This window comes from Symphalangus syndactylus, chromosome 7, assembly GCF_028878055.3.
Source record: "Symphalangus syndactylus isolate Jambi chromosome 7, NHGRI_mSymSyn1-v2.1_pri, whole genome shotgun sequence".
Classification (NCBI taxonomy): domain Eukaryota; kingdom Metazoa; phylum Chordata; class Mammalia; order Primates; family Hylobatidae; genus Symphalangus; species Symphalangus syndactylus.
Genome location: NC_072429.2, coordinates 8,255,499 through 8,398,927, shown reverse-complemented (window position 1 = coordinate 8,398,927; position 143,429 = coordinate 8,255,499). Strand labels below are relative to the sequence as shown.

At 44.0% G+C, this 143,429-nt stretch overlaps 2 protein-coding genes, 1 non-coding gene and 2 pseudogenes across 11 annotated transcripts; 4 read left to right on the top strand and 1 right to left on the bottom strand.

Moving 5' to 3' along the window:
• Positions 1-33,971: 33,971 nt before the first annotated feature.
• Positions 33,972-62,354, top strand: ZNF354B (zinc finger protein 354B). Of its 3 annotated transcripts, none has more exons than XM_063642434.1 (7): positions 33,972-34,183; positions 35,051-35,134; positions 40,303-40,429; positions 41,027-41,122; positions 56,927-58,735; positions 59,830-59,949; positions 61,835-62,354. In XM_063642434.1, exons 2-5 carry the CDS (start codon positions 35,102-35,104, stop codon positions 58,507-58,509), a joined length of 1,839 nt encoding a protein of 612 aa, XP_063498504.1. In that variant the 5' UTR covers positions 33,972-34,183; positions 35,051-35,101; the 3' UTR covers positions 58,510-58,735; positions 59,830-59,949; positions 61,835-62,354. The 3 variants fall into 3 exon arrangements, with proteins under 3 accessions (XP_063498504.1, XP_055140983.1, XP_055140982.1); XM_055285008.2 differs by having other exon boundaries at positions 33,991-34,183; positions 61,823-62,354; XM_055285007.2 differs by lacking the exon at positions 33,972-34,183 and adding an exon at positions 34,215-34,622.
• LOC129487118 (U1 spliceosomal RNA) lies at positions 58,932-59,096 on the top strand. The gene has a single exon (XR_008659236.1). It is a non-coding gene; the product is annotated as a U1 spliceosomal RNA (small nuclear RNA).
• Positions 61,910-141,813, top strand: LOC129485923 (zinc finger protein ZFP2). 7 transcript variants are annotated; one of them, XM_063642419.1, is made up of 14 exons: positions 61,910-62,000; positions 72,759-72,855; positions 86,628-86,763; positions 87,074-87,166; positions 90,646-90,791; positions 105,365-105,454; positions 111,102-111,209; positions 112,306-112,536; positions 113,601-113,813; positions 114,011-114,287; positions 115,568-115,706; positions 119,398-119,524; positions 119,937-120,026; positions 137,735-141,813. In XM_063642419.1, the coding sequence occupies exons 5-14, from the start codon at positions 90,782-90,784 to the stop codon at positions 139,051-139,053; spliced, it is 2,604 nt and encodes an 867-aa protein (XP_063498489.1). In that variant the 5' UTR covers positions 61,910-62,000; positions 72,759-72,855; positions 86,628-86,763; positions 87,074-87,166; positions 90,646-90,781; the 3' UTR covers positions 139,054-141,813. The 7 variants fall into 7 exon arrangements, with proteins under 7 accessions (XP_063498489.1, XP_063498491.1, XP_063498493.1 ...); XM_063642421.1 differs by lacking the exons at positions 112,306-112,536; positions 114,011-114,287; XM_063642423.1 differs by lacking the exons at positions 61,910-62,000; positions 72,759-72,855; positions 111,102-111,209; ... (5 more) ...; positions 119,937-120,026; positions 137,735-141,813 and adding an exon at positions 70,093-70,154 and having other exon boundaries at positions 105,365-107,535.
• Positions 83,567-84,852, bottom strand: LOC129485927 (DCN1-like protein 3; annotated as a pseudogene).
• Positions 90,800-97,486, top strand: LOC134737087 (phosphatidylinositol-glycan biosynthesis class F protein-like; annotated as a pseudogene).
• Positions 141,814-143,429: the final 1,616 nt, after the last annotated feature.

The following is a 143,429-nucleotide window of genomic DNA, read 5'->3' as shown; positions in this document are numbered from 1 at the left end:
AAATAAATTAGTTTATAAACTATGCTGAAGAGTTGGAGGTCCCTCAAAAAACTGAAAACACACCTAGTAGGAGTCCAATGTGGGCATATCGCTTGAGCTCAGGAGTTCGAGACCAGCCTTGGCAATGTGGCAAAATCTCATCTCTTACAAAAAAAAAAAAAAAGCCAGGCATGGTGGGATACGCCTGTAGTCCCAGTTACTCGAGAAGCTGAGGTGAGAACATCACTTGATCCTGGGAGGTCGAGGCTGCAGTGTGCCATTTCACTCTTATTGGAATGAATGTTACTCCAGCCTAGGCAACACAGCAAGACTCTGTCTCAAAAAAAAGAAAGGAAATGTTAACTACCATATGATCAGCAATCCCACTACTGGATAGACACCTCCATAGCAAATGGAATGAGCATCAGCGATCAGAAAGACACAATAGGGATAAGAAATGTCCTTCATTAAATGGTTTTGAGAAAACCAATATCCCTATTGCAAAAGGGAACAGAACCCTGTTACACAATGCAAAAAGCCAACTCAAAGTAGACCTCAACACAAGACCTGAAACTACGAAAATAATAACATTCCTGTAAGCAAAGATAGGAGAGGTTACTTTCGGGGCAACTTGAATCCATGTCCACAAGTTGGAAAGAGTTTTAAAAAAGAAAAGAAAATGAAGGCTGGGCGCAGAGGCTCACGCCTGTAATCTCAGCACTTTTGGGAGGCCGAAACAGGCGGATCACCTGAGGTTGGGAGTTTGAGACCAGCCTGACCATCATGGAGAAACCCGTCTCTACTAAAAATACAAAATTAGCCTGGCATGGTGGCACCTGCCTGTAATCCTAGCTACTAGGGAGGCTGAGGCAGGAGAATCACTTGAACCTGGGAAGCGGAGGTTGTGGTGAGCCAAGATCGCACCATTGCACTCCAGCCTAGGCAACAAGAGCGAAAACCCCGTCTCAAAAAAAAAAAAAGAAAAGAAAATGAAAAAAGGGACACGTAGTGGTAAAAGTTCATTGAGAATGGAAATTATATGTGAATGATTTTTTTTTTTTTTTACTTAGGCACTAAAATCAAAAGCAACAAAAGCAAACACAGATATGCAAGAGGCTACGCAGACTGAAAAGCTGCTGCTCGGCAAAGCAAACGACAAGCTCCATGAGAAAGGTTTGAAAGAGGGTTTGGGGGACTCATGTATCTGCTAACAACTTTTTATGGAAAATACAAAACATATACACAGTACTCAGTAGCAACAACGAGAAAAAAGAACAAATGATCCACCGAAACTTGGGCGGGGACCCTGAAATATATTTCTGCAAAGACAACATTAAACTGCAGTGAAGCTCCCTACCCCGTCACGTGGCCATGACAGGATGTACAGGGGGACACTTGCTGCTGGTGGATGGAGAAAGGCGGCCCGTGTCCGGACAGCTGGAACGCATGTTTTCAAACCTATGGAAGCCTGGAGGCAGCTAGGATCTCTTTTCCTCCTTCTGAGGCTTGGACACCTGCAGCCAAACCTGGGCCTGGCCCCTTCCCTCAACCTGGGCTGGGTTTCCCCTTATTCCGGCAGCTGCAGCTTCCCTCTCTATCTACATGGGGGAGTTTCCCTGAGAAAAAATCCTGAACCCCTAAAAATACCACAGCCTGCTATGTTGCCACCCTCAAAATCCCTTGGTGGGGAAACAAAAAACACCGAAAAATAAAGACTAAAATACTACCAGAGAAAGAGCAAAACGACTGAGAACCTGACAAGAAGAAACAGAACACAGAAGAAAATGAAACCTTCCATACTCACCTTGAAGGAAAATGCTGGAGCAGTCGTGCTGTGGAGAAGCCCGCACAGAAGGAAGCTCCGTCCTCAGCAGTCAGCACCGGGGACGGGAGCTGTTTCTTCCCCAGGACAGGGGCCCAAGTCATCTGGAAGCTGCCAGCGGCACCCAGTGGGGTCCTGAGGGAAGCGGAGCTCCTCTCCTCACTGTGGATGCATGCCAGGCCACACATGCCACGCTGCCTCCATGGCGGGGGTGGGGAGAGAGGGGAACACACACACGCGTACCACGTGCAGGCAGAAAAGGTGGTTTGGCCCTGCCTGCTGCTCACAGTGCGCATCGCACGCAGGCTGATCCCATCTCCAGTATGCATCAGCCCAGGCCATGGCCCCAGGGCTCTGGAACTCCTGCACCTGCTCAGCCTGGGCTGCCACAGCTGCCTCTACTTTTCTGCAACCGCCAATGCTTCCAGTCTTCTTGGAACTCTTGTGCTGACAATTTGGGAAGACACAGTCTCTAGCAAGGGGATCCAGAATGAGTGGAGGAGTAGGTTTCTCACAAAGTTGAAACTTCCAACTACCAGTTCATCTAGCCACCTGTTTTTCTTATAAATTTGTTTAAGTTCAGTTCCTTATAGACGATGGATATTAGACCTTTGTTGGATGCAAGGTTTGCAAAAATATTCTCCTATTCTATAGGTTGCCTCTTTACTGTGCTGAGTTTCTTCTGCTGTGCAGAAGCTCTTCAGATTAATTAGATCCCATTTGTCAAATCTGGCTTTTGTTGCCGTTGCTTTTGGTGTCTTTGTCATGAAATCTTCGCCCATGCCTATGTCCTGAATGGTACTGCCTATGCTGTTGTCAGGGGTTTTTATAGTTTTGGGTTTTACATTTAAGTCTGGATAAAGACTATGTGGTAATATACACTATGGAATACTACGCAGCCATAAAATACAATGAGATCATGTCCTTTGCAGGGACATGATGGAGCTGGAGACCCTTATCCTTAGCAAACTCACACAGAAAGAGAAAAACAAATATGGGATATTACCACTTATAAATGAGAGTCAAATGATGAGAACACATGAACACACAGAGGAGAAAAACACACCCTGGGGCCTATCAGAGGACGGAGGGTGGGAGGAGGGAGAGGATCCAGAAAAATAACTAACGAGTACTAGACAGATTACACAGGTTGGAATCGGCTTTACCACTTACTCTCAAGAAGCACTCAGCCTCTTTAGACCACAGTGTTCTTATCTTCAAAATGGGAATTATACTGATATCTTTCTATGGCAGAGACTGCTGTTCTGCCCTAGTTACCACTCTTCACTTCCAAAGTGATAGAACCCCATTTTTGGACTAGGCATATGGCTCCCCGGGATGGAGACTGCATATCTTAGCCCCTCTGTTAGTTAGATATGGCCCTGTCTCTACTTCCAGCTGATAATTTGTGAGCAAAGCATCACTTAGCAGCTACCAAGAGCCTTAAGAGGCATATTGATCATGCTCTTTTTGCTTCTTGACTTTCTCTTCCTCCATCCTCTCTGGAAGCCGATGCTATAATCTTGGACCACTAAGATCAAGGCTCAGAATACAATAGCTACAAAATAAAATATAGTCCCTGAAGTGGAGGCTACAAGTCACAGAACCTTAGCTTGTGACATAGGATTAGCTGAAGTGGTCAGGTAGTAGGTAGGAATATGCAGATATTGCAGGCTAATGAAAAAGAACAAGATCATGTCCTTTGCAGGGACATGGATGGAGCTGGAGACCATTATCCTTAGCAAACTAATGCAGAACAGAAAACCAAATACCACATAATCTCACTTATAAGTGTGAGATAAATAATAAGAACACATGGACACATAGAGGGAAACAACACACATCTCCCCGCTGGAGATGTTTCCCACCTTCTTTGTATTATTTCCTGTGCTCCTCACATTTTGGTTTATTATTTTATGATTTCATTTTTTGAGGGTCTCACTCTGTTGCCCAGGCTGGAGTACAGTGGCATGATCACAGCTCACTGCAGCCTCAAGCTCCTAAGCTCAAGTGATCTATCTGCCTCAGCCTCCTGAGTAGCTGAAAATGCAGGCATGCACCACCACACTGGGCGCATATATATATATACATTTTGGTAGAGATGGGTCTATGTTGCTCAGGCGGGCCCTTGAACTCCTGGGCTCAAGCTACCCTCCCGCTTCACTCCCCAGTGTGTTGGGAGGCACCGTGCCCAGCCTGTTAGGGTTTTTATCATGAGAGGATGTTGCATTTTATGAAAAGTTTTTTCTGCATCTATATAGATGATCATATGGTTTTGGCTTTTAATCTGTTCATGTAGTGAATCACATTTGTTACTGCAAATGTTGAACCAACCTTGCATCCCCAGAATAAAGCCTACTTGATTATGGTGAATTAACATTTTCAGTGCTGCTGGATTCAGCTTGCTAGCACTTTGTTGAAGATTTTTGCTTCTATGTTCATCACAAATACTGGTCTGAGGTTTTCTTTCGTTGTCTCGTTGTCATGTCCCTGTCAGATTTTAGTATTAGGCTGATGCTGGCTTCAGAGAATGAATTATGGAGGAGCCTCTCTTCCTTGGTTATTTAAAATAGTTTCAGTAGGGGCCGGTCGTGGTGGCTCACTCCTGTAATCCCAGCACTTTGGGAGGCCGAGGTGGGCGGATCACAAGGTCAGGAGATCGAGACCATCTTGGCTAACATGGTGAAACCCCGTCTCTACTAAAAATATGAAAAAAAAATTAGCCAGGCATGGTGGCGGGTGCCTGAAGTCCCAGGCTGAGGCAGGAGAATGGTGTGAACCCAGGAGGTGGAGCTTGCAGTGAACTGAGATTGCACCACTGCACTCCAGCCTGGGCAACAGAGCAAGACTCTGTCTCAAAAAAAAAAAAAAAGTTTCCATAGGATTGTTGCCAATTTATCTTTATGCATCTGGGAATCTGGCTGTGAATCCATCTGGTGCAGGGCCTTTTTTTTGAGGTTTTATTACTGATTCACTCTGAGCTCAATATTGTTCTGTTCAAGGTTTCAAGCTTTTCCTGATTCAATCGCGGGAGATTGTGTGTTTCCCCAATGTATCCATTTCCTCTAGATTTTCTAACTTGTGCACACGTGCAGAGCATTGTTCACAGTATTCTCTGAGAGTTCTTTGTATTTCTATGGGATCAGCTGTAATTCCATCTTTGTCATTTCCAATTATATTTATTTGGATCTTCTCTTTTTTTTCCTTTAGCTAGCAGTCTATCAATCTTGTTTAAGTATTTCACAGAAGCTACTCTTGATTTTATTAATCTTTCGTATAGATTTTTGCATCTCAATTTCATTAAGTTCTTCTCCAATTTAAGTTATTTGCTTCTGCAAGCTTTGAGGTTGGTTAGTTTTCTAGTTCCTTTACGTACCAAATTAATTGTTAACTTGAGATCTGACTTTTCGATGAATGCGTTTAGCGATATACACTTTATTCTTGACACTGTTTTAGCTGCATCTCAGGAATCTTTGGTAAACTATGTCCCTATTTTCATAAATTTGAAAGATTTTTAAAATTTTCATGAATTTGAAAGATTTTTAAAATTTCTGCCTTTTTTTTTTTAAGATGGAGTCTTGCTCTTGTCTCCCAGGCTGGAGTACAATGGCACAATCTTGGCTCACTGCAACCTCCAACCTCCACCTCCTGGGTCCAAGCGATTCTCCTGCCTCAGCCTCCCAAGTAGCCTGGATTACAGGTGCCTGCCACCATGCCCGGCTAATTTTTTGTATTTTTAGTAGAGACAGGATTTAGCCATGTTGGCCAGGCTGGTCTCAAACTCCTGACCTCGTGATCCGCCCACCTTGGCCTCCCAAAGTGTTGGGATTACAGGTGTGAGCCACTGGGCCTGTCCAGGTTTTTTTTTTAAATTTATTGAGGCTTGCTTCATAACTGAGCATGTGATTGATCTTAGAGAGTCTTACCTGTGCAGACGAGAAAAAAGTATATTCTGTGGCTGTTGAGTGGATTTTTCTGTAGAAAACCATTAGGTCTAACTGGTCAGGTGTTGAGTTTAAGTCCAGCTTCCTTGTTAATTTTCTGTGTTAATGATCTGTCTAACGCTGTCAGTGGGGAGTTGAAGTCTCCCACTAGTACTGTGTGGTTGTCTAAGTCATTGTGCAGGCCAAGAAGAACTTGTGTTATGAATCTGGTTGTTCAACGTTGGGTGAATATATATTTAAGGTAGTTAAGTCTTGTTGGATGGTACCCTTTATCATTATGTAATGGCCTTCACTGTCCTACTTAATTTTTTTTGCTTTAAAGTTTGCTTTATCTGATGTAAGAATAGCAATGCCTGGGCTGGACGCGGTGGCTCATGCTTGTAATCCCAGCACTTTGGAAGTCTGAAGCAAGTGGATTGTTTGAGCACAGGAGCTGGAGGCAACATGGCAAAACCCCATCTCTACCACAAAATACAAAAATTAGCCAGGTGTGGTGGTGCATGCCTGTAGTCTCAGCTACTCAGAAGGCTGAGGAAGGAGGATCACTTGAGACTGGGAGGTTGAGTGCAGCAAGCCATAATCACAGCACTGCACTCCAGCCTCAGTGACAGAGCACATCTCCAAAAAAAAAAAAAAAAAAGAATAGTGATTTTTGCACAGTAGATATTTCTCCATCCCTTTACTTTGAGCCTTTGGATGTTGTTACACATGAGATGAGTCCCTTGAAGATGGTTGGTCTTGCCACTGGATCAGAGATTTAAGTGTAAGGCCTCAAACCATAAGAACTCTAGAATAAAACCTAGGAAATACCATTCAGGACATCAGCCTTGGGAAACAATCTATGACTAGGTCCTTGAAAGCAATTACACCACCAACAAAGGTTGACAAAGTGGGACCTAATTAAATGAAAGAGCTTCTTCATAGCGAAAGACACTATTAACAGAGTAAATATACAACCTATGAAATGAGAGAAAAATATTCTCAAACTATGCATCTGACAAAGGTCTAATATGTAGCATCTATAAGGAACTTAAATCAATATGTAAAATATAAATAACCCTAGTAAAAAGTGGACAGAAGATATAAATGGACACTTCTCAAAAGATATACAAGCAGACACACATGAAAAAATGTTCAGCATCACTAACCATCAGACAAATACAAATCAAAACCACAATGAGATACCACCTTACTCTTGCAAAAATGGCCTAATTAAAAAGTCAAAAAACAGTAGACGTTAGCAGGAATGTGGTGAAAAGGGAACACTTTTACTCTTCTAGTGGGGAATGTAAATTAGTATAACCACTATGGAAAACAGTATGGAGAGTCCTTAAAGAAATAAAATTAGAACTACCATTCAATCCAGCATCCCCACTACCGGGTATCTACACAAAGAAAGAGAAATCATCATGTGAAAAAGGCACATGCGCATGCATGTTTGCACAATTCGCAATTGCAAAGACGTGGAACCAACTTAAGAGTCCATCAACCAACGAGCAGACAAAGAAAATGTGATATATATACACCATGGAATACCACTCAGCCATAAAAAAGAACAAATGCCTTTTACAGCAACTTGCAGGGAGCTGGAGGCCATTACTCTAAGTGAGGTAATTCGGGAATGAAAAACCAAGTATATGTTCTCACTTAAAAGTGAGAACTGGCTGGGCGCGGTGGCTCACGCCTGTAATCCCAGCACTTTGGGAGGCCGAGGCGGGCGGATCACGAGGTCAGGAGATTGAGACTATCCTGGCTAACACGGTGAAACCCCATCACTACTAAAAATACAAAAATTGGCCGGGCACGGTGGCTCATGCTTGTAATCCCGGCACTTTGGGAGGCCGAGGAGGGTGGATCACGAGGTCAGGAGATCTAGACCATGGCGAAAACCCGTCTCTACTAAAAATACAAAAAATTAGCCGGGCATGGTGGCGGGTGCCTGTAGTCCCAGCTACTCGGAGAGGCTGAGGCAGGAGAATGGCGTGAACCCGGGAGGCGGAGCTAGCAGTGAGCCGAGATCGCGCCACTGCACTCCAGCCTGGGTGACAGAGCAAGACTTCTTCTCCCAAAAAAAAATAAATAAATAAAATAAAATAAAATAAAATACAAAAATTAGCCAGACGTGGTGGTGGGTGCCTGTAGTCCCAGCTACTCAGGAGGCTGAGGCAGGGGAATGGCGTGAACCCAGGAGGCGGAGCTTGCAGTGAGCGGAGATTGTGCCAGCGCACTCCAGCCTGGGCGACGGGGCGAGACTCTGTCTCAAAAAAAAAAAAAAGAAAAAAAAAAGTGAGGGCTACGCTACGCGGATAAAAAGGCCTAAGAATGATATAATTGACTTTGGGGACTTGGAAAGGATGGGAGGGGGATGAGAGATAAAAGACTACATATTACATACAGTGTATACTGCTAAGGTGATGGGTCCACTAGAATCTCAGAACACATCCATGTAACCGAAAACCACTTTACCCAAAAACTATTGAAATAAAAATAAAAATTAAAAAGTAATTAGTCCTGGGGATCTGTTTAAAATGCACTCTGTTAATATTCCACGACCTGTCTTTTAAATTTCCATTCAAAACCCTGCAAATACTCAGAAGCAGATTTAAAATCTCAAACCACTGCCAAAATTACAACTTGATTTCTGCAGAGTTGAGAGGAATTTCCAAAAACATAAATTCTTAGGTGTCACACATGGTGGCTCATGCCCATAATCCCAACCCTGGGAGGCTGAGGGCCAGAGGATTGCTTGAGGACAAGGGTTTGAAACCAGCCTCTGCCACACAGCAAGACCCTCTGTCTCATTAAAAAAAAAGACACGGGCTGGGCACGGTGGCTCACGCTTGTAATCCCAGCACTTTGGGAGGCCGAGGCGGGCGGATCACGAGATCAGGAGATCGAGACCACGGTGAAACCCCGTCTCTACTGAAAATACAAAAAATTAGCCGGGCGTGGTGGCAGGCGCCTGTAGTCCCAGCTACTTGGGGAGGCTGAGGCAGGAGAATGGCGTGAACCCAGGAGGCGGAGCTTGCAGTGAGCCGAGATTGCGCCACTGCACTCCAGCCTGGGTGATAGAGCAAGACTCTGTCTCAAAAAAAAAAAAAAAAAAAAAAAAAAAAAAAAAAAAAAATTAAGAGATAAGGCTGAAGACGCAAGACAAATCTTACGTATTTTAAGAAAAGGCGCTCAGCCGGGCGTGGTGGTTCACGCCTGTAATCCCAGGACTTTGGGAGGCCGCGGCGGGTGGATCACGAGGTCAGGAGATCGAGACCATCCTGGCTAACATGGTGAAATCCCGTCTGTACTAAAAATACAGACAGGTGGCGGATGCCTGTAGTCCAGCTACGGGAGGCTAAGGCAGGAGAATGGCATGAACCTGGGAGGTGGAGCTTGCAGTGAGCCGCGATCGCGCCACTGCACTCCAGCCTGAGCAACAGAGTGAGACTCTGTCTCAAAAAAAAAAAAAAAAAAAAAAAGATAAGACACTTGTATTCATGACTGTATTAAGAACACTGAGAAGCTACTTAAGATTTTTAATCATGGGGTTAGAAGGAAGAGACATGAGAACTCTCTTGACACTTGACTGAAATGGAAAAGGAACCAAAAGATTGTCCAAGAAAAGACAGAGAAAAATGACCACCAAGCTTCCCTGGTAACATAGCTAAAAGCAAAATCTTTCTGAGCATGCAGCCATATTGTATTTTCATTTAATGATCACTTAAATGCTCAACTCCACTAATATAAACATTATTAAACATATACAAAAAATAGGGAATTTTAAAAAGTGAGATAAAATAGTTATGTAAAGTTCTGATCTCTATTTCCACACTTCGATGGTTCTGCAGCCAACTTCACAGGCCACTGCTGAAGCCAGCTTTGGAAGATGAAACATAGGATGCACAGGCAACGGGACTTGGTGAGGACTGCATGGAGCTGGGGCCAGATGCCACTGTCAGGGAAGATCTAGCTCATGCTAAGAAACCCAAACTAGCATAAACCTCTTCAAAACTTGGCACCATGGCTGTGACCAAACTCCCCCCAGCTTGCCTACTGACGGCATCACAATGGTGGGGCAGTATTTCCTGGCACTCAGTTGCACCTGGGGCAAACAGAAAATGTTAAACAGGAAATGCTAATGTGTGTGAGCGTGTGTGTGCCTGTATGTGTGTATGTGCGCACACGTGTGCATGTGAGTACATGTCTATGTGTGCATGTGAATGTATGTGTATCTTGAGTATATAAGCATGTATCTGTGTGTGCACATGAGTGTACATGTGTATGTATATAAGTGTGTGCATGTGTGTTTGCACTCACCAGTCTGGGTGCTGGTTTGTGAGAGTGGGGCAAGGAGGAGCTGCTGGTGTCACACAACGCTTGCGATAACAGAGAACATTTTTTCTTCCCAGTAAAAACAAATTCCAGCCTTCTAGCGGTGACTCGCACCCTCTCAATCTCTCTCTCCACTTGCTCCTTGTTCCCCCATCTGCCCCTCCTTCTCTCTTCTTCAGAATGTTTTCTGCAGTGCTTTTTCTCATCTTAGCTTGCTCTCTCCTTCGTTCAGCCTTCTAATCATCTCGTCCATTCTTCCTGTTTCTCACTCCTATTTCTGTCCCGTCATCACTCTCCTCTCCTTGGAATTTTTGCTGAACGGCAGAGGAAGGCTGAGAGTGTTTAACACAGATATTCTTTATTCTTCCTGCACGTCCTCATTACAGAAGCATCTGTAATAATGTCCACTTGCACACACAGCCCCTGACCCTCTGACCTTCCACGGGGGGCTGGTGTTGGGGATGGGGTGTGGAGGCAGCAGAGGGACATTGGGAAAGGTCCATGGATCCAGGCTCAGCTCAGAGGCTGAATTCAAAACCTGGCACCATGGCTGTGACCAAACTTCCCCCAGTCTGCCTACTGATGGCATCACAATGGTGGGGCAGTATCTTCTGGCCCTCGTTTCACCAGGGGCAAAGAGAAAACGTTAAACAGGAAACGTTAATGTGAGTGAGTGTGTGCCTGTATGGGTGTGCATGTGCATGTATGTGTGCACACACAAGTGTGCAATGTGTGTACACATGTGAACGTCTACCTTGAGTATATGAGCATGTATCTATATGTGCACATGAACATGTGTGCACATGAACGTAATGTGTGCGTATATGTGTGTGTGTGCATGTGTGTTTGGACTCACCAGTCTGGGTGCTGTGGTTTGTGAGAGTGGGGCGAGGAGGAGCTGCTGGTGTCACACAAGGCTTGTGATAACAAAGAACCTATTTTCTTCCCAGTAAAAACAAATCTCAGCCTTCCAGAGGTGACTCGCACCCTCTCAATCTCTCTCTCCACTGGCTCCAAAGTAAGGGGCTGATTATTTTAAAAATATAACAGTGACGAGTGGTTTTTCACTCAGTTTTGGTTTGTTAAGGCCATTCCTTGGGATAAAGGAAACAAAAGGGGGGGATGAGAAACAAGCATAAAAACAAGAAATAGAAGCAGCAGCATAAGAAAGTGAAGAGGAACATTATGATGATGATGATGATAAGATTGGACTGGAAGAAAGGAAAAAGAACAGGTTCAAGAATTAAATACCTGTTATGATACCTTTTTTCCCCTCCCCGATTCACGAAATAAAAAAAATCCAAGACTATGAGAACAAAAAACAAGCAAAAAGATACACCAATAGTCAACCCCTGAATTTTGTTAAGAATGAGGCAATGCTGCCACTCACAGCTAGCTCAGGTGCCAGCAGGAGGAGGGCACCCTCCAGAGACAGCAGGAGAAAAGAGAGGATTCCTCCTGGCCCTGGCTACGCCTCCACCTGTCACCGAGGGCTGCGGTACAGAACCGGCAGCTTCCTACCCATGCCAGGCCGGGCTAGGCCCCAAAGCGCTCCTACTCCCCCTTCCCAGGCCCCAGATTTGCTGCTGCTGCCACCATTAGCGCCGACGCCAACACAACCAGCGCTGCTGTCACCTTCCATCCACCGGCCCACCCTACAATGCTCCTACCACCTGGCCAACACGGGTGCCCTCCTGCCACTCCTTTCGAGCTGCAGTCTGCATTGCCGTCGCCACCACAACCGCAGGAGGCGAGTCGCAGAGCTGTGCCATCGGCAAACTCCAGTCTCCAGCTCGCCATAGATAACTCCTCCTTCACGTCCTCCTCGGGCCTGGCTCGGAGAGCCTGGGTGGGCAAAGCCAAAAAACCCTAAAACAGGATGCAGAAAGTGGCAGTGTTAGAGCCTCACCTTGTCATGCTGGCCACTGGGTGGCAAGGGCTGGTTTCAGCGAAGGCACTCACACCCACCTTCTGAAGTCCAACCTCTCCTCCTGGCCCAAGCTGGCCTCTTGACCTGGGATGGGGACTGGCGACACCACATGCCAGGCGCTCCTTGGGGAGGAGGAACAGCAGAAACTCCGACCCAGCCAGTCCTCCCCACCCAAGTACCTGTTCTCATTCCTGACTCTGCCACCCACAGGGCCCTGAGCCCCTGCGGTGCCCACTATTCCATGCCCCGGGGTCCCAGATGGTCTCTGCAACACGAACAAGAGGGCGAGGGCCGGGGAACCACGGTGGGTGTGGGGGCCCTGCTGTGCTCAGAGAATTGCTGCGAAAACTCTGTGCGCCCGCCACGCTCCAACACGAGCAGAAATTCACCCTCTTAGAGCCTTCACTCTAGGAAGAGAAGGGCCCCTTCCTCAGAGGCCACTGCTGTACTGGCCACCTCCACAACCCACTGCCGGCGGCAGCAGTGCAGCGCGCCCACCAATACCGCCCCAACCTGGCCCCTAGTGCCAGCAGCGTGGCCCTCGGACTGCGCCCACGACACACCCAGAGCCAGCTACGGGCAGTGTAACCCTAATAGCACCCCCAAACTACCCCTCTGCCGCTGGCAGTGTAGCACCCGATAGTGTCCACAACCCATCCCCACCACTGGCATTGCAGCACCCGATAGCGCCCCCAACACACTCTTCCCCCCTTCCCCCACCCCCGGGCAGCACAGCCCCAGATAGTGCCCTAACCTGCTCCCATCGCGGGCAGTGAACGCCCGGGATAGTGCACCCAATCAACCGCACCCCCACCTCCTCCCTCCTCCCCCAGCAGTGCAGCACCTGACAGCTCCCCTAAACAGCCCGACTGTTGGCTGGCATTGTTGCTGGCATTGTAGCCTGGGATAGCTCACCCAACCGGCCCTCTGCCTTGGGCAGTGCAGCAGCTGATGGCCCCCCTAACCCACCCTCCCCGCCGCCAGCAGTGCACGATAGCGCACACAATCTGCCTTCAACGCCCCCTACCTTGGGCAGTGTAGGGCCCCTGATAGCACAGCCAACCCCTCCCACCACCCACCGCCAGCATCGCAAAGCTGGATAGCACCCCCCCACCAGCCCCCCGCGGCAGGCAGTGCAGACCCAAGAGCACAGCAAACCTGCCACCCCCAGGCGGGCAGTGCAGCCGCAGACAGCGCACCTACCCCACCACTTTTCTACCACTGTAACTGAGCTTCAGTCTCCATCACCACCACCAACTGCAGCCACGCAGGCCTCTGGCAAACACTCCAGCCTCCAGCATGCACAAGTGGCCCCCGCTTCTCGTCCTCTAGCCGGTCAGGAGCAGCTCTTCCGGCTGGCCATCCTTCTACTGCTCTGGCCACCCTCCCACCTCTCTCTGGCCGCCCTCCTACACTCCGGTGCGCGTTGCATTCTCCCTCGCCACCACCAACTGCAGCGAGGCGAGCCGAGGTGATGCAAGGCTCCAGCCTCCAGCGTGCAGCAGGTGGCTGAGCTCCCCTTCTCCGGGTCCTCCAAGCTGAAAATAAAGTACGCCTGCAAGCTGATACAGAAGAGCCTAAAATGACGCGAGGCCTCCTCAGCACGCACATGGGCTTATGCGCATGGTTTCTAGACTACATGTTCTGATTGGATGAGAGAAAACCTCTAGGCCTTCTCTGATTGGGCTTTATTTTCACACTCTGATTGGTTGTCCTGAGACTTGCTCTCATCCAATCAGAACATGATAATAAAGTCCAATCAGAGTAGGCCTCTGGTTTTTCTCATATCCAATCAGAACATGTAGTCCAGAAACCTCATATGCATAACCACTGTGTATAAATAGCCTGCTGAAGGGGAGTCAGGCCATTCCAGGTTGTGTCTGCTCCGCGAGCTTCTCTGTTCCCAGCTTAGCGGACCAGGACCAGGACCAGGGATAGCCACCATCGCATGCTTGAGGCTTATAGCTTTTGGCACCGTGGCTCGTGTCGCCGCAGTTGGTGGCCACAGAGACTGCAGTGAGGCTGGAATGGTAGGAAGGGGAAAATAGTTTTGGGGTAGATGGAGGGGTACAGAGAGTGCTTAGTGCCAAAGGGAAAAGAGGATGGCGAGCAGGAGAAGGCATTGCAGAAATACGGTGAGAAAAAAGGTGGAAAAAAAATTTTGGGGGGTACATGGAGGGGGAAAAATGGGTGGTGAACAGGAGGGAGAGGTTTTGCAGAAAGAAAGTGGGGAAAACGTTTTTGGGTATATGGAAAAAGAGAGTGATGAGAGAGGAACTGGGTGAGCGGGAGGGAGAGAAGGTTTGCAAAAATACGGTTTTTCTCAGATGCTTTATTTCTGTTGAGATGCTCATATATTTGTCCTTTATTCTATTAATGTGGTGTTTGCATCCACTGATTTTTCAAATATTAAATCAATGGTGCATTCCTGGGGTAAAACACATTTGCACGTAGTGCATTATCTATTTTATATGTTGCTGGAGTTCGTTTGGCGGTGTTTTGTTGAATATGTTTGATTTTATAAAACAATGAAAAATACCTGTCTATATTGTTTTGGTGTCAGAGTAATCCTGGCTTTATAAAATGAATTGGGAGGTGTTCTCTCCCCTTTTATTTTCTGCAACAGTTGGTGAACAATTGATATCAATTTCTCAGAGTGTTTGATAGAATTCACCTGGGACGCTCCCTGAGACGGGATTTTTATTGTAAGTTTTTTAAATTACTATCTGATCTTTTAACCTTCTGTAGATCTATTTATATTTTTTATTTCTCTTTTACTCTATTTTGGTTTGTCTCTTTCTAGGACTTCATCCATTCTGTCTAGGCTGTCTTAATTTTTTTGGCGTAAGATTTTAATTGCATTCTCTTTTAATCATTTTTGTTTTGTAATACTGGCAGTGATGGTGTTCTCTTTTATTGATGATTTTAGTAATTGGATTCTCTTCTCTTTTTTTTTCTTGTTTAGCCTAAATAAACATTTGCCAATTTTGTTATCTTTCCAAACATTTAATTTTGGTTTATTGATGTTCTTTGTTGTTTCATATTCCCTATCTTTCTGTTGGCTTAATTCTTGTGAAATGTTTCTCTTTGTCTTTAGGAAGATTGTATTTGGTTAATAAAATTTAAGTTGATTTTGGAGTATCAACTTTTATGTGAAAGTAGAAGCATGAATTGGGAAAAATGGGTTCTCAAGTATTTTTTTGGTGGTGGCAGGGGTGGGTGGGGGAACAAAATGAGTATCCATGTAGTCCTTGGTTCCCCAAATCATTGAGCTAACTTGGTCAAAATAAGTAGCCTCTCATTCCTTATCTCAACGGGGTGGTCTTGCCTTGCTTGGAGACATTATAGTGAATTCACTTGATGTAGTTTCTTTTAATCATATCAATTTACTTCATGTCTCATTTTCTTTTCTTTTTTTTTCTTTGAGACAGAGTCTCGCTCTGTCACCCAGACTAGAGTGCAGTAGCCCTCGGCTCACTGCAATCTCTTCCTCCTGGGTTCAAGCGATTCTCCTGCCTCAGCCTCCCAAGTAGCTGGGATTACAGGCATCCACCACCACGCCTGGCTAATTTTTGTATTTTTAGTAGAGACAGGATTTCACCATCTTGGCCAGGCTGGTCTTGAACTCCCGACCTCCTGATCCACCCACCTCAGCCTCCCAAAGTGCTGGGATTACAGGTGTGACCCACGGCGCCCAGCCCATGTCTCGTTTTCAGCCAGTTATTGTACCTGGAATGATTGCTAGAATCACATTCCGTCTCGCACAGGTAAATAAGTAAATTCTGTCATTTAGTATCTAAATTATATATATTTATTTATATATACATATATTTTACTTGTAATTCAATGAAGATAAAGCTTTGTATGCTCTGTGTAAAATATGCCGTCTATATTCTCATGATAGTAAAGAAAAAATTGAGTAATTGAATGTATTTGAATTTTACATACATCCTCCATTTAGTAAGAGAAATAAAATCTTAATATTTGATTTAGTAAATTCCTACATTAAATTCCTAATTTAAATTAAGATGTTTCTTAGCAGAAACAAAGTTTATCTTAATGGGATGATAATTCACTAGTTTACCTCTGACGAGCATCAGCTAGTATTTAATCTATTATGAAATTACACAGCACCAAAATAAAATAGGATACAATTATTTAAAACAAAAAATATTTTATTGATTAATTTAGACATCAGATGTTTACATTATAAAATCAAAGTATTTTGGGGGTTTTGTTTTTGTTTTTAGGATATTAGCAAATATTAACAAACGTGAACCATAGTAAAAGTTGTACAGTTAACACTTGAACATTCCGTTTTCAAATAAACTGAATTTATGTGTCAGATTGAAAAGCTTTTAGATGAGCGATTTTTCTGTTTGTGTCCAAATATTTGTATGTCATGTGGACAGCCCAAGAAAATGTGCAGATATGTAAGCCATTGAATAGAATGGTAAAGAACACATTCTTAAGAGAAAGAAGAGAATAAGCATCTGAACCATTTTGCATTCTCACTAGCAATGTAAAAGGATTTCAGTTTCTCCGCATATTTATCACTTGTTATTTTACATTTATTTTGATTGTATCCTAGTGGGTGTGAAATAGTACCTCGTTGTTGTTTGATTTGTATTTCTGTAATGACTAGTGATGCTGTATACTATATATATATATATATAGTATACAGCATCACTATATATATACACTATATATATTTATATATATATTTTTAAATATTTTAAATATATATATAAATATATATATATTTAAATATATATATATATATATACAGATATATAAAAAGTTAGCTGGCCATGGTGGTGGGTGCCTGTAATCCCAGCTACTCTGGAGACTGAGACAGGAGAATCACTTGAATCACTCCAATCGTGACATCATGGAAAAGGCAAAACTAGGCAGCATAAAGAACTTTTAGGGTAGTGAAACATCTTGTATGACTGTAATCGTGGATACACGTCATCATGCATCTGTCAAAATCCGTAAAACGTACAACCCAAGGAGTCAACCCTAACATAAAAGATGGACTTCGGTGAATGATAATGTACTGATATTGGCTCAGTAATTCGAATATGTACCACACTTAGAAAGATGTTCATAAAGAGAAAACTGTGAGGGGAGGGGTATGTGGAAACTGTACTTTCAGCTCAATTTTTCTATAAACTTAAAACTGCTCAAAAAAGGCATATTAATTTTTTTAATATCCTAACAGAGGATCAGAGGATGGGCAAACAAAGCCTGGGCAAAACATGGCAGAAAAAGCACAAAATACAACAAAAAAGTAAATTTTTTTCCAATAAGTTGTTGTTGCTCTAAAGTGTTACAGTGATTCTAGTTGGCAACTAAGATTTACAGGTTGAAGGGAGAGAGGGGAGGTCAAGGGGAAGCTGGAGGATGGTCTGAAAGAGGGAGAGGGGAGTTGTTCAGGCAGAAGTGGGTTGGATCCTGACTCCACCACTCACTATGCGACCCTGTCAAAGAGAAACAAAACCCGGCTCCAATTACAGGGGTAAGGGAAGGTTTTCATCAGTACCAGCTGTTGCACTAGGGAAGGATTTGCAGAGGTGACTTTGAGTTTCAAAGGGAGAATGAGGGAGTAGGGAAGGGATTCGGGGGTCGCTCAGTAGAGTCAGGAAAGTGACAAATTGCAAAGGGTGGTGTGAGTGCTGTTGGCCCCCGTGCTGCTCCCCATCTGGAAACTGCCATCCTCCCAGAGGGACGGGAGACAGAGGCCTTGTCTCAGGTGCCAGCCAGAACAAACACTACATCCTTTTGGCAGCATCAAGTTTTCTCAGGCAGGCAATTAAGGGGCGCCCGAGTTATCTGAGGGGTGTGGCCTCCAGCGCTGGTAACTGTTAGTGTTTGTTCAAGTCTCCATAGGCCAAGGCTGAGGCCTGGTGGAGAACGGGGCTCAGAGGGGCCTGGCTGGAGTCTGGTCCAGAAGGTTCTTTGTCAATAGAGCGAGTTAACGGGGCCCCGGGAGCCCCCATTTTTCCCTTGCGTATCTGTGAGGAGCAAGAGATGACGTGATCCAGGAGCCTCCCGGCTCCACATCCCGCAGACGCGGGGCCTCCGCAGCTGCCCTTTCTGATAAAGGAGCCGGGTGGGCTCCCCGACGGCGCCCACCAGAGGCCCTGAAGTACCAAGGCTCCTGGAGTGTGTCCTGCGCTGGAGTCCTGGAGGATGCCACAGATCTGGAGGGGGTGGTGGGGTCCTGTCCCAGACTTGCCTTAAACGCTATGAGGACAACAACCCCCCCAGCCCGCCTCCACCCCCAGCCTGCCTCAGGCAGGAGGCACAGTAGTCCCCTCTGCAAGCTGCAGATTCCCCACCCTGGCTCCAACTGACCGTAGTTTTTTTTTGTTTGTTTGTTTTTTTGAGAAGGAGTCTCGCTCTGTCGCCCAGGCGGGAGTGCAGTGGCGCAATCTCGGCTCACTGCAAGCTCCGCCTCCCGGGCTCACACCATTCTCCTGCCTCAGCCTCCCGCGTAGCTGGGACTACAGGCGCCCGCCACCACGCCCGGCTAATTTTTTGTATTTTTTACTAGAGACAGGGTTTCACTGTGTTAGCCAGGATGGTCTCGATCTCCTGACCTTGTGATCCGCCCGCCTCGGCCTCCCAAAGTGCTGGGATTACAGGCATGAGCCACCGCGCCTGGCCCAACCATAGTTGAAATCGAGCTGGAGGCGACAACGACATCTTAGAAACCTGAGTCCCCGCCTCGGGGTATTGATGCCCTTTACTGATTGTAAAGTCGGCGTGGAACTTTGCAGCCTTGGCTCAGAAACGCAGCTGAGTGTCCTGAAGCAGGTGCGACCAGAGGACATTGGCAGGGGAGCAGTGCCTCCCTGTGGTCAGTGCATGCTGGCCTCAGTGATGGGAGAACCTTAAGGCTGGTGACATTCAGTACCCAAGCAGGCAAATCACAGAGGTGGCTGGGGGTGTGCAGAGCTAATGGGCAAGCTAGATCAATGGAATAATGTCTTTCAGACAGGGAAACGTTTTAAAAATCGATAATGCTCAGGGCTGGCGGGGGCACACGGAAACTGGCACTGCCATAAAGTGCCAGAGGAGAAAGAAAAGTGGGTGCTGGCCCTGGGAGAGGTTTCTTGTTTTGTTTTTGGGGGGTTGTTTGGTTTTTTGCAGAGGCAGGGTCTCACTATGTTGCTGAGGTTGGTCTTGAACTCCTGTCCTCAAGTAATCCTCGTGCCTTGAGTTCCCAAAGTGCTGGGTTACAGGCGTGAGCCACCAGGCCCGGTCTCCAAGAGCCTTTGGGAACTAGGAATCAAGTCTTTCTCTGGGGTGGGGTTGGGGGTGCGGTGTATGTGTGCAGAGGTTTGGAAACTTTGTGGCTTGGCCGTGGATCTCATGGCCCGAGAGCCTCACCTCAGTTTCATGGGCGAGATTAGCCCTTGTGGAGTTCGAGTCCAACCCAGAAGAAACAAGGAAGCCTGGGTGTCCTCCAAGTGTTGCAGCAACCCAGCCTGGGGTCCCCCCAAAGGTAGCCAGAGGCAAGCCCAGGATCACCCAGTCTGCAGCAGGGTGCAAAGGTTTGGGGTCCCCCACAAAGGCAGCCAGAGCCAAGCCCAGGGTCCCCCCAGCATCAGCAAGATCTACACCTGGAGTCACCTCAAAGACAGCCAGAGTCTAGCTCTGAATCCCCACAATGTCAGCCAAAGCCAAGTGAGGAAGCACCACAGTGTTCTCAGGGCCAGGGAGAACCAGCCTTGGAGTGGGCCCAGAGTCCAGAAGAGCTGACCTGGAGGGGGGGCGCGGCAGCAGCAGCTATACCCGGGCCCAGGATCACCAGAGCCTTACCCCAGTTGGCAAGTGCCGAGTTCAGAGCCATCACGGCCTGACACCCAAGGCACCTGGCTCCCTGCGGGGCCAGCAGGAGCCAAGCAAGCTGCCTCTGGCTGGGGAGAGGTAACAGGCGGCCATGGGGCAAAGAAGGGAAAAAGTTCTTCAGCCCAGGCTCCAGTATCCAAGAAGTTGAAGGAGGAGGAGGAGGAGTTTCCTGTAATCCAGAAGGGGAGGCCCAAATTGGGGTGGGTGTGGAAGGACCACTGCAAGAAAAAGTTACCCCAGATGGTTCAGGACAAGCCCCTGGGCACATCCTGGCAGTGGAAGATGAAGGAACAGCAGGAAAGGAAGCTTGCCAAGGATTCTGCCACTAACCTGGAGGAGGAGAAAGAAAGGCACTGCCAGGAGAAGAAACAGCACTGGGCCAAGAACCTGAAACATCACCTGCAGAACGAGTGGAAGGCAGAGGTTGTCCAAGTGATCCAAAACCCCACCAAGCTCAAGCTGGCGAAGACACAGCAGCTGTGCTCCACTGAGAAGCAGGACACCCTGCCCTTGCTGCAGAACCAGCCGTCCCAGCAGCCAGCAGCCAAGGTCTGAGCTCCGGACAGCCCCAAGGCCCTCTGTGGCCAGCAACCGTGTCAGACACAGCACCTCAAGCCACTGGCCAGATGCCTCTGCTGGAGCCAGCACTCCAAACCTATGGCTGCAAAATGGTGACCCCACCCTGGCCAGGGCTCCTGGGCCTTTGACGTCTTTTAGGTAGGTCTGTGTGGGACAGAGGCCCAGAAGGGGTCTGGGATCTGGCAGAGATGGGGGTGAGAAGAGATTCAGCCCCCTCCCTTCTTCCTCTCCTTCTCCAGGTGCCTTCAGAGCAAGAACAGTATATTCTTCAGTTCCTCAGTGAGCTGGCGACTAGCAGGTGACTCCCACAGATGTTGTATGTCCTGTCTCAGGGCCCTAGGTCCAACCCAGGCCCAAAGGCTGGCAGTCAGGAATCCAGCTTCCCCTAGTTTTCCAAAGGCTGCTCTGGGCACCTCTGCGCACCCCACTGGCTCTGTCTCCCAGCAAACTGAATCCAGCTCCTCCCCACTTTTCAACACTGCAAGATGAAAATGGGGAGATTGCAGGTAGCAGTTTCTCCCTAGCACCCTCTTTCCCAAACCAGACTCCTCAGAAGCATCAAAGATCTAACTCATGTCTACAACAAAAATATTTGAGTGTCTGTTGCATACAGGTACGATTTGAGTCACCAGGGAATACAGACAATAGACAAAAGTCCTTCCCCTCAATGAGCTTTCATTCTGGTGGAGAGAAAACATAGTAAACAAGCAAAATGTGTCGTGTCAAAAAAAAAAAAAGTCTTTCTCCAAATGCATACACATTGATTTAGCTATTCCACTTGTAGGAATTTATTTGTAAGACTGTATAAAGTATATACAGAGTCTTACAGTATAAGGTGTAGATCTTGCTGATGCTGGGGGGGGACCCTGGGCTTGGCTCTGGCTGCCTTTGTGGGGGACCCCCAAACCTTTGCACTCTGCTGCAGACTGGGTGATCCTGGGATTGTCTCTGGCTGCCTTTTGGGGGATCCCAGGCTGGGTTGCTGCAACACTTAGAGGAGACCCAGGCTTCCTTGTTTCTTCTGGTTTGGACTCGAACTCCACAAGGGCCAATCTCGCCCGTGAAACTGAGGAGGCTCTCGGGCCATGAGATCCATGGCTAAGCCACAAAGTTTCCAAACGCCTGCACATGTACACTGCCACCCCCCAAACCCAGAAAAAGACTTGTGATTCTGTATAAAGTGTGAAAAGGAGTAGTAAGTTAAAGAATTAAACAGAAACATTCATTATTGTAGCAAAATTAAGAAAATATGCAACTGTTTAAACACATTGACATCCTTATTCAAATAGTAAAACAACTATTTTGTCATTGAAATGGCTTTACAAAATATTGGTAAGTTAAATAAAATGAGAGTTTGAAATAATATGTGCACTCTGTGTTACAGGCCAGGTGATCCAGAGCAGGCAGTGGAGGGCCTGAGGCATACAAGGGAACTTACTAGGGATAAACCTATGAAAAAAGCAACCAGAAACAGGCTTGGGCAGAATAAGTCAAAACGGGTTGCAGGCTCAGCAAAACCTGAGCCAGCCAGCCAGCCAGCCAGGACGCCAGAACAAGCATTGCCCCCTCAGAGTTGGCTGGGCCAAGAAGAGGTGGCCAGATCTTTATACCCAGGCTTCAGGCACCTGAGGGGGCTCCCCAGGGAAGGCCCTGAACACTGGGGGTGCTCTCTTTGGCTCAGGCATACCCTGAAGCAGCCAGCCAGGCACTAAGCAAGCTCCCACAACTGGACAGCAAGTCCTCCCCAAGGAGGGTCCAGGCAGTGCATCTCTGCATCCACTACATTCTGCTGGTACTAGTAGTAGTTATTTTCAGAAAATAAATTGCGTCTATCTATACAATAATAAATAAGCATATGGAATCCATAGGTGTAAATATTTATAAGATAATTAGAATTGTAAGAAAATGGTTGGAGTAAACAAATATTTAAATTCCTGGGATAGGCTGGGCACGGTGGCTCACGCCTGTAATCCCAGCACTTTGGGAGGCCAAGGTGAGTGGATCACGAGGTCAGGAATTTGAGAACAGCCTGGTCAACATAGTGAAACTCTTTCTCTCCTAAAAAAAATACAAAAAAATAGCCAGGCGTGGTGGCAGGAGCCTGTAATCCCACCTACTCAGGAGACTGAGGCAGGAGAACCACTTGAATCCAAGAGGCGGAGGTTAACAATTGGTTGAATTTGTCTACAGACCTGGGATCAAACAGAAAGAAATGTCTAGGTTAAGATGAGAGGTTGTAGAGACCAAAGTTTTACCATGCGGATGAAGCTTTCAGCTAGCAGGCTTCAGAGAGAATAGGTTGCAAAATGTTTCTTACCAGACTTAATGTCTGTGGTTTTTTTTTTTTTTGAGACGGAGTCTCACTCTGTCGCCCAGGCTGGGGTGCAGTGGTGCGATCTCGGCTCACTCCAAGCTCCGCCTCCCGGGTTCACACCATTCTCCTGCCTCAGCCTCCCCGAGTAGCTGGGACTACAGGCGCCCGCCACCACGCCCGGCTAATTTTTTGTATTTTTAGTAGAGACGGGGTTTCACCATGGTCTCGATCTCCTGACCTCGTGATCCGCCCTCCTTGTCCTCCCAAAGTGCTGGGATTACAAGCGTGAGCCACCAGGCCCGGCCATGTCTGTGTTGATGTTAATGCTGGAGAGCTGTAGAGGCATGCCTGACTCCCACTCCCCAAGAAGGCCTGAACCAGTCTCTCAGGTTACATTTTAAGAGCCCTGGCTGAGGGGTCTTAAGATGGTTGAGGGGCCTTAGAATTTTGTTTTTGGTTTACAAGTGGTTCCAAAATGCTGGTACATAAAAACATCTGTGGGACATGTGAAAAAGCAAGTTTCCGAGTTTTGATTGACCTCGTTTTTCTAGCCTACTCTATGATACTGTCACAGCAACTGTCTCCTCTCTTCTGCACCATCGTTCTCCCCCTTCCCACTGGATTCTTTCACCTCATTATAGAAATATATTAACTCCCATCTTTTTGAAAAATAGCCTCAGTTTACCCACTTTTCTCATCAACTACCACCCAATAGCTTTTTTTCTTTTACAAAAATCTCAGTGTGTATCCAGCATCCCTCCACCACCTGACTGTTGAACACACTCAAATCAAACTTCTAATCCTTGTCCCCAAGAGTTTTAATCTAAAACACCAGTTGCTCCCATGTTGCTAAATCCAATGGTGAATTCTCAGTCCTCATCTGAGTTGATCCTTCCATATCATGTGGCACAGATGATCCCTCCCTCCCTTTGAAACACTCCTGCACTTGCCTTCCAAGACATCACACCCTACTGATTCCTCTCCTGCCTCACTGGTCACTCTTTCTCCCCTTGATTGTGACTTCCTAATGCTAGAGTTCTCAAAGTCTTGATATTTAAACTGTTATTTTTTTCCTTTGGTTTCTCCTCCTCACTCTCAGCTTCATAGTGACTTCATAAAGCCTGTGTCATGGCTTTATTTATTGTTTGTACACTTAGTACTCCCTACTCTGCAGCCCAGCCTTTTACACAGAACCCCAGACTCATAGCTAAATGTCTTCTTGATAGCAATGATCTTCATCTCAAAAGATTCAGACTGAGCTCGTTTTCTTCCCTATCAGTCAGTCGCATCCTTCCCAGTGCTCGAACACCATGGAGACATCCCTGAATCCTTCTCTCACACATATACATTCAATCCATCATATCCTGTCAACCAGATCTTAAAACATATTCAGAGAAGGAAATTAGGACCCTACCTAATAGTGCATACAACAATTAACTCAAAGTAGATCAGTTACCTAAATATAAGTGATTTAAAACTATATAACTCTTAGAATAAAATATAGGGTCAGGAGTTCAAGACCAGCCTGGCCAACATGGTGAAACCCCGTCTCTACTAAAGATACAAAAAATTAGCTGGGCGTGGTGGTATGCGCCTGTAATCCCAGCTACTCGGGAGGCTGAGGCAGAGGAATTGCTTGAACCAGGGAGGCGGAGGTTGCAGTGAGCTGAGATCGCACCATTGCACTCCAGCCTGGGTAACAGGGTGAGACTCTGTCTCGAAAAAAAAAAGAAGAGGAAGTTTTGTTCTCTGAAGTTTATGCCTTTGGGTTCCCGAAGCCCCTCTATATTCACAGCATTTAAATCTTTCTGGAAGCTGATTTTCCCCGCTCTTGGTGGAGCTGTGGCGGGGAGGGTGTGTGTTTTTTACCTGAGTCTGTCAGCCAGACTTCCATGCAGACATCTCATTTCTGTCTTTCCTGTTTCTAGGGAAGAATATAAAAGCTCTGAATATAGCTTGTGTAGGTAGTCAATGAGTGGAAGGGGCAGGTGTCACTGGGGACCCCCAAGGCCACCTTCATGTTCAATGATCCAGTACAGAGACCCAGAGAACTCAGAAAAGCCATTACATTCATGGTTGCAGTTACCATGCAAAGGGTAGCAGAACATGCCCCCCCCCCCCAAATATGCTGCTGTGACATAAGGATTATTGTCAGCTGAAGGCAATTGAGAAGAAATGAGTAAAAGAAAAGTTCTCTCCCCTCCCCCCATCTGCCAGAAAGCAAGACATAAATTTACAAAGATGTCCCTCTCCTCTATACCAAGAAGGACAAAGGTTGGTCACTGGAGATGACTTCAGACCCTTACCAGCCTAGAGACTGGACCAGAGGAATTTGCATAACACGTTTGACTAACCAGCCTCTGTCTTCTACTAGGGCCCCATAACTTGCCTCCTTCACGCCGTTTTTTCTTTGTTTTAGTTGAAGAATCTAGGCCTAGCATGGTGGCTCATGCGTGTAATCCCAGCACTTTAGGAGGCCAGGGCGGGAGGATCGATTGAGGCCAGGAGTTCAAGATCAGCCTGGGCAACAGGGGAAGGTCCTATCTCAAAAAAAAAAAAAAAATCTATATACGGCACATGGTGACTCATGCCTATAATCCCAGCACTTTGGGAGGCTGAGGCAGGCAGATCACTTGAGGCCAGGATTTTGAGACCAGCCTGGACAACATGGTGAAACACCCTCTCTACTAAAAATATAAAAATTAGCCAGGTGGGGTGGCTTATGCCTGTAATCCCATCTACTTGGGAGGCTGAGGCAGGAGAATCACTTGAGCCAGGCGACAGAGAGACTTTATCTCAAGAAAAAGGAAAGAAAAAGAAGAATCTATATAAATAATCTGGGGTCCTAGACCACCTCTTTGAGAATTACTCATTCCCTGGATATCCCATGTATATAAGAGGTATACATGTTAGTAAACTTGTTTTTTTTCTTGTTAATTTGTCTTTTGTTTACAGGGATCCTAGCTAGGAACTAGAAGGGTAAAGGGAGAATTATTGTTTACTCCCCTGTACATACAAACCCAACCAAAAAAAAGTTAATGTCACTATATTTACTTCCAACAAATTAGACTTCAGAACAAGGAAAATAATCAGGGATGAAGAGAGCCATTACAAGTGAAAAGGTGATCAATTCTCCAAGAAGACTTAATAGTCCTAAATGTGTACACACCTTCATACACAGAGCTTCAAAATACTTGAGGCAAAACCTGAAAGAACTAAGAAGAAAAATAGACAAATCCACAATTATAGCTGGCATTTCAACATTCTTCTCTCACTAACTGAATGAGAGACTAGCCAGAATTCAGTAAAAATAAAGGCAACCTGAACAGAGCTTGGTAATCAACTTAACTGGTATTTTTAGAACACTCCACCCAAAAATAGCAGGAACACATTATTTTCAAATGTACATGGGGCCAGGCGTGGCAGCGCATGCCTGTAATCCCAGCACTTTGGGAGGCCGAGGTGGTGGATCACCTGAGATCAGGAGTTTGAGACCAACCTGGCCAACATGGTGAAACCTCGTCTCTACTAAAATACAAAAAAAATTAGCCAGGCGTGGTGGTGCACTCCTGTGGTCCCAACTACTCAGGAGGCTGAGGTAGGAGAATCACTTGAATCCAGGAGGTGGAGGCTGCAGTGAGCCGAGATTGTGCCACTGCACTCCAGCCTGAGCAACAGAGTGAGACTCCGTCTCAAAGAAAAAAAAATGTACATGAAACATTGATCTGGACAGATCATATTCTAAGAAATAATAAAACCTTAAGATTGGCAAATAGTTTATAAACTTAAGCAAAGCAGTAATTACGTTCGATCAAGCAATTTTTTTTCTCTAACATGGAATCAGTACTGTTACAGCTATGTGAAAAATCTCAAAAGACTCTACAAAAAGAAAAAGTTTCTGGAACCGTAATGAGTAAGTGTAGCAACCATACATAGTCAGTATACCAAAATAAATCATATTCCTTTATACCAGGAATGGGCAACTTTTTTTTTTTTTTTTTTTTTTTTTGAGATGGAGTTTTGCTCTTGTTGCCCAGGCTGGAATGCAATGGTGTGATCTCAGCTCACTGCAAGCTCCACCTCCCAGTTTCAAGTGATTCTCCTGCCTCAGCCTCCCAAGTATCTGGGATTACAGGTGCACGCCACCACTCTCAGCTAATTTTCGTATTTTTTGTAGAGACAGGGTTTCACCATGTTGGCCAGGATGGTCTTGATCTCCTGACTTCGTGATCTGCCCGCCTTGGCCTCCCAAAGTGTTGGGATTACAGGCATGAGCCACTACTCAGCTGGCAACTTTTTTTTCTGAAGAGCAAAATAGTAAATATTTTTGTAAACCATGTGATCCCTGTTGCAACTAACTCTGCTCTTGTAATGGGAAGCACCCATAGACAACACGTAAATGATAAGGGAACATGGCTGTGTTCTAGCAACATTTTATTTATGGGCACTAAGATCTGAATTTCATACAGTTTTCTTGGGTCACAAAAATGCTAGTCTTTTGAATTTTTCAACTGTTTAATAATGTGAAAAATGATTCTTAGCCAAAGAAAAGCAGCAGGTGGGGAATCAGATTTGCCTCATGGGTCATTATTTGCAGACCTTTGTTATATAACAACTGGAATTTATTTATTTATTTATTTTTTTTTTGAGACGGAGTCTTGCTCTGTCGCCCAGGCTGGAGTGCAGTGGTGCGATCTCGGCTCACTGCAAGCTCCGCCTCCTGGGTTCATGCCATTTTCCTGCCTCAGCCTCCTGAGTAGCTGGGACTACAGGCGCCCACCACCACGCCCAGCTAATTTTTTTGTATTTTCAGTAGAGACGGGGTTTCACTGTGTTGGCCAGGTTGGTCTCGATCTCCTGACCTCGTGATCTGCCCACCTCGGCCTCCCAAAGTGCTGGGATTACAGGTGTGAGCCACTGCACCCGGCCACAACTGGAATTTTAAATTATAAAAATACCATTTGCAATAGCCAAAAGAAAAAAGACAAAGTATACAGGTATAAATTTAACAAAATATGTGCAGAATCCACATGCTGAAGACTACAAAACTGATGAAGATCAAATAATACTTAAGCCAACAGCTTTTTATGGATCAGAAGGTCGATATTGCTAAGATGTCAATTTCTCCCAACTTGCTCTATAAATACAAGGCAATCCCAATAAAAATGCCGGCAGGAATTTGTGCAGATATTGAAAAGCTGACATAAAACGTGTAAACCAACACTTTGGTACACTGGCCCTAGGAAAGTAAGGATTGATTGATTGAAGCACAAATTTTACTTTTTTTCAATACCCTTTAGTGAGTTTTTTGCACACTCAGTGACTACTCCGCAACCACAGAGGGACCTGGGGAGGAGTAGCCCCGCCACCACCCCCAGTTAATTTTTTTGTATTTTTAGTAGAGATGGGGTTTGGCCATGTTGATCAGGCTGGGCTCAAACTCGTGGCCTCAAGTGATTCACCAACTTTGGCCTCCTGAAGAGCTGGGATTACAGGCGTGAGCCACCGCGCCTGGTTACAGTTCACCTTCTGGCATAAACAGACAAAGCCCGCGTCATTTTAATGCTAAAACCCCATCCCAAAGTCAACATGGGATGTTACATATGTTTACCCACTGCACATGCGCCTAGCTTCCCTGGTGAATATTCATAGATTTCTCCAACCCTGCTCAATCTGTATGTAAGGTTAACCCTAGAAGACCTAGATACCAATTTCCCCCTCCCTCTGCCAAGCATGCCTTTTCAGGTTTCCGTGGAAGCCATGTTCCCCAATCTGAGAATTGCTTCTCCCTCTGAAAAGAAAGTTTTCTATCCTCCTTCCGTGGATCTCATGTTCTTTGGCTAACACCAGCATTGTGCATTTTATATTTTGGGGGTCTGGGTATTATGTGTTCCTTTAACAAAGGATGGGTTTTGCTCTTTGCTGTTAAGTTACTTGGAAACATTCTTGCTTTAGGGGATTATTTTTTGGGGGGCCAAGGTGGGCGGATCACCAGAGGTCAGGAATTCGAGACCAGCCTGACCAATGTGGTGAAACCCCGTCTCTACTAAAACTACAAAAATTAGCTAGGCATGGTGGTGGTGGTGTGTGCCTGTAATGTCACCATGTTGGCCAGGCTGGTTATGAACTCCTGACCTCAAGTGATCTGCCTGCCTTGGTCTCCCAAAGTGCTGGGATTACAGGTGTGAGCCACTGCGCCTGGCCTGGATGATCTTAAGTGGAAAGCACAGAGCCCATTTATGGGGCTTCCTGGCCGTATGGGGTGTCAACCTAAATAGCAAACAGAGAGGCTCTCTAAAAGAAGTGTTTATTGGGGAATAGGACATTGCAACAGGAAATACTGTAGTTAAAGTATATGCATATTCAGGGAGGTAAAGGAAGACAAAGGTTTTTAAGGGAAAAGTGAGGAGGATTACATGATTGTTTTTGAAATAATTATCTGGCCGGGCGTGGTGGCTCACACCTGTAATCCCAGCACTTTGGGATGCCAAGGTGGGCAGATCACAAGGACAAGAGATCAAGACCATCCTGGCCAACATGGTGAAACCGCATCCCGACTAAAAATATAAAAATCAGCTGAACATGGTGGCATCCACCTGTAGTCCCAGCTACTTGGGAGGCTGAGGCAGGAGAATCACTTGAACCTGGGAGGCGGAGGTTGCAGCGAGCCGAGATTGCACCACTGCACTCCAGCCTGGCAGCAGAGTGAGACTGCGTCTCACAAAAGAAAAAAAAAAACTTAGCCTTGGCTACAAAGATCAATAATAAGGGTGACACCATGGTGGCTGTGTTTGGACAGGCAGTTGCTGGGCAGATGTACTTGCAGAAGTGTTTTTTTGTGTAAGGTTGTGACGGCCTTTGTGCAAGGTTGTGGTTTTTGTAGAGTCTTTTTCATTCTCAGGCATAAAAGTGTGAGAACCTTCTCTTCATAGCCTTCCCTGGCTTTATTTGTCAGGATTTTCTTAACATCAGTGACTCCATTTTGATTCTGACAGTTGTCAAGGGTATTAAGAAAGCGGCCTGCAATTTGACTATGGAAATGAAGAGAATGTGATCTTTTTAGAGGACATGAAAAGAATCTTAGACCACCACATTGGTCAGTCTGGTCTCAAACTCCTGACCTCAAGTGATCCGCCCACCTCGGCCTCCCAAAGTGCTGTGATTACAGACGTGAGCCACTGCACCCAGCCCCTCTATATGTATTTAGAACCATATAGGACAATTATAATTTTTGCCTCCACTATCAAACACAATTTACAAGACTCGAGGAGAAGGGAAGCCTATTGCATTTGCCCTCATTTCTTCCTGGCAGAGATGAAAATCTAGGCCCTTCTTCCATTTCTGTTGGTATAGTGGGAGTGTGGACATGGTTTTTCTGCGGTTCTGGCTGGAGTACAGCAGTTACTGTTTTCTGTCATGATAGGCTGTCCCTTTCCTGGTCTTTTGGCTAGAGAGAGGAGACTTTTGGGGGGTGCTTTTTGTGTGCCCATTTGCATTTCTGAGTTGCCAGCTTCGTGGCTTCCAAGACTAGGATATGTGAGGTAAACAGAGACCCAGAGAACTCATCACCATATTGTCACTTGAGTCTGACTGAGTGCCATTGCCAGTAGCTTGCTTCTCTCTACAGAGTTTTCTTATGTTTGTTTTAGATACAATGTTGAAGATTTGTAGTGTGTTTAGTGAAAAGAGTAGGGAAATACATGTCTGTTTTCCCCAGAGCAGAAGTACAAATTTGTTTTTTTTGTTTTTTTTTTCTGAGACAGGGTCTCACTCTGTTGCCTAGTCTAAGGTGCAATGGCATGATCATGGCTCACTGCAGCCTCAACCTCCTGGGCTCAGGCGATCCTCCCACCTCAGCCTCCCGAGTAGTTCGGCTACAGGCATGTGCCACCATGCCCGGCTAATTTTGTATTTTTAGTAGAGATGGGTTTTCTCCATATTGGTCAGGCTGGTCTCAAACTCCTGACCTCAAGTCATCCGCCCGCCTCAGCCTCCCAAAATGCTGGGATTACAGGCGTGAGCCACTGCGCCCGGTCAAGTTTTTAATTTTTTACATCATCGTTGGCTGTTGGCTTTTGAGGGTTGGTGTACATATATATATATATGCATTTATATGAGACAGATCTGGTCTTGCTCTATTGCCCAGGCGGCTGGAGTGCAGTGGCACAATCTCGGCTCACTGCAATCTCCTCCTCCCAGGCTCAAGCAACCCTCCTGTCTTAGCCTCCCAAGTAGCTGGAACCACAGGAGCGTGCCATCATGCCCAGCTAATTTTCATAATTTTTTTTTTTTTGTAGAGACAGGATCTCACTATGTTGTCTAAGCTGGTCTCAAACTCCTGGTCTCAAGCAGTTGTCCCACCTCAGCCTCCCAAAGTGCTGGGATTATAGGCATGTACCACCACGCCTGGCTAATTTTGTATTTTTAGTAGAGATGGGGTTTCACTATGTTGGTCAGCCTGGTCTCGAACTCCTGACCTCAGGTCATCCGCCCACTTCGGCCTCCCAAAGTGCTGGGATTACAGGCGTGAGCCACTGTGCCTGGCTGAGAAAGGATTTATTTATTTATTTATTTATTTATTTAAGACAGTCTCGCTCTGTCGCCCAGGCTGGAATGCAGTGGCAAGATCTCAGCTCACTGAAACCTCTGCCTGCTAGGTTCAAGAGATTCTCCTGCCTCAGTCTCCTGAGTAGCTGGGATTACAGGCGTGCACCACCACGCCTGGCTAATTTTTGTATTTTTAGTAGAGACGGGGTTTCACCATGTTGGCCGGGCTGGTCTCAAACCCCTGGCCTCAAGTGATGCACTTATCTCAGCTTCTCAAAGTGCTGGGATTACAGGTGGGAGCCACCACACCTGACCGGAGGAGGGATTTTTATGGAAGACGGCAACACATTTGGCTTTGTGCTGAGAAGCAGCGTGTAGAAGAAAAACAGTAGATACTGGAAAAGGAGTCAAAAGCCATATGATTTAGGGCCCACAACAAGGATTCTGGCTTTCACTCAAATTGCAAAGAGAAGACAATAAAACATCTCATTTTTGTTAAAAAAAATCCTTTTTGCGCCAGGTGTAGTGGGTCACACCTGTAATCCCAGCACTTTGGGAGGCTGAGGCGGGAGGATCACTTGAGCCTAGGCGTTTGAGACCAGCCTGGGCAACATAGTGAGACCCCGTCTCTCAAAAACAAAAACAACAACAACAGCAACAAAAACAGAAGCAGCAGCTTGTGGAAGTGTAGAGTAGTGTAGAGACAGATAACAGGGCCTTGCACTGGGCAAGCAACCATGGAAGGACACCTGCAGTTCATGGCAACAGGGTGGGCGTGGCTCTACAGGTAAGGGAATGACTCCTTGTGCATCCAGGTGGACAGTTGTGCCGTATGGAATTACCTATATGGGAAGATTGGTATTTAACACACAGGCTACTGTCTTCTATCATTTTGACTATTTTAGATTCTACATGTAAATGAAATCATGCAGTATTTGTATTTCTGTGCCCTCTTTATTTCACTTAACATAATGTCCTCCAGGTTCATCCATATTGTCACATGTCAGGATTTCTTTATTTTTTGTAAGGCAGAATAATATTCCATTGTGTATATAAACACATTGTGGCCGGGCTCGGTGGCTCACGCCTGTAATCCCAGCACTTTGGGAGGCCGAGGAGGGTGGATCACGAGGTCAGGAGTTCAAGACCAGCCTGGCGAAAATGCTGAAACCCCATCTCTATTAAAACTACAAAAAATTAGGCCGGGCACAGTGGCTCACGCTTGTAATCCCAGCACTTTGGGAGGCCAAGGCGGGCAGATCACGAGGTCAGGAGATCGAGACCACGATCAAACCCCGTCTCTACTAAAAATACAAAAAAAAAATTAGCTGGGCGTGGTGGTGGGTGCCTGTAGTCCCAGCTACTCGGAGAGGCTGAGGCAGGAGAATGGCGTGAACCCGGGAGGCGGAACTTGCAGTGAGCCGAGATCCCGCCAGCCTGGGTGACAGAGGGAGACTCCGTCTCAAAAAAAAAAACAACTACAAAAATTAGCCGGGCATGGTCGCGGGTGCCTGTAATCCCAGCTACTCGGGAGGCAGCGGCAGGAGAATTGCTTGAACCCGGAAGGCGGAGGTGGCAGTGAGCCAAGATTGCGCCATTGCACTCCAGCCTGGGTGACAGAGCAAGACACCATCTCAAACAAACAAACAAACAAACAAAACATTTCCTTTATCTATTCATCCGTCAACAGATACTTAGTTGTTTCCGTATCTTGGCCATGGTGAATAATGCAACTAACATGGGAGTGCAGGTATCTCATGGAGTTTCATTTCCTCTGGATCTATAGCCAGAAGTGGGATTGGTGGATCTTAATGTAGCTCTAGTTACAATTTTTTGAGGAACCTCTAGACTGTTTTCTGTAATGATTGTACCAATTTACATCCTTTTGATAGTGGCCATCCTAACGGAGATGCAGTGATTTCTCACTGAGTTCAGGTTTATATTTCTCTTATATCTAGAGATGTTTACCATCTTTTTATATGCTTGTTGCTCATTGCTCATTTGTATCTCTTCATTGGAGAATTGCCTATTCAAGTCCTTTGTCCATTTTAAAATCAGGTTATTTGGTTTTGTCGTCGTTGAATTGTAAAAATTCCATATAAATCCAGGATATATTGCAAATCAGATATATGATATGTAAGCATTTTCGTCTATCCTGTAGATTGCCTTTGTTTCCTTTGATTAGCCAGAGTTTTTAAGTTTGATGTAGTCCCATTTGTCTATTTTTGCTGTTATCTGTGCTTCTGATGTCATATTCAAGAAATCATTGCCATCTCCAGCATCCTGAAGTTTTTTCCCTTTTTACTTTAGTAATTTATAAAATAATTTGGTCTCACATTTAGGTTTTTAATCAATTTTGAGTTAATTTTTATGTATGGTGTACGGTCAGGGTACAGGTTCATCTTTTGCATGTGGAAATCCAGCTTTGTCAACATCTTTTGCAGGGGATTATCCTTTCCTAATTGTGTAGTAGTTGTTTTCGTGCCGCCCACGCCATCCTGAAATTCACACAGAGTTGCAGGTTACTGCCCTCCGGGAACCTCCCCTTCTCTTCCGAAGAACCAGGAACCCGGGGCTCCACAGCTCACCCGGGCCTTCTCATACCTGTGGGCGCCTAACAGCTCAGCTGCGACCCCGCCTCAAACGCGTGGAACTACACTTCCCAGAAAGCCAGCGTCCTCCCGTGGACTCCATTTCCTAGAGGCCTTAGCGGCCGCCCTGCTCCTCTAGGTCCCGGCGTTCTGCGGAGCTTTCGCTGCCCGGTGAGCGGCGCGGGGCTTGAGGTCGCCCAGACGTCGGAGGAGCCGGGTCAGGAGGCTGGAGCCTCCTGCTTGCGGAGTGCGGCGGGGAGGCGCGGCCCGGGAACGCCGGATGCTGGGGAGGTGAGCGGCATGGCTGGCTGCACCGGGAAGAGGCGGCGCCTGGCGCCAGGACGGCTTGAGGCCGCGGGCTTCCGAGGGCCTCTGTGGGCGCGGGTGGGCACCCCCTCGTCTGTCACCGGACCCCGCGCCAGGACTTGGACTCTCGCCCCTCATGGGCCGCTCTGGTGCCGCTGCCGATGCCCCTGCCTCTGGCTCGCGCCGCCCGCCGTGAACGCGGGGCCAGGCGTTTCCTCCCGGGCCCACCCTGCCCGCGCCGTGTGGGCCTCGCGGACTCGGGGCGCCGGGACCCCCAGCGCAGGGCAGAGGCAGCCGGGCCCGGTTTCTGAGTCAGTCCCCAGGACTGCCACCCCTCCTGCCTCGGGACACCCAGCGCTTTCGTCTTCAAAGCCGTTTTTGTGGAGTCAGGAGATGATTTGTTGGCGGGAGGGAGAGGAACCAGGTGGGAAAAGGCTTGAGGCGGAGGGAAGTCGTCCCGGGGGCCGTCGTGGTGGGAGTCCCGGCCTGCCTCTCAGGGGCGTGAACGGGGCAGGTGCCCCGGTGCTGCCTCAGTTTCCTGAGCGGTGCGGTGGGTGCTGGCAGTGCCAGCTGGCGCCGAGGAACTCAGCGGCGTGGGGTGAGCCCTGGCCTTGATGGGCTCAGCGGGTCGCTGCTGCCACTGCGGGTCCAGCGTCCCCTCTGTAAGCCCCAAGCCTGTGAGGCCTGGGCCTGGCCTGGCTGCCCAGCGCTGCTCTGGTCCGCGGGCTCCTGGCTTCTCCCGAATCCCTCTGAGGGCGCGCAGGGTCCTTAGCGAGAGTCGGGGTTTCAGAGCTGCGGATTCCAGGGCTGGAAAGCAGAAGGGGTTCTTCCTGGCTCCCTTTTTCTTCTCAGATCTGCCTTCTGGAGACTGCACCGTCCTCACGGGAGAGCCAGAAAGAGGACATGGCTGCCGGGCAGCGGGAAGCGAGGCCCCAGGTGAGCACATTGCCCCTTCAGATCCTAGTGGATGGATTTTCCCCACTAACTGGAGTTCTTCACCCGGGACCATCTTCAGCCAGGATGGAGCCCAAGTCTTTTTCCTTTGGAGGAGCTGGCCTGCCCTCATGAGTGGTGGATTCTGTAGGGAGGATCACCCACCCCCCCCATCCGTGTCTAGTGGTTCTTTTTTAATTAACACTCTTTGTTCACTAATCTTCATCCATTGTGTGACTAGTTTGACAAGTAAGATACAAGTCCGTCTATCACTAGGGACAGAACAAACTTACACACCTGGGGAAAATCCCTGCCTCCTTCACTCACCCATGTCTCCCTTCCTATCCTTTGCAGGAATACTTTCTCTCTTCACCCCTGAGAATCCTCATAACACCAACCCTTCCCCGGGCTTCTCCAACGCATAGCTTTTAGTTTTTTCTCCCTCTTAACTTTGTGAATCATATTCTTTGCTTGTATCACTCTCTTGAAAACTATTGCAGACCGTTTTCATTTTTGTGTAGTGGGAATGAGGAGGCCATCCTTTCTAGGTGAGACAAGAGTGAACAGAGTTGGAGAGGTCGCTTGACTCGCAGGACACAGAGAGAAGACCCCTCAGGTAGCCGCAGGAAGAGTTTCATGGGATAGCAGTAGTGCAGAGGCAGCGTAGGTGGTAGTTAGGAAGTAGGGCTGTCAAGCCAGATGGCAGCGTTTTAACCCATCTCCTCTGTTGCTGTTTGTGGGCCTTGGGCTTCACCTTTCTGTGCCTCAGTTTTCTCACCTGTAAAATAGGAATAACAACCGTGCCCACCTCCCAGCGTAGATGGAGGGGATCACATGAGTTAGTGTGTGGAAAGTGTTTGGATCAGGACTGGGCACTGAGTAGTTAACTGCTCAGTATATGGTGGTTGTGGCTGCTGAGTGACATTACTGTATTAATATATGAATGTTAATGTGGATAGAAACTGCTGGAGAATGTGTTTAGGGCCCAGAAGGTGTTATCCTTTATTCATTTTTTTGTTTAACAATAATAATGTCCACTGAGTGTCTAGCATACCAGGGAATGGGCTGAGGGCTTTACATTTGTTCTCTCACTCTCACAGTAGCACAACAATTACAATTCTTGTTTTACATGTGAGGAAACTGAGGCTCAGAAAAGTTAAGTAACCTGAGCACAGTCCAAGTACGTCTGGCTCTGAGTTCCCTCAGACCACCCAGTCGTTCCTGTGGTGCGTCTTTCGGAGTATGGGCAGATCCAGCCACGTGATACCAGAGCGCTTCTGCAGCGTGGCACTATCTTTTTTTTTTTTTTTTTTTTTTGAGAGGCAACATTGCCCTGTCACCTGGCTGGAGTGCAGTGGCGCGATCTCGGCTCACTGCAGCCTCCGCCTCCCCGGTTCAAGCAATTCCCCTGTCTCAGCCTCCTGAGTAGCTAGGACTACAGGCATGTGCCACCACGCCTGGCTAATTTTTTTTTTTGTATTTTAGTAGAGATGGGGTTTCACCATGTTGGCCAAGATGGCCTCAATCTCCTGACCTTGTGATCCACCAGCCACAGCCTCCCAGAGTGCTGAGATTAAAGGTGTGAGCCACCGCACCTGGCGGCATTATGTTTTAGACTAGCCAACACAGTGGAGTGGGAGCTGAGGATGTGGCCAGAACAGGCTATTGTGCATTTGAGCTGGTATTTGTCCTTGAAGGCATTCTTATTCCATTCCCGCAGAGCCAAGCTGCTCTCCTGACTAGAACCTTCTCCATCCCAGTGTCTGACTGAGTCTCTGTGGCATCCTTCCTGTCCTTGCTGCCCATGCGTCAGTAATGTGTAGATCTGTGTGTAAAATTCAGTGAAGGGAATTTTAAGACCAGAGAGAGTGTGCAGAGTTCACAATTAGAAAACTGGAGTTATGATCCTGCTGCTACCTCTAGCAAAGCACATGACCTGGGATCTTGGCTGCCCTGGACCTTGTGTTCTTGTCTCAGGGCCCTATGCAGATACATAGTTGTTCAAATTATTTCATGCATTTTCTAGTCCACCAGTCAGATTATACATTCTTTGAGAACAAAGATCATTTCTTGTACTCTTCCCCAATATGCAAATAATTTGATGTTCTTTCTCACCATATAAATATTGCAGGGTCATGGTGTAAATTTTAGAGAATAAAACATTTATATATACATATGTATATATGTGTATATATATGTATGTTTATGGATACGTGTGTATATATACGTGCATAGGTATGTGTATGTTTATATAGTCGTGTGTTACATAATGACATTTGGTCAATAAAAGACCATAAATGTGACAGTGGTCCCATAAGATTAAAACATAGCCGAAAGATTCCTGTCTCCTAACGACAAAGCCATCGTAACATTATAGTGCAAGGCTTTTCTCCTGTTTTGTGGTGATGCTGGTATAAACAGACCCTACCGTGCAGCCTGCCAATCCTATAAAAGTATATAACATATGCGATTGTACAGTTCATAATAGTTGATAATATCTGACTGTGTTGCTGGGTTATATATTTATTATACTATTCTTGTTATTTTACAGTGTCTTCTTCCTTTTGCTTGTTTTTTAAAAAGTTAACTGTAACAGCCTCAGGCAGGTTCTTCGAGAGGTATCCAGAAGAAAGCTTTGTTCTCATGGGAGATGACAGCTGCGTGTGTGTCATTGCCCCTGAAGACCTTCCAGTGGGACAGGATGTAGAGGTGGAAGACAGTGGTGTTGATGATGCTGACCCTGTGTAGGCCTAGACTAATGTGTGTATTTATGTCCTAGTTTTTAACAAAAAAATTTTTAAAGTAAAAATAAAATTAAAAGCTTTTAAAATAGGAGAAAGCTTATAGAATAAGGATATAAAGAAAGAAAATATTTTTGTACAGCTAGACAATGTGTTTAAGATAAGTATTACTACAAAAGAGTCAAAGTTTGAAAAAATTAAAAAGTTTAGAAAGTATAAGTTACAGTAAGCTAAGGAAATTTGTTAAAGAAAACTTTAAAAGATTAAATTTAGTGTAGCCTAAGTGTACAGTGTTTAAAATGTCTACAGTCACGCACAGTAGTGTCCTAAGTTTCACATTCACTCACCACTCAGCCAGGCGACTTCCAGTCCTGCAAGCTCCATTCATGGCGAGTGCCCTGTACAGGTGTACCATTTCTTCTGTTTTATACTGTAGTTTATCATGCCTTTTCTATGTTTAAATATATTTATATACACAGACACTTAGCATTGTCTTACAGTTCTCTACAGTATTCAGTACGGTAATATGCTGTACAGGTTTGTAGCCTAGGAGTAACAGGCTGTACCATATAGCCCGGGTGTGTGGGAGGCCATACCATCCAGGTTTCTCTCTTATATTCCCATAATGATGAAATGGTTTAACAATGCATTTCTCAGAATGTACCTCCATCGTTAATGTGACACATGACTGTATACTCTATATATTTCATATATACGATAGAAAATAAAATCACCCTTAACCCCACCATCTGGAGATAATCACTGTCATTCAGTTTATTGCATGTCTCAATAATTTTTTATGTATGTAGAAATATTTCTTTTTTCTTTTTGGAGAGGGAGTCTCACTCAGTCACCCAGGCTGGAGTGCAGTGGTGCAGTCTCGGCTCACTGCAAGTTCCGCCTCCTGGGTTCAAGCAGTTCTCCTGCCTCAACCTCCCAAGTAGCTGGGATTACAGGCACATGCCACCACGCCCGGCTAATTTTTTGTATTTTTGTAGAGACAGAGTTTCACCGTATTGCCCAGGCTGGTCTTGAACTCCTGAGCTCAGGCAATCCACCCGCCTCAGCCTCCCAAAGTGCTAGAATTAGAGGTATGAGCTACCACACCTGGCCAGAAACATTTTTTTGAATGGGGACAAACTCGAAACAGTGATATATAACCTGCTTTGTACTTAACATTTTCATGGATGTCTTTTTATGTCAACAAATAGCAATTTATACCATCAGCTCTAATGATTGCCTAGTATTTGTTTGTATTAATGTCATAATAGCTAACATTTGAACCTTTAATGTGAGCCTGATATGGTTTTAAGTGCATTGTGCAGATTAATTTACTTATTTATTAAGTATGTGTTAGATTTTGAGAGGCGGTTTTAGAGTACTTTTGAATGGAGCCCAGGACATCTGCCTGGATTGGAATCCCAGCTATACCACTGAACAGCTGTGTGACTTTAGACAAAAATTTTTTTTTTCTTTTTTGAGTTGGAGTCTCATTCTGTTTCCAGGCTGGAGTGCAGTGGCATGATCTCAGCTCAGTGCAACCTCTGCCTCCTGGGTTCAAGCGATTCTCCTGCCTCAGCCTCCTGAGTAGCTGGGATTACAGGTGCACACCACCATGCCTGGTTAATTTTTGTTATTTTTAGTAGAGACGGCGTTTCACTGTGTTGGCCAGGATGGTCTGGATCTCTTGACCTCATGATCCACCCACCTCGGCCTCCCAAAGTGCTGGGATTACAGACATGAGTCACTGCACCCAGCCAACTTTAAACAAATTTCTTAGCCTCTCAGTGACTTTGCTTTCTGTGATGTAAAATGGGAACAATAACTGTTTTCTTCATAAGGTAATTGTGAATGTTAGATAAAGTATATACTAATGATTAATATAAAGCTCTATAGTGTCTGGCCCATGTAAAGCATTCAGTAAAAGAGAGGTGTTCTGATTTTCATCATTATTATCCTCAAGCTTGAATCACACAGGTAGTGCCGTAAGTTATTTAACCCAGCCTCTATCAGTGAGTATTTAGGTTGTTTCCTGTTTTTTTTTTGCTACTAACACCATGATAAGTATCCTTGTGCTTATATTTTTGTGCACTGTTTCTTACAGTAATTTCTGAGTTAAAGATTATACACAGTTCTAAGTTTTTATGTATTACAAAATTGCCAATGAAAGATTATTCTAATTAAGGCTCCCACTAATGGCCGTAATTCCTCCACCCATCTCTTACAGTGGCTGCACAAGGCCTGAATCTCACTGTGTGCTGCTCAGTATATATTTGTTACTGGCCAATTGTTCATTAAAAGAATGACCTGGAACCTTCAGAAGCTTGAATAGTATCAGAAGTGTTTCACGGGCAGCCTGTCTTCCCCACTGCCGCCCCCTCCACTCTATGAGGGTGGTCCTGGGTGAGCTGGAACGACTTGTCCTTACAGGTGTCACTGACATTCGAGGACGTGGCTGTGCTCTTTACCCGGGATGAGTGGAGAAAGCTGGCTCCTTCTCAGAGAAACTTGTACCGGGATGTGATGCTGGAGAACTATAGGAACCTGGTCTCACTGGGTAAGGAAATTTCCCCTCTAGAAACAGAATTCAAAAATCGGGATATCTCAGCACCTCCTTCCCTGAATAAAAGCGGTTGATCACTGAAAAATTTGAGCTGAGTTTGAGGATTGTATAAATCAGATCTCTGTAAATAAACATTGAAAACTTACTTTCTCCTAGTAAGTATGGAATTGCTCTATGTCTTGGCGGGTGGATGTTGATAATTATCTCCTTCCTACTGCACAATTTCACATTAGAAATTCTCTCATAGTTCAGGCAGCATTTTCCTGCTTTGGTTGTTCTGTGGTTTGTTTGCTCATCCTCAGCAGAGGGCTTACCTCATCCTTCTTCATCGACCTACCATTGCCTTTCCCACTTCTTTCCAGTCAGATGAATCTTGTAAAATCCATCTTCAAAAGGGAAACATATGATGTTTTCTCATTTTAAAAAAAAGCTACTTGATAGATCATTCTGTAGATGCCAGTTTATAAGTTTTAATTACATCATACATGCAACGTTCCTTCTGTAGAAAAGCCACGGTACCCTAATAATCAGGGGATACTTTGTTGTGTCAAAACGAAGACTGAGACTTTTTTTGTTGTTGTTTATGTGCAGGACTGTCGTTTACCAAACCAAAAGTCATCTCCCTGTTGCAGCAAGGAGAAGATCCCTGGAAGGTGGAGAAAGACAGTTCTGGCGTCTCCTCTTTAGGTAAGTGGGTGGCCCGAGGTGCTCGGGAATCGCCGCAGACAGGTCTGCTTAATTGAGAGGAGGTAGGAACATTGGTTGGGAAATTCCCTTAAGGATTCTCAGGCCTCAAGAAGTGGTGGGGAAGGGGAAGCCCAGGCTCTTAGACAGGATTACTCCCTTGTAGTCACTTCCCCATGAATCTCTCAGAATCTCTTTTCTTACTCTTTCCTATTGTTTTAGAATAGGGCTGTATTTTCATGTATTCATTCAGCAAACATAGTAGATTTAAGGAATTTCAAATAATCACTCTGGCTGAAGCTTAGGGTGTATTTGGGAAAGGAGGAGGTGAGGAAGGAGATAGACAAGAAAGCTAGGGAAGGGCCGCGTGGTAAGTGCTTGGGCACAGTTCTAAGAGGTGGAAACTGTCCCGTGGGGCACTGGAAATCATTGAAGGATTTGGGCAGGAATCATACCGTCCTTAGTATCTTAGAAAAGTTGGTCTGAATCAGAAACAATTGAGTCTCCATCCGTGTAAGAACAACGAAGGGACCTGCGGCGTGTCCTTACTCTCGTGAGCATCACCACCCTGAAAACAAGTCCAGGGATGTGGACAGAGCTCCTAAAAAGTTACAGAGCATTGTAAGGACACCACCATTTGTGTCTAATGAAAATTATGTGTATATGTAATGTGCATGCACGTAAGCAGAGAGAAAGGTTAGGAAGACACACCTTAGCTGGTGACATTAGTTACACTTGGAATGGGATTGAGAATGGGTCCATGAAAGGGGATGTTATTTACATGTAATGTTTTGATTTTTCACAAAGAGAATATATTCATGACGTTGCTATGTGATTGGAATTTAATACAGATGGTCACTTTGGGAGTATCGTGATTGAAAGTGAGGCAAAACTAGAGGCTGGAAGCCTTGCAGAGCGATTGCAGTCATGGAGGGAGGCAGGAGGTGGAAGGCCCTGGATGAAGGCACTTGCCGTGAGTTCCTGAGGGAGGAGGTGGCGCCTGCGTGATCAGGGCACAGGAGCAGTTGGGTGTAGGATGGATTTCACTTGAGATGTGAGTGAAGTAGTCAGGTGGGGAATCCTGGTGGGCAGGTGTGTAAGTGACAGGGCCGAGACTCAAGGGAGGTCAGGGAGCCCATCAGCATGATGGCCATTAGAAGCCTGGAGCTGGCCGGGTGAGGGGGCCAAGTGGAGGCCCGAATTTCAGGAAACAGCATTTTCGAGGTGCTTAAGCAAGAGGAATCTGACAGAGCCTGAGAAGTAATCAGAGGAGAGAAACGAGGAGGGGCCATCGTGGCAGTGGGGGACTGAGAGTGGTTGAATTGGGGGGGGCGCTCTGGCTCTGGGGGATGGAGGTTGAACCCTCTCCCACAGCTTTGTATAGCATTGGGCAGAAAGGGACGCAGGTCTCGTGCTTCTGGAGTGCACAATCTAGTGGGGGACAAGGTGAACACACTCAGTGCACACAAGGCACAGAAGGACACGTTCCAGTGAGGACCACGTGGGAAAGACACTCGGTGCTGTGAGAGTGCAGAGCAGGCAGGTGGCGTCAGCAAAGGCTTCCCTGTGGAAGGGCCTGGGATCAAAGGAGTGAAGAATTGCTCAGGCCTAAAGAATGGTGTTTGTGGCCAGGCGCGGTGGCTCACGCCTGTAATCCCAGCACTTTGGGAGGCCGAGGCGGTTGGATCACAAGGTCAGGATTTTATCAAGACCATCTTGGCTAACATGGTGAAACCCCGTCTCTACTAAAAATACAAAAAATTAGCCAGACGTGGTGGTGGGCACCTGTAGTCCCAGCTACTCGGGAGGCTGAGGCAGGAGAATGGCGTGAACCCGGGAGGTGGAGCTTGCAGTGAGCCAAGATTGCGCCACTGCACTCCAGCCTGGATGACAGAGCAAGACTCCGTCTCAAAATAAAAAAAGAAACCCCGTCTCTACTAGAAATAGAAAAAAATTAGACGGGCATGGTGGCGGGTGCCTGTAGTCCCAGCTACTCGGGAGGCTGAGGCAGGAGAATGGCGTGAACCTGGGAGGCGGAACTTGCAGCGAGCTGAGATCATGCCACTGCACTCCAGCCTTAGTGACAGAGCAAGACTCCACCTCCAAAAAAAAAAGAATGGTGTTCGTGAAGGTCCAAAGAAGTAAAGCCAGTGAGGAGAAGGTAGAGCCAGGCACCGAAGAGAGCCGCGGGCCCCGTCACAGAGCTTGGTTGGTGCTTGAGAGCTAAGCACAGGCTCTGAGGAGCCACACGTAGCCCAGGGCAGGCCCAGGCTGTATTCTGCAGCTGTCAGCCCATGTGAGGAACCTGACCGCCACAGTGCAGGGCTCGTCAAGTCCAGAGGGCTCAGTGATGGCCCCTCGTGCCATGGGTCCAGCGAGGAGCTGCAGGGCAGGCAGCCTTGGTCCCCACAGCCCCTGTGCTGGGGAGAGCTTTCTCGTGATGATAGCTTGAACTTTTTCTTTTTAATAGGGGAACCACACTTGTGTTTTTAATCTCCTTTGATAGAAATACACTAATTTTATATTAAATTAAAATTTAATGAACTGCCAGAGACCACCACGAAGTAAGCCGAATGCAGGCAGCAGGGAACCAGGTGAGACTGAAGAGCGGCGTCAGTCTGGCCATTATGTGTGGGCTGAATCTGGTGTGGAAGATCAGGAGGAAAGAAAGAATTGTTCCCTTTCCCTTTAACTGGGGAGCATCTGATGGCTGAGTAAGTCTCCCCTCTAGAGAGAAGTATTAACAGGCTGAAAATATGACAAGTGCAGAGCTGTCCAGAGGGATGCCGGGCACCTGATGGCATTGTCAGTCAGTCCCTTTTCAGATTCGGGAGGATGGCCCTGCGGGAAAACCGTGAGCAGTTTATTGAGTAAGGAAGGACGTCAGAGCTGTTTCCTGCCCGATTCCTCGTGGTGGGATGATCTTCCTCCTCCTTTTGTCAGATGGAAGTCAGATGGCATTCCTAGGGTGCTGACGTGCTTGCATCTCTGCTGCACCCCTGGTGGGGCTCCTGTCTGCCTGGACTAAGATTGCCCCAGGACAGCTTCCTTTTCCCATGAGAGCTCTCACTTGATTGAGAGCATGGTTGAAGGACTGGGATGTTCCTGGAATTATCTCAGATTATTAACTCTAGCTCGAACCAAAAACAACCTGTAGGCTGGGTGAGGTGGGTCACGCCTGTAATTCCAGCACTTTGGGAGGCCAAGGTGGGAGGATCACTTGAGCCCAGGAATTTGAGACCAACCTCGGTAACATAGACCCTGTCTATGTTTATATAACTTTAAAATAGAAAAAAAATATTTTAGACAAAAACCTACCCTTTGAACAGCCAGTGATAGAAAAACTTATGCTCTCCATGATAGGACTCTCTTGAACCTCCAGTAGCCTCAAAATGTACTTGTACAAAGTTATTTTCTTTTGAGATGGACTCTTGCTCTGTCGCCCAGGCTGGAGTGCATTGGCGTGATCTCAGCTCACTGCAGTGCCCTCCTCCCAGGTTCAAGCGATTCTTGTGCTTCAGCCTCTCGAGTAGCTGGGATTACAGGCACATGCCACCATGTGAGGCTAATTTTTGGCATTTTTTTAGTTGAGAGCGGGTTTTGCCATGTTGGCCAGGCTGGTCTTGAACTTCTGACCTGAAATGATCTGTTCCCCTCAGCCTCCCAAAAGGCTGGGATTACAGGCGTGAGCCACCGCGCCTGGCCTGCTTTGTTTTCTTACTGCAAGAAGCCATCTTGGGTAGGCTGAATTGTGCAGGGTGGTGAGCGGAGGGGTTGCTCAGCAAGGTTTGCTGAAGCGCAACTGCACACAGGGAGGATTGTCTTTTCCTGATTTACACGGAATGCTGTGGGGCTTAGCAGCAGCCCTTGTGACATGGCCTGGAATGGGTTTAAAAAGTGACTGCTGACAAGATGGAAGTGTGGCCACAATGCTCTGTAGCCCTGTTTCATTTTACTTGTTTTTGTAGAGATCGAGGTCTTGCTATGCTTCCCAGGCTGTTTTTGAACTCTTGGCCTCAAGCAGTCCTCCCATGTCAGCCTCCCAAAATGCTGGGATTATAGGCCTGAACCACCACACCTACCCAGTATAGTCCGGTTCAATTTGTATGAGTTAGTCTTTTTCATGTTTGCCAGCAAAGACTCGTACATATGCCCTGCCCCTCCCCTCCTACCAACAACATCTCTTCTCTTCATAACTTCCAGAATTGTCTATTTAAAGAGTAAATCAACCATATTGCTTCTGTACTCAAAATCTCCATTGGTTTCCATCCCATACAGTATAGCCCAAAGTCCCCATCATGGCCTTCAGGAGACCTACATGGTCTGGCCCTGGCTACCTCTTCACCCTCATCTCCTTCCACTCTGCCCTTCATTCGAGGCCTCTGATCACCCTTGGCCGCCCTGAGGTTTGTCAGGGGGGCCAAGCAGGCCCCCACTCAGAGCCTCTGCTCTGCTTTTTTCTGTCTGGGACTGTTCTTCGTGGCGGTCCTGCGTCCGTGTGGCTCACTCACTGCCTTGTGCTGCAGGGGCTTCGGCTCACACAGGCACAGATCATCTGACATGCAGCCCTGCAGCCCCCACGCTATCTCCTCAGTGTGCTTTATTTTCCCTCCCTGTGCTTAGCACTGTGTAATAGACCTGTGTCTTCATCATCTCTCTCTGCCTCTGCATTGTAAGCTGCTGTAGGAGGGGTTGCCTCATTCATTCACTCCTGTTTTCCAAGAACCTAAAACAGTCCCTGGCCAGGGTAGGCGTCCAGTTGTATAATGAATGAACGAGTGACTTGGACTAGGTTAGTGGTGTTGGAGACAGAAAGAAGTGAACCAGTCCCAGAGATGTCCAGGAGATACAGCCAGCAGGACTTGGATTTGACGTGGAAGATATACGAGATAGGGTTGTCAGGGATGCTTGTTTTGTTTCTGGTTTGTTCTGGGATGGCCGGTGTCATTCAATGAGATATTAGCACTGGAAGGAGATTAGATTTGGAGGATGGTATGAGTTTGATATTTTTACTTTTCAGGGGAATTTTTTTTCTTTAGAAAATTTTTTACTTTAAGATAATAGTACATTTATATGCAGTTGTGAGAAGTAGTATAGAAAGATTCTATGTCCCTTATACTCATTTCCAAAACCATAGTGTAATATCACAACCAAGATATTGACATTGGTACAGTGAAGATACAGAAAAATCCCTTCAGTCAGCACAGAGATTCCTCCTGGTATCCATTTTTAGACATACCCGTTTCCCTCTTATTCACTGCCCCTGTTCCCTGCCTCTTTTTCTGAAGTCCTGATAATCACTAATGTGTTCTCCATTCTATAATTTTATCATTTCAAGAATGTCATATACATGGAATAATAAAATGTATACAACGTTATGGGATTTTTTTTTTGCCCCACTTAACATAAATCTCTGGAAATTCATCTGTGTAGCTGTATACATCAGTACTTCATTTCTTTTAATTGCTGAATAGTGTTTGGTAGAGTATATCATAGTTTGTATAGCCATTCCCTTGTTGAAGGACATCTGGATTATTTACAGTTTTTGGCATTTAAGTATAATGCTGTTACAAACATTCATGTGCAGGTTTTTGTGCAAAAATTAGTTTTTATTTCTGTGTGATAAATGCCCAGGAGTGGAATTGCTGAGTCATGGGGTAGTTGTATGTTTAGTTTTTGAAGACATAGCCGAGTTGTTTTCCAGAGTGGCTGTGCCATTTTACATTTCACCAGTAGCATGTGAATGATCCAGGGTTGTTGCATCCTTGCCAATATTTTGCCTTGGTACTACTATTTGTTTTAACAACTCTGGTAGGTATATGGTGAAATACATTGTGATTTTAATTTGCGTGTTCCTAACATCTGTTGATGTTTAACATAGTTCATGTGCTTATTTGCCATTTGTATTTACTTTTTTTTATTTTTTATTTTTTGGAGACAGTCTTGCTCTGTCACCCAGGCTGGAGTACAGTGGTGTGATCTCAGCTCACTGTAATGTCCAACTCCTGGGTTCAAGCGATTCTCATACCTCAGCCTCCCGAGTAGCTGGGATTACAGGTGCATGCCACCACACCCAGCTAATTTTTGGCATTTTTAGTAGAGACGCGGTTTCACCTTATTGGCCAGGCTGGTCTCAAACTCCTGACCTCAAGTGATCTGCCTACCTCGGCTTCCCAGAGTGCTGGGCGTACAGGCATGAGTCACCACACCTGGCCTGTGCTTCTTATTTAATACAATGTCTGGGTATTTTGTTCATTTTCTAGTTGAGTTATTTTGGAGCTTTTTACTGTTGAGTTTTGAAAGATGTTTATATATGCCGGATAGTAGTTGCCAGATATGTGGTTCACAAATGCTTTCTCTTACTCTGTAGTTTGTCTTTTTATCCTTTTTACTGGTTCTTTTGCAGAACACAATTTTTAATTTTACTGAGGTCCAGTTGATCAGTGTTTCCTTTTATGGATTGTGCTTTTGGTGTCAAATGTAAGAATTCTGCCTATACTTAGATCATGAAGATTCTCTGCCATGTTCTTCTAAAAGTGCTGTAGTTTTACATTTTACATTTATATTCATGACCGTTTTTGAGTTAATTTTTGTGTTAGATGCGAGGTTCATTTTTTTGCATGTGAATGTTTAGTTGCTCCATCATTATTTGTTGAAGCCATCTTTCCTCTACTGAGTTCTTTGGTGCCTTTGTCAAAAGTCACTTGGGCGTGTTTGTTGAGTTGTTTCTGGGTTTTCTTTTCCATTCCATTGTTCTGTGTTTCTGTTCCTCTGCCAATACCACACAGTGTTGATTGCTGTATATATACAGGCTTTAATGTTGGGTAGAGTGATTACTTGTTGTTTTTTACTGTAGTTCTTTTGTTTGTATGAATTTTAGAATAATCATCAATCTCTACAAAAAGAATCTTGCTGAGATTTTGATAGGAATTGAAGTAAACCTGTATATCAATTTTCTGTGTTTAGTCTTCCAATCTGTGAACATATGTCGTTCTATTTATTGAGGTCTTTTTTATTTTCTTCCATCAGTGTTTGTAGTTTTCATCATATGAGCCCTCTATTTTTTTTTCTTTCTTTTTTTTTTTTTTTTTTGAGATGGAGTCTCACACACTCTGCTGTCCAGTAGGCTGGAGTGTAGTGGCGTGATCTCTGCCCACTGCAACCTCCACTTCCTGGGCTCAAGCAATTCTCCTGCCTCAGCCTCCCGAGTAGCTGAGATTACGGGTGTGCACCACTATGCCCAGCTGATTTTTGTATTTTTAGCAGAAACAGCGTTTCACCATTTTGGCCAGGCTGGTCTCAAACTCCTGGCCTCAAGTGATCCGCCTGCCTCGACCTTTCAAATTGCTGGGATTACAGGCATGAGCCACCATGCCTGGCCCATTTCCTGCATTTGAATGTTGGCCTCTCAAGCAAGGTTGGGGAAGTTTTCATGGACAATAGTATCCTGAAATGTGCTTTCCAAGGTACTTGCCTTCTCCCCACTTCTTTCAGGGATGCCAGTGAGTCGTAGATTTTGTTTCTTTACGTAATCCCATATTTCTCAGGGTTTGTTCATTGGTTTTTATTCTTTTTTCTTTATTTTTATCTGTCTGAGTTCAGAGAGCCAGTCTTTGAGCTCTGAGATTTTGTCCTCAGCTTGGTCTGTTCTGCATTTCAATTGCATTATGAAATTCTTGTATGTTTTTGAGCTCTTAGATCAGTTTGGTTCTTTCTTTTAATGGCCATTTTGTCTATCACCTCCTCTATTATTTTACTGTAATCCTTACATTCCTTGGATTGGATTTCAACTTTCTCTTGAATCTTTATGATCTTTGTTCCTATCCGTGTTCTGAGTTCTATTTCTGTCATTTCATCCTGCTTAGGAGCCCTTGCTGGGAAACTAGTGCAGTCTTTTGGAGGAAAGAAGACACCTTGGGTTTTTGATTTGCCAGAGTTCTCATGATGGTTCTTTTTCATCTGTGTGAGCTTATGTTTCATTAACTGTGATGTAACTTGAGTATAGTCAGTTGACTTCTTTTTGAATGTTTTCAGAGGGCCAGTCTTTTATGCAGGGTGTTTATTCGTAGCTGAATTCTTGTCCTAGTTTCACAGAGGGGTGTATTAGCAGAGTAATTCTGGTGTTGAAGTTTGGGCTGTGGTCTGGTAGATGGCGCTTAAGTGTAATGGCCAGTAGGTAGGCTCTTACTCAGCTATGTGACTCCTCTGTATTTCCTCAAGATTGCAGCCGTGGTCCTCAGTGCTCTGAAAATATGGGCTTCTCTCCCACTCGAGTGCTGACTGCACATCTCAGCTTGGTACTGCCAGGCTGCCCACCACAGCTCTGGGGTGATCTTGGTTTATGTTCCCTTCCTAGCTTGGAGGCAACAGGGGAAAGGACTTTGGTTGGTGGTGGTTGTGGCAGAGAGCCTTTCACTTGTCTATGGGCCTCTACCCTAAAGAGATGCAGGACCACTATCAATCAGTGCAGTTGGCCCAGGGTGGGTGACTGCCCTGTGCCCAAGATGGGGAAGGAGGCCCTGCCTGCTGAGGAGCAGGAGGAGCTGGCAGGGGAAGGGAGGTCACCAGTGAGACAGAGTGGCTGCTGCTTATGGCAACTGCAGCTTCCTGGAGATACAACTGAAGTACTCAGGGTTTTTGTTCCTTCCTCTGTCCAAGGATAGCAAGGGCAATACCACTGCAGTGGCAGCGACAGAGGGACTTTCGATTGCCTCTGTCAGCTCCACCTCAGAAACATGGAGCCACTGCTACTGGGAATCTTCAGCCGAGGGGCAAGGTGGCTACACTGCTGGCCTGAGGTGGGGGATCTACTTGGTGAAGAGTCAGGGATTGGTTCTCACAGGGAGAAGAGACTGGGCTGCTGTCCATATGGTGACTGTGGCATGCTAGAAGCACAGATGAAGGCTTCACTGTTTCTTCCCCAGACCGAGGGCAGCAGGTGCAGGACTGCTGCTGTGGCAGTGACATAGGGGCTATCAGTTGCCTCTGGGAGTCCTTCCTCAGGGAAGACAGAGCCACTACCAGTGGGAATGCTCAGCCAGGAGAGGGATGGCTGTTCTGCTGTCCAAAGCCAGGGTCCCTGCCTGGTGAAGAGTTGGGTATGGGAGCTCACAAGGTAGAGAGACTGGGCTCATCTCCATATGGTGGCTGTAGTGTACTAGAGGTATCAGCGTAGCGACCGGGCCCTGTGTTCCTTCCCAGCCCAAGGGTGGATAGTGTGGTACCATTTTAGCTGTAGTGGTGGAGGGGCTATGGGTTCTCGCTCAGATTTCCTCCTCAGAGAAATGCAGAGCCACCTCCAGCTGAAGCGTTCAGGTAGGCTTGATGGTTGTGCTGGAGTCCCAGGTCAGGAGGCCCTGTCCAGTGAGGAGAAGTGGAAGTGGGGACCTGCGTGGGCAACAGTCTGGCCGCATTTTGTGGGGTGGCTGTGCACTTCTTGGAGTTCTGTTCCAGTCCCTAGTCACTGTGCCCCCTCCAGAGCCTGAGGGCAACAGCAGTGAGGGCTGTGGCACAGCAAAAGAGCAGCCTGCCTCTCCCTCCGGGAGCTCTGACCTCGGGAAGTACAGAGCTGCTACTGGCCCGAGAGCCCAGGCAGGGCTGGTGTGACCTTGCGAGGGTCCAGGACGATGCGTATTTCGGCCTGCTTGGTGGCATCCTGTATGGCCCTTAAGTTCTGTTCACTTTTTAAGTATTTTCTTTTTCTTCCTTAGACTCAAGGAATTTTAATTTTCCTGTCTTAAAGTTGTTGATTTTTCCTATGGCCCGCTTAAACCTTTTGAATTTCCCTAGTGAAATTTGCATTTCAGTTATTATGCTTTCAACTCCTAGAATTTCCTCTTGGTTTCTTTTTGTTTTCTTTTTATTGGTACTTCGACTTGTTCATTATTTTCATGAGTCATTCATATTTCCCTCTAGCTCTGAGCATCTTTATGATAGTTGTTTTTGTGTAGCATGCCACCATCTGGTCTTCTCCACAGATGTTTTCTATTTATTTTTTTCCATTGACTGAACCATACTTTCCTATTTTTTTATGCCTTTTTTTTTTTTTATACAGTGTTGCAACTCGGGATCAGATTTTCCCACTTCCGTAGGATTTGCTGGGTTTTGTTTTTGTTTTTGTTTTTGCTGTAGGGTGGCACTAGTCCAGGAATTAGCCTGAAGTATAACCTGTAGGTCTTCTCACATTTTTTTCTGGGCCCACGTCTTTCCCTGGCCTTGTGCAGTGACTTTCTAAATTCCCCATGTGTGCAGTTGTTCTTTTGTTTTGTTTTGTTTTTGAGATGGAGTCTTACTCTGTTACCCAGGCTGGAGTGCAGGGGTGTGATCTCGGCTCACTGCAACCTCCACCTTTTGGGTTTAAGCAATTCTTCTGGTTCAGCCTCCTGAGTAGCTGGGATTACAGGCACCCACCACCACACCTGGCTAATTTTTATGTTTTTAGTAGAGACAGCGTTTCCCCATTGGCCAGGCTGGTCTTGGAACTCCTGACCTCAAGTGATCCGCCCACCTCAGCCTTCCAAAGTGCTACGATTACAGGTGTGAGCCACCATGCCAAATGTCCTTATCCTTAATGTCTGATTCCCCAAAGCAGAAAAAGAGGAGAACAGAAGGGGGAAAAAAGTAGGCACTGTTCCTTAAATCCTCTGGAAGCCACATCAGGTCAGTGGGGATTGCAAAAATGACAGCCTGCCTTTGTGTTTGCACCTCCGTGATTCAAAGCAGTAATTTGCAGTCAGAACCCAGATCCCCATTATTTGGAGAACAAGATCTTTATTGCCACTTTGGCCACCAAAGGCCACTCTAGGGATGCTAGTACAGCTTCAAGCCATGAGATTAGGAGATTGGAGATGGGTAGCTGCTGCCAACTAAAATTAATTTCACTTTACTGGCCAGGCCTTCCCCTAGAAGCTACAAGCCTTCAAATAGTTTCCAGAGTTTCAGAGTAGTTGTATCAGACAGATTCTGACACCTCAGTTGTCTAGGTGGATAGATAGAACCTTGGTGCTTCCTACTCTACCATCTTCCCTGACATCTACTTTTTCTTTTACCTTACATTTATTTTGCACTTTTGGCATTTTCTGTCTTTAAGTATGTAAGTAGTATGCCACCATCTGGAGTTCTGATGGGGAGGTGCTACTGATGTCTATTGGGTAGTGTGCTGAGGGTGAGGTCTTGCATAAAAGTCACAGTTAGGCCAGGCACAGTGGCTCACGCCTGTGATCCCAGCACTTTAGGAGTTTGAGGCGGGCAGATCACGAGGTCAGGAGATCGAGACCATCCTGGCTAAAACGGTGAAACCCTGTCTCTACTAAAAATACAAAAAATTAGCTGGGCGTGGTGGCGGGCACCTGTAGTCCCAGCTACTCGGGAGGCCGAGGCAGGAGAATGGCATGAACCCGGGAGGTGGAGCTTGCAGTGAGCCGAGATTGCGCCACTGCACTCCAGCCTGGGCAACAGAGCGAGACCCCGTCTCAAAAAAAAAAAAAAAAAAAAGTCACAGTTATGAAGTTAATTCTTATCATTTGGGGAAGAGATTTTGATAGGTTGCTTGTCACACATCCATCATTATCTTCAGCTACCCAGAAGGCTTTGTTTGATATTTACTCTTTAAATGTAAATTTTATGGCACTTAACCTCGGTGCCCATTTACGTCTCTTCCAAGTATACTTTCCTTACTTTCCTGTTCTAAAGCCTTTTAAAATAAACTTCCACTCTAGCTCTGAAAAGAAAGAAATAAACGTACATGTTGTCATTTGATAAATATTTAAATTTTCCACTTGGAAGTTTTTTTGTTTGTTTTGTTTTGTTTTGTTTTGCTTTTTTGAGATGGAGTTTTGCTCTTGTTACCCAGGCTGGAGTGCTGTGGCACAATCTCGGCCCACTGCAACCTCTGCCTCTTGGGTTCAAGTGATTCTCCTGCCTTAGCCTCCCAAGTAGCTGGGATTACAGGCATGCACCACCACACCCGGCTAATTTTGTATTTTTAGTAGAGACAGGGTTTCACCATATTGGTCAGGCTGGTCTCGAACTCCTGACCTCAAATGATGCACCTGCCTCGGCCTCCCAAAGTGCTGGGATTACAGGTGTGAGCCACCACACCCAGCTGAAAGTATGTTTTTAAAGTATATATATTTTTAGGACCTTGTTGTCTGTGTGTGCTGCTTTTTTTTTTTGAGCTGGAGTCTCGCTCTGTTGCCCAGGCTGGAGTGCAGTGGTGCCAACTCGGCTCACTTCAGCCTCTGCCTCCCAGGTTCAAGCGATTCTCCTGCCTCAGCCTCCTGAGTAGTTGGCATTACAGGCATCTGCCACCACACCCAGCTAATTTTTGTGTTTAGTAGAGATGAGGTTTCACCATGTTGGCTAGGCTGGTCTCAAACTCCTGACCTTAAGAGATCTCCCTGCCTCGGCCTCCCAAAGTGCTAGGATTATAGACGGGAGCTGCTGTGCCCAGCCTGTGTGCTGATTTCTTTGCAGAAACCAGAGTTGTTTTTGTTTTTTGTTTTTGTTTTCTGAGACGGAGTCTTTCTCAGCTGCCCAGGCTGGAGTGCAGAGGCCCAATCTCGGCTCACTGCAATCAACGTTTCCCGGGTTCAAGCCATTTGACCGTCTCCGCCTCCTGAGTAGCTGGGATTACAGGCACCTGCCATCATGCCCAGCTAATTTTTGTATTTTAGAAGAGAAGGGGTTTCACCATGTTGATGGGGATGGTCTTGAACTCCTGACCTCCCGTGATCCACCCATCTCACCCTCCCAAAGTGCTAGGAATGGGGCATGAGCCGCTGTGCCTGGCCCAGAATCCAGAGTTTTTAAATTGCAACTTTCTTAATAGGTATGGAGTATAAAAGGAAAAAGATTAACCCACTCACTCCTGTTACAAGGAAGGACAGAAAGTGGAAGAAAACTTCATTTTTAGTTTTGTTGTGGAAAAGTTCGAGTATATATAAAAGTAGAGAGAATAGGCCGGGCGCGGTGGCTCACGCCTGTAATCCCAGCACTTTGGGAGGCCAAGGTGGGTGGATCACGAGGTCAGGAGATTGAGACCATCCTGGCTAACACGGTGAAACCCGTCTCTACTAAAAATACAAAAATTAGCTGGGCATGGTGGCATGTGCCTGTAGTCCCAGCTACTTGGGAGGCTGAGGCAGGAGAATGGCATGAATCCGGGAGGTGGAGGTTGCAGTGAGCTGAGATCACATCACCGCACTCCAGCCTGGGTGACAGAGCGAGACTCCATCTCAAAATAAATAAATAAAAAAGTAGAATAATATAATGACTTCCCATGTATTCGTCATCCAATTTCTTTTTTTCCTTTTCTTTCTTTTTTTTTTAGATGTAGTCTCACTCTGTTGCCAGGTTTGAGTGCAGTGGCACGATCTTGGCTCACTGCAACCTCTGCCTTTTGGGTTCAAGTGATTCTCCTGCCTCAGCCTCTTGAATAGCTGGGACTGTAGGGGCACGCCACCGCACCCAGCTAACTTTTGTATTTTTAGTAGAGATGGGGTTTCACTGTTTCGGCCAGGATGGTCTCGATCTCCTGACCTCGTGATCTGCCTGCCTCAGCCTCCCAAAGTTTTGGGATTACAGGTGTGAGCCACCGCACCTGGCCTTTTTTTTTTTTTTTTTAAAGGACAGGGTCTCTTTGTCACGCAGGCTGGAGTGGAATTACATAATCATGGCTTATTGTAGCCTCCTGGGCTCAAGTGATCCTCCAGCCTCAGCCTTTTATGTAGCTAGGACTACAGATGAGTGCCACTATGCCTAGCTAATGTATTTTGTTTGTTTGTTTTAGAGATGGGATCTTACTGTATTGTCCAGGCTGATCTCGAACTCCTAGGCTCAAGGGATCCTCTTGTCTTGGCCTCCCAAATTGCTGGGATTACAGGGAGGAGCCCCTATACCCAGCCTATCACCCAATTTCAGTAGTTGTCAACTCATGGTCATTTTTTTTTTTTTTTTTTTTTTTTTTTTTTTTTTTTTTTTTTGAGATGGAGTTTCACTCTTGTTGCCCAGGCTGGACTGCAGTGACGTGATCTTGGCTCACTGCAACCTCTGATCCCGGGGTTCAAGTGATTCTCCTGTCTCAGCCTCCCTAGTCGCTAGCATTACAGGCACCCGCCACCAAGTCCAGCTAATTTTTGTTATTTTTAGTAGAGACGGGGTTTCGCCATGTTGGCCAGGCTGGTCTCAAACTCCTGACCTCAGGTGATCGACCTGCCTCGGCCTCCCAAAGTGCTGGGGTTACAGGCGTGAGCCAGCACGCTCAGCCAACTCATGATCATTTTTGTTTCATCTGTTCCAATGATTCTGTACCAGGACTGATTTTATCATTTGTCAATGTCTTGAAAGATTTTTGCTTGTTGCAAGCCTGGAGGGAGGAATTGTGAGGGGCAGGTGCTACTGATGTCTGTTGGGTGGAGATCAAGTATGCTGCTAAACATTCCACAATGCACAGGGCAGTCCACACTATCCACACAACTAAAAAATCAGCCCAAAATGTCATCTGAGGTTGAGAAATCCTTATCTATATCTTGTCTTAATGCACTGACATTTTTATAATGTTACTACATCCAAGAATAGGAGAGGTGATTATTTGTTCGAATATACTTTAATGTCATTCAAGACTGGTATAAAATTTCCCTTATATAGGTTTTTCATATTACTTGTAAATTTACTGTGATTCTTAGTATAAATGAAGGCTATTGATTTTAATGTGTCAATTTTATATCCAGCTACTTCACTGAGTGAGTTTTATCATTCATTCTCTGGACTGTTTTTTTGAGATGGAGTCTCGCTGTGTCACCCAGGCATGATCTCGGCTCACTGCAGCCTCCACCTCCCAGGTTCAAGCAATTCTCCTGCCTCCGCCTCCCAAGTAGCTAGGATTACAGGTGTGCGCCACAATGCCTGGCTAATTTTTGTATTTTTAGTAGAGATGGGGTTTCACTGTGTTGGCCAGGATGCTCTCAATCCATTCTGTGGACTTCTTAATATTATCTGCAAATAGAGGTAGTTTTACTTCCTCTTTACTCATATCTTATTGATTTATATTGCCTGATTGCATTGGTTAATATGTCTAGTACAGTGTTAAATTGTAGGGAAAATAATGGGTGTCTTTGCCTTGTTCTTGAGCATAGCAGAAATACCTCTAGTGTATTTAATAGATACTAGCTTTAGGACAAAGGTCTATGTATTTTGTCATGTTGAGGAAGTATCCCTCATTTCATTTTTGCTTGAGTGTGTTTATTGTCTGTGGTGCTGAATTTTGTTGAACATTTTCTCAGCATCTCTAGATGTGTATTACTCCTTACTTAAATGCATTTAATGTACTATAATAAGTGCTATAATAAGGGGAGTGAGTTGTTGGAACTCAAAGTTAGGAAAAGGTGCACAGAGGAGTTAACATTTGAACTGAATCTGAAGGATACAAAGGAGTTTGGAATGTAGGAAAAGGAGGGAAGACATTCAGGAGTATAAATAATTACAGGAATGGGGTAATTTATGAGTCCATCATAGGCTTTGGGTACCAGATTATATTTCCTAAATTCATATGCCTCCTTCTCTGATCCCTCTGCTCCATTCTCTTGGTCACTCTTACACACTCACCCTTCTTAACTGAGTTTGCTTTATTCATTTGTTCACTTATCAGTTCAGCTGTCATCCATTATTTTATATAGTGTTTTTTAAAATTTTGTCCTCTTTTAGTCATATAGCAAACCCTTATTGAGATACCATTAATCCCTTCTACACATTTAGTCTCAGCCAATCACATGAATCATGGGCTGTTGCTTTCTTTTTTTCTTTTTTCAGGATGTAAGAGCACGCCTAAAATGACAAAGTCAACTCAAACTCAGGATTCATTTCAGGAGCAGATGAGGAAAAGACTGAAAAGGGATGAACCCTGGAACTTCATATCAGAAAGATCCTGCATATATGAAGAGAAATTTAAGAAGCACCAGGACAAAAATGAAGATTTACAAATAATTTCAGTTGCCCATACAAAAATCCTTACTGTAGATAGAAGCCATAAAAATGTTGAATTTGGCCAAAACTTCTACCTGAAATCAGTCTTCATTAAGCAACAGAGATTTGCTAAAGAAAAAACTCCATCAAAATGTGAAATACAAAGAAATAGTTTCAAGCAGAACTCAAATTTACTTAACCAATCAAAAATCAAAACGGCAGAGAAACGCTATAAATGCAGTACATGTGAAAAAGCCTTCATTCACAATTCATCCCTTCGTAAACATCAGAAAAACCACACTGGAGAAAAATTATTTAAATGTAAAGAATGTTTAAAAGCTTTCAGCCAAAGTTCTGCTCTTATTCAACATCAAAGAACTCATACAGGAGAGAAACCCTATATATGTAAAGAATGTGGGAAAGCCTTCAGCCATAGTGCATCCCTTTGTAAGCATTTAAGAACCCATACTGTGGAGAAATGCTATAGATGTAAAGAATGTGGTAAATCCTTCAGTCGAAGGTCTGGGCTTTTTATACATCAAAAACTCCATGCTCAAGAAAATCCCCATAAGTATAATCCAGGTAGGAAGGCATCCAGTTATAGCACATCCCTTTCTGGAAGTCAGAAAATTCATCTCAGAAAGAAGTCCTACTTATGTAATGAATGTGGCAACACCTTTAAGTCTAGCTCATCCCTTCGTTATCATCAGAGAATTCACACTGGAGAGAAACCTTTTAAATGTAGTGAATGTGGGAGGGCCTTCAGCCAGAGTGCCTCTCTTATTCAACATGAAAGAATTCACACTGGAGAAAAGCCCTATAGATGCAATGAATGTGGTAAAGGCTTTACTTCTGTTTCACGACTTAATAGACACCGAATAATTCATACTGGAGAGAAATTGTATAATTGTAATGAATGTGGTAAAGCCTTAAGCTCCCACTCAACACTTATTATTCATGAGCGAATTCATACTGGAGAAAAACCATGTAAATGTAAAGTATGTGGAAAAGCTTTCAGACAGAGTTCAGCTCTCATTCAACATCAGAGAATGCATACTGGAGAAAGACCCTATAAGTGTAATGAGTGTGGAAGAACATTCAGGTGTAACTCATCACTTAGTAATCACCAGAGAATTCATACTGGAGAGAAACCATATCGATGTGAGGAATGTGGGATGTCTTTTGGCCAAAGTGCAGCTCTTATACAACATCAGAGGATTCATACAGGAGAAAAACCCTTTAAATGTAATACATGTGGAAAAACTTTTAGACAAAGCTCATCACTTATTGCACATCAAAGAATTCATACTGGAGAGAAACCTTATGAATGTAATACATGTGGGAAACTCTTTAGCCAGAGGTCATCCCTTACTAATCATTATAAAATTCACATTGAAGAGGACTCCTTAAAAGCCGATTTGCATGTGTGAAAGCCTTAAACCAAAACTCATCAGAGAATACATGCTTGAGAGTGATTTATTAAATATAACTTATATGAGAAAACTCTTAGTTCTCATCAGATACTAAGTTTTAAGAATAAACTTTAGCTATGTAATAACTATGGGGAAAGCTTTTATACTTGTCACTCACTTTTTAAAATATCCTGAGACAGTTCACTGTTGCAGACATTGAAATTGACCATTTGTAAGATAAAAGGTATGTTTATAAAATCTCTATATAATATATGCTATCTATGACATGCAAAAAAGAAAAGTCTGGGTGCTGAGTTGCTGAATTTCTCATTAGAAAAACATTTGTATAAGCTACTATTATATAAATGTAAGCATATTTATTACAGCAAATATTTTAATAGCAAACAAAAGGTAATTGATCTTAAAAATATATGCAATATGTACTTACCTGGCAGGGGAGATTACCATGATTACGAAGGTGGTTTTCCCAGGCCAAGGCTTATCCATTGCATTCCGGATGTGCTGACCCCTTCAATTTCCCAAAATGTGGAAAACTCGACTGCATAATTTTTGGTAGTGGGGGACTACATTTGCACTTTCTCCTAATATATATATATATGCAGTATTAGAGCAAAGGACCAAATAAGAGATAAAAACTAACTGAACTACCTCTTAGTGTCTGGAATTTACCTTTTCCTGACTTACTGTCAAACTTCGTGCATGGCTTTTATTAAAAAAGAAAAAATCTGTTCTCTTCTTTGTTCTAGTCATTCCCAAACAACATCTAATAGTCTCCTGTATTTTCTACACATTTCCTAGTTTTGTTTTCAGAATTTTTTCTTTATTGTCTTCAAGTCATATTTATTATGAAACCATACCTGTTATGCTCTGAACAGTAATGTTAGATAGTTTAGGTTGAAGCATTTTGTTTGTTTAGGCAATCACTTCAAGGTTAAAGCTATTAATATTTTTTTAGTTGGCTGCAGATGAAATCCTAATTGTTTAAAGAGCCTGTCACTTGTGACAGTCTTCAAAAGGAATCAGTTTATGAAATAAAAGTTTGTTTTCCTCGTGGGGTTTTAAAAGTTTTAGACTGCAAAGGAAATTCTTTAAAAATAATTGTAAATTTCAAAACTGATTTACTTAGAAATGTTTGTTTAAGCCTGAGTTTGGGCCAGATATTATCCTGAGCTCTAGAAATTGTATAGAAGAAAGAAACAGACCTTAAAGAAGTCATGAATTGAGTGGGTGGAGAAGAGGAGGTTAAAGGGAGTAAGCAAATCATAATGTGTTGGGGTTTTCACAGATAAATAGTTAAGCTGTGATGCTGTGTTGCAGAATACAAATGGAGAGATTTGCATGGGATGCAGAAATATGGAAGACTAACCAAGCAAACCAGGAGAGACCTGCAGTAGTGTCCCAGAGACGATGGTGTCTGAGCCCAGTTTTGGAAGAATAGTAGGTATTCTTCATAAAGTGAGATTCTAAATAGAGGGAGCCACATATGCAAAGGTGTAGGGTGGGTGGGTGACCGCATATTATATCTGTAGAGAATCTATAGGAAGTAATGAAAAAGATAAGCTTGAGAAGAAGGCAGTGGCTAGGTAACAAAAGGTCTTACTTGCCAAACTAAGGAATTTGAATTTTATTCTGAAATTTAGGGTACTAAGTAACGATTTTAAGTAATGGAAACTGTATTGCACGAATGTGTAGAGGATGAATTTAGGAGATTGAAGACTGCTCAACAGACTGAAGCCTAGAATTCAGCCTCCAGTGATGGGTGAAGGAGACTCTAAGCTCAAGCAAGGATAGTCAGTGAAGAATATGTTGCACAGCTAATGTAGTAAGAATAGATAAGGCATAGTTTTTGCAATCAAGTAATTGGGGAAGGTGATTGACACACAGGGTAGATTAACTGCTGGGTTTCTGCCTTGGTTACCTGGATGGATGGTGGTGTGATATGCCTTGTAGGCAATATAGGGGTAAACAGTTTGATTTTATACATGTTAAATGAGTCATCCAAACCCAAAAGCTCAATTTGAGCTGGATGGCTTGAGTTAGGAGTAATTAAGATATAGTTAGTGAAAAGCTTGGCACATGTAAATTGGCCATGAGAATGTATAGATTAAATGAGAAAAGGATCATGGATACAACCCAGGAAAACAACAATATACAAGGAATTGTGCAAAGGTGAAAAGGAATGGCCCTTTATGTAGCAGAAAAGGCAGAAGAGTGATGTCACTGAACCCAAGGGATAAATGAATCTCAGATGGGCAGTAGTGTCAGGTGCTATAAATGAAGTAATAAGGAGAGTAAGTTGGTAAATAAGGAGATAATTGTAGACTTTGACGAGAAATTTCACTGAAGGAGAGTGAACAAGTAGGCTGTCGAAGACTATTTCAAATATAATTGAAGGGAAGAATGACTTAGGGAGCATTTCTAGTTTAATAATGTATACACATGTAGAGAGTGGATTAAAGAAGACATTGCTGGGAGGAACAACTTTTCTGAAATAAATTCGAGTCATAGCATAGGTGGAGGAATTAACCTTAACTTCAGGGAGGGAAAAGCCCACATAAAGAAGGGAATACAGATAAGTGATTTGGAGGTGAAGGAAGCCTGCTGACTCATTTTCTCTAAGATAGGAGACTTCATTTTTTAAGAGTCTCAATTTTGATATTTGGGTGCTTAATGATATTAAATTAATGAGTTTCAATCCTTGCCCTGGAGGTTTTTTGGGAAGTCAGGGCTCTTGAGTTTTATTTCCTACCCTTGTTTCAGTAAGAAAGCTCCATGTTTGTCAGTTTCATGTATTTGATAGTTGTTATTTTTAATTATAAGGAAAAAATTTGCTGGTGAATTAAAGTTAAAACTCAGGGAGGGAGAGAAAATGCTTTCTAAAAAGTGGTAAATCTGAAGAGACTGGAAAGAAATATCAGAGTTGAACAGGCATGTGGAGGTAGATGGAAAGGCATTCCAAATTGGGGAAAAGCTTGTGCAATGGAAAGGAGGCAGGAAGTGTTCACGGTATTATTGCAAATTGTATTTTAAAACTTCATTCCTGTTTGTTGCTAGTATATAGAAGTATAATTGGTTTTTGTATATTGACCTTGTATCCAGCAACCTAGCTAAATTCACTTATTTCTAATAGCTTGCTTGTAGATTTTTTTGGATATTTTGCACATACGATCATCTAAATGATTTCCATTCTGTTCCTCTTTTCCAATCATAATACATTTTATTTATTTTTCTTACGTTATAGCACTAGTACAGGCTAGTACATTGTTGAATAGAAATGATAAGTATATTTCTCTATTTAATATTATGTTAGCTTTCTTTCCAGGCTGGGCATGGTGGCTCACACCTGTAATCCCAGCACTTTGGGAGGCCAAGACAAGAGGATTGCTTGAGCCCAGGAGTTCGAGACCAGCCTGAGCAACAAGAACAACAACAAAATTAGCCAGGCATAGTGGTGCACATCTGTAGTCCCAGCTACTTGGGAGGCTGAGGTAAGAGAATTGCTTGAGCTCAGGAGGTTGAGGCTGCAGTGAGCTATGATCCCACCACTGCACTCCAGCTTGGGGAAAGAGCAAGACTCTGCCTCCCCCACGTGTGCCGCCCACTCCTGCCCCCACCAAAAAATTGTTTGTGGATCCCTGTTATCAGAATAAGGACGTTCCCTCATATTCCTAGTATGATGTGAGTTTTTATCATAAAATGGAGTAGTATTTTGTCATGTCCATTTTTTGCATTGGTTGAAATGATCGTTTTGTTTTTCTCTTCATTCTTTTAATAGATAATTGTTTGAATTTTGGTGTTACCCAATGTTTCATTCCTGAAATAAATTCTACTTGGTCATGATATATCATCATGTATGTGTATATGTATATAAGATCAGGTTTCTTCCTTAGTAAACAGAAGCCTGATGAAGTGCCCAACGTTGTGTTCTAAGAACTTAGAGCAAAAAGAAATTATCCAGGTCTCAAGGAAAGATGTAATAATACGTGGAAATGAGGTACTCTTGGAAGGCAAGGCCAAGAGTAAGGCCAGGAGCAAAAGGCTCAGAGGAAGAGTAAATCTAGCATTTGTAGGGACCTGTAGGGAGACTGGCTTTGCTGGTGTAGAGGGCTCCTGGTAGGATAAAATAAAAATATTTGAAATGAAAGCTACAGTTATCCTGTCAGAGACTTTGAATGCTGTCTAAGACTGCAGGAGTTTGGATATGATGATGGACATATTAATTCACTATATTTCTGAGGAGCAAATGACCAATTTGAGACTATTTTAGGAAGAATTATCTGATAGAATAGATGATTCAAAGATTATTTGATCATTTCTGATTATGATCAAATAATTCAAAGGTTATTTGATCATTGAGAAACTGAAGGACTGATTGTTGGGAGTAGGTCTTTGGGCGAATCTGTGAGGAGTTCTTAATGAGAACTAAAACGGTTATTTCTGTTCTTGGTGTCCGAAACTGTTCTGGTATTTTGCCAAATATTACAGATGGTAAAATGCTTAATTAAAGGTGACATGGTTATATTTTTAAAAATTTAGATGCAATTAGTCTTTCAAGATCAGAAGATACTTAGTGTCATAGTTCAGTCCATTCTAAGCTGTAAAGTCAGTTATTTCAGTAATGTAATTTCTGAGATCTATAAAAAATGAAAATATTTTATTTTCTTATATAAGTTTCTGTGGGAGCATTGAACAGTCAAGAAACTTGTATGTTTTCCAGCCCCCATTCTACTTCAAGTTACATGGTGTCTAGCCTTTTCAGTTCTAGAAATTCCACATTATTATGTAATCTCCTGCTTTGTGGTTCTTAGTGGTATATGGTATAGATCAACTCAAAATTTTAAATTTTCATCATAGGAATTTTTGTGTAGAGATTTCAAGATGAGTTGACCTGAGAACAAAAAGAACTACAGAGAAATCTTACTATTTTCCTGATGGTATATATTGTTCAATAAAACACTATATTGGTATATATTGTTCAATTAAACACTGTATTGGTATATATTGTTCAACAAAATAATCATGTATTACAAATTAAAGTTTCAACCTAAAAATCAGATTGTTCCAGGAAGATGGAATAGACAGATGTACCGTTCCTTATTTATTCCATACATCTGAAACCTTGTATATTGTAAACAAACGTAAGACTCCGGTGATTCTTTTTTTTTTTTTCCTTCAAGACGGTCTTGTTCTGTTCCCAGGCTGGAATGCAATGATGTGATCATGGCTCACTGCAGTCTTGACCTCCCAGGCCCAAGTGATCCTCCCACCCCAGCCTCCAAAATAGCTGGGACCACAGTCCTATACCATGCATCACTGTGCCTGGCTATTTTTTTTGTAGGGATGGGTTTCCCTATGTTTCCCAGGCTCCAACTCCTGGGCTCAAGTGATCCTTCTGCCTTGGCCTCCCAAAGTGCTGGGATACAGGTGTGAGCCAGCATGCCTGGCCAGTGGTGATTCTTTTTGCCTCATATGTCCCAGACTTGGAGCTGAAGAAGATGGAAACCCAGAAACACCAACAGAGACCCACCAAAAAAGGAAGCTCTAAGAAAAGCCTACTGTCTCTACCCAAAGGACCAGGAATTGGGCAGTCTAGCAAGACAGAAAACTTTAGACAGTCACTCTACTTTAGTCACACAACCAGATAAAGCTGCCCCCATGACTATGCACACCAGCAAAAGCCAAGTGGGAAGTCTAAACTTCTATCCTTATAAGGATGAAAAGAAGGCTCATAAAACCCCTGCTGGGTGGTGTCAGAGAGTGCTAAGAGCTAGGTTATTCATCCACACTGGCTGGTAATGAGCACCTGCCCCATGCCAGCAATAATAGTGGGGACCATGTGCAGAAAGGGCTTCTATCCCCACCCAGTAGGAAGAAGGCATCATTCCCCTATTCTGGTCGGTTGGTGTAAGTGGAGGCCTAGTGCAGAGTAAGACCATTTACCCCTGCCCAGCAATAATCAGACCACATTCCAACCCCACAGTGTCATTGGAGGAGGCTACATAGGGAGCAGGAATAAGTCACACTTAATACCTCCCGATCATAGTTATATTAGTGTAGGCCTAGTGAGCTCCCAGAAATTTCACCCACACGAAGAAGTAAAATGGAGACCCTTAATGTGGTATCTAGAGATATCAAATGAGGAACATGAGCTTCTAGTCTACCTGGTCAAATAAGATTGAAAGCTTCATAACATAATACTAAAAATGTTCAAGTTTCAACAAAAAGTCATGTCAAGAGCCAGGAAGATCACTTAAATGAAAAATGACAATCAGTAGACACTAACAAGTTAATGATAGACATGCTAGAATTATCTGACAAAGATTTTTAAGTAGCCATCATAAACATGTTTCAATGAGCAATTATGAAAATGTTTGAAATAAAAAAACTCAGCAAGGAAGTGAGAAAGAAAAAATGGAAATTTTAGGCTGGGCGTGGTGGATCACGCTGGTAATCCCAGCACTTTGGGAGGCTGAGGCGGGCAGACCATGGGGTCAGGAGTTCGATACCAGCCTGGCCAATATGGTGAAACTCCGTCTCTACTAAAAATACAAAAATTAGCTGGGCGTGGTGGTGCGCGCCTGTAGTCCCAGCTACTTGGGAGGCTGACGCAGAAGAATCGCTTGAACCCGGGAGGCAGAGGTTGCAGTGAGCCAAGATCGTGCCACTGCACTCCAGCCTGGTCAACAGAGCAAGACTGTTTCAAAAAAAAAAAGAAAAAGAAAAAAAAATGGAAATTTTAGAACTAAAATACAGTAACCAAAAATTTAAAAATTCACTGCATTGGCACAGCAGCAGAACTGAGAGGACAGAGGAAAGTATCAGTGGATTTAAAGATACAATAGAATTTACTCAGTCTTAAATACAGAGAAAACAGACTGGAAGAAAAGCAGAGACTCAGGAATCTGAAGAACTGTAATAAAAGATCTAACAATATAATCAGAGTTCAGGAGAGAGAGAGAAGAACAAGTGGGCCTGGAAAATCTTTGACGTATTAATGGCTGAAAATTCCCAAGTTTAGCAATAGGTATGAACCTATACATTCAAGAAGCTGAGCAAACCCCCAAAAGCATGAAACCAAGGAATCCACACCAAAACACATCACAGTTCAACTTCGGAAAACTAAAAGAAAATCTGGAGGCTAGGCCGGGCTTGGCTCCCGCCTGTAATCCCAGCACTTTGGGAGGCTGAGGCGGGCGGATCACGAGGTCAGGAGATCGAGACCATCCTGGCTAACATGGTGAAACCCTGTCTACTAAAAATACAAAAAATTAGCCGGGCGTGGTAGCGGGCGCCTGTAGTCCCAGCTACTCGGGAGGCTGAGGCAGGAGAATGGCATGAACCCGGGAGGTGGAGCTTGCAGTGAGCCGAGATTGTGCCACTGCACTCCAGCCTGGGGAACAGAGTGAGACTCCATCTCAAAAAAAAAAAAAAAAAATCTGGAGGCTAGAGAGAAAAATCACAGTTTACCTATAGGGATAAAAATCAAATGAAAACAGATTTTTCACTAGAAACCACAAAGGCACAACATTTTTCAAGTAGTGAAATAAAATAATTTTTAACCCACGGAAATGACGTCGGCAGGATAGGAAGCCCTAGTCCCTTGTTTTCCCACAGAGACATCAACTAAACATCAAAGTACAAATTGCTTTTGTGAGAATTCCAGACGCTAAGAGGTTGTAGCACGCCAGGTGAGTGCACAGACAAGAAGAGACACATCAAAATGGTAGAAAATTTTTGACATTTTACCCACCCTAGCCACTCCCACTGCCTAGCATGGCAAGATGTGATCAGGAAAAAAACTCAGCTGTCAGTTTTTCCCTCAGGAGGGAAGAAGAGTGGGCTGTGCATCCATTGTTTTAGCTTTTCAAGGCGCTTTCCAAGGGCATGGTTTCTGTCTTACGAGACTCAGAGTACTGACTGGAATTAGTAGTTTGGATGCTAGGTTGGGGGCTGCTGAGAACAAAGGTGAGCACTGGAGCTTGTTACATCACCAGAGAGACTTAATACTGCAAACAGCAAGGGGAACAAGAGGTTACAATCTCTAAAGAAGAAGCAGGCAAAAACCTCATTTTATGCACAAGCCCAGAGAAGTAGCATCCCCAGCAAAAGTTTGAGACAATCCCAGAATCTCTAGTTGTGCTAAATGATGACGGTCTTTCATACAAAGCCAGTCCTTAAAGACTCCTGGAGGGGACTGTTTTTTCAAGTGGCCAAATCTCAACAACAGATCACAAGGCTATAAAGAAAGAGTGAAACACATCCCAATAAAAAGAAACTAACTTCCAGAAACCAACCCTAAAGAAATGGAGATCTGGCCAGGTGAGGTGGCTCACGCCTATAATCCCAGCACTTTGGAAGGCTGAGGCAGGGGGATCACTTGAGGTCAGCAGTTTGAGACCAGCCTGGCCAACATGGTGAAACCCCATCTCTACTAAAAATATATAAATTATCCACGTGTGGTGGTGGGTGTCTGTAGTCCCAGCTAGGTGGGAGGCTGAGGCACAAGAATCACTTGAACCTGGGAAGTGGAGGTTGCAGTGAGCTAAGATCACACCACCGCACTGTAGCCTGGGTGACAGACTTGTCTCAAAAAAATGCTGAAGGAATTCTTTAAATTGAAAGTTAATAACACGAAACTATGAAAATATAAAGAGCTCTGGTAAAGGTAAATACATAGACGGATACAGAATCCCATAGTATTGTAATGTTGGAACATAAACCATTTTTAAGCCTGCTGTAGAATTTGAAAGAAAAAAGCAAAGCTAGGCCGGGCGCAGTGGCTCACGCCTGTAATCCCAACACTTTGGGAGGCTGAGGCAAGTGGATCACTCGAGGTCAGGAGTTTGAGACCAGCCTGACCAACATGGTGAAACCCCGTCTCTACTGAAAATACAAAAATTATCCGAGCATAGTGGCTGGTGCCTGTAATCCCAGCTACTCAGGTGAGGTAGGAGAATCGCTTGAACTTGGGAGGCGGAGGTTGCAGTGAGCCGAGATTGCGCCACTGCACTCCAGCCTGGACAACAAAGCGAGAGACTCTCAAAAAAAAAAAAAAAACAACAAAGCTGGGCATGGTGGCATGTGCCTGTAATCCCACCACTTTTGGAGGCTGAGGTGGGAGGATCACTTGAGGCCAGGAGTTTGATACCAGTCTGGGCAACATAGGTAGATCCTGTCTCTACAAAACATTTTAAAAAATTAAAAACTGATTGCTATAACTTTTTGGTAGATTAGCCCTTTTATCATTATATAATTTTCCTCTGTATCTCAATTTTCTTTGTCTACAAAGTCCACATTATCTGATATTAATACAGTAGACCACTTCAGTGCCTTTGACATTGAACTCATGGGATTCTGGGTGACCAGGGTCATTGTCCAATATCAAAAGAACATTCAAGGGCAGTCCCTTACTGGCAAGGTACTTCATGATTTCACGGACAAAAGCATTAGTGGAACCAGTCCAGAAAAAGTTTCTCATTGTCCAGGACTTTTGGTTGTGTGCCCAAGAACGGAAAGTTCATACTTAACCTTTTCCCTCCAAGGCTTGGAGCTTAGCATTATACATAACAGCAGTTCTGATGATAAACTCGACTACATTTGCACAAAACAGTAGAGATACTCTATTCCTTCCTGCCTTTATTTTTTGTAAAGACAGCATCTCGCCATGTTGTCCAGGCTGTCCTGGAACTTGTGGTCTCGAGTGATCCCCCGACTTTGGCCTCCCAGGGTGCTGGGATTACAGGCATGAGCCACTGTACCCAGCCTGGCCTTTACCTTTCTTACAGCTCTCTGGGATTTGGCATTATTTCAGGTTTGCCAAGAAAATAACATCCATCTGTTTCCAAGATTTAAAATGTTGCTGGTGTGCCCTTGTTCTTCCTGACCTTGTGAATTAACAAGTTTTCAAACAATCTCTTATATTTGCTTTTAGTGGTACAGAGGAGGCAAAATACATTCTTGCGCATCCTGTGTTCGTGGCTGAGGCCCCTAAGACAAAAGACAAATTAACAAGAGCAAAACATACAAGTTTCTTTAAAACAAGTTTTACATGACACAGCAGCCTACATAATGAAGTCCCAAAGAAACAGTTTAAGTCGTGTATTTTTATGCTAAATTTGATGAAGAGTCACAGAAATATAAATGGACAAAGAGGATATGATCTAATGGTAATACACTGGGGGCAACTTAGCAAGGCCTGTTTGTTCAAGAGTTTTCTCTGTGACTATGTGTCTTCAGCAATAAAGGTGTTACTTTTCTCCAGGTATAGGGAGGGCAAATCTCACATGAGAATCTTATGACCTGCTTCAGGGGACGTTAGGAAATTCTTCCTAGGTTTTACAACCTGCTTTGTGGGAGACGTGTGGAAAAGTCCTTCCTGTTTCTGCTGTTTTCTCAAATGATGAGGTGCCATATTTTGGCAGTGTGTGTGTCCTGAACTACATCAGTATGTATTAGGAGGGAACAAAATTAGATGTGTTCTACCCAATCTGCCTTCTTTTCTTCTTTACTGTATGCTTTGAAGGCTGCAAAATTTCCTCTAAATATTCCCTTTACCTAAATCTTTTCTAAAAAGTTTCTAGTCTTTTAAAAAATGTTTAGCTTAATTACATTGTCAAAGCATATGGTCTTGTGTGATACCAATTGCTTGAAATGTGTTGAGGCTACTTTACAGACTAGTATGAGATCATTTCTTAAATAAATATACGCTTTTCCATGTGTTTTCTTCAGTTTTGGGATGGAGTCGTCTACATGTCTATTCATTAATATAAAACTAATTTTGCTTTTCATATATTTCATATGTATAGTGACCTTTTTGTCAGCTTTTCTATTAGTTACTGAGAAGGTAGGTTAAAAACTCTGAGGCCAGGGTGATGGCTGACACCTATAATCCCAGCATTTTGGGAGGCCAAGGCAGGAGCATTGCTTGAGCCCAGAAGTTTGAGACCAGCCTGGGCAAGAGTAAGATCCCATCTGTACAAAAAAGAAAGAAAACAAAACTAAAAATGAGTTCTGCCCATGTTTGCTTTATGTATTTTATATCTTATGTTATTAAATACATAAAAGTTTAAAATACTTTACTTCCTGGTAAATTAATGCCTTTTTTTTTTTTTTCTAAGACAGAGTCTTGCTCTTGTCACCCAGGCTGGATTGTGGTGGCGCGGTATCAGCTCACTGCAACCTCTGCCTCTCAGGTTCAAGTGATTTTCCTGCCTCAGCCTCCCGAGTAGCTAGGACTACAGGTGCTCGCTACCACGCCTGGCTAATTTTTTTTGTATTTTTAGTAGAGACAGGGTTTCACCATGTTGGCCAGGCTGGTCTTGAATTCCTGACCTCAGGTGATTCACCCGCCCGCCTCCCGAAGTGCTGGGATTGCAGGCCTGGCCAGAGTTTTAAAGCCGGGGCCGCCTGGGAACCCCGCGCCCCGCCTGGACACACCTATGACCTGCAGCGGCCACACCGTGGGCCACCTCCGCGGGCCACTGGCACAGCCTTGCCCTCTGAGGCCCCGTTCTTGCACACGCCGACGGCTTGGCCGCGCTGCAGCCCCGCAGCTTTGTGGGAAATGTAGTCTGGCGCTCCGGGCTGTAAGCGCCGGTCGCGGCTGCGTCGGTCGCCGCTGCTCTCGCTCTTGCTGGGAGAGGGTGAGTGCGGGGCAGGTGGCGGGGGCGCGCGCCATCCGTGAGTCTTGTAGGCCCCCGCAGGAGGACCCCAGGACTGCGGGGCGAGGCCCCTGCTTCCTGAGGGCTGAGGGGCGGGCCCGCCGCAGATGGGCCGGGGGTGCGGCCTCACTGCGCCTGTGGAGCACCGGGCCTCCAGCTCCAGGTGCGCTCCCTCTTCCCCAGGAGCTGGCGGCGGGAGCACAGTGGCAGCTGAGTGTCCTCCGGCGCTGTCCTGGGCAGGCGCCGAGGTGGAAGCACAGCCCCGGAGCAGCGGGGATGGGGGCTCGAACAAGGGCCACACCGGCCACCACGGGTCAGGGAGGGGTCCAAGGTTCCAGCAGTCGCTCGGACCCAGGTTCCTCCCTGGCTTTCCCCAGCCGCGCGCAGCTTTGTCCCGGGACACGCTGCGACCGTGGAGCGAACCTAACCCGCGGACATCCCGGGGATTCTGGGCCGGAGGCTGGGTCTCCCTGTGCAGCATCTGCCCTTTGTGTAAACCGGGTCTCGGGACCCGCCCTCTGGTTCTCATTCCGAGCGAGGGCGCTGGCGTGGGCTCCCCTCCCATCTCTCCATAAGAATGGGGAGGCCAACCTGGTGCAGGTTTCTACCTCAGAGAATCTTTTTTTTTTTTCCTTAAGCGATTTCATTGTAGCACAACTAGAAAATTCAGATTAAAACAATCATTCAAAATCTATCTCAATCTGCATGGCAGCGTGGATATGTGTATAAGCATAGAAATACTTTGTACTTTGTTTTTAAACAGAAATATGAGTATTAGCAGCTTTTTCTCCATCTATCTTTTAAAATTGAGTCATGAGATGCATTTGGTAAGGGGTTTGAAGTGCACAAATCTTAAGCCTCATAATTTTTTACTGGCCTAAACACCCAATGAAGATAGAGAATATACCTGAAAAAAACATTGGAATATGTTGACACCATCTACTTATACCAGATTTTAAATACAGCTACGTCGTCATTTTAATGAGTGTGAGGGAAAGCATGGATGTGTCGTATTTAATCCTCTCCTTAGGTTTTTGTGTTAGGGGTTTTTTTTTTTTTCAATATTATAAACAGTATAGGCCATCTGGCTACATACATCTTTGCATTTTGTCTTATTCTATAAATCTCTTAAAGTGAAATTTTTAGGTCAAGGGTACAGTAAGGATTTTGATACCTCCTGTTTTATTCCCTCCAGAAAAGTTGCAGTTTATATAAACACTTGCAGTGTAAGAGTGCCAGATTTACCCACACCAACTGTGAATGTTAGTATTCTTTTGAACTTCAGAGAGGTGCGAAAGATAGGATTGTTTAATTTGCATTTTGAACGCTAATGAATATTTTCATGCAGTTTGCATTTTGTATTATAATTTTGTATCTGATACCTAAGCATGTTTCCTGACTATGCAGAAACGTCACAGGTTCTTATGGTCACACATGAAAACCTTTTCTTCACTTTTGGGTGTTTGACATCATTGGCAGAGAAGCTGTCTGTCCCACGAGATCACAAAAATGTTTGTAGTTTCTCTTAGTGCTTTCATTTTTTGTGTACATTTTAATTTTTTTCCAAATAGTAAGCCTTTGTTACAAGTTACTTAGTAATTTTTTCTTTGCTGATATGAAATGTCACTTATTTCATATCTTGAATGAAATATACATATACACACACGTATATAAATACACGTGTATTTGAACCATTTAGGTTGGTAGAATTTTAATTTGTTCCATTGATGCTTTTCCCTGTTTGGCTATAACATCCATGATGGCGGAGAGTTTATCTGTTTCATTTGCAGCTGTATCCACCCCTACCCCATGCAATGGTGCCTGGTGTACAGTAGGTGGTCAACAATATATCTAGTAAATAAGTTCAGTAATACTGTGTTCCAATTCTTGTAGCTTTATGAATACTGGTGGGCAAGTTGTCTCTCATCAGTATTCTTTTAAAAAAAAACTTAGTTGTTGTAACACACAACTTAAATATTTTTTCCATAATTAATGAACTTTTTTTTTTTTTTATTGAGACAGAGTCTTGATCTGTCACCCAGGCTAGAGTGCAGTGGTGTGATCTTGACACTGCAACCTCCACCGCCCCGGTTCAAGTGATTCTCCTGCCTCAGACTCCTGAGTAGCTGGGGTTACAGGCGCCCACCACCACTCTCTAATTTTTTGTATTTTTAGTAGAGACAGGGTTTTGCCATTTTGGCCAGGCTGGTCTCGAACTCCTGGCCTCAAGTGATCCACCCACCTTGGCCTCCCAAAGTGCTGGGATTACAGGCGTGAGCCACCGTGTTTGGCCCATATTAACTGTAAAATGTTGTTACTTAGGCATAACTTGGTTGGGAATGTGTTAAGTTTATGAATTAAAGAAATGACATCCTAGTATATTGAGACAGCTTGTGCGAGAATATGTCGTGTTTCTCTGTGTTTCGTTTTTATATAGCTAAATAGGCATAATGAAGCGACCTTAATACATGAAAGTCATTTTCTTTCTGTAGCTACTATCCAGGTCTTATTTAGTTTATTTATAGGTATTTTCACTGTTGCTGTTGCAGGAGTCTTGTTTCTCATGGCTTCTTTCCCTTCCCTCAGCTCTGCCTCCTCTGGCTTCTGTCCCTCCCCAAGGAAGAACCCCACAGGAAGGAAGGAGAAGGCAATGGCTGCTTGGCCTCTGCCATTGGGAGCTCGGGTGAGCTCATTTTTCTCTCTCAAACCTCCCCCTTACTCCTGTACTGCATGTGGGCCTCACTGCTGAGGACAGGGTTATTGAAATGGCAGAATGCTGGATATTTTTCACGAAGCCCCCTCTGTGTTCCTGACCTCTGTTCCTAGCTGCCACTTATTCAGCTGGATACCCTGGCCTGCTGTGTTCTTGGTGGTGTTCAAGGGTCAGAAAGGGAAAACAGTTATATGCAAGCTGGTCCTGGTGCTTATAGGGCTTATGGGCTCTCAGGGATCATAAAAGAGGGCACATCTGCATGGGTTACAGTCATAATTGCACCTGAATATGCTAATAAGAACAAGCGTGGTTAGGGACCCAGTTTATCAGTATTCCAAGCTTGAGTGAAGGGGAGGATCAGGGTGGTGGCCAGGAGAAGTAGGTAGTGTTTGCCCATCTCAGGGGTTGGGAAGGGATAACTGGAGAGGATTTGTTATAATGGAGTCAGTGTGTCCAGAGTTTAAATCCCAGCTCTACCGTTCAGTAGCTACACTGTCTTGGCAAAAGGCTTGACTTTCCTGAAACATTATTTCCTCATGGTCATAAGAATTACAGCATTAACTGTCTGCCATATAGGTGACATTATTAAGAATTTCACATGGCTTATTTCATTTAATAGTAATAGCTACTTCATAGGTCTGTTGAAAGTTCAAATAAAGTAATGAAAGTAAAAAATGCCTGGCATGGCTCCTGGAATGTTGAAGTTATTCAGTAAGTTGTAGGCATTCTTAGTATCATCCCAGCCGAGAGCTTGGTGTATAGACTTTTAGAGGCGGACTGAAGGGGGCAGTGACTGATAGTGAGAAATGCTGTGCTGGAGAGGAAGAAATCAGATAAAAATTTTAGGACCAAGTGTCAGGAAGGAGGATTTTGTGTGTTTGGCAGGGTGGTAGCCATGGGGGTGGAGGTCAGTCTGAGGAATATTGATGAGGGAGTTGGCATGATCAAAGCTTTTCTAGGAAAAAGTAATGTCCATGAGATGGAGGGAATCATGGAGCTGGGATAGTAGGTGAGGATTCCAGGCTTCTCTGAAAAAGAAAATAAAGCATCAGAAGACTTGGCCCTAACTTCTTTTATTTTTAAGGTTAAACTTACTTAGCCTTGTTGTCTGGAATACTGAAGACTTAACGGCATTTTCTCTTCTCATAAAATTATATATTAGGAGTCATTGATTTGTTAGGATCACTTGCTTATTTATTAGAGACCAGTTTAAAGAAAGCTTCGTGGAGGCAAGTATAAACTGTTGTGATTTCCATTTGTACTACTTTCTGCAGTATTATCAAACTCGGTTATAAAAGGCAAAATAACTTTTAAAATGGGGGTATTGGACAAAGGGAGTTTCTGGAAGAGGGAAATGTTGAAAGGGGAAGCATTCAGAAGATTTTCGTTGATGACAGTTGTGGCTTGGTTGTCAGTAACTCACATTTTAATTTATGTAGCCAAAATACTGTTAATTTTTAAATCAGCTTTTTCTGAGGCACAGTTTAATAAAATAACCCATTTTAAGCATAGAATTCATTGAATTTTGACAAATTTATGCACCAACATAGCCACCACCTCAGTCAAGGTACAGAACGTTTGCATCACCCCTGACAGTGTCCTCGTGCCACTTCTATTCCACATCCCCCACCCCTGCCAGACAGTGTCCTCGTGCCACTTCTACTCCACGTCCCCCACCCCAGCCAGACAGTGTCCTCGTGCCACTTCTACTCCACGTCCCCCACCCCAGCCAGACAGTGTCCTCGTGCCACTTCTACTCCACGTCCCCCACCCCCGCCAGACAGTGTCCTCGTGCCACTTCTACTCCACGTCCCCCACCCCCGCCAGACAGTGTCCTCGTGCCACTTCTACTCCACGTCCCCCACCCCAGCCAGACAGTGTCCTTGTGCCTCTTCTACTCCATGTCCCCCACCCCAGGAAGTCACTGGTTTGATTTCTGTCCCTATAGTCTTGCCCTTTCTAGAACTTCATGTCAGTGAAATCAAACAGTATATATACTTTTGTGCCTGGCTTTTTTTGCTCAACGTCATGTTTTTCAGGTCTATCCATGATATTGTGTGTAGTAATAGTTTGTTCCTTTTTGTCTTGAGTAGTACACAGTTGAATATGCCACCTTTTGTTCATTCACTTGTGACAGACATTTCAAGTTGTTTCCTGTTTTTAGCTATTATGAATAAAACTGCTCTGTACATTCACGTATGAGTCTTTTTGTGGATATATACTTTCATTTCTCTTGGGTAAATACTTAGGTCATGTGTACATTGGACTTTGATATGTACCATTCTGCATTCCCTCCTGCAGTATTTGAGAATTCCATTCGCTCTGCATGCTCTTCCATACTTGCTGTATCCATTTCCAAGAGCTGCTGTAATAAAGTGCCACAAATTGAGTGGCTCGAAACAATAGAAATTTATTGTCTCACAGTTTTGGAGGCCAGAAGTCTGAAATGAAGGCATTTGCAGGGCCTTGCTCTCTAAACTTGTGGGGGAATCCTTCCTTTCCTCTTCCTAGCTCCTAGCTTCTGGTGGTTTGCTGGCACTCTTTGGTGTTCCTTGGTTCATGGCTGCATCACTCTAATCCTTATCTCCTTTGTCATCTGATGTTATCCTTATGTGTTGATGTCTTCAAATAGCCATTTTTCTTATAAGGATACCAGTCATATTTGAGACAACCCTATTTTCAGATGAGGTCATATTGCAAGGTACTAGAAGCTGGGACTTCAACATATCTTTTTTGGGGGACACTGTTCATAACACTAGATATTATAAGCTTTTTAAATTTTAGTTATTTTCAAGGGTGAAAAATGCTATCTTGTGGTTTTTTTTTTTTTTTAACTTTTATTATGAAATAATTTCAGACTTTAAAAACTGCTGCAAGGCTGGGCACGGTGGCTCACACCTGTAATCTCAGCACTTTGGGAGGCCTCAGCAGGTGGATCACTTGAGGTCAGGAGTTGAAGACCAGCCTGGCCAACATGGTGAAACCCCATTTCTACTAAAAATACAAAAAATGAACTGGGCGTGATGGCACACACCTGTAATCCCAGCTACTCAGGAGACTGAGGTGGGAGAATCGTTGGAACCCAGGAGGCGGAGATTGCAGTGACGTGAGATCACTCCACTGCACTCCAGCCTGGGAGACAGAGTGAGACAACAACAAATGCTGCAAAAATAAAACAATTTCTGGATAGTCTTCATCTGAATTAACATTTTGCCATTTTTCTCTTCCTGTATACACACACATGTTTATGTATATGTATGTGTATATATATTTCTGAACCATTTGAGAATAAATTACAGACATGCCCATTTCACTCTAAGTGTCTGTGTGTGCTTTCTATTATCATACGTAACAAAAATACAGTTATCAAAATGAGGAAAACTTACATCGATACAATACCGTTAGCCAAACTACAAACCTTACTTGGATTTTGCCACCTGTCCTACAACTGTCCTTTATCTGGTGCAGAATCCAGTCCAGATCACACATTGTATTTAGCTGTCATATCTCCTTGGTCTCCTTTTATCTAGAATAGTTCAGTATTGATCTTCAATGACTTGGATACTTTTGAAGAGTACAGGCCAATTATTTCATAGAATGATCCTCAATGTGGGTTTGTTTGATGTTTGCTGATAATTTGATTCAGATCGTGTTTGATTAAAATTTGAATGGCTGATATAGTCACAGTGTTCAGAATTCAATAAGCATTCACTTAAAATAAGTCATCTTCCTACTCTTGTCTCCAAGATCCCTATTATCTCTCCCCATAAAAAGGTAATGATTTTTGTTTCTTATGTAGCTTTCTAGAGATGACTACAAAAGCCCATAAAAGTATGTATTTTCCGAATTTTTAATCCAGTTGGTAACAGATAATACTTACTCAGGAGTCTGCACCTGTTCTATTTTTAGCTATTTTGCATTTCACAATATATCTTGGAGACCTGTCCATATCAGTACATCAGGGGCTTCTTTCTTTGATTATGTGGGTATATCATAGTTTAGTTAACCAGTCTGCCTTAAGGGACATTAGTCTAGAGACTTGATAGCAGCTGATGACAGGCATTTCTTCACTTTTGTTGCTGCTTCTCTGAATTACTGATGAATCACTTGCAACTGTACAGTAGATGAGAAATGAGTAACTCAGATGTTGAGAAATAAAGTGTAATTGTCAACGAGATGTGTTTATAACCTGTAAATGGAATGCAATTAGGAAGTACAGTAATAGACTTGGGACATATCAGTACATTAGAGTTGTTTTCCTTTTTTCATCTTTCTCCATAGTTTCATCTTTCCCGTATTGGCCAGAGATGTGAGTATGAATTGTCTAGGTGTTACTTTTATTTGCCTTTAAATTTAATCTTTTTTTGAGTACAAATATTGGGCATATAGACTACTCATATCTACTATCCCTTTTTAAAAATTTAAAGGCAATGAGAGAGAATTCCAGGTTTCCAACCCTCAGAAAGAACTATGATGTACATTCTTCCAGCCTTTTAAAATACCTATCTACACCCTTTGCCCATTTTTATATTGAGTTATTTACATATAAAAGAGGTCTTTTCTATAAAGTGGATAGTATTCCTTTGCTATACGTTGCCAGTATTCTGTCATTTTTCTTTTAAATTTGTTTATAATATCTTTTGCTACAAATAAGTTTTGAAGTTTTATGCAGTTAAATTTCCTTTCTCTTTACTTGGCTTTGGGGTCATGCTATGAAAAGGAGCCTGGCACGGTGGCTCATGCCTGTAATCCCAACACTTTGGGAGGCCGAGGTGGGTGGATCACGAGGTCAAGAGATTGAGACCATCCTGGCCGATATGGTGAAACTCCGTCTCTACTGAAAATACAAAATTACAAAAATAAAATACAAAAATACAAAAATTAGCCGGGCGTGGTGGCACGTGCCTGTAGTCCCAGCTACTCGGGAGGCTGAGGCAGGAGAATCAGTTGAACCCGGGAGGTGAAGGTTGCCATGAGCCAAGATCGGGCCACTGCATTCTAGCCTGGCAACAGAGTGAGACTCCGTCTCTAAAAAAAAAAAGAAAAGTTTTCTGCACCCCAGGATAATATAAATATTTTTCTGTATTTTCTATTAGTTTTATAATTTTAAATTTACATCCTTGAGCTATCTGAAATGTATTGTCTGTGATGTGAAGTAGGGATCTAACTTCATTTAACATGATGTGGTGAAGCATTGCATCCATCCACCCACTTGTTAAACATATTTAGCGCCTTTCTGCCGTGTAGTGTGCCGTGTTCTGGATACTGGGAATATTGCAGTGAATAAGAGAGGCAAGGTCTCCTTCTCTGAGCTCTTATTTTCCACAGCGGATGCAGACAATAAAGCGGAAATATGGTTGAGGATAGTGTTAGGTGCTGTGATGATGACACAGCAGGACAACGTGGTAGAGTGTCACTCAGGGCTGCTTTAGCTCAGCAGAGGAGTGGCCCCTCTCAGGAGATGGCATTGGAGCTGATGTTATCTACTGAAATAATCTCACTCTCCATGGACTTGAAATGGAATCTTTAACATATGCCAAATTGTCACATATATATGAAATATATATGAGTTTATATTATAGTTTACATATATTTATATATGAGTTTATTTTTACAATTTATATATATGTTTATTTTTCTGGATTCTATTCCATTGTTCTGTTTCTGTTATAGTACCACACTATTTTATTTGTTGTCTCAGAATTCATCTTGCTTTTTTTTTTTTTTTTTTTGAGAGACAGAGTCTTGCTCTGTCGCCCAGGCTGGAGTGCAATGGCATGATCTTGGTTCACTGCAACCTCTGCCTGCCGGGTTCAAGGAATTCTCTTGCTTCAGCCTCTTCAGTAGCTGGGACTACAGGCATGTGCCACCACACCTGGCTAACTTTTTGTATTTTTAGTAGAGACGGGGTTTCACCATGCTGCCAGGCTGGTCTCGAACTCCTGACCTCGTGATCTGCCTGCCTCAGCTTCCCAAAGTGCTGGGATTACAGGCGTGAACCACTGTGCCCGGCCCATTTTAGTATTTCATAAAGCAACTCTCCCCTCATTTTTCTTTTCGAAAGTTTCGTTACTGTTCTCATATATTTATCCTTAATAGTCGAATTTTATTATCAAGTTCCAACAGTAATAGTAAAAAAGTAAAATTATGCAGTTCTGATTTGAATTTCAAAGTGTGTAAGTCAATTTGAGGAAGATTGCCATCTTTAGGATGTTTATTCTTCATATTAAGTAAAAAAAATGATACTTTATTCAGATCTTTCTTTATGGCCTTTGTTAACTCTTTACAGACCAATCATGAAGATCTTGCATATTTCTCTTAAATGTATTCTTAGGTGTTTCATTTCTTGTTGCTGTTGTAATTGGAGTTTAAATATGACTGTGATTTTGTAAAGAAAAAAATTTGGATTGCTAAGTATTGTATCTGAAGACATTTTGCTGCTGTGGTGCCTAAAACCTCATCACTATCATATTTTATTTATAAATTATACTTTCATCATTTATAATGTCCTTATTCTATTTGATATGCAGTTTTTTCAAACAATAACTGTATCAAAAAGCCTTTGTTTTTAGGTTTAAGAAAACCTCTGTATGAATAAGGTAAACCCATGAAGCTCCTTAAACACTATGAGGTATCCTGTACTGAATGTAGTGCTAGGGGGAAAAATGACTCATACTAAATGGAAAGGAGGAAAGGAACAAAACATCTTAAGGAATTGATGACAAATGTATATTACTAAGTTTCATGTTCACTTTCTTTTTTCTTTTTTTTAGAGACAAGGCCTGGCTGTATTGCCCAGACTGGACTACAGTGGTGTGATCTCAGCCCACTGCAGCCTCTGCCTGCTGAGCTCAAGCCATGTTCCCACCTCAGCCTCCCGAATAGCTGGGACCACAGGTGTACGCTACCATGCCCAGCCAATTTTTGTCTTTTTTTTTTTTGAGACGGAGTCTCGCTGTCGCCCAGGCTGGAGTGCAGTGGCGTGATCTCGGCTCACTGCAGACTCTGCCCCCTGGGGTTCACGCCATTCTCCTGCCTCAGCCTCCTGAGTAGCTGGGACTACAGGCGCCCGCCACCTCGCCCGGCTAATTTTTTGTATTTTTAGTAGAGACGGGGGTTTCACTGTGTTAGCCAGGATGGTCTCGATCTCCTGACCTCGTGATCCGCCCGCCTCGGCCTCCCAAAGTGCTGGGATTACAGGCGTGAGCCACCGCGCCCGGCCAATTTTTGTCTTTTTTTGTAGAGACAAGGTTTCGTCATGTTACCCAGGCTGGTCTCGAACTCCTGAGATCAAGCCATCTGCCACCTGCCTTGGCCTCCCAAATTGGTGGTATTACAGGTGTGAGCCACCATGTCTGGCCATGTTCACCTTTTAAGAAGCCTTTTGTAGTTACCTAAATCAGCACTTTAACAGCCCACAGCTGGCACAGGGATCTGCAGTGCATTTCACAATAGAAGCTCTGTGCATGCTGAGCACAGAGCCAGGACTTAAGGTGTTGAGAGTTTAGGGAAGCAAGGAAGACCAGCACATAGCAACCTGGATTTGGACTTTTATTTTGCCTACTGTATTCAGCTAACAAGGTAATTTGTTGAAAAAAGTAGATGATTTTTGGAAGGGGAATCTTGTATTTCTGACTTGATACCTTCTTTCACCAAAAAGAGGCCTATTTTTGTTTTCACATGTGTTCTCCCTTATCTGATAACGTTATTCTCACTGCTTTCTTTATATTTGCATTTGCCAGCCATATCCTGCGTCTGCCCTCCTCATTTGAAATGTTAAACTTTTTGGTTTCTGTTTTACGTATATCTTTTGTAGGTACCATACAGCTGGATTTTAAATCAATTTTAGAGTTTTTGTCTTTATTTATTTATTTATTTTGAGACAGAGTCTCGCTCTGTTGCCCACGCTGGAGTGCAGTGGCACGATCTTGGCTCACTGCAACCTCCGCCTCCCGGGTTCAAGTGATTTTCCAGCCTCAGCCTCCCAAATAGCTGGGACTACAGGTACACGCCACTGTGTCTGGCTAATTTTTTTGCATTTTTAGTAGAGACGGGATTTCACCATGTTGGCCAACCTGGTCTTGAACTCATGACCTCAAGCAATCCGCCCACCTCAGCCTCCCAAAGTGCTGGGATTATAGGCGTGCACCACCATGCCTGGCTGAGTTTTTGTCCTTTTTTTTTTTTTAATAAGTTTTTATTTAAAAGATTCCTTTTTTAATCTGTTCCAAAGTGTTGGAAGCTGAACTATACAAGTTTCTGCCACCCATCCTTCCAGTAAAGTTTTCTGAGGACATACTTTTTAAATGGAAAAACAACAGGAGGACCCTCTAACTGAAACCAGGTAGGACCAGAGTTAGCTCCTCAAGGCCCTGAGGCAGTCTGGCCAAAGCTGGCCTTACGGAGCGAGCATGTGGAGAAGTCTGGGGAACTGGACGCTCTTGTGAGGAAAGGGGTCAACAAGCTCATGTTCTCTTTAGTGAAAGTGGTCCAAATTCAGACCCAAAAGCCTCCATTATGGCATTCCCTGGCACTCTTCCTATACTTTATACATTGAAGGCAGCTCCCTCTTTTATGGCCAGTATAAGCAGGCAAAGAAACAAAGGAATATAGATATATATATGTGTACATATATATATTTTATATAGTTAAAATATATACATTTTTATATAGTTAAAATATATACATTTTTATATATGTATATACACGTATTTTATATATGTATATATACATACTTGGGGGTAGGGAAAGGAGAGGAGGGTCATGTAAACCTAAACAGTCATCACATTACCCCAAATGAGCCTGACTTTAACAAAAAGATAACTCCTGGGGGTTAAGTGACAACATGGGTGCAGCAAGAAGGGAAAGGGCACAAATTTAACTATTAAATATACTTCGATATTTGTTTGGCACAGTTCAGGCCAACTCCAAGCTTCTGCCTTTGCCAGACAAGTAAGCTCATGATATTCAAAGAGATAAGTAACAATTCAAGCAGAGCTGCGTACCACAGTTTTCCTTAAAGTCAGTTGGCCGGCGCACAGTTTCCTGACCACCAGGAACAGAAACTTTGGCTCCAAGGCAAATGAAACAAACAAACAAAATTATTTCCACTTACAACATGAAAATACAGAAACTTCATCAAAGAAAGAAAACTATCAAAGAAGTCTACTTCCAGCAAAACTGAGGTAGCACTGCTTTCTCTGCATTCAATGCTTAAGTGGTTCTCAGTACAACGTGTTCTTAAAAAATGCTCACTTGACTGACGGATGCAGCATGTTGATGGATAAGCTCAATATGAAATGTAATAGGTCAAAGAAGGAATGAGCAAGAAGTGAGGGAAGTCAGAGTTCTGGATAAATTAGCTTAAAAGGGGGTTGTCACCAGACTACAAATGCTCTTGGCTGGCCTTGGCTCTCCAAGAGCTCTAAATCACTTGAAAATTAATGTAATGTGATAAACATTTAACACTCCTATTCAAATCTGTGTAAATCTTTAAAAATAATTATTACTGGCTGGGTGCAGTGGCTCACGTCTGTAATCCCAGCACTTTGGGAGGCTGAGGTGGACAGATCATGAGGTCAGGAGATCAAGATAATCCTGGCTAACACGGTGAAACCTCGTCTCTACTAAAAATACAAAAAAATTAGCTGGCATGGTGGCGGGCGCCTGTAGTCCCAGCTACTTGGGAGGCCGAGGCAGGAGAATGGCATGAACCTGGCAGGTGGAGCTTGTAGTGAGCTGAGATTGCACCACTGCACTTCAGCCTGGGTGACAGAGGAAGACTCCATCTCAAAAAAAAAATTACTACAGCCTAATTTCAACCATGTAAATAGCGCTACACACAGTACAGACCTGCCCTTAGAAACAATATGCAAAACAGATCTGGCACTGTATCATTTTATAATGTGAATTCACCCTAACCGTCCCATCCCCCCCTCCCTGCTCTATGCGTTCCCCTACCAAAAAAAAATCTAATTTGTGCAAGAAATGGCAGGCTTATTCTATCTGAAGGCTACAAAAAAAGATAACATGTAGCCAGGTTCAAATATTTTGGGAGATTCCCCCCAAACAAGAAATAGCCAAAATAACCAAAAAATGAAGAAAGTGCCTAAAACATGATACAGCGTTTTAGAGCCCTTTCAGATACAAAGCAGAGAAAGGTGTGTTGGGAGAAAAGCTGACTGTTGGGAAAAAAAGCTGAGGCAGGGCTTGCATGTCTGACATAGTGTAAAAGAGTCTTGGAACATGTCCAGGGTCCATGGTCTAAAACCCTTCATGGCCTTTGGAACGCCAAGTTTAGTGCTAAAGGGTTGAAGGCTGCCCTGCCACACCATAATCTAAGCCCAGGGCATAAAACCCCTCGTGGCTTGGATGGAATCCAGGGCTCAGGGCGTAAAACCCGTCGTGGCCTCTGGAACGTGTCTAGACTTGCTGGCTCCTTGCTTCTAGCACTCCCAGGCTCATAGTTCGATTGCATTGTCAACTAGAAGAACATGTTTTCCATTATCTCAAGCAGCAGAACATGTTCCATATGCTTCAAAGAAAATGCTAAACCATCACAGCTGTAGATCATGTGCCTGATAAATGGCTTTCTTTCAACCCCCACATCCTCACCACCTGCTTCTTTGTTTGATCACCAGTAAATAGTGCTTGTTTCCAGAGCTTGGGGCCTTTGCAGCCTCCATACTAGCATTGGCCGCTTGGTCCCACTTTCACTCTTGACTTCTCTTTGCTCATTCCTTTGACTCCGCCAGACTTCGTAGTCCCCACGGCGTGGTGTTGAGTCTGATCACCCCAACAAAGGTGTGAAGTAGAAACTATCCTGATCTTCAGGAACTTCTCAAAAGGTCCAATTCCTCAGTTGGCTGCAGGGCAGTGGGCAGATCCTTGCTGCTGCTCCTGGGACAGAGCCGCTAAGTCTGCTCCTCAGGACACAAGCCCTCGGGCCCTGAGCTAAGTGCCCCTCTCCCTTCCTCTTCTCTTTTCCTTCGCTCCATTTCCCACTCCACAAAGGTGTCGCAGAGATTTGGCCAGGCCTCATCTTCACTGTGGTTGCTGAGGTCAGGGCCAATCACCTGAGTGAAGTTAAGGAACATGTTCCAAGAGTCCCGGGTGATGCCCTTGATCCTCAAGGGATTATCTGTTAGGAAGTTCAGCCATTGGTCCAATACCGGAGAATTGTCCTGGGTAGAGACTGGTTTCCACAAGGCGATGGCTATTTGCCGATGCAGTGACCGCTGCCCTTCTTCAGAGTCCAGGCCAAACTGAAATGTAAACTGGTGGAGATCCTTGAATTTGTCCTCGTTTGGCTTCTGTTAAGAGGCTAGGGAACCGTGCACAGATTCTGTCACTGCTGTCTGCATTTAATGCTTTGCAGCCATCAAAAATCTTTTCTGGTGAATTTGCACATGGTTGCAGCCTGGAACTTCCAAGCAAAGAGCAGCACTCGGAATTCTGTGGGGTCAACACATAGGTCATTGCAAAAGTGCTCCATGCCTTCCTCCAAAATTGCATCTTCCCACTCATCCTTGTAGCACCTGAACAGTTCTTCCAACCCCTGCAAGGAAGACTCCTCGGCACTGGAGTTGGACTCTCTCCCAGCATCTCCTGAGGATGTCGGCAGCTGGCAGGCCTCAGTGGCAGCCTCGGCCTTCTTGGTCCCATTGACAAGGCTATCTCTACTTGGCATGCCACAGGGTGGTACTTGCTCCTCATGGTGGCCTGCACTCTGCCTGCTGTGTGACTTGTTGCTGGAGTCATGGTCTGCATTCTTGCTGCCTAGGGTCAATGAGGGATTCTTACACTTGGTGACACACTGGCCCATGGTACTGGTGGCCCGGCCTCTAGAGTGGCCCCCTCTGGATCAGATGCCCTCGCTGCCACTGGCCCATGTACCTCAACAGGTAATCAGTCAGAGGAGCCAGCCAACAGCTGCTCCAGAGGTTCCTCCAGTTGAATCCTTTCTGGAAACGATGCCGGCCTGGTGGATCCAAACCACCTACCATCCCCGCTGGGGTTTCCAGGCTCCCTACCCCTGCCGCCGCCGCCTCTTCTTCCACCACTGCCACCGTCTCCTTCATCTGCCAAGTTTTTGCCTTTCAATAGGGAAAGCGAACCATCGATGTTTGTCACTATGCATGTGTTAAGTATTTTTCTGGTTATTATGCGGTCTTATTTCCTTTATTCTCCTTTCTTTACATTTGTTGAACATCTGATGATTTTCTTAGTTCCCTTTCTCCTTGGATAAGATGGAAATTCTGCACTTTTCCTTAAAATATTTGTCAGTGATTTTTAATATATTTTTGTAACTTTGAAATATTGATTAAATAAAAATTAGGGAGAAAATAATGATGTAGAAAGAAAGATAGACAGTGAACTCTGTGCCTGAGTGTTGACACTTTTTCTGGAGTTCCTAGTCTTGGATGTGAAGTATACAAATTTCTTGGAAATCGATTTTGCCCTCTCTCTCTCGTATTCGGTCCTTCTCTCTCCACTACAGTTGACCCTTAAATAACACAAATTTGAACTACACAGGCCCACTTTGATGTGGATTTTTTCTAATAAAAGTTACACTGAGTGTGCCTGCCTCTCCTGCCACCTGCTCTACCTTCACCACCCCTGAGACAGCAAGACCAACTTCTCTCCTTCCTCTTCCTCTGCCGTCTGTATGTGAAGACGAGGAGAAAGACCTTTATGATGATCCACTTCCATTTAATGAGTATATGTGAAATAACTGTTATGTTATTAGTAAGGCTTCCAGTCAACACTAGGCTATTAGGAGTTAAGTTTTGGGGGAGTCAAAAGTTATGCATGGATTTTAGACTGTGAGGGAGGTTGGTGTCCCTAACCCCCATGTATTCAAGGGTCAGTTGTACTTTTCTCCCTTTTCCTTATTTACATATCAAAATGCTCTCTGTCCTTAAATGATGAAAACCTTTTCTATTGCTTTATTTCTATTATCTGTTCTTATTTCCATAGTCTTACTCTCATCTTCTTTACAAAAAGTTTTAAGTAATTTATCTGGCCGGACACAGTGGCTCACTCCTATAATCCCAGCTCTTTGGGAGGCAGAGGCGGGTGGATCACTTGAGGTCAGGAGTTTGAGACCAGCCTGGCCAACATGGTGAAACTCCATCTCTACTAAAATTACAAAAATTAGCCAGGTGTGGTGGGCGCCTGTAATCCCACCTACTCGGGAGGCTGAGGTAGAAGAATTTCTTGAACCCAGGAAGTGGAGGTTACAGTAAGCCAAGAACGTGCCACTGCACTCCAGCCTGGGCAACAGAGCAAGACTCGGTCTCAAAAATATAAGAAAGATAAAGAAAAGAATGAGGGCTGGGCTGTGACTGTATGTGGCTGGTAAATTGCTATCGACCTCATCTGTTGAGTGTCAAGTGTCCTGTGTTTGGTCATCATGTACCATTTAGGGCAGGGATTCCCTCCTTCACCAATGGGGTGAATAGGAGGTGATCACAACACCACTCCCTCCTCTCCCACGGGAATCTAGAGCCGCCTTTAGTGCCTTTCCCTATTTCTCACTTACACCTACTCTTCCTGTCCTTACCTCCCAAAACGCTTTTTATATTATGTCTCTGGTTATTTCGTGATTGGTTGCAGACATTTTCTTCCATCTGGAGGGCAGCATGTTTTCTCAGGCAGATCTTTGTCCTTTTAGTGCTGCTGGGATTTTCACTCCCCTCAGAGGGTTTGGTTGGCATAATCCCTTATTGAGGAATTTTTAGTTTCAGGAGTCAGTGACCTTCAAGGATGCGTCCATAGATTTCTCTTGGGAAGAGTGGATTCAAGCAGATTCTGCTCAGAGGGTGACCGTGTATGGGGAGGTGATGCTGGAGAACTACAGGAACCTTGTCTCACTGGGTAAGGACTTCTTATAACTCAAAACCCACTTCTTGACACCTTCCCCCTCAGTCCTATGTGACCTCTGAAATTTATGAATCTGAACTCGAAATCCCTGATCATAAGGCATTGTCTTAAGGTGTTTGCTTGGTGTCCTCTCTTTCAAGGCAGAAGATTGAAATTTTCTTTAGAGAATGGAAAATGGGGAACTTCATAATCCACACCTTCCTTGTTTCAGAAGTCCTGAAGGAGAAATGATCAGAGAACTCTGCTAGGATTGGTTTTTAGACTCAGTTCAGAACCCAAATTTAATGTCTTTTCTCTCAAGCAGGAAATCACCTTTCCAAACCAAATGGGACTTCCCAGCTGGAACGAGAAGAACTGAGTCTGATGCAAAAAGAACCGCCTGAGGGTGGCTTTCTAGGTAAATGCCAGGCTGCGCAGCCTTGTTACAAGAGTGTGTCTCTGGGGAAAATCACTTCAGAGATTGTTGGGTCTCTGGAGAGACTAGGGCCACTGGATGTGTGTTCTCAGATGACACCTCCGCATTACCGATGGGCCTCATTTCTCTAGGGCTCACTTACGTCATCTTGCGGGGAGGTGGTGGATTATGAGGAGTAAATGAATTGTTAAATTTATGGCACTTACCCACTTCCTGGAACATACTGAGCATTTGGTAAATGTTAGCAACCACTATGTCCTCTTCTGTCTTCCTCTGCATTCTGAATTGAATCCCTGTCTTTACGCATCTTCTCTGGGCTTTTACTGTCTTTCATGAGTGTTTCCTCTCAACCATAACGTATATCCATAGCTTCCTTTCCATCATTCGTGTAAATATTAGTAAGCTTTTTCTCCTTCAGAGGAAACTAACATTTCTCTTCCTCTGCATTGTGTGAGAGAGTTTTAGACAGTCTTCATTTAAAAACATGAAAAATGATGTTAGCCTTGTTTTCATTTCTAGCAGCCTTACATTGTATGTGTTTTCTTTCTCATTCCCCAAATTCTAATCTGCATTACTACCCATTCAGTGCCATTTACCTCAAAATGTTGAATGCTCCTTTATCTTTGTTATCTGGTTTCTAATCCTTATCACAACTGACATTTCTGTTTTAGGTGTTATTACTGACTTTTGTCTGCCAAAAAAAAAAAAAAATGCATTTTACACCTTTGTCTTTTCTACCATGTGCAAAAGTACCAATCTTTTTTTTTTTTTTTTTGAGATGGAGTCTTGCTCTGTTGCCCAGGCTGGAGTGCAGTGGCACGATCTCAGCTCACTGCAAGCTCCACCTCCTGGGTTCACGCCATTCTCCTGCCTCAGCCTCCCGAGTAGCTGGGACTACAGGCACCCACCACCACACCTAGCTAATTTTTTGTACTTTTAGTAGAGACGGGGTTTCACTGTGTTAGCCAGGATGGTCTCGATCTCCTGACCTCGTGATCCACCTGCCTTCGCCTCCCAAAGTGCTGAGATAACAGGCGTGAGCCACTGTGCCTGGCCCTAATCATTCCTTTATATATATTTTTTAAATTAAGGAGATAGGCAAATATTTAATCTCTAGATAATATAAAGCTATCTAAGATAAAACAATGAAAGAAATCATTAAAGGAACACAATTATAGGAAAAACATTGCCTGTAACCATCACTGCTGGTTTCCCGTGAGTTTTTTAAAGAATGGGATTCTAGGAGAGGAATCACTGGGTCAAAGGATATATCCATTTTTTATGGTCTTGCTACATATTGCACTGCTTTAGATACTATTTTGTGTTTAATGATAATTTCTTTGGTATAAAATGAAAGGTAGTGTTAATTACTTTTATTATAGATTTCTATGGATTTTATTACTATTGATATTTGTATTCTTATGTAAATAACCTATTTATTCAACAAATATCTATTGAGTATTATTCTTAGCACTGGGACTACAGCAATAAGCACAGCAGGCAAAGTGTTTTTGAGGAGCTTTTATTCTAATAGGGGAGACAATAAATTAATAAAGGAAGAAGGGAGGGAGGGACAGAAGGGAAAGGAAAGGAGGCAGGAAGGGAGGAAATGAATATAACACAGTGATAGGTGCGGTGTGGAAAAATAAAGCAGCATAAGGGAACTACATTAGTTAACAGGCGTGTGATTTTACAGGGTGGCCAGGGAGGGTCTCTCCTTTAATGAGACTTTTAAGCAAATACTCAAAGTGATGTGCCACATGGGAGAACATTGAGGACATAGGGAACAGCAGGTGCGAAGGCCCTGAGGTAGGAGATTGTGTGGCATTGTTTGAAGGGGAGAGTGCTAGCAGATACAAAGATTTCTGTAAACCTTATGTTTCAGTCCTTCTGTAAAAAGATCTATTTGTACTATCATTTTTTAAATTTCTGTGAGCCACTCTCTCATTCTCTGAGTGTTCTTCTTAAATAACAGTCTTTCTAATGCATACACTAACTTCACTCATCTGTTTGGGAGTATTTCACTGTTTTTGTTTCTGGTTTGCTGGTATGTATGTGCAGCAGTTTTTTCCTTGCTCCCTAGATTATTTTATTTATGCTATTTTCATTGCTTATTGTCATTCTAGTAGGTTTTCTGGAAGCAGCAGAAGCAAACACATATTTTGATACTGTGTTTTCATCTCCCACTTCTTTACCCCATTCGTGCTTCCCTACTGGGTTAGAACCTAAAGGATTTTCTTTTCTTTTTTGAGATGGAGTCAGGCTGGAGTGCAGTGGTGCAATCTTGGCTCACTGCAACCTTCACCTCCTGGGTTCAAGCAATTCTCCTGTCTCAGCCTCCCGTGTAGCTGGGACTACAGGTGCACACTGCTGTGCTCGGCTAATTTTTTGCATTTTAGTAGAGATGGGGTTTCACTGTGTTGTCCAGGCTGGTCTCGAACCCCTGAGCTCAGGCAGTCTGCCCGCCTCGGCCTCCCAAAGTGCTAGGATTACAGGCGTGAGCCACCACACCCAGCCCACTTGTTTTTTTTATCGCATGTGACGCTGTATTTTACTCATCATTTTCAATGTCTGTCTTTCTTTAGCTGGGCATGGTTGCGTGCACCTGTAATCCTAGCTACTCGGGAGGCTGAGGTGCAAGAATCACTTCAACCTGGGAGGCAGAGGTTGCTTTAAGCCGAGATCATGCCACTGCACTCCATCCTGGGCAACAGAGCAATACCCACTAATATGTAGGCTCACCAAATTGTCATTGAACATGTTTTTCTTTGCATTCCCTGCCTACGACATTGCCTGCTAGAGTAAGTAGTTAAGTATTTGTTGAGTGAATATTGAATGACATCAAGTAGAATTTTCATAAATCTGGTGAAAATATAAATTTGAATTTGTGAAATTCATATCAATACAGATTGGATAATTATTGGGATGAATGAATGAGTGGGCAGGGCAAAACAGCAAAGGTGGGACCCTCAGGACAATAACATATTGAGGGGGCCAAGGATGCTCTGGTGAAGGTGAGTGGTCCAACGAGGAGAGGGCCCAGCAGAGAACAGGGTCAAAGGGAGAGAGGAGAGCCAAGGTAGAGTATGACAGTGCCAAGTAGGGAGTGAAAATGCCTGTTGGACTTGGTGATGAGGAAGTGGCCTGGGACCCAGGGAAGAGCCCATTTAGTGCTGAGAGAAATATGCTGTGGGCAGAAAAGTGAAGAGCAAGCAAGCAGGTGAAGACTTTTAAGTACAGACTGTTGTTTCAACAAGGTCAGCTTCAAAGGAAAAGGAAGAAAGAGTAAGAACTCAGAAGAAGACTGTGGTTTGTTTTTTAACAAGGAAAAGACTTGAGTGTATCTAAAACAGCAGAGAGGTGTCCATTGCAGTGGAAGAAACTAAAGATAGGCGAAAGTTGAATGGAAAGGAGCCCATAGAACATGATGATTTGCAAACTCCAGATCTTGTTCTTTCCAGATTTTCTTGGATATTGCTGCCAGATTAATCTGACATTTAGTCCTCTCATTATCCTGTCCCAGTCAAGTGGAGAAAGTATTGACTGAATGCTGTGCTCAGCTCTTCCGCAGCCAGCATCTCACTTACTTGACACAAAATGTCTGTAGGTAAGTACTGTTACTCCTCTTATGGTGGAAGAAATTGGCTCTGAAAGGTGAAATAACATGTCAGAATTTGAACATATATCTTTTGTTTTGTTGGTTTTTTACTTTGAGTTTAATGGTAATTCTCGCTTTCTTCCCTTGCCCTACTGTGTTCGTATTTCCTAGTATATTTAGTAAAACTAGAAACTTCTGTATCCTGGCCTAATTTTCTTTTCAGCATCATTTCTTTTCTCTGTACTAAAGCTTTGTACAGTTGAAAGCATTGTTAGATTTTTGCTCCTGTTTTACAAAAGATGAATAGAAACTGCAAATCCAGAAGTGCTGTCCCTGGTGCCAGTATTATCACTGTAAACTGACTAATTTTGTGAAAAGATAGAAATTTTTAGTAATGTGGAAAGCAGTGTCTTTTAGCCTCTCATCAATGGCAGTTAGAGTTAAATCATTTAATGATGTTCAGTTAAGGAGACAAAAATTAAGAACATGCATAAAGTATTAGAAACCTACTATCAAAGATTATGTATAAAAATACAGTTGGGGGTTCTATAATCTTTTTAGCTCTCCAGGAAGCCTCCCTAAACATAGGAGCCTGCTGTCTGTGTTTCACACATGATTTTTAAAAATGTGGCCGGGCGTGGTGGCTCACACCTCTAATCCCAGCACTTTGGGAGGCTGAGGCGGGCAGATCTCTTGAGGTCAAGAGTTCGAGACCAGTCTGGCCAACGTGGTGAAACCCCGTCTCTACTAAAAATACAAAAATTAGCCGGCTGTGGTGGCACGTACCTATACTTCCAGCTACTCAGGAGGCTGAAGTGCGAGAATCACTTGAACCCGGGAGAGGTTGCGGTGAGCCGAGATCACGCCACTGCACACTCCAGTCTGGGCAACAGAGCAAGACTCCGTCTCAAAAAAAAAAAATTTCAGAGATGTACTGGGTAGCTACCTCTGCGTATATGTATGTCTATCCGTGTAAACATATATGTACATATGTATAGAAACATACACAGAGAATTTATATAGTTAAGAGTATCTACCTGCATGCTCACATGAGCCTCACTGATGTTTAATACATACACATGTCTTTGCTTCCATTACTAGGAAAACTGATCCAAAATACTATAATGAATGTAGAAGTATTCAAAAAGTTCATTCTTCCTTAAATAAGACAGGCCCACTGCTGCCCCAGGGCCTTAGTACTGGCTGTTACCCTGTCTGGGAAGCTCTCCCTTAGATAGTCCTATGACTTCCTCTCTCAGTCCCTTAAAGTCTTGGTTTAAATGTCACCTTTTCAGTGAGGCCTTTCCTTATGACGCAGTTTAAAATTGCAGACCTTTCCTCTCACCCGTCATGTTCCCTATATCCATTTAAATGCTTTTATTGTTTTTCTATAAGGTATACCACTTAAATACTAAGGATTTTACTTAGTCTTCCTTTCTCTTGCTAAAGTATGTTTCATAAGGGCAGAAATTTTTTCTGTTTATTGCTATATCCTGAGCACCTAGAACAGTACCTGGCTTGATAAGTATTTATTGAATGAATGATTTATCGTGTTCATAAAACCAGTCTGACTACTGTATGGAGAGAATGCATTGTAGGGTAGCAAGAGTTTAAATAGAAAATCCAGACAGATGGGTATAGAAATAGTCTAGTTGGGGTTAGGAGTAGCTTAACTGTTACCCAGAGGATGGAAGAAATATAAAAGGAGAAAAGAAATAAATCAACTTGCTCTTTTGAGGAAGCATGGGATCTGCTTGTTGCCCAGTCCCATCCCCCACACCCATACTGTGCAAGCTCCCAGCCTCTGCTATGGCTTCTGCCAGCCATATGTACTAAGGGGTCTGTGACAGACCAGACATCTTGGTCTGGAGACTAGTTCGTGTCCTGATGAGTATCAAAGTTATATAAATCCTATAAGTTACTGAGTGAAGGTAGAAAAAGCATTCCAAGCCATTAAGGGAGTATTGAGTATTTCCAGTATTATTACTCAAAAGTCTTGTTTAGGAAAAAAGGAAAGGCAGAGAGATCTATATGTTGCTTAATGTAAAATAGTAATAATGGTAATGATAACAGCTAATAATCACTGGATCCTTATTACATCCAAGCATAGTGCTTTGTGCTTTATAAAGTCCTTATTTAATGAGATAGTAAAATGTCAAGGATCTGAAACATTGTTTAATCCTGGAAGAGCTACAGTTTCTGACCTACAGTGCTCAGGTTCCAAGCCCACAATACTTCATCAATTCTGAGTAAAGCCACCCTAACAGTTTTTCATTTTGTGGGTAGACAGTTATATAATCTGGGAAAAATTAAAAATTTCCCCCCATCTCAGTTGCCATATTGGTCACACTTTTGGAATAACATTAAATAGTAGTAGTAATAGTAAGCACCTTTTCCTTGGTTCTGTTATTAGAGAGAATTCTTCTAGGGTTTTATTTGTATTCTTGGTGCAATGCTGATATTTTTGTTTTTGAATCAGGAATGGATGAAGGATATCAGTTGAATACTTCTGAAGCATCTATCAGGTTGATCATATGACCTATGACCTATTAATATGATAGTAATAGATTCTTAATAGTGAACCATTCTTTATTTCCTGGATAAATCCTTCTTCGTCCTAGTTATACTCTTGATGTCTAAGTAACCAGCATTGTTTAAAAACATTAACAAGAGTTCTGGCTCCGATATTACAATGACTTAACAGGGTGGGTCTGCTGGTGACAAATTCTCTTAGTTTTCTTTCATATGAGAATGTCTTTATTTCACCTTCATTCCTGAAAGATTTTTGCTAATATAGAACTCTAGGTTTATGGTTATTTTCTTTCAGCACTTTGAAATAATTAGTCCACTTCCTTCTGGCATCCATGGTTTCTGATGAGAAATGCAGTTATTCACATTTTTGCCCCGCCACCAAGTAGTGTATCAATTTTCCCTGGTTGCTTTCAAGATTGTTTTTTACTTCCATTTCTAGAATTTAATTATGGCTGGGCATAGTGGTTCACACCTGTAATCTCAGCACTTTGGGAGGTGAAGGCAGGCGGATCACTTGAGGCCAGGAGTTTGAGACCGGCCTGGGCAAAACATGGTGAAACACTTTCTCTACGAAAAATACAAAACTACCTGGGTGTCGTAGTGCATGCCCCTAGTCCCACCTACTTGGGAGGCTGAGGAGGCACGGGAATCGCGTGAACCCAGGAGGTGAAGGTTGCAGTGAGGCAAGGTTGTACCACTGCACTTCAGCCTGGGTGACAGAGTGGACTCTGTCTCAAAAGAAGAAAAAAATTGATTATGATGCATCTGGGCGTGGATTTCTTTGGGTTGACCCTGTTCCTATAGGTTGAAATCTTTTGTCAAATATAAGCTTTTAGCCACGATTTCTTCAAATACTGCTTCAGCACCAAACATTTTCTCCTTCTCTGGGACTCCAGTGAGACAAATATTTGATCTGTTGTTGTTGTCCCATACATCCCCGAGGTGCTCTTCATCTTTATTTTTTCTCAATCTTTTCTCTCTGTGTTGTTCAGATTGAATAATTTCTTTTAATCTGTCTTCAAGTTAATTATTTCCTTTTTTCACCCTTCTGCTGTTGGACCTATTTAGCAAGATTTCTATTTTCTATATCGATAAATAAGTGTTTGTATATTAAAAATACTGTAGGGCCAGGTGCGGTGGCTCACACCTGTAATCCCAGCACTTTGAGAGGCCACGGCTGGTGAGTCACGAGGATAGGATTTCAAGACCAGCCTGGCCAACATAGTGAAACCCCGTCTCTACTAAAAACACAAAAATTAGCTGGGCATGGTGGCGCGTACCTGTAGTCCCAGCTACTCAGGAGGCTGAGGCAGGAGAATCACTTGAACCCAGGAGGTGGAGGTTGCAGTGAGTCGAGATCGTGCCACTGCACTCCAGCTTGGGCAACAGAGTGAGACTTCGTCTCAAAAAATAAAAAATATTGTGTATTTTTCACTTCCAGAATTTCCACTTAGTTCTTTTTTATATGCTCATTTCTTTTGCTGAGATTTTATTTCTATTTCTTTAGAGTGTGTTCACTCTTATTTGTTGGAACAAGTAAGGCAGCTGCTAAAGTCCTTGTAAGATAACTGTATCATCTCACTTGATGTCTGTTGGTGATCTTTTCCCATGTAAGTTGAAATGTTCCTGGGTCTTTATATTCTCAGTGACTTCAAAAGGTATCATGGGCATTTAGAATATTATGTTATAAAACTCTATGTCTTCTTGAAATCCAACAGAAAATGTTGATATTTCTGTGTTAGCGGGCAGTCAACCTGGTTGAGCTCAGACTACAAAGTCCAACCAGCTTTCTGTGGGTTGTGGTTTCCGTGTCAGTTTGGTTATCAGAGACTTCACATTGTTGCTTGAATCTTGCTGTCCTTTTGACTCTTCTGGCTACAATGCAGGGGCCTGTAGTTGCCCCGCTGTGCTGTGACTTCCAGTGACTGTCCTTATGCAGAGCCAAACAGCAGGAGGACAAAGAAAAGAAGATGAAGTGGGGCTTCTTGCTGTCCTTGGGACCACAGATCCTTTGCTTGGGGAAGAAGGACCCTCTCCTCATGTTTTTGAGCTCCTGTCAGCTCGCAGTAGCACTGCTGTTGCAGCAGCCACCAGAGGATTGCTTAAGTGCTGGGGTGCAATAGAACGGAGAAAGGGGAAAAAATAGGCAATTCCCCCTGCTCTCTCTAAGCATTAGAAGTCCTTTTCCTGCTCCATGAACTGACCCTAGAGCTTTTCCTGGAGAACCTCCTCTGCCTTCTCCTGCCTCAGTGCCTGTTTTCAGATTGCTGTGTAAGTTTAGTACAGAAGACAGCTGAGGAAAAAAAGGTAAGCTCACCACTGGTTCAGTGGTACTTTGGATTTTGGTCTTCCTCCCCAATTCACCTGCTACTGTTTACTTCTCAGGGCCTTCAAATAATTGCTTCATGCTTTCTGTTCAGGTCTATCAGTGGAAGAGACACGGTGGAATAGGCCTACTCCACCTTATCAGGAAGAGGATCCTCTACTTTGGTTTTAATTTAATCTTTGTCTAACTTCTTAAGGTGGAAACATAGGTCACAGATTATGGGCCATTCTTACTTACTGTAAAAACATTTAAAGCTCCTTCTGCAGGCAGGAGAGTTAGCTAGCCACCCAAGAAAATATCATGAAAGATACCGATATCAAGAGACTACTGTATACCCATCTCTTATGCATATTTTCAATTATCCTAAGTGTCTTCATTCCGTCACTCTTCTTGGAGAACTTCTCAATATTGGAAACACACTTGACATGGTTGTGCATCTGTTCTGGTTTTGTAACTGCTGTCAGTCTAGTACTATATTTAGTAGTGAAACCAAATACATCCTCTAAAAGAAGTTCATTATCACACAAGGTAACCAGATTTTTGAAATGCCGTGTCTACTTTCTTATGTCTTGTTTCTCCTTTCATGTAATTTTTGTTCTATATGGAGCACCACTAATAGAGTTGGCATTGGAAACATTTTTATTTGCAGTTATTTTGTCTACTTTCACTATTGTGCCTTGCTTATGTTTGTTAGGACCAAACCTCAAAGCATGGCTAAGAGTTTTCAGTAGAAATGGAGTTACATCCATATGGGAGAATAGTCTCCAGATACTACAATTTCTAGTTTTGTAGGAGCGTGGCTTGGAGCACTTCCTATTCCTTGATTGGGAAAGACCATGGCAGGTATGGTCCATCTCCTGTATGCTTGGAGCGACATTTGGCTACGTGGCTGGCCTTGTTATTTCACCACTCTGGATATACTGGAATAGAAAGCAACCTACATACAAGAACAATTAACTGGAGCAAAGGGAGATATTTCTTTGTGCAGATTCTGTAAGGGCTATGCAGAAATGTGTATGGTCAAAGCCAAGCAGTTCCATTTACAGCACTGTTTTTTATGTAGTTACAACGGGATGTGATTGTAGCTTTTTAAACTATGAAACCCCTGAGAGATTGTACCTTCTAGTTGAAATAAAGTATTTATAATAGAAAAAAATATTTAAAGCTATGTAATTTCCTCTAAGCATTGCTTTGCTGTAACATGTAAAATACTATCTCATTCCATTGTGATTTCCTCTTTGACCTCTCAGAGTTTACAAATCCACTGCTTAATTTTCAAACACGAGGAGTTCCCAAATAGTTGAAATGTAATTCTTTAGGTGTCTTTTTTTTAATTGTAATGTTTTGTGTTTGTGTGTATATGTGTACAATATATGTAACAAAATTTGCCATTTTAGCCATTTTTAGTGTATAATTTGGAGGCATTTAAATACATTCACATTGTTGTGGAACCAGCACCACCATCCATCTCCAGAACTTTTTCATCTTTCCTAATGAAAACTCTATACCCTTTAAGCAATAGCATCCCATTCCCCACTTCCGCCAGCCCCTAGTAACCTCTGCTTTCTGCCTCTATGAATTTGACTACTCTAGATACCTCATATGAGTGGAATCATGCAATATTTGTCTTTTTGTGACTGCCTTATTTCACTTAGCATAATGTCTTCAAGGTTCATCCTTGAAGTAATTCAGCATGTCCCTGCCAGTCTTTTTATACCCAAACTAACTTCCCCATTCATGTTTATTTTTTATTCAAATTGAATATTTAAATAATAGCAGAAATGGTTTAGGAGTACCGTTACTACTGAATCTTTCATATTTAAGACTGTGTTTTGCCTTTCTCTGCACATGTGTGGAGTGCTGACCATGTGGAGTTCTCGAGTCACATCAGTCTGCTGTCAGTTTTTGGAGGCATGGCCCTATTGTCTTTCGGCATCCTGTATTCCTGAGAAAATCTCTTCTGCCAGTTTTTTAAAAATTTGTAGGTAATCTTTTTTTTTTTTCATAAGCATCAACTCCTCAGAACTAACTTTTAAGTCTAAATTCCGTGAAGGTATACTGAATCCTACTATTAAGTTTTCTGTAGTACAAAAATATGTTTGAACTTAAAATGATTAATATTTTCCAGAATAGCAAATACTTTGTTCTTTTTCTAATTTGATTTTTGAAATACATACACAGAAGAATGTGTAAAATCTGTACTGTTCAACAAAAACCTACATACTCTTCTAAGCCCTTTATAAATATTAACTAACTTTTGTTCTTATATCAGCACTATAAGATAGGTACCATTTAACAAATTTGGACAATAGAGCACAGAGAGGTTAAGAAACCTATGCAAGGTGTGGTGGCTCATGCCTGTAATCCCAGCACTTTTTGAGGCCGAGGCAGGCGGATCACGAGGTCAGGAGATCACGACCATCTCGGCTAACACGGTGAAACCCCGTCTCTACGAAAAACACAAAAAATTAGCTGGGTGTGGTGGCAGGCACCTATAGTCCCAGCTACTCGGGAGGCTGAGGCAGGAGAATGTGTGAACCCAGGAGTTGGAGCTTGCAGTGAGCCAAGATCGCGCCACTGCACTCCAGCCTGGGCGACAGAGAGAGACTCTGTCTCAAAAAAAAAAAAAAAAAAAAGATAAACCTGCCCAAGGTCACACAGCTAATAGTGGTGGAGCGCCAGAGTTCATTTTGAGTTCATTAACTCGAAAGTCCAAAGTTTCATCTTAGTGTTTTTGTAACCACTGTGCCCTTCTGCTTCTCTTTTTAGTTAATAATGATAAAGACAAATGAAGAAAAAAGAAAGCAGGCCAGGCACGGGGGCTCGCACCAGTAATCCTAGCACTTTGGGAGGCCAAGGTGAGTGGACCACCTGAGGTCAGGAGTTCAAGATCAACCTGGCCAACATGGTGAAACCCCATCTCTACTAAAAAGACAAAATTAACCGGGTATGGTGGTACATGCCTGTAGTCCCTGTAGTCCCAGCTACTTGGGAGGCTGAGGCAGGAGAATCATCTGAACCCAGGAGGCGGAGGTAGTAGTGAGCTGAGATTGCGCCTTTGCACTCCAGCCTGGGCGACAAGAGCGAAACTCCATCTCAAAATAATAATAATAATAATAATAATAATAATAATAATAATAAAGCAGATATCCAGTTACCAGAGCCCAGATCAAGAAACAGAACATTGCTAGTGCCATGGAAATGCTTTGTGTGCATCTCCTCATTCACATCCTCTTACCTCTCTCTACCCAAGATATAACCAGTATTCTGACTTTTGTGATACCTCCTTTCCCTCTCTTTATACTATTGCCATTTATCATTGAATCTCTAAATAATATATCTGGTTTTGGTCTGTTTTAAAACTTTAAATTGAATCTTTTTATATATGTATATATACACACACACACACACACATATATATATACACATATAATGTGCCTTTGCTTATTCATTCATGTTGATATGTGTAGCTTTAGTTTATTAATGTTCACTGTTGTCAGTTATTCCATTGTATAAACACTTGACAATCTTGTTATCCATTTTTTGATGATGGGCATTTGTGATGTTTCCAGTTTTTGCTGTTATACACAATGCTATGTGAAGAATGATGAATTCTCATACTGTTGCAAGGTAGAGTTATTAAGTGCACGTACCTAGTGGTAGACTTGCTATATCAGCCAATGTGCTTGCTCTAGGCTGTACTAAACTATTTTTTGAATGCTTGAATCAGATTGGATTTCCACCAGGAGTATGTGGAAGTTCCCACTATTGCATCTTTCCAAAATCTGAAGCTGTCAGTTTAAATTTTTACGTTTTGTTACTTGGGCGGATGTGGTAATGGCATCCTGTTGCAGCTTTAATTGGCTTTCCCTTGGTTACTGTTGAGATTGGGCATCTTTGCTTACGTTTGCAGACCATTCAGGCTTCCTTTTCTTAAGTGCTTATTCAAGTCTTTTGCCCATTTTTCTAGTGGGCTTGGTGTTCCATAAGCATTATTTTCCAAGTCTCCATTCTAGTTTTTTGTGGGTCATGTGTTGCAAATATCTTCTCCCAGTAGGTAGTTTCTATTTTTTTAGCTTTTATTTTTATTTTTATATTTTGAGACAGGATCTTGCTCTGTCTCCCAGGCTGGAGTGCAGTGGCGTGATCACGGCTCACTGCAGACTTGAACTCCTGGGCTCAAGTGATCCTCCCACCTCAGCCTCCGAGTAGCTGAGACCACATGTGTGCACCACCATGATCTGGTAGTTTTTAAATTATCTGTAGAGATGGGCTCTCACTATGTTGCCCTAGGTGATTTAAAACTCCTGGTCTCAAGAAATCCTCCCACATCAACCTCCTAAAGTGCTGGGATTACAGGCGCGAGCCACTGCACTCAGCTTTTTATCTTTTTTTATGATGTCTTTTGATGACTAGAAGCACTTAATTATTCTCCCAACATTTTTCTTTCTTCTTTTGGTCTTTATACTTCTTTTTTCTTCTCATTCTCTTGTTTTCATTATTTTTAAAATTTATTTCCTGGACCTCTTCATAGTTTCCAAACTTAATATTTTCTGTGTGTAATTTATCTTTGAATAGAAGCAGTTCTGTCTGGACTTTGTATTTGTCTAATAGTGTAAATGGATTCTCCTTTGCTTGTTATGTTGTTTAATACGTAGCACCTTACATGTTCCCAAAGAACTTGAGTTGGCTGGTTGACCCCCATGCAGAGGTGGGGCTACAGGGAGCTGCCAATTCCCACGTCACCTGCTGGTATTTTCTTTCTTTTTTTTTTTTTTGATACAGAGTCTCGCTATGTTGTCTAGGCTGGAGTGCAGTGGCACGATCTTGACTTACTGCGAGCTCCACCTCCCAGGTTCACACCATTCTCCTGCCTCAGCCTCCTGAGTAGCTGGGACTACAGGCGCCCGCCACCACGATCGCCTAATTTTTTTTGTATTTTTTAGTAGAGACGGGATTTCACCGTGTTAGCCAGAATGGTCTAGAGATCCTGACCTCGTGATCTGCCCACCTCGGCCTCCCAGAGTACTGGGATTACAGGTGTCAGCCACCGCGCCCAGCCACCTGCTGGTATTTTCATACTCAGTTTGACAGGTCCTCTATTTGGGGTTACTTGGTGGTATGTGTTTTGGAGGTGGAGCCTGTTTGTCTTTCCACTTTTTCTCTCTTTTCACGTAAGCAGATCAGGCTGGAAGAAAGAGGCCTGGTTAATGCTTATTTCTTGCTTCACAGGAAAGCCTGTGCCCACAGACCTTTGGTTTGTTTGTTCAGTGTTGATCTCTCTCTGTTGACGTTGATCAGCAATCAGAAAGCTGATTCTCAGGTTGCAGTTCCAGTCCCCTACCCCTTAGTTCGTCTGGGATAAGAAATAGGATCTAAGAAAATGGAAGTCTGAGTAGCTACAAGGTCCTTTTCCAGCCGCCTCTCAAACAGTTCAGCAGATCCCCTTGCCTGTCCCTACCACCAGTTCTCATCTTTAAGGAATGCATATTTAGGAAATAGTAGGATCCCTTAGGACTGTCATACCCCTGTGAATAAATTACAGCCTGCTTAAAGTTTAAGGGGAAGAAACCTCTAGATTGTGTCATCCTTCTTTAAGAGTTTAAGTTTCTGGCTGGGTGTGGTGGCTCACGCCTGTAATCCCAGCCCTTTGAGAGGCCGAGGCGGGCGGATCATGAGGTCAGGAGATCGAGACCATCCTGGCTAACACAGTGAAACCCCATCTCTACTAAAAATACAAAAAATGAGCCGAGCGAGGTGGCGGGCGCCTGTAGTCCCAGCTACTCGGGAGGCTGAGGCAGGAGAATGGTGTGAACCCCGGGGGGCGGAGCCTGCAGTGAGCCAAGATCGTGCCACGGCACTCCAGCCTGGGTGACAGCGAGACTCTGTCTCAAAGAAAAAGAAAAGAGTTTAAGTTTCATGTATGTTCTGGTACTTTATGTTCCAGAGGAGTATATTCCCAAAGCGTAGTTTACATACTGTGTTAGTCTGTTCTCACATTGCTCTAAAGAAACACCTGAGACTAGGTAACTTATTCATTTATTTATTTTTGGGTTTTTTTTTTTTTTTGAGACGGAGTTTCGCTCTTGTTGCCCAGGCTGGCACAATCTCGGCTCACTGCAACCTCCACCTCCCGAGTTCTAGTGATTCTCCTGCCTCAGCCTCCTCAGTAGCTGGGATTACAGGTGCACACCATCACACCCGGCTAAATTTTTTTTTTTTTTTTTTTTTAGTAGAGATGGGATTTCGCTATGTTGGCCAGGCCGGTCTCGAACTCCTGACCTCAGGTGATCTGCCCACCTCAGCCTCCCAAAGTGCTGGGATTACAGCCATGAGCCACCGTGCCCAGCTGGGTAATTTATGAGAAAAGTTTAATTGGCTGATGGTTCTACAAGCTGTACAGGAAGCATTAGTGCCAGCATCTGCTTCTAGGGAAGCCTCAGGAGGCTTACAATCATAGTGGAGGGCAAAAGGGAAGCAGGCACATCAAATGATGAAACCAGGAGCAAGAGAGAGCGGCAGGAGGAGGTGCCACACACTTCTAAGTGGCCAGATCTCACGAGAACTCACTCATGATAGGGAGGACAGTACCAAGAGGGATGGTGCTAAACCATTCATTCATAAGAAACCACTCCCATGATCCAATCACCTCCCATAAGGCCCATCTCCAACACTGGGGATTACATTTCAATATGAGATTTGGGTGGGGACACACATCTAAACGATATCATATCACTCTGCCCCTGGCCCCTCCCAATCTTATGTCTTTCTCACATTTCAAAATACAATCTTGCCTTTCCACTAATCCCTAAAGTCTTAACTTGTTCCAACATTAACTCAAAAGTCCACAGTCTCATCTTAGACAAGGCAAGTCCCTTCTACCTATGAGCCTATAAAATAAAAGACAAGTTAGTTACCTCCAAGATATACTGGGGGTATAGGCATTGGGTAAACACTCCTGTTCCAAAAGGGAGAACTCTGCCAAAAGAAAGGGGCTATAGGCCCCATGCAAGTCCAGAAACCATCAGGGCAGTCATTAAATCTTAAAGCTTCAAAATTATTTTCTTTGACTCTGTATCTCATATCCAGGGCACTCTGCTGCAAGGGGTGGACTCCCTAGGCCTTGGGCAGATCTGCCCACATGGCTTTGCAGTATTCAGTCCTTGCAGTGCTCTCATGGGTTGTAGTTGAATGTCTCTGGCTTTTCCACATGCAGGGTGCAAACTGCCAGTGCATCTTACATTCTGGAGTCTGGAGGGCACTGGCCCTCTTCTCACAGGTCCACTAGGCAGTGCCCCAGTGGGGATTCTACATGGGGGCTCCAATGCCACATTTCTCCTCTGCACTGCCCTAGTATAGGTTCTCTGTGTGGCCTCTGCCCCTGCAGCAGGCTTCTACCTGGACACCTAGGCTTTTCTATACATCCTCTGAAATCTAGATAGAGGTTCCCAAGCCTTAACTTTTGAACTGTGTATACCCACAGGCTTTATATACCATATCAAAGCTGCCAAGGCTTACAGCTTGCACCTTCTGAAGCAGCAGGCTGAGCTGTAACCTGGCCCCTTTCAGCCATGGGTGGATCTAGAGTAGCTAGGATGCAGGGAGCAGTGTCTCAAGGCTGTGCAGGGCACTGGGCCCTGGGCCTGGCCCAGGAAACCATTCAGTCATCCTAGGCCTCTTTTGGGAGGGGCTGCTGTGAAGGTCTCTGAAATGCCTTTGAGGCCTTTTCCCCATTGTCTCGGCTTATTAGTACTTGCGTCCTTTTTACTCATGCAAATTTATGCAGCCTGCTTGAATTCCTTCCCTGAAAACGGGCTTTTCTTTTCTACCACGTGTGGCCAGGCTGCAAATTTTCCACTTATTCCCTTTTAAATATCAGTTCCAGTTTTAAGTCATTTCTTTGTTCTCACATCTGAGCATAGATTGTTAGGAGCCAACCCACCTCTTGTGTGCTTTGCTGCTTAGAAATTTCGTCCACCAGATGCCCTAAATCACCACCCTCTCAAGTTCAAAGTTCCACAGATCCCTATGGCAGGGGCACAGTGCAGCCAAGTTCTTTGCTAAAGCATAGCAAAAGTGACCTTTCCTCCAATTTCCTATAAGATCCTCCTTTCCATCTGAGACCTTAACCAAGACTTCACTGTCCATATCACTATCAGCATTTTGGTCACAACCATTTAACCAGTTTCTAAGATGTTCCAAACTCTCCTGTATCTTCCTGTCTTCTTCAGGGTCTCCCAAACTCTTCCAGCCTTTGCCTGTTACCCAATTATTCCAAAGTCACCTCCACATTTTCAGGTATCTTTATAGAAATTCTCCATTTCCCCATACCAATTTTCTGTATTAGTCAATTCTCACATTGTTATGAAGAAATACCTCAGACTGGGTACTTTATAAGAAAAGAGGTTTAACTGGCTCACAGTTCCTGTACAAGAAGCATAGTGCCAGCATCTGCTCTTGGGGAGGCCTCAGGAGGCTTACAATCATGGCAGTAGGTGAGCGGGGAGCAGGCACATCAAATGGCAAAAGCAAAAGCAAGAGTAAGAGTGAGGAGGGAGGTGCTACACACTTGTAAATAACCACGTCTCACAAAAACTCACTCATGATAGGACAGTACCAAGGTGGAAGGTGCTAAACCATTCATAAGAAACCACTCCCATGATCCAGTCACCTCCCATAAGGCCCCACCTCCAACACTGGGGATTACATTTCAGTATGAAATTTGGGTGGGCACACACATCCAAACTATACCACATAGATTGTTATTTACTTCCTATCATATTTCACTTTATTTACTGCCTATATCATATTTCTTTTTTTTTTTTGAGACAGAGTCTCACTCTGTCACCCAGGCTGGAGTGCAGTGGTACTACCTCAGCTCACTGCAACCTCCACCTCCTGGGTTCAAGCAACCCTCCCATCTCAGCCTCCCAAGTAGCTTAGACTACAGGTGCCTGCCACCGTGCCCAGCTAATTTTTGTATTTTTAGTAGAGGTGGGATTCCACCATTTTGGCCAGGCTGGTCTTGAACTCCTGACCTCAAGTGATCTGCCTGCCTTGGCCTCTCAAAGTGCTGAGATTACGGCCATGAGCCACCAGGCCTGGCCTCGACCATGTTTCTTAATCCTCATTTTATATCTGTGACCCTCAGACCCAGTGAGACAAGTAACTAGTTAAGATGGTGTTAAGAGCCAGGGTTTGAATCCAAGTTTGTCTGACTTTGGGTCAGCAATCTTTACACTGTGTCACACTGTGACATTTTAGGAAGATTAATTTGGTGTAGGATTCTAGGTGGCCTCGTAGGAGGAAAGAAACTTCTGGTAGGAATACCAGGTACAGTGTGCAGGGTTTCCTGATCTGCCTTTCCCAATCCCAGCTCTTCTGCATATGTTTCCTTAGTTCCATCTTCATTATGTAGCCTACTCCAATGGTCAGTGCCTTCACTGTCCATCCCTCCTGAATGGGCTCACTCTTTTCTCTGCTTACCCAGTACATCTGCCATCCCTTGCTTTCAGTTCCCCTATTATCTTTGGACCAGTTTACTGTTCTTTCTCTCCCTTCCTATTTCTCTACCTAATTTTGGGTACATGTTTGAAAACTCTCAAATGTGCTCAACAGTTATTTTAGTTTGATAGCTAGTTTAATTTTCTTATTCCAACCTTACGCAGTTTCCAGTCTCCTAGCACAGAAACCAATGTGCGTTTGAATTTTTTTTTTTTTCCAGACCGGGAGACAAGACTTGAAACCAAAGAGCCAACTCCAAAGCCCAGCATTACTGAAGATTTATGCCATGGGGTAACAATGGAAAGGGAAGGTATCTGGCATTCTACTCTAGGGGAAACCTGGGAACCTAATAATTGGTTAGAGGGACAACAGGATAGTCATCTGAGCCAAGTGGCAGTTACCCATAAGGAAACCTTCACTGAGAGGAGAGTATGTGGAGGTAATGAATTTGAAAGATGTTCCAGGCAGGATTCAATCCTTGATACACAACAAAGCATTCCTATGGTAAAAAGGCCCCATAATTGTAATTCACATAGAGAAGATGCCAAACAAAATTCTGAGTTAATTAAAACTCAAAGAATGTTTGTAGGAAAGAAGATCTATGAATGTAATCAGTGCAGCAAAACCTTCAGCCAGAGCTCATCCCTTCTTAAGCACCAGAGGATTCATACTGGGGAGAAACCCTATGAGTGTAATGTATGTGGGAAACACTTCATTGAACGCTCCTCCCTTACTGTACATCAAAGAATTCATACTGGAGAGAAACCCTATAAATGTAATGAATGTGGGAAAGCCTTTAGTCAGAGCATGAATCTTACTGTCCATCAACGAACTCACACTGGAGAGAAACCCTATCAGTGTAAAGAGTGTGGCAAAGCCTTCCATAAGAATTCGTCTCTTATTCAACATGAAAGGATTCATACTGGAGAGAAACCCTACAAATGTAATGAATGTGGGAAAGCTTTTACCCAAAGTATGAATTTGACAGTCCATCAGAGAACTCATACAGGAGAAAAACCCTATGAATGTAATGAATGTGGAAAAGCCTTCAGTCAAAGCATGCATCTTATTGTACATCAGAGAAGCCATACTGGAGAAAAACCCTATGAGTGTAGCCAATGCGGAAAAGCCTTTAGTAAGAGCTCAACTCTTACCCTACATCAGCGTAATCACACTGGAGAAAAACCCTACAAATGTAACAAATGTGGGAAATCCTTTAGCCAAAGTACGTATCTTATAGAACATCAGAGACTTCATTCTGGAGTAAAACCTTTTGAATGTAATCAGTGTGGAAAAGCTTTCAGTAAGAATTCATCTCTAACTCAACATCGGAGAATTCACACTGGAGAGAAACCTTATGAGTGTATGGTATGTGGAAAACATTTCACTGGACGATCATCCCTCACTGTGCATCAGGTTATTCACACTGGAGAGAAACCTTATGAGTGCAATGAATGTGGAAAGGCATTCAGCCAGAGTGCTTACCTTATTGAACATCAAAGAATTCATACTGGTGAGAAACCCTATGAATGTGATCAGTGTGGAAAAGCCTTCATTAAGAATTCATCCCTTACAGTGCATCAGAGAACTCATACAGGAGAGAAACCCTATCAGTGTAATGAATGCGGAAAAGCCTTCAGCCGGAGTACAAACCTTACACGACATCAAAGAACTCATACGTGAGGAATGTTTTCACTGGCCCCTACATCATGATTAACTCTTCAGTAATAGTCATATGAGACATACAATGTAGAAACCTAATAAATGTAATGATTCTGGAAATCTTTCAGTTGAAGTACAGTATATCATATCAGATAATACCACTGCAGAGAATCCATCTAAAAGTAGAGAAATCTTGATTCAGAAGGTATAACTTACTTTATTTCAGAAGGTTTAAGTAGCTAATATAAAGAAGACTCATGCTGAAGATAAGTTCTGGTATATCATACTGCATATTCTCCTTTGGCCAGCAGAGACTTTACACTGGAGAGAAAAATGTGAGAGTGTTTAACTGGACAGCCAGAGACCTGGTGTGTAGTCCTAATCTGCCACTGCCTTGGACAAGTTGCCTACTTCCACCAGGTTATGGTTCTTTATTTGGTAAATGAATGATTTTGGAGTTAGAAATCTTGTAGGAGCTCTGTTAGCTCTAAAATGCTACAACCCTATAAATATAATGAATGCTGGGAAATCTTTGTTCTTTTACGATCTTATGTGGTCTGTATGCTGTCTAGATGCTCTTGTTCCTTAATCTGTTTTCCTTGGATGCTTTTAGTCAAAATTATTTACCTTTACCAATTCCTAGTGCCCTTCCATGCCCCTAATCTTCCCCTGCATTGTTATTTTGTTCCCTAACTACAGGCTGGTTTCCATAAATTAATGGAATAAGTATGCAAATCTTTTCATTTGTTTATTTATTTAGTTTTGAGATGGAGTTTTGCCTGTTGCCCAGGCTGGAGTGCAGTGGCTTGATCTCAGCTCACTGAAAGCTCCACCTCCTGGGTTCACGCCATTCTCCTGTCTCAGCCTCCCAAGTAGCTGGGACTACAGGTGTCCGCCACCATGCCCGGCTAATTTTTTTGTATTTTTAGTAGAGATGGGGTTTCACCATGTTAGCCAGGATGGTCTCAATCTCCTGACCTTGTGATCCACCCACCTCGGCCTCCCAAAGTGCGGGGATTACAGGCATGAGCCACTGTGCCCGGCCAAGTATGCAAATCTTAATGCAATAGCATGCTGTTTTGAGTTCTCAATTAATAGTTATTAAACTGTTGTTAAATGATCATTTAGAAAATAACATAGTCCTATAAGTACAAAGGAATCACATATCTTTGTGTCATATTCTGGCTATCATAGTGGAAAAGAAAAGACAGAGGGGCTGAACACTAATAGACATAGCCATCTGACCTACTAACAAAATGTTGAGGCTGGACAAGGTGGCTCATGCCTGTAATCCCAGCACTTTGGGAGGCTGAGGCAGGATGATTGAGCTCAGGAGCTCAAGACCAGCCTGGGCAACATAGTGAGACCTTGTCTCTACAAAAAATTTTTAAAAAATTAACCAGGCATGGTGGCGAATGTCTGTAGTCCCAGCTACTCAGAAGGCTGAGGTGAGAGAATAACTTGAACCCAGGAGGTTGAGGCTGTAGTGAGCAGTGATTGTGCCACTGCACTCCAGCCTAGGCAACAGAATAAGAACTTTGTCTCTAAACAAAAATGTTGCACCTCAGAAACATACTCAAAACAATATAGAGAGATTTTATAGATCTATAGTTATTGTGGTAGTTGAGATAGCTTTGTTTATTTCACACACATATACCAAGTCCTAAATATATGTTAGACATGATTAGAAAATCAAAATGAGTAAGATATATTCTTTGGTTTATAAGGGTTAAACTAAAAAAGTGGCAGTATGATGGCAAAGGAGAGGAAGAATACAAGCAATCACAAGCAGAATCTAGGAAATTTGGTAAATGACTAAATGTGCCACTTGAATGAGAAGGAAGAATCTAGGATGACTTGGAGTTCTTACTTTGGTAGATAAGGTTGCCATAATTAAAAACACCTATAGTTGCCCAATTTTATGGGGCAATGATGAGTTCACTTTGGGTACATTTCCATGAGTTTATGGGACATCCAAAGGAAGGGTCCTGATAGGCAGCAGAGTAAGTGATAAAGGAAACACATTTGCAGGACTGTCATTGATGGGGTAGGTGGTAAAATGAGGAAGCAGTAGATGCTAAGTGGAATAAACAGGAAAAAGAAAAATAGGAAAATCAAAAGTTGGTGCCACAAAGGTAAAAAGATAGTTCTAACACAGGGATAGGAATAGTTAATACTGTGAAATGCTATGGAGGGCAAAGATAAAAACAGAAATATGTTGGCTGGTTGCAGTGGCTCACGCCTGTAATCCCAGCACTTTGGGAGGCCAAGGCAGGCGGATCACGAGATCAGGAGATCAAGACCATCCTGGCTAACATGGTGAAACCCCGTCTGTACTAAAAATACAAAAAAAAAAAAAAAAAAAAATACCCGGGCATGGTGGCACATGCCTGTAGTTCCAGCTACTCAGGAGGCTGAGGAGGCAGGAGAATGGTATGAACCCGGGAGGTGGAGCTTGCAGTGAGCCGAGATTGTGCCACTACACTCCAGCCTGGGAAACAGAGCAAGACTCCGTCTCAAAAAAAAAAAAAATAGAACTATGTGCTTTTGTTTGGGCTATCAGTTTAAGACAGATGGCTTAAAACCTCTGTTTGAGTGGGCTGAAGAGTGGGTTAAATGTTATAAAGAACTTAGGAGCCTTACTGAGGTGGGAGAAACTCAGAAAGGTAACTAGAGGGAGGCTGGGGCTTGGAGCGTATCAGAAGAGCTGTGGGCTGCCAACAATGGAAAGTCTAGTCCGTGATGGTGTAAGAAAGTAGAGATTTGGTTTTCTCACATAACAAATCTGGAAGTGGCTGTCACTTGTTCATACATAAAACAATTCAGTGTCTTGAGTTTAACGTGGTTTCCATCATGGTTACATCGTGATGGCCATAGTATCAAGTCATGTATCTGCATTCAAGGCAGGAGGGAAGTGGGAGGGGAGCACCAGCAACATCACTGCCTTTGATCAGGGAAAGTTTTTCCCAGAAGCCACTCAGCAGACTCCTGCTTACATCTCATTGACCACAGCTGTGTTGCATGGCCACCCCTAGCACAAGGAAGGCTGTGGAAAGAAGTATTTAACCCTTCCAGCCTCTATAGAGGAGGCAGGCACAAAAAAAGAGGGGTTGAGAATGGTGTTGATTTAGCCAGCCAACAATCTGCCAGGAAGTGTTTGTATGATTTAAGGAAGGATTGAGCATGTTCATAACTGAAAAAAGGTGTGGAAGAGTGAAGGTACAGAAAGGAGGGGACAATGCAGCTCAAGGTGGGAAAATAAAATCTGGAACACAGGTGGAGGCTGTAGGGATTGCTTTCAACGGGAGGAGGGAAACTCCACTGGGAGAGACGTGAATCCACAAGTGATGGGTACAGAAGATGTTCGTGGGTGGCAATGGAGGAAGTTCCTGTGAACTCTTAACTGTTTGAAGCTTCAGCATCCAGTCTCTCTTGGCTAGGTGACCTCTCAGGGTTAATATTTTTACCAATTTTGAGTCATTGCATCCATCCTAGGCTTCAAAACCCTTCATTTTTCCCTTTCTCTCTTGTCCTGTGCTTGCCTTTTGAGCCTTTATTTTGCTGCTGTCATCATTTCCGTCTATTTTCTACCCATTTCTTTTGTCTGCCTCCTTTCTTCCCTTCTAGTGCTCTCTCTTGAGATCATGTGGGGAACAAGAAAAAAATATCTGAAGAGGAAGGAGGAGACCCTGTAGAAGAGAGAGATTATTAAAAATCTAAGTTCCTGAGGATATGGCTAGTTTGATGTTTTATTCCCCCTTCTTTCTGTTCTAACTCCAGTGGTTTGTATTTGAGTATAGGCAAGGAGACCCAGGATCTGCATGCTGGGTGGAGAAGTGTGTGTGTGTGGAAGGAGGCGAAGGCAGAAGAGTGGAGAATCTCAGTGTCAATGATTTGCATGATCTGATGGTCTGTGGTCAAGGGACTCATAAGTGATTGGCCTGTGCTGCATGTTATTGTGACAAGGATGTTCCTACTCATAGTGTAGTTCATTCAAGCAACTAACATTTATTGAGCTCCTAGCATAAGTCAGCTTCTATGAATTCCAGGGTAAATGATGCCTGGTCTCTGCTGTCAAGTAGCTCCTAGCACACAGTGCCATAAGAGTGAACTAGTTGGGTGAACAGAATACGGGAGGAAATGAGAAGGTGCAGGGAAGAATAGGAGTAATGGCAAGAGAGGCTAAGACAGCATAGTGTATATTCAGGAAATTCTAAGAGATGCATGATTTAAACATAAAGTAGAAGTCAAGAAGCGGGAAAAAATGAGGCTAAAGGAAGATCTTATTATTTCAGCTTCAAGGGTCCCAACAGGGCTCAGCAAATGGATACCAGCAATTACTGGCAAGCAGCCACTGTCCTGGGGAAGAGTAAACAGCCTGGTGATGGAGGTCTTGGTCAAATGTAAGTGTTCATTTGCATATCCGTAGTTAATAGAGCAGAAGAGAAAGGGGTTCTCCAGACCACATTTTAACCTCCTTTCTCCGAGGAGACTGGTTCCTAATGAGAATCCTTGACAGAAGCGGGGGCTTCCTCAGTGAATGCTCAGAACAATATAGTGTGTGAGTCCTGGCTAAAGCCAAAGGGTGTGTCAGGCTTCATATCAGAGGTTTCACTGCTTCTCTTCAGCTTGAATAGTTTTGTTTGTTTGTTTTTTAGTTGCCTGTGGAAGGGTACCTGTTAAGTACTCCTAACAGACGACAGCATCCCCAGGACAAATGAGTCAGATAAATGAAGGTTTTATTACTGTTTTCAGTTCTGGAAGACTTGGGCCTTTGTATGTCATTCTTTGCCATCTGGGTGACAAGTAATAAGAGCACTTTTGAACCTTCCAACATCAATAGGAGAAGGACTCCTGGTTCCAAGGACATGGGACCTGAGCAAGGCACTTAACAGATCAGTGCCTCAGTTTTCTCATTTATTAATAGGGCAAACCTCAGTTTTTGGTTGCATTAGATAATGTAAAGTGCTTATAAAAGTGCCCAACATGGCCTGGCGCAGCGGCTCACGCCTGTAATCCCAGCACTTTAGGGGGCCGATGCGGGCGGATCACCTGAAGTCAGGAGTTCAAGACCAGCCTGACCAACCTGGGGAAACCCCATCTCTACTAAAAATACAAAATTATCCAGGCGTGGTGGCGCATGCCTGTAGTCCCAGCTACTGGGGAGGCTGAGGCACGAGAATTGCTTGAACCCGGGAGGTGGAGGTTGCGTTGAGCCGAGGTCACGCCATTGCACTCCAGCCCGGGCAACAAAAGCGAAACTGTCTCAAAAAAACTCCCAACATGTAGTTAGTGCTCAATACATATTATCATTCTTATATTCCTGAAAACAATAATATCCAAACTCGTGAGCATAGCACCCAGAACCCTTCAATATCTTAGAATCATTAGGCTCTCAAAGCAAATGCCTTGTGGAAAGGTTATATAATTGTGGGAGGCTACTTGTAATTGTGGACTGCTGTCATTGCCTCCTCATTGGTTTTTCTGTATCCCCTCTAGCCCCACCGTCTGCCTTCTTTGAAGCTGACCAGTGCTGCTATCAAAATGTGCCCAGCCATGTCACTCTTTCGAATCTAATCATTTCCAGGCACAGGATAAATCCAAATTTCCTTCCTTCAAGGCCTGTAGTTACTCCTGCAACAGCATCTCACAGTCTTCCTTGTTCAGTGGGCCCTCGCCAGTCATACCGACCTTGCCAGGCCTGGAGTTCACCAAGCACACTTCTCTCTGGTCAGCATTTCTGTTCCCTCCCTTTAGAAGGCACTTTACCCATACAGTCACATCGTTTCTTCCCTCACTGTATGCAAATCTCTGCTCAGGTGTTACTCCTCAAAGAGAACTGCCAAAACTGCTGCTTGAAATAATTCCCTGCCCCATCACACCCTAACCCCTAACAATAGTGTTATCACTACCAGATAAATTTTCTACTTGTCTGACCCCTCCTCTAGTACAATTAAAACTCCATGAGTGCAGGGTTTTCACAGCTATTTCTCCAGCCCCTGGACTCGGGGTTCTTACTCTCTGGAGCCCAGTTTGAGTGACCTGGAGTCACGAGGGAGGGGAGAGAGAAGGGTTACCAGCGATAACTCACACAACATCCTCTCCCTCTGGTGCTTTGCCGGGTCCCTGGGAACTGTTACAAGGGCTGCACAGCGGCTGACCCTGGCCTTGTCAAGCACTTGACACATAAGTGCCCCAAAGTGTCTATAGAATGAAATCTTCAATAAAACTCCAAACAGAATGCTCTAGTCACTGACACTGCTTCCTAAAACGTGGCCAACAATTCCATATGTGACAGGTCACATTCGTGATTTTTTTTAACCACCAACAAAATGAAAACCCTCTCATCTTTCCTTCCTGAGCTCCATGCAAATTACCTATTCAAAAGCAACTAAGTATCTCCAGTTGGATATTCTTAGGCATCATCTCATCCTTGCCAGTCTCTGCAAAATATGGTCGACAAAAATAAATACCACCTTCTTAAATACCACCCAGCTGTCCAAGATGGAGACTTCCTGGCATCCAGGCGCCTTCCTCTCCCTCGTCCCCACCTCTGAGAAGTTCCCAAGCACGAAGTGTTCTGCGTCCCGAACATTCCAGGGGCCGCCAGCCACCATGGGCTCTGTCCTGAGGTGCCAAGCAGGACATCCCTGCCCGACATCCTTGTCCTCCCGCACCGCACACGCGTTAACGGCTGTGGCGTGTCCACCCCAGCACACACTGGCCCGCCCTCAGGGCCAGGCTGGAAGTGTCGGGCGCTCGCCAGGCCAAAGCGCAATTCTGTTGCCTTCCAGGCCTTTTCGGCGCGGTCCCAGTCAGGAACGAGCCCTGTCGCCTCCTACTCCGTCTTCCGGACCCTCCCGATCCTCTCTCGTCAGCGATCGGGCGTCGCTCCCCTGGACTAACCTCCCTTGCCCCATCTTCAACTTTTCGCTGGTCTGCATCTTCCTGCGCCTTAGTGCAAGGCAGAGACCTAGTTCTAAAGCGAACAGAACGGAACCGATTCTGTAAGTTGTGATGCGCGCGCTGAGGTCGGCGTGGAGGGGTCTCTGGGAAAGGTAGTTTCCGCGCCTAAAGCGCCGGGGGCGGGGCCCTGTTCCCGCAGGCGCGAGGCAGCACTGCCTCCGCCGATTGTCCCTCTGGGAAGTGGAGTCTGGCAGGCGGAACTGCAGCAGCCCTGAGACTTGTGGGAATTCGGCCCAAGGGTTCCCAGGGCAACGCACAAGCGCAGTTCAGCTCCCGGCTGCAGACTCCAGCTCATTGTGTTCTGACTGCGATGTGGCGCTTGCGATCTCTCGCCGCCGGCAGAGGCTCCTCGAAGAGCGACACGGGGCTGACCAGGCACGGTGGTCAAAGCCGCAGAGGGAGAGCAGGAGCGGTCGTGAGGTCGTCTGGGGAGAAGGGCGGAGGCAAAGCCGAGGAGGTGCGGGTTGTGGTCCATTCTGGAGGACGCTGATCGAATGCCCCAAACTTCCCGGAATGTATGTCTGAGATTTGATCCCAAACAGAGAGAGGGAGGACGGCCAGGGGTGGTCATCCTGGGCTTAGGGTCGAGTCTGTGAGTGCCTGTGGAGGAGATGGAGCCAGGACCTCTGGCATGTGTCTTGGAGCGGACTCCGAGAAGCCCAAGGTTTCCGCTCAGGCGATAGATACACGCCTGGCGTGGTTCCGAGTCCTGCGCCAGGAACTCGCCAAGGCCGGAGGCAGCCGCTGCGCAGCCCCTGCCGCAGCCCCCGAGGGACCTGGCGAAGCGGCAGGGGCGGGACGCAGGGGCGGGACGGGGTTGTGTGCGATTAGGGTTCCTAACCCTTCCCTCTCCCCTCCCGCCCAACTCACACAAACGCCGCTTCTACCCACCCGTGACTCCAGGCCACCCAAACTGGGCCCCAGAGAGTGAGAACCCTGAGGCCAGAGAAGGGTTTGCCTGAAAGGCTTCGACAGTGAAGAGCCAGCCTTCTTAGCCTCCTTTTTGAGGAGGAAGAAGACTACCCTCCTTTTCCTCTTCTCCTGTCACTCCCAGATAAGGCAGCTGTTCCAAAGCCGCAGAGGGAGAGCGGAGCGGTCTTCCAATCCAATCGAACCCAGACACTGCCCTCAGTTGCCTCTCCCCAGCGCTCCCACCTTTTCGGGTACATCCTGGTGGGTTCTGGAGCTGAGTAACTTGTTAAAGAGATGATTATCGGCCGGGTGCGGCGGCTCACGCCTGTAATCCCAGCACTTTGGGAGGCCGAGGCGAGCCGATCACCTGAGGTCAGGAGTTCGAGACCAGCCTGACCAACATGGTGAAATTCCGGTCTCTACTAAAAATATAAAAATTAGCCGGGCGTGGTGGCAGGTGCGTGTAATCCCAGCTACTCCGGAGACTGGGGCAGGAGAATCGCTTGAACCCGGAAGGCGGAGGTTGCAGTGAGCCAAGATCATGCCACTGCACTCCAGCCTAGGTGACAAAGCGAGACTCCATCTCAAAAAAAAAAAAAAAAAAAAAAAAAAAAAAAAAAAAAGAATTCTCTTGAGATCACCCAGTGAGGCTGAAGGGAAAGACCAGAGGGTTGGTGGAAGGTGTGAGAACTGGGCCTGGAGCAGGCTTTCTGCAAGGAAAAGTCCATGTATAGTATCCTCTGAAGCAGGAGAGGGAATGGGGAGCAAACAGGAACCAAAACACTCACTGCTTGGGGTACTGGAGGCCTCCCAGGATGTGAATGCTCACTGCCTCGCTCTGGACTGCTGTATGAGAGCTTTTGACCCAGTCCTGTCCTAATAGCAGGTGTGTGGACCCTTCTAGCCTGAGGAGTCCTGCGGGTGTGAAGCTCCACACCTGCCTCCATACACTTTGCCTGTCCCTAAGAGGGCTCATCGGAGAAGAAAGAATGGCTGTCAGCCACCTGCCAACCATGGTCCAGGTGAGTGGGGGTTTCTTCCCCCTAAATTGCTTTCTGGATTTGAAGAGTGTGGCATGTTTCCTTCCTCAGACCGGGAACTTTTCTCCCAATCCAGTCCCACCCAGACACTGACCTCAGTTGCCTCTCCCCAACCAACTCCCCACACCCCCACCCCCGCCCAACCCCACCCCACATCCGGCTCATCCTGGTGGGTGTTGGAGCTGTATAACTTGCTAAAGGTCACATAAATGTCACAGCTGGGACTGGAACCCAGGTCCCTGTGAAATCAAAACCTGTACTCTTTTCACTAGCAAGTAAGATTAGGGATCTGAAGTGGTAAAAGCATGTATTAGTCCCCTTTTGCATTGCTCTAAATAAATATCTGAGGTTGGGTAAGTGATAAGAAGTTTAATTGGCCCACGGTTCTGTAGGCTGTACAGGAAGCATGGTGTCAGCATCTACTTCTGATGAGGCCTTTAAAAGCTTCCAATCATGGCAGAAGGTGAAGGGGGAGCAGGTGCATCACACGGTGAGAGAGGGAGCGAGAGAGAGAAGTGGGAGGTCCTAGACTCTTAAACAACTGGATCTCATGTGAACCAACTGAGCGAGAATTCACTCATCACCAAGAGGATGGCACTAAGCCATTCACGGGGGATCTACCCCCATATTCCAACGCCTCCCACCAGGCCCCACTTCCAACATTGGAGGTCACATTTCAACAGGAGATTTGGAAGGGACATACATCCCAACTATATCGGCAGTATCTCACACAGAGCTCAAAGAAGGGCATTGTGGGAACACTTTTTTGGGGAGGTGTGATTTACTAGACTCTCTTTCTTTTATGACATTTGGCTTTTTTACCAATGAAATAATTCAAAAGACTATGCTTCCAGAAAGTCCTATAAATTCCTAAAACATTTTGAGCAGTCCTAGCATCTTTAGAATAATACGGGCCAGACACGGTGGCTCATGCCTGTAATCCCAGCACTTTGGGAGTCCGAGGTGGGCGGATCACAAGGTCAGGAGATCGAGACCATCCTGGCTAACATGGTGAAACCCCGTCTCTACTAAAAATACAAAAAAAAATTATCCAGGCGTGGTGATGGGCGCTTGTAGTCCCAGCTACTCGGGAGGCTGAGGCAGGAGAATGGCATGAACCCGGGAGGAGGAGCTTGCAGTGAGCCAAGATCGCGCCACTGCACTCCAGCCTGGGCAACAGAGCGAGACTCCATCTCAAAAAAGAAAAATAAAAAAGAATATGGACTGTGCTTTGAAGGAGACAGCATTCATTTGGGCATATACATTCTGATACATTTGGTTAAATTGTTCTAATTCCTTCACATTTAAACCTCCCCAAGGACTGGAATGTGTGGCAGGAATCACTGGAAAGGATGACCAGCTAGGTGGGAGCGCCATGTTCAACATTGCACGGCTCACCGGCTGTTCCCCTCTTCCTCTTAGCTTCTGACTTGTCACTTAGGACCCTTCTCATACACCACTTTTTCTGCAAAACCTGTCTCCGCCCACAGTGCCAGTCTGCTGTGATATTTTCCTTCCCTAACCTTTTCCTCAAACTCACTGTCGGTGTCCTACAATTTATCTTGTGTTTATAGGCTGCCTTGATTTGGTTGCTGTTCAGCAGACATATGTTAGGGCTGTAAAATGTGCCAGGAATTATGATCTGGGCTACAAATACAAAGTGAACGATCAATGGTCCCTGACAAACCGGTTCATGGCTTCCATCCAAGTGTTCCTTGACTGCTTGCCATGGGCCAAGTCTCTGGGTGCAGGTAACGGAAACCTAATTCAGACTGCCTCAGGCAGAAGCAGGCACTTACTGGAAAGATATGGAGGTGTTCCCCCAAATGCAAAGGCAAAGACACAGCTGGATGTTGACTATGCAAGTGGGGTCTACAATAACCTCAGAGTCCTTTCTCTTGGACCTTTGGTTCCTTCTCTGGGCTTCTGCTTACCTCTTCTTTCTCAGCGAACACCAGCTCCCTTAACTTCTCAGCCAACTGGGAAGACAAGAGCTGTAATAGCTACTGGATTTTACATGCTGGGTTAGGTTTCGGCTACACCTGTGTGTCAGGACAGAGAGACTTTCCTCTGTGACCCCGTCTCAGAGTTTCTAAGAAAGGGACTAGTTCTAATCAGAAGGAACAAGTTTCCTATTGTGCAGAATGACCGGTTCCATGGGACCCATGTATGTGTATGCACATGTGCACACGTGTGCATGTGTGTGTGTGTGTTGAGGGTGTGTGTCACAGGGTGTGTGTGGGGGTATTTGTGTGTGGGTGAGTTCGGGTGTGTGTGTGTGCTTGCATGTGTGCGTGTGTGTCGTGTGTGTGTTGAGGGTCTGTGGGGGGATGTGTAGGGCTGTGTCTTTGTATGTGAGTTTGTGTGTATGTGTCTCTGTGTTTGTGTGTGTGTCTCTGTGTGTGTATTTATATGTGGGGGGTATGGGTATGTGTTGTGTGTATGTGCATGTGCACTTGTGTGGTGTGTGTCTTGTCTGTGTATGTTTGTGTTTATGTGTGTTTGTATGGATATGGGTTGTGTGTGTGTGTCTCTGTGTCTGGGTGTGCTTCTGTGTGTGAGTTTATGTATGTTTGTGAGGGGTATGGATATGGGTGTGTGTATGCTTGTGTGTGTATGTGAATGTTGTGGGGTGTGTGTTGTGTGTGTGTATGTGGAGGGATATGGGTGTGTATGCTTGTGTGTGTGCATCTGTGGGGGGTGTGGGTATGGGTCTGTATGTGTTTGTATATAGGTGTGTGTGTGTCTCTGTGTGGGGGGTGTGGGTATGGGTGTGTGTTTTGTGTGTGTGTGTATGTGGAAGGGTATGGGTATGTATGCTTGTGTGTGTGTGTCTCTGTGTGTGGGGGGTGTGGGTATGGATGTATGTGTGTGTGTATGTGGAAGGGTATGGGTGTGTATGCTTGTGTGTGTGTCTGTGTGTGTGTGGGGGTGTGGGTATGGGTCTGTATGTGTTTGTATATAGGTGTATGTGTGTGTCTGTGTGTGCTTGTGTGTGTGTCTCTGTGTGGGGGGGGTGTGGCTATGGGTGTGTGTGTGTATTGAGGGTGGGGAGGTACACCCTGAAGAAAGCAGGAGTTGCTGGGCAGCCACAGATAGGTGTCGAGTACATGGGCCGTGTACCAGATGCGGGGAAGGCCAAGAGATGTAGAGACAGACAGTCTACATCTTGGAGTTAACAGTCCAGCGGGGGAGACTGAAAGTAAACCAAACATCACAATAAAATGGGACAGTGTCTTGATGGGCCCTCATAGGCGACTGTAGGAGCCATCAGGGAAGGCTGCGCTGAGCGAGCGGTGTTGAGCGAGCGGTGTCTGTGCTGAGACCTGCGTAGGATTTGGTCCCCTGGGGTGAGGGGAGAGGCGGGGCTAGGCGGTTTGAGGGAGATGGAGAGAATGTTCTGGGCTAGAGGAATGGCAAGTTGGAAGTCCCAGTGCTGAGGAAGCCTATCTTCACCACCATATATGTTTCTTCAGAGTGGAGAGCAATGTCTAGTCCAAGGCTAGGCCCCTAGGAGACCCTGAAGAGTGATTAACTTGTCACAGAACGCCAGCTCGCTGTGTGCCAGCAGTCCTGTAAATCTCCACAAGCTTCTAGGGGCTGCCAGTCTCTTTTCCAGAGAACCATGTGCAGGGGTAGCCCCTGGTCAAGGAGAATAAATTTGCTGTTGCAGGAATCGGTGACCTTCAAGGATGTGGCTGTACTCTTCACCCAGGAAGAGTGGGGGCAGCTGAGCCCAGCCCAGAGGGCCCTGTACAGGGACGTGATGCTGGAGAACTACAGCAACCTGGTCTCACTGGGTAAGTGGGACCCCTGCAAGGTGTCTCTTCACTTTTGGGGATCTCTTTGGGACCCTTACATTGACACCATATAGAAGAGTCGGTTGGACCAATTGAGGACGCTGTCTTCAAGGGTGCCATTAATACTTACCTGTCCTTGGTGTCCTGGGCACAGGCCTCTTTTGGAGTCCACTGCGGATGCCTCAAAAGTGACTAGGGTCAAATACTTTCTTTATGGCAAGGAGAGGAACACGGGAACAGATTGTGTCAGGCCTGAGTCGTCATCTCCTCCTGCTGGGAACACACCTGACCCTGGGCTTTCCTATCAAGTCCCATTTTCCAGCAAGCTCTGAGGACCAGGCTTTGTCTTTGGAGTGATTTTTATCTCTTGTATAAACAGATGTGGTTCATTTTTGTCTCCCTTTAAAAACAGGACTCTTAGGACCCAAACCAGATATGTTTTCCCAGCTAGAAAAAAGGGAAGTGTGGATGCCTGAGGACACCCCTGGAGGCTTCTGTCTGGGTAAGAATCATGTGTGTGGGAGACACCGGGAGGAGCCCTGCTGGGTAGGGAAGGCTCCGTAGGGAAGGCTCCGTAGGGAAGGCAGGGAGGCTCGCAAATGCACCACCCTGAGGATTGAGAAAGAGCCTGTTTCACATTCGTTCACCTGAATACCTTGTTGCTACATTTGTTCCAGCCGGCACTGCCAACATGTAGCAGGCCTGGACCCTCCCCACAGTGATTTTTCTTCTCTGCCTGTTTGGCATAGATTAGTAGAGTCTCTAGTCTAGAAAAGACTCAACTTCATCTGGGCAGTTCTCCCCACACCCCCATTCATGGGTGTCCTGTTCAGCATCTGACAGTGCAGTCTCTGCCTGCCCTTCTGTCATGAGGAGCCACAGCATGGCGGCTTCTGGTCTTAAGAGCCAGGTATCATGTGCCTGCTAGGTCTCTCCTCTGGCTACACATTGCAGTTTTCTTCAGCTCCCTCCATATGTGTTTGTCCACGTGGGTTATTTATCTTCTACGTTTTGCTGGCCATCGTCTTTGACTGCAAGTGCCATGGAGACCAGGTTTATTGTATATTTTGCTGTGTTGCTCATACCTAGCACAGTGCTTGGCACCTAGTAAGTGGCACAGACTTGTTGCCTGGGGATACAAAAGGCATGACAGTTTGGTGATGGTTACTTGTCTTGAGAAGCTCATTGTATCTGGTGGCTTACGGGCAGTGGTGTGTTTTTCTCCCTTAATCCCCAGTATTCTAGAGAGCTTAGTGCCTTATCCAAGCACTGTAGCGTTTCACTATCAGCTAGCATTTTGCAGGCTGTGAAGTATTTTTATAAACTTTTTCTTACAGATTTTTCACAGTAACCCAGTGCAGTAGGCAGGAATTTATATCCTACAATAAATAACTGTGTACCTGGAATATCTAGAACCCAATTTGTTATGGAAATTAAATATCTTTTTTTTTTTTTTTGAGATGGAGCCTCGCTGTGTCGCCCAGGCTGGACCGCAGTGGCGCAATCTCAGCTCACTGCAACCTCCGCCTCTTGGGTTCGAGCGATTCTCCTACCTCAGCTTCCCGAGTAGCTGGGACTACAGGCGTGTGCCACCACGCCTGGCTAATTTTTGTATTTCTAGTAGAGACAGGGTTTCACCATGTTGACCAGCATGGTCTCGAATTCCTGATCTTAAGTGATCCACCCGCCTCAGCCTCCCAGAGTGCTGGGATTACACGCATGAGCCACCTCACCTGGCTAGAAATTAAATATCTTAACTCTAAAACTCAGTTGTCAACAAAAAATTTTTAATATATCCAATAATATTCTGAATAGTCTATGAATTGTATATTCCATTACCAAACTAAAGCATTTTAAATATTTTATTCTGTATTATACAAATAGTCTTATAACAAAAATGGAGGCAATTAAAAGAAATTCATCCATAGTTCTACCACCTTGGCATCACTGTTTTTACCTAAATCATTCAATCATCCATTCATTCATGATTCATGGAGTCTAATTCTTCATTGCACCCTTGAGAGAGGAGTATGGAGGTGAAGAGGACTTTTGTGCCTACAGAGATTTCATAGTCAGGTGTGGATGATGACATGAAGGTACAGCCAACCACAGTTCAGTGCATCCGGGCCCCTCCTCACACTCTGTTCCCGCAGGCATGATTTCTGAGTTTCGTGGAGATGCGGCACCGAGGCTGGTTTGTGAAGGGTGATTAGCAGTTAGCCAGTCAGACGTCAAAGAAGACTTAATTTATGTCTCAAGAAAGTTCTATAGCTTTCCCATTTCCTACTAAAATTTTATATGTAGATATAATTTATGTAAATTTTCATATATATTTTATATAAATTATTCCATGAATTTATATAATTTATATTTAAAAATAAATAATAAATTTACATAATGTATAATTTATATAAATTATATGTACACAATTTTTTTTTTTGGAGACACAATCTCCTTCTGTTACCCAGGCTGGAGTGCAGTGGTGTAATCACGGCTCACTGCAACCATGAACCTTCTGGGCTCAAGTGATTATCTTGCCTCAGGCTCCTAAATAGCTGAGACTATAGCTGCTTGCCACTGCCTGGCTAATTTTTATTTATTTTTTACTTTTTATTTTATTTGAGTTGGAGTCTCACTCTGTCACCCAGGCTGGAGTGCAGTGGTGCAGTCTCAGCTAACTGCAACCTCCGTTCTCCCGAGTTCAAGCGATTCTCCTGCCTTTGCCTCCCAAGTAGCTGGGATTACAGGCACCTGCCACCTCGCCCAGCTAATTTTTTGTATTTTTACTAGAGATGAGGTTTTGTCATGTTGGCCAGGCTGTTCTCAAACTCGTGACCTCTGGTGATCCGCCCCCGTCAGCCTCCCAAAGTGCTGGGATTACAGGCGTGAGCCACTGTGCCTGGTCTTTTTTTTTTAGTATTTTGCCCAGGCTGATCTCAAACTCTGGACTTCAATCCTCTTGCCTCAGCCTCCTAATAAAGTTGTATTTTTAAAAAATAGATCTCCTATTTTGTTTTTTGTCCACTGGGAATTTCTGCTGTAATGAAGTGCTAGTCGTTTTCAAATAGCCAGTATTGTCACTTGTCAGTTCCTAATTCATAGTTACTTCCTAATTCATATTCATTCTCAAAATATTTGTTGGATTCATTTTTAGTTTTTTTCTCTTATTTCTGTTTCATTTCTTTTGTTTGTTTGTTTGTTTGTTGTTGTTTTTTGAGACGGAGTCTCATTCTGTCACCAGGCTGGAGTGCAGTGGCACAATCTCGGTTCACTGCAATCTCCGCCTCCCGGGTTCAAGCGATTCTTTTGCCTCAGCCTCCCAAGTAGCTGAGATTACAGATGTGCACCAACATGCCCAGCTAATTTTTGTATTTTTAGTAGAGATGGGGTTTTACCATGTTGGCCAGGATGGTCTTGATCTCTTGACCTCGTGATCTGCCCACCTCAGCCTCCCAAAGTGCTGGGATTGCAGGCATAAGCCACCACGCCCGGCCTCTGTTTCATTTCTTAATGACTGGCTAAGACATCAAAGACCATAGAGAGCCATGATAATAGGTTTTCAAGGAATTGGATCTAGTAATTTTCCATTGTTGCACTAATTAGTCATGGTTTAGAATGCACACTTTTTTTGTGTGTGGAGACAAGGTCTCACTATGTTGCCCAGGCTGGTCTTGAACTCCTGGGCTCAAGTGATCCGCCAGCCTCAGCCACCCAAAGTTCTGGGATTACAGGTGTGAGCCACCATACCTGGCTGACATTTATTTTTAATCATAATAAGAAAAAGTCCTTGGTAAATAGCTTTCCTTCTTAGTTTTTCTATTCTCTGTGCCATGAGCTAGGGGAAGGGGAGAAAGCTGACATTTGAGCACCTATGGGTCAGCACCGTGCTGAGAGATTTGGGGGGATTTGTGTTAGCTGCCCCTTTTCATCCTTGCAACCTGTGAGGCAAGGATGACTGACTCCACTTCGCAGAAAATGGAGCCTCAACTGCTGAATTAATTTGGACTGATGTAATGCTGCTATTAGGAGGCAAGTCAGGGTTAGCATGAAGCCAGCAGGAGACTTGCCCGACCCTTCAAATGTTGCACTTTCTTCCCTTCTCTAAAATAGTTTTAATTACGTATAAATTGTTCACTCACCAAACGTAAAGGAAACTGATTCCTTAATTGAGGAGTTGCTAATACCTTTTATAATTTCTTCCTTATTTATTAATCTGTTGAGGTTTATTTTTGCTACATCAATTGTACATTTTATTCTTTAGCTTTATCTTTTTTGAGTTATAAAATGTATTAGATTACAACTATGTATTATCTATTATTTTAATATTGTATATTGTGTCCTCTTATTTCCAATTTTATCTGAACTTTTTTCTCTTAAATTTGCTTGGAATTTCTTTTAAAGAACCATTTCTTTCTTTTTTTTTTTTTTGAGACAGAGTTTCGCTCTTGTCACCCAGGCTGGAGTGCAGTGGCGTGATCTTGGCTCACTACAACCTCTGCCTACCGGGTTCAAGCGATTTTCCTGCCTCAGCCTCCAGAATAGCTGGGACTACTGGCGCCCGCCACCACACCTGGCTAATTTTTGTATTTTTAGGAGAGATGGGGTTTCACCATGTTGGCCAAGATGCTCTTGATCTCCTGAACTTGTGATCCGCCCACCTTGGCCTCCCAAAGTGCTGGGATTACAGGCATGAGCCATTGCACCCGGCCTTAAACAACTGTTTCTTATTTATTGCTCTTAAATGTAATTTCTACACACACCATTACCATTTCTTTGTTTCACTATAAAATAAATTTATTTTGAATATTGTACATCATGTATACACAAAATAATACGTAGTTTTTTTTTGTTTTGTTTTGTTTTTGTTGTTGTTGTTTTTTTTTTTTTTTTTTTTTTTGAGACGGAGTCTCGCTCTGTCACCCAGGCTGGAGTGCAGTGGTACAATCTCGGCTCACTGCAAGCTCCGCCTCCCGGGTTCACGCCATTCTCCTGCCTCAGCCTTTCCGAGTAGCTGGGACTACAGGCGCCCGCCACCACGCCCGGCTAATTTTTTTTGTATTTTTAGTAGAGACGGGGTTTCACCGTGGTCTCGATCTTCTGACCTCGTGATCCGCCCGCCTCAGCCTCCCAAAGTGCTGGGATTACAAGCGCGAACCACCGCGCCCGGCCAATACGTGGTATTTTTGAACAGTTTAAAGAACGATAAGGAAGAAAGGCCCATGGCTCACCATCCAGCTTGGATACTGGAGCGCTGCAGCACTTTTGAAGTCCACTGTGCCTCTCTTTGTGTTTTCTTTCTCTTACAACAAAGAGAGCTACTAGCTTGAATTTTACACCAGCGTCTCCTGTGCTTCTCTTTGTGGGTTTGCCACATACGTCTATAGATCTAAGCAATATTTGCTTGCCGTTACATGCTTTAAAACTTAATATATCGGTACTTTACTGTAGAAACCTTTCTACAACTGGCTTTTTTCAGATCCGTGTTGAGGCACGTAGCTCTAGGTCATTTCTGAAATTGCACTTTTCCTTCAGTGATATACCTTACTTTATCCAGTCTCCTGCTGCTGGCTGTGTAAGTTGTTTCCAGACTTTTTACTATTATGGATAATGCTGACCTGAATATTCTTGTATATGTTTCCTTGTATAATGGACCTTGTTTGGGAGTTTCTTTGCGTGTATTCATAGATGTAGAGGTACTGGATTTAAGGGTATATGCTCCTTCAACTTTACTAGATATTCCCAGATCATCAAATTAGTTCTTCCAAATTATACTAACAGTTGATGCAAATTCCTGTTACTTAACATCCCTGCCCAAATTTGAAACTATCAGAGTTTTTGAAAATTCTGTTAGTCTTATTCCTGAGAAATGGTATCTTGTGGTTTTTATTTATGTTTCCTTCATTACTAGTGAGGTTGAACATCTTTTCATATATTTATTGATTATTTACTTTCTATGACTTAGACACTTCTATTCTTTGCCTATTTTTCTATGAGTTTCTTTTTGTATTCATTCATAGGAGCTCTGTCTGTATTTAGGAATCTCTACTTTATCAGTTCGTATGAATGTCCGTTATCTTCTCCAGTCTATAGCCTACCGTGTCTCTTTCTTTATGAACAGAAGTTCTTATCTGATGAAGTAAAATATATCAGTTTTTGTCTTTATGATCTTTATTCTTAGTGCTTTCGGTGTCCTGTTTAAATCATCTTTTCTACCTTTTGATCCAGGAGGGAAGGACTTTGTCTTGTTTGCTCTTGTATCTTCGGCAATACTAGGTCTCAGTATGTATTTGTTGAATAAGTTAATTTCTAATAATATTTACCTTTTTCTTTTTTTCTGTGTAAATGTTGTCAAAAGTTTGTCTTTTATTAGACTTTTAAATGAATAAACATGTGACTTTGCTGATCCTTTCTGTTTTTATTTTATTAATTTTTGTTCTTCACAGTTTCCTTCAACTTTTTTGGAGTTTATTATGTTTTTTCCCCCTTTTCTTTATTTTAAGCATTTATTTTTAATTGAAGTAATACAGGCATTTAATGAAACTGTATGAGGTTTGTAGTGAACGATGGTAGCTCTTTCCCCCCACTTCCCCATTTTCCCCTCTCTAGAAGTAGCCACTCCCTCTTCCTTTAGCTGATTATTTGATATATTTGCTTCCATTTCTCCAAGTGACATGTTTGTGTTGCTACCTCTTGACTTTTCAGTTTTAGACATTATGTATTGAATTCTTTCTATACGAAGTGAGGCTTAAACTCAGCCCCTGCCCCTTCAATGACTTAAACTCAGCCCCTGCCCCTTCAGTGACTCCTGCTTGTTGGATTTCCATTCGCTGTCCTCCCAGTTGTAGTGTAGCTTTGACTTGGTCAATAGTCAGTGTTTACGTTCTTAAACACTAGTCATAACTGAGCTGTGTCGGAAATTATGACCACTTTTGCTTTCCTAAGCAATGTATTCCTAGAGTTCATTGGTTCTTAGTTTAGCTTATATTGATCATTAATTTGATCTCATTACTTCTCTCATTGTCTTCATCTTTTCTAGAGCCTTCTGACCTCCATTCTAGAAGGCTTGGCCTTCTGCATCTGGTGCCCAGCTGGCATCCTGAGAATCCCCTTCTATCCTTGGCCATTCACTACACCGTTCACTGTGTCTCGTGTCTTCTTTTGTGGTTTGCTGTCTCCTTTTGGTGGCATACATCTGTTTGTAGCTTCCCCAGGAAGAATGCAAGGAAGTACATATTTTCTACCCTAGCCTGTCTGTAGATGTCTCTTTTACTCCCTGACACTTTATGGATCATTCGACTGGATAGAATTCAGCACTGGAAATCATTTTCCTTCAGAAATTTGACATTACTCCATTGTTTTCTGGACCTCAGGCTGCTGTTAAGAAATCCAAAATCACTCTGTTTCTTAATCATTTGTAACCTGTTTTTCCTCTCTGAAAACTTGGAAGATTTTCTCATTTACTCCAGTGATCTTAAATTTCCCAGTGATGTTCCCTACTGTGGTTCTATTTTTATCCACCGAGCATTGGTGAGCCTTTGGCTGAGCATTTAGTGAAACTTTCCATCTAAAATTCCTGCCCAACCAGGCATGTTGGCTCACACCTTTAATCCCAGCACTTTGGGAGGCCGAGGCAGGTGAATCACTTGAAGTCAGGAGTTCGAGACCAGCCTGGCTGACGTGGCAAAACCCCATCTCTATTAAAAATACAAAAATTAGCCGGGTGTGGTGGTGGGAGCCTGTAATCTCAGCTACTTGGAAGGCTGAGACACAAGAATCGCTTGAACCCAGGAGGCAGTGGTTGCAGTGAGCTGAGATTGCACCACTGCACTTCAGCCTGGCTGGAGTGCCAGGCTGGATAACAGCTGGGCAACAGAGTGAAACTGTGTCTTAAAAAATAAAAATAAATAAGTAAAATAAAATTCCTGCCCATTGACTCTAGGACATTTTCTCTATGATTGTTTGATTTCCACCTTCAGTTTTTTTCTTTTTCTCTTTGTGGAATACTTGATACTAATAATGGACATCCTAGACTGGTCTTCTCATTTTCTTATTATCAAAATTCTCAGCTTTTATGCACTTTTGTGTATGTGCTTTTTGACAGGTTTCCTTTTTGACTTTGTCTTCCAACTCTTCTACTGAGATTTTTAAAATAATTCTTACTCAGCTTCATCAAATTGCAATTACATGGAATAAAATTCACCAATTTGAAGTGTAAAATTTGATCAGTTTTGACAAATTTATACAATTTGTAGCCATCACCGAATCAAGGAAAATAACATTTTTCTTATCTCCCAAAGTTCTGTCTTACTCCTTGGCCGTTAATTCCCTCCCCTGCCCACAGCCCCTGGCAGCGACTAACCTACTTGCTGCCGCTGCGAGTGCCCGTCTCCGGGATTTCACGTGAATGGAGTTGCCCAGCACGTGCTCTTTCTGCCTGGCTTCTTCACTGGCATGATGTCTTTGACGTTCAACTCTGTTGTTTCACATGTTAGCAGTTCCTTGCCATTGCTGAGTAGCCTCCCACTGTATGGATGTACCACGGTTTGCTCATCCATTCATCACTAGTGAGGATTTGAGTTGCTTTCAGTTTTGGGCTAAAGCCACCATGAACATTCTTGTGTAAGTTTTTGTGGATAGTTTACATGGTTTTTTTGTGGGCATATGTTCTCATTAGGGTAATTGCCTAGGAGTAGGATTGCTGATTGTACACTAAGTGTGTGTTTGACTCTGTAATAAACTGTGAAACTATTTTCAAAGCAAGCATTCCATTCTGTATTCCCACAGCCATGTATATGGGATCTATCCGGTTGCTTCTTATTGCACTGGTTAGGACCTCCCGCACAAAGTTGAGTAGCAGCTATAGTGGGGTGGCCTTGCCTTCTTCCCTATCTTAGTGGGAAAGCATTCAGCCTTTCACCATTAGTATGATGTTAGCAGTAGGCTTTTTGTAGATGCTCTTTATTAGGTTGAGAAAGTTTACGCCTATTTCTGGTTTGATGTGAGAGTTTTATCACAAATAGATACTAAATTTTTGTCAAATGTTTTTCTCAAACCTTACGACGATGCTGTGGTTGATAAAATGAATTACATTGGTTTTTAAGGACCAAGTCAAAGTTGTATTACTGGGATAAACACAACTTAGTCTTGACTTACTATCCTTTTTAAGTATTGCTGAATTGAATTTGTGAACGTTTTGTTAAAGAGTTTGCATTGATATTCATGAGTGATATTAGTCTATAGTTTCCTTTCCTTGTAACATCTCTGTCTCTGGTCTTACAGTAACGTTAGTCTCACAAAATGAACTGGGAAATTTCTCCTTCTGTTTTCTGGGAAAATTTGTGTCAAAATGCTGTTATTTCTTTATTGAATATTTGACAGAACCAGTGAAGTCTTCTGTGCCAGGAGCAGAAGACTTGTGGGACAGTTTTAAACTGCAAATTCAGTTTCTGTGGCTTTCTTCTCTTTGGTGGCTCACAGATTGCAGCCACGGCCTTCCCAAACCCTGATCTCTGTCCCCTCAATTTATTGAGACCCCTGGGCTCTGTTTTGCTCCTGTGCCATGACCTGGAGTCTGCCTCCAGGGACTAAACTGGGGGATCCGTAGGTCTTACCTGGCTTGTTTCCCTTCTCTCAGGGACCACTGTCCTCCACCACCATTTGTCATTTACCTCAAAACAGTCATTTCATACTTTTTTCTGGTTTTCTAATTGTTTACAAAAGGAACTCTCTATTTTGTTTTTGAATTCTCTAATCATTTTTAATTTCCAACAACTCTTGTTTCTCTGAATATTGCCTTTTTCAAAAATAAGCTCTTATTCCTGTTTTACAGTTAAAATATCTTACATTTAAAGATAATGGTTTTCAAAGACATTTTCTTCTCCCATCATTGGGTCTGTTTTCTCTAGTTTTCTGTTTGATGATTTTGGTATTTCTTTCTTGTGAGAAGCTTTCCTCAGCTAGCTAGTAATCCCTCATCGCCTACCCAGTTAGACAGTGGGAAGACTAACGTCCTTTTTGGAAGTTCTGGGTAAGTGGGGCTTCAGTCTTCCTCACAGTTCTCCGGCCCCAGGCATCTTCAGTTCAGAGCAACTTTGTTTTGCTCTCCTGAAAAGAAAAAAAAAGCTTTCAGTCTTTTGCCACGTTGAGAAAGGGCAAATTCCCCAGTTCCCTTGAGTTGGGAAGAGGATCTGGGCACCTACGGGCAGGGTAAACTGACCTTAAACCAGTCTGTATTTTATTTATTTATTTTTGTTTGAGACGGAGTTTCACTCTGTCGCCCAGGCTAGAGTGCAGTGGCACGATCTCAGCTCACTGCAAGCTCCGCCTCCTGGGTTCACACCATTCTCCTGCCTCAGCCTCCTGTATAGCTGGGACTACAGGCGCCCGCCACGATGCCCGGCTAATTTTTTGTATTTTTTGTTTGTTTGTTTGCTTTTTGAGACGGAGTCTCACTCTGTTACCAAGCTGGAGTGCAGTGGTGCAATCTCGGCTCACTGCAAGCTCCGCCTCCCGAGTTCAAGTGATTTTCCTGCCTCAGCCTCCCGAGTAGCTGGGACTACAGGTGCTCACCACCACGCTCAGATAATTTTTGTGTTTTTAGTAGAGACAGGGTTTCACCATGTTGGCCAGGATGGTCTCGATCTCTTGACCTCGTGATTCGCCTGCCTCGGCCTCCCAAAGTGCTGGGATTACAGGCGTGAGCCACTGCGCCTGGCCCAGTCTTTCTTGTTTTATTCATCCTAACTTCCACTTCCAGATGAAATTGATGGGACCAATTCTTGAAACTTGGGTGATTGAGGAGTGAATTGGTCTAGCGTTTGGTCCCTCCCTGGGTGTGACCTCTTGACTACATTATATAGGAGGCTTGGAACTTGCATGCCACTTCAAACCCTACATTAAGGATTTTAAAACCATCTCTTTTTTTTTGAGACAAAGTCTCGTTCAGTCGCCCAGGCTGGAGTGCAGCGGCACGGTCTCGGCTCACTGCAAGCTCCACCTCCCAGGTTTAGGACATTCTCCTGCCTCAGCCTCCCGAGTAGCTGGGACTACAGGCGCCCACCACCAAGCCCAGCTAATTTTTTGTATTTTTAGTAGAGACGGGGTTTCACCGTATTGGCCAGGATGGTCTCAATCTCCTGACCTCCAATGCAGGTAGGGGTATGGCTCCTTAGTTTAGCCTACCCTGAGGTGACCTGGGACCCAGTGAGTGTGCCTGAGTTGCTTACACCAGAGTGCTCTTTCGTAGTGCAGGCTAAATCACTGCCAGTAAGACCAGTCTTACTGAACTGGATTAATTCACACCTCAATTTTCAGTGTGGTCAAACCAGGATGCATTTGACTCCTCTCTTGGTAAACTTTTTTTGAAGATGAGTGTTATCATTATCAAATATTTAAAAAGTCAAATAATTACCCTCAAAAAATATTTTGTCATGTATTCTCATATGTGGATGATGCATTTTTAATCTCAATCAATAAAAGGTTTTAATAGATGTTGGTATCCAATAGCTAATAGAAAAGAAAGCTAGAAATTGGTGTTTTTATTGATTATTTTTGAAAGCCATCTCCTAGATTTTTTAAAGCAAACTTTTTTTGAAGTTTATACAGAAACTGTTTTCTGTATACATCTTTATACTAAAAGTACATAGTATAAATGTACATAAATGTCCAACTCAGTGAATTTTTACTGTTTAAATGTATGTGTGTAGTCAGCACTTATATCAAGAAATATAACACTGCCAGCACCCCTTGTAACCACCCAGTCCCCTTGCAGTTTCTTTTGTCGTAAAGGTAACAACTACTCTGGCAATAGATTTGTTTTGCCTGTTTTTAAACTTTAAATCATACAGTATGTACTCTTTCGTGTCTGGCTTCTTGCTTTCAACAGTATGTCTGAGATTCCTCCTTGTTGTCACTTGGAACAATAGTTGGTTCATTCTCATTGCTGTATAATGTTTCACCATATAAACGTGTCATTATTTGTACATTTTACTGTTGCTAGACATCTGGTTTATTTCTGTTACGAATAGTACCATTATGAACATTTCTTGTGCAACTCTTAGAAAACATAGGTATGCATGATTAAATAGCTAGGAGTACTATGATTATGCATACGCAAACTTTAACAGACATAGCCAAATAGTTTTCCGAAGTGGTTATACTAATTTATACTCCTACCAGCGAAATGCAGGGTTTCCATATCAACTCTTATACACTTAGTATTATAGTTAAAAAATGTTTTCTACCATTCTAGAGGATGTATGGTTATAACTGAAGTTGATCTTCTTACTTTTAGAATTTCAGTACCCTCTTTTTTAAAGTATCTATACATCTTTGCCCCACTTTCTATTTTGTTGTCTGATCTTTTGTTACTGGCTCATAGGGCTGTATATTTGAAATGCAGAATCCTGTCATATATGTGCAAATATTGTTTCCCACTCTGGATAATGATGTCATGTGATAAATAGAAATTCTGAATTTTGAGATACCTGAATTCATCAGAGGTCTCTTTTTTTTCTTTTTCTGCTTATGGTTAACGCTTGTTGTGTTCTATTTAGGACATCTTAAGCCCATGAAGATCTGTGTTTTCCTATAGTAGCTCTAGTATTTTGTCTTAAATACTTAGGTCTACAGTCCATATGGAAGATTGATTACTCTTTATTTTCTATAGGGGTATCCAGTTGACCCAGGATCATTTGCTGAAAAGACGGTCTTTTCCCCCATTGTACTGCACTGTCACCTTTGTCATATATGAGGTGACTGCATGTACATGGGTTGATTCTGGGTTCTATAATCTGTTCCATTGGTCTCTTTGTGTACAGATTTGTTTCTGGACTCTATTCTCTTTCATTCTTTCTATCTAATCTTGTGCCAACACAACATTGCTTTATTTACTCTAGCATTGTAATAAGCCTTACACTTGCTGATGTAAATTCTCCAGTTTTGTCCTTTTCTTTTAGAATTTTAGAATTGGCTATTCAATTTTCACAAAATTCCTGCTGGAATTTTGATAAGAATTGGGCTGAAAGTGTAGATTAATGGGGTACAATTGAGAATTTGAGGTCAAATATGTTTATTGGGTTGTTGAGATCATTTCCTTTTTTTTTAAGATGAAGTCTCGCTCTGTCACCCAGGCTGGAGTGCAGTGGTGCAATCTCGGCTCACTGCAAGCTCCACCTCCTGGGTTCACGCCATTCTTCTGCCTCAGCCTCCCGAGTAGCTGGGACTACAGGCGCCCACCACCACACTTAATTTTTTGTATTTTTAGTAGAGATGGGGTTTCACCATGTTAGTCAGGATGGTCTCGATCTCCTGACCTCATGATCCGCCCTCCTCGGCCTCCAAAGTGCTGGGATTACAGGCATGAGCCACCGTGCCTGGCCTCTTTTTTTCTTTTCTTTTCTTTTTGTTTTTGTTTCTTTTCTTTTATTGTCTTTTTTTTTTTTTTTTTTTGAGACAGGTTCTTGCTCTGTTGCCCAGGCTGGAGTGCCATGGTGTGATCATAGTTCACGGCAACCTTGAACTCCTGGGTTCATGGCGATCCTCCCACCTCAGCCTCCTGAGTAGCTGGGACTACAGGAACATGTCACAATGCCTGGCTGATTTTTAAAATTTTTTGTAGAGATGAGGTTTCACCATATTGCCCAGGCAGGTCTTGGACTCCTAGACTCAAGCGGTCCTCCTTCCTTGGCCTCCCAAAGCACTGGGATTACAAGCATGAGCCACTATGTCCAGCCCATTCCTTTAATTTTTCTTTTTTTTTTGAAACGTAGTTTTGCTCTTGTTGCTGGAGTGCAATGGAACAATCTTGGCTCACTGCAACTTCCACCTCCGGGGTTCAAGTGATTCTCCTGCCTCAGCCTCCCGAGTAGTTGGGATTACAGGCATGTGCCACCACGCTCGGCTAATTTTGTATTTTTAGTAGAGACGGGGTTTCACCTTGGTCAGGCTGGTCGCAAACTCCTGACCTCAGGTGATCCACCCGCCTTGGCCTCCCAAAGTTCTGGGATTACGGGCATGAGCCATCACACCTGGCCAGCCCATTCCCTTTCTTAATGGTTTGATTTCTGAGTCATTGAGGGTGCCATATGAACATTTTTCACTATGATTATTGATTTATCTATTTTTCCTTTTTATTCTATTTTTACTTTATACATTTTTAAAGTTATGTCGTGTGCATACAAATGAAAATTTGTTGTATGTTCCTGGAGAATTGATCCTTTTGTCTATGTAAAATACCTTAAAGTCTATTTTCTCAAATACTCTGTGATTTGTCTGATATTAGTATGGATTAGTGCCTTTCTTTTGTATGATATATCCTTTTTAATTCTTTTATTATTTCAGTGTCTACACTTTTGGTATTTCTTTTCTAAATGATACTCAGTTATGTTTATTTGTTTATCCAGAGTCTCACAATCTTTTTTTTTTTTTTTTTTTTTGAGATGGAGTCTCACTCTGTCGCCAGGCTGGAGTGCAGTGGCATGATCTCAGCTCACTGCAACCTCCGCCTCCTGGGTTCAAGCGATTCTTCTGACTCAGCCTCCCGAGTAGCTGGGATTACAGGTGCCCGCCACCACACCCAGCTAATTTTTGTATTTTTAGTAGAGACAGGGTTTCACCATGTTGGCCAGGATGGTCTTGATCTCTTGACCTCATGAGCTGCCCACCTCAGCCTCCCAAAGTGCTAGGATTACAGGCAAGAGCCACCACACCTGGGCTACAATCTTAGTTTTTAAAAATAACTTAGGTAAGTTACTATGTATGGGATTTCATATCTACTATCCTATTATTTACTTTTTATTTCACTTACTTGCTTTAAATTCCTTGTCCTTTTTTCCTTCCTTCTATTGGATTAAATACTTTTATTGTGCCATTTTCACTCTGTATTAGCTTGTTAATTAACCTTCTTTACTTAGTCTTTTATTGTTAATGCTAATAAATAAAACCAGCTTATTACTGTCCAAAATAAATTTTTACTTTTAATAATTCCCAGACAGTGGTACAGTCTTAAAAATTAACAGCATTTTTGGGCAGGCATGGTGGCTCACGCCTGTAATCCCAGCACTTTGGGAGGCCAAGGTGGGTGGATTGCCTGAGCTCAGGAGTTCGCAACCAGCCTGGGCAACACAGTGAAACCCTGTATCTACTAAAATACAAAAAAAAATTAGCCGGGCATGGCAGCGTGCGCCTGTAGTCCCAGCTACTCAGGAGGCTGAGGCAGGAGAATCGCTTGAATCCGGGAGGCAGAGGTTGCAGTGAGCTGAGATCACCACTGCACTCCAGCCTGGGCAACAGAACGAGACTCTGTCTCCACAAAAAAAAAAAAAAAATTGAACAGCATTTTCTTCCTTCTACTTTTATTTTTGCTATGTATTTTAATTCCACATATATTTGCAATCCATTAAGACATTATAATTATTGTCTCATATAATCAATTGTATTTTTATTTATCCACATATTTAACTTTTCCATTGCTTTTCATGCCTTCTTACATTTTTGTATTTCCACCTAGAATTATTTTCCTTCTGCCTGGAAGACATCTGTGTTTCTTTTAATGTAGATCTGCTGGTGACACCATCTCTGTTTTTATTTGTATGGAAGTATCTACTTCATGTTTAATTTTTAGAGATATTTTCTCTGTGTGTTGAATTCTAGCTTGACAGTTGGTTCTTTCAACACTTCAGATGTTACTTCATTGTCTTCTGGGTTCCATTGTTTTCATTAAGACACTGCCAGTCTTAGTTTTGCTTTTTTGAAGGTAGTGTATCATTTTTTTTTTCAAGCAACTTTCAAGGTAATCTTCAGTTTTCAGTAGTGCCTGGGTGAGGTGCCTGGGTGAGGGGCCTGGGGGAGGGGCCTGGGGGAGGGGCCTGGGGGAGGGGCCTGGGGGGGAATTTTCTTTGTAATTACCTTGGAGTTTATAGTCCTTCTCAGAGTTCATTTTTCAACCTTTTTGTTTTTAAATAATGTTTAGTTATTTTAGCCATGTTTTACTATGGATATTTTCTGCTTATGTATTTTTGTAGCTCACTATTCCTCTCTTCTGCTATGTTTGATATCTTGTTAAAGACTCTATTCAATTCATAATTTCGGTTATTGTATTTCTCAGTTCTAGAATTTCCATTTGATTATTCGGTTCCAATTCTTTGTTGTAATTCTCATTCCTGTTTCCTCGAACATATTAATCAGAGTTATTTTAAGATTCACATCTGATAACTCTGGTATCTGTGTTCTACGGTTCTTTTTCTATTGTCTGTTTTTCCCTCTTCATTCAATTTCTTAGCACAGCTGGCCTTTTTTTATTGCATCCCTGACACTATGTGTGAAGGAGAGCAGAGGCTCTAGATGTTGTTCTTCCAGAGAAGATTTAACTTCCCTGGTAGCAGCTAGAGTGCAAGCAGACCATCTTAGTCCAGCCAAGGCCTGTAATAGCTGGAGGTTGGTCACAATATTTGTAAAGCTATGTCAACTGCTCATTTGCCTGTACTACTAGTTTTGTAGCCCTGCAGGAGTCCCAGCTGAGAGCTTCACATGTTTATTATGACCTCTCCTTGGAAGGTGGTTCTGTTGTACTAAAAGACTAGAAAATTCTGGATTTCTTAACTTTAATCTTTTGCCCGTAAAGCTTAAGAATTCAATAAAATGTTTGAGTAACAAGCCACTGAGTATTGGGATCACCTCTCTATATGTTCATTCTCTCCCAAATATTAGACTATAAAGTCTGCCTGGGTGACATCTGATGCCTTCAGACAGATAACTTTTTTCAATTCAGATTTTCTAGTTGTTTTCTGCAGAAATGTTAGTCTGCCACAGGCTACTCTATTTGGGCCAGAAGTGGAAGTCAGTCCTTAACATTTTGACATTTGGCAATAGCGATGTTTAACTTTGACCATTCTTTGTTTTGAACAAGGATATATTATTCTGAGCCCAGCAGGATTTTAGTCTTGAAATATGCCTGTTTACCTTTCTTTTCCTAACGAGTAGAGAGGTTTGTTTCTTTGATTCTAAAATGATACCAGGAGTGCCTTTTTGTAGAAGATTTTCTGGAGCAAGTGGGAAAAGGAGGTAATAAGGATGGCTTGTTCTTGATGGGATTTCTCACGAATTTTGCATCGTCTGTGTTTGGAATCTAGTCCTTAGTTTTACATTTTATCCCCTTTCCTGTTTACCCTGAGAATACTTGCCAGCAGTGCTTGCAGCTGCAGCGTTTATCCTGAGATAACTTTGCCACAAAATATCTCATGGCACATTTCCCTCCCATGGGTGTCACATTATTCATATGGGTTTGGAGACATTGCTTCCTCACAAGCAGTAGGAGGTGCTTATTTTTTTAGTAGATATGAGTATTTCACACAGCCTTTACAGCAGCCTAGCTTTTTATTATTCATCTGAATGCTCAAATGAGCCTATATCTTGATTTTAGTATTTACTCCAGAGTCAAGGTTTTTTCCTACCAAGTGTTGACTGCTATTTTCAGTGGTTTCTTAAGGCCACATCTGGGTTGTTTTAAAAATCATCTCATTTGAATAGACAGGGTACTTTTCTTCTTGTCTGTTAGCATCATGTGGTCTTTATCAGGTTTTTCTTTTTTTTTTTTTTTTGAGGCTTAGAAAATCAGATAACTTCTCTATTATCACAAAGAAAATATGTGTTGTAGTCAGTTCTAACCCAGGCCTGTGACTTCTTTTTTTTTTTTTTGAGACAGAGTCTTGCTCTGTCACCCAGATTGGAGTGCAGTGGCATGATCTCGGCTCACCGCAAGCTCCGCCTCCCGGGTTCACACCATTCTCCTGCCTCAGCCTCCTGTGTAGCTGAGACTACATCTGCCCACCACAGCACCCAGCTAATTTTTTGTATTTTTAGTAGAGATGGGGTTTCACCGTGTTAGCCAGGATGGTCTCGATCTCCTGACCTTGTGATCCACCCGCCTCAGCCTCCCAAAGTGTTGGGATTACAGGCATGAGCCACCACACCCAGCTGCCTGTGACTTCTAAGATCCTGCTTCCAAGCTCTCCTGCCTCATACATTATCCATGAGATCAACCCCTGCTGTAGTCCCCTGTTCACCCCTCTTTTCTGTCCTTTCTTGTTGTTACTTCAGAAAATCTTCAAACTTGAAATCATTCTGTTAGCATTATGAAGAGACTCATCATCTTGCCCCATCCAAAGGTTTTACTAGGGTAAAACGGACATTTTTATTTTTAATGTCTTTCAGACTGGATGACTATGCCTGCCAGTAAGAAATCTACTCTCAAGGCAGAGATTCCTGAAGAAGAATTGGATCAATGGACAGTAAAGGAAAGATTCAGTCGCAGTAGTCACTGGAAGTGTGCTAGCCTGCTGGACTGGCAATGTGGAGGCCAGGAGATCAGTTTGCAGCGAGTGGTACTCACTCACCCCAACACCCCATCACAGGAATGTGATGAATCTGGGAGCACTATGAGCTCATCTCTTCACAGTGCTCAGAGTCTGGGATTTCAACCTAGCAAAAATGCCTTTGAGTGCAGTGAGTGTGGAAAAGTCTTCTCTAAGAGTTCAACTCTTAATAAGCATCAGAAAATTCATACTGAAAAAAACACAAATCAGAAAATTCATATTAAGGAGAAAAGATATGAATGTAGAGAATGTGGGAAAGCCTTTCACCAGAGTACGCACCTTATCCATCACCAAAGAATTCACACTGGCGAGAAACCCTATGAATGTAAGGAATGTGGCAAGGCCTTCTCAGTGAGCTCCTCACTCACATACCATCAGAAAATTCATACTGGAGAGAAGCCTTTTGAATGCAACTTATGTGGAAAAGCTTTTATCCGAAATATACACCTTGCCCATCATCATAGAATACATACTGGAGAGAAACCTTTTAAATGTAACATTTGTGAAAAAGCCTTTGTGTGCAGGGCACATCTTACCAAACACCAGAATATCCACAGTGGAGAGAAACCCTATAAATGTAATGAATGTGGAAAAGCCTTTAATCAGAGTACAAGTTTTCTTCAGCATCAGAGAATTCACACTGGAGAGAAACCCTTTGAATGTAATGAATGTGGGAAGGCCTTCAGGGTGAACTCTTCCCTTACTGAACATCAGAGAATTCATACTGGAGAGAAACCTTATAAATGTAATGAATGTGGGAAAGCTTTCAGGGATAATTCATCCTTTGCACGACATCGGAAAATTCACACTGGAGAGAAACCTTACAGATGTGGCTTGTGTGAGAAAGCCTTTAGGGACCAATCAGCACTAGCCCAACATCAGAGAATTCATACTGGGGAAAAACCTTATACATGTAACATATGTGAAAAAGCCTTCAGTGACCATTCAGCCCTTACCCAACATAAGAGAATTCATACTAGAGAAAAACCTTACAAATGTAAAATCTGTGGGAAAGGCTTTATCCGAAGCACCCACCTGACTCAACATCAGAGGATTCACACAGGAGAGAAACCCTATAAATGTAATAAATGTGGGAAAGCTTTTAACCAGACTGCAAACCTCATTCAGCATCAGCGACATCATATTGATATGGTATGAATGCAGTTTGTATGGAAGACCTTTGAGACTGGGCAGATTAATTATTGAATGTAAGATAATCCATTCTAGAGAATAACTATGAAAACTTACATCAAGATAGTTACTTTATTTACTGAGGGTCAGGTTTCACAGTGTCATGGGGTTTGGGCATTTAAGAATGGCAAACACTCGGCCGAGCATGGTGACTCACGCCTGTAATCCCAGCACTTTAGGAGGCCGAGGTGGGCGGATCACGAGGTCAGGAGATCAAGATCATCCTGGCTAACACGGTGAAACCTCGTCTCTACTAAAAATATAAAAAATTAGCCGGGCGTGGTGGCGGGCGCCTGTAGTCCCAGCTACTCAGGAGGCTGGGGCAGGAGAACGGCGTGAACCTGGGAGGCAGAGGTTGCAGTGAGCTGAGATCACGCCACTGCACTCCAGCCTGAGCGACAGAGCGAGACTCCGTCTCAAAAAAGAAGAAGAATGGCAAACACTCCTCATTCTTTAATACTGCCTCAAATAGCAGTACTGTTTGATTCGTCTGAATTACCAAGTATCAGAACCCAAATGGAGCTTCATTAACAGCATTAAAATTGGTTTATCAAATTACATTTTGACTATTAGAGAAACGAAATTGTAAAAATTAAAGTTGAAAAGCAAAGGAACAAAAAGGTAAAATGGCCTACAAGCATTTCACTCTACTAGATTCTCTTACATAAGAGAGTTGCCAGCTTTAATGGAAGCCTTAGTCCTCTCCTCACCCACACCACCGACACCCAGAATAGAGAAAGTGCATCACCCACACTTATTTAAATCACACTTCCTACCTTCTGCTTCAAACCATCGATTGTCAGATCTCTCTGGTCTGTGTGTCCACTGGCCTGTAGAATCCCTGTGAGATGATTTATTTGCCCCAAATGACCCTCTTCTGACTTAGCAACTCCCAACTGTCTGCATGGTGCCACCTATCACTGCCCCTATGGGGAGTGTGGTGATCTGGTCTCAGACACAGTCCACGATGTTGAATATCACACCCAAATCCAGCCTTCAGAACTTGGTATCTCTGTCCAGAAGGCACAACTTGATCAAAATTCTTGAGTTATGCATTTCCTGCGGGCTTCAGCTTGACTGACCCTGGGATGGTACCTGAAGGAGGGGCTTTGCCTGTGCTGCCTTTACCCTCCAATTGTTCTGTACTTAGTGACTCTGCACATCAGTCAGGGACTTGCTCAGCTTCAGGTGCAATGATCCACCCACTTAAGTTGTAGTATTCCCAATCACCTCCATCTGTTGCTGCCCATTTCTCTATGTGCAATTGATATAAGAGGTGAAAGCCCCAAAGCCAGTTCTCAGATTGCTCTGACCCACTCTCTTCCCCCTGGCCAGTTCTCAGAATGCTCTGACCCACTCTCTTCCCCTGGCTGGACAGTCCACTGTGTCCACTGCGTTAGAGTACATTTACTACTCCCAGGATAAACTGCTGCATCCTGGTCCTTCCCCTGCTTTTTCTAGGTTTCTGGAGGTAGTAATTCTATATTCATAGGAAAGCAGACAGCTTTGAATTTCTGCTTTTGCATTTGGAAGTGGTCATTTCCTCTCCTGCATCTGGGCCTTCCACTATTTAAAGACTCATGCTGACAGTGGTGAGAAAAATGTTGAGTAATGAGTCAAAAAGTGGTCACTAGCACCATTGATATTCTCTGGCAAGGGCCATGTCCGTGTTCAAAAGTTTGAGTGGTACAGTAGTCCTGCAGGTTTAGTTCCTTTACCTTTTGTTTTCTTCTTTTTTTTTTTGAGACAGAGTTCTGCAGTGTCACCCAGGCTGGAGTGCAGTGGTGTGATCTCGGCTCACTGCAACCTCCACCTCCTGGGTTCAAGTGATTCTCCTGCCTCAGCCTCCCGAGTAGCTGGGACTACAAGCACCTACCACCATGCCCAGCTAATTTTTTGTATTTTTAGTAGAGATGGGGTTTCACTATGTTGGCCAGGCTGGTCTCAAACGCCTGACCTCGTGGTCCGCCCACCTCGGCCTCCCAAAGTGCTGAGATTACAGGCGTGAGCCACCGCGCCCGGCCACCTTCCCCGTCTTTAATCCTTCAGTGCTTTCAGTAGAAATCACACAGATAAGTAACATCTGTGCATCACACACACACACACAGCCTCTGGGGGCCCTCTCCCTTTTCCTACCACAAGGAATGGAGGAGCCTGCGCTAGTGCAAGCTGGAATATATCATGCAATGAAGATGGGAGACCAAGCAAATTATTCTGGAAAGTGAAGTGGCAAGTTCCTGTTCTGTGGGAGTGCTGTCCATCAAGTTGAGCAACCTCCTGACCCCGAGAATGCAGCACCTCACCCCCATGTTACAGAAGAGGATATTCTATATCGTGGTAGAACTCAGTGGGCTCTGGGTTGCAACATAGACTTGGAAGCTTTCAGCAGCTTCGAAGTCCAAGTAATCTAAATTCAGCCTTCATCTAATAAAGGCCACCTTTGTGGGCCAGCATCTCCTGTGAGCTGATCAGCAACTCAAGACTTTCTTCCCTATTAAGCTGCGTGTGAAGCAGTATTTCAAGAGGTTTCTTGGGATTGCCTGTGTCCCATGTCCTCAGAAGTTCATCTGCAGCTTCACGCGGCTGACACCCTGAGATTCCAGAGTAAACCTGAAGAAACCATGTTCACTGCTACAGATGTCTGTCTTCACCCCATCCATGTAATGTGCCAGGTCTTAACTACCACCCCCTTAGCTTGAATCCCTGAGAAGCACGTTTTTAAGCTGAGTTGGTTGGTTGTCTTGTCTCTTTTTAATGAACGCATGAGAACTACCACTACTTGGTATGTGCCTACAGTTGAGCCAGGGCCAAGGCCTGCAGCCAGCTCGAGTCTCATTCATCTCAGCTGCGGCTCCAGGAACTATGCGTTCAGCAGCATTAAGTGCAGCCTGAAGGCCCCCATCTGAGAAGACAGTGCACTCCCTGAGTTCACCTCCCGTCAGGCTTAGGTTTTCATGAAATTAGTCCTCCGAGATGCCTGTTCACTCATCCCTGTCTGGGAAGGCAAAAAGTCAGTCACTGGCCTATTAGATATGCCAAGGCTGACTTGAATATATTTATGGTACTAGTACTTGGCCAGGCAGTGGCTTCATTGTATTATACTGTAGGATTACCAGCTCACTACATGGCCTTCTCAACTAGGGGAGTGGACATTGCCTGGGTCCTAGTCATACTTTTCTCACATGGATGATACTGCTCTCTACGTGGGGAATTCTAACCTGCCCCAGCTCAACCCCTAAAAGTACATTTCTGAGGACCCTGCAATAGGACTTTTTCAGCCACAATCTTCTCTACCAGCTGATCTGTGTAGTGTTAGACATTTCAGTAGTTACTTAGAGGGAGTTTTCTGTACCCCACCTTCAGCTAGGTTAATTCCCCAAAGAACCAGTGTTTCCTAGGGAGAGCGGTTCATTCCATACCTTGCTTTTCTAGTCCTAATGGCCATGTAGACGTATCCAGCTGTGACAAGATGAAGGACCACGATTTGGGACTCTTCAGGGACAGACTTGGCCACCTGGTGATGTGCCACCTTCAGCAGCTCTGTCTTCACACGTCCAGCCTGCGCCTGCTTCATGTAGTGCACAAGACTGTTCTGGCACACCACGACCATGACCTTCACATGAGGCTGGTCTCCCCGCCCCTCACCTGGGCCATAGAAAAAGGTAAGAGCCCGAGAAGCAGCTCCTGGCCTCTCCTCCCACCTCAGAGCCTTCCGAGACCCATCACAGTGCCAGCTCCGCTCTGCCTGGTTTGAGGAGGGAATTAGCATCTAGACTGATAGGTTCTTCATTTCTATGGGCTTCTGGGAACAGCCACTGAAACTGCCTCCTCATTACCGAAAAAAAAAATTTGCTTCGGATTTCCCCTTTCAGATTCCTCTGCCCATCTCCTGCCGGGTGTCCCTCATCTTCAGCTGACTGATTTGTCATCTGGGTTCTTTCTCCCTGCCTGCCTGTTTGCCTAGCTTTGATAGCGGCCTCTCTAAGACGTTACCTTCCTCCATATTCACTAACTGCTTCTAGAACAGCATTTGTCCCTGCGGCAGACTCAGGCTTCCAGGTTACTGTGCCCGAGCCTCAGAGTCTTGGAACAAAATTGCTTTAAACTGAATGCTTTTGGTGGAGAAAACAATTTAATTCAAAATTAATCCAAGAACGCCATAGCCTCCCCCTATCTGATTCCTCTCCTTAACTTTGCACTTTGCCCCACCCTCCCCTGTAGCACTGGCTTAGTCAGCAGTACAACATGCAGACATCAGTCTCTCACCCTCCTCTGTCTCGCAGTTGGAGGGCTCCCGGCTTCTTGGCCCACCTCTACTCCTGCTAAATATGTCTTTGGCAATT

What these genes read in the sequence shown, in the direction of transcription:
- LOC129485923 (XM_063642419.1), top strand. An exon ending in ACCAAGCACACTTCTCTCTG is followed by an intron (nt 112,537 to 113,600) that starts GTCAGCATTTCT and finishes GTTGCCTTCCAG; the next exon opens with GCCTTTTCGGCGCGGTCCCA. An exon ending in CAGCAACCTGGTCTCACTGG is followed by an intron (nt 119,525 to 119,936) that starts GTAAGTGGGACC and finishes CTTTAAAAACAG; the next exon opens with GACTCTTAGGACCCAAACCA.
- ZNF354B (XM_063642434.1), top strand. Translation starts at nt 35,102, where the DNA reads ATGGCTGCCGGGCAGCGGGAAGCGAGGCCCCAG. An exon ending in AGCGGGAAGCGAGGCCCCAG is followed by an intron (nt 35,135 to 40,302) that starts GTGAGCACATTG and finishes TTGTCCTTACAG; the next exon opens with GTGTCACTGACATTCGAGGA. An exon ending in TAGGAACCTGGTCTCACTGG is followed by an intron (nt 40,430 to 41,026) that starts GTAAGGAAATTT and finishes GTTTATGTGCAG; the next exon opens with GACTGTCGTTTACCAAACCA.